This window comes from Squalius cephalus, assembly GCF_949319135.1.
Source record: "Squalius cephalus genome assembly, chromosome: 7".
NCBI classification, from domain to species: domain Eukaryota; kingdom Metazoa; phylum Chordata; class Actinopteri; order Cypriniformes; family Leuciscidae; genus Squalius; species Squalius cephalus.
This window is the reverse complement of record NC_137128.1, coordinates 11957433-12101611: the sequence shown is the minus strand read 5'-3', so window position 1 is coordinate 12101611 and position 144179 is coordinate 11957433. Positions and strand designations below refer to the sequence as shown.

The following is a 144179-nucleotide window of genomic DNA, read 5'->3' as shown; positions in this document are numbered from 1 at the left end:
GTTGGAGAGGATAAATACATCACCGTGGTACGCACTCCAGGTTGACGAGTCTACAGATATTGACAACAAGGCAATACTACTTGTTTATGTGCGATATCTTTATCAGGAGGATGTGCATGAGGATATGTTATGTGCACTATCGTTGCCAACCAAAACCACAGCCGCAGAACTATTCAAGTCGCTGGATGACTATATATCAGGAAAATTGAAATGGTCATTTTGTGTTGGCATATGCACAGACGGAGCTGCTGCCATGACTGGACGGCTGTCTGGTTTAACTGCTCGGATTAAAGAGGTTGCACCTGAATGTGAGTCTACACATTGTGTCATTCACAGGGAAGTGCTGGCTAGCCGAAAAATGCCACCGGAACTTAACAGTGTATTGAATGATGTTGTTAAAGTTATTAACCACATCAAAGCACACGCCCTTAACTCGCGTCTGTTCGAGCAGCTTTGTGAGGAGATGGACGCGGAGCACAGACGCCTTCTCTTATACACAGAAATAAGATGGTTATCCCGAGGGAGATCGCTGGCCAGAGTGTTTGAATTAAGAGAGCCGCTGCAGAGATTTCTCTCAGAAAAAAAGTCACCGCTGGCAGCACATTTCAGTGACGAGGAATGGGTCGCAAAACTTGCTTACTTGTGCGACATATTCAACCTGCTCAATGAACTCAATCTGTCACTTCAGGGGAAAATGACAACAGTCTTCAAGTTGGCTGATAAAGTAGCTGCATTTAAAGCCAAACTGGATTTGTGGGGACGGCGCGTGAACAGAGGTATATTTGACATGTTTTCAACATTGGCGGGGATTTTGGAAGAGACTGAGGCCGAGCCTTCATTCTCCCAGCTGGTGCACGATCACCTGTCTTCACTTTTAAAAGAGTTTGAGCGCTACTTCCCAACCACAAAAGACCCACGAACTGCCAAGGAATGGATTCGCGACCCATTTGTCAACAAACCAGGTGAATCCAGCATGTCAGTGCAAGAAGAAGATCAACTGCTGGAGATCGCAAATGACGGCGGCCTTAAAAGTATGTTCGAGACAACAACTATGCCGGTGTTCTGGATAAAAGTCATGGCAGAATACCCTGAGATCGCCACAACAGCACTGAAAACCCTGTTGCCATTTCCGACATCATATCTGTGTGAAGCGGGGTTTTCGGCAGTGACTGCAACCAAAACAAAACTACGGAGTAGACTGGACATAAGCAACACACTTCGGGTGTCCTTGTCTCCCATTAGCCCTAGATGGGACCGTCTCGTTACAATGAAACAGGCTCAGGGCTCCCACTGATGCAGCGTTATAGTGAGTAGTTTTTTTCATGCCCTTTATATTTGTTTTTGTTGTGTATCTTATTTTGAAGGCATATGTAAACGTTACCATAGCGACCAGAGAGCGTTAGGGGGCAGAGAGGATGTTACTCATGTTATGTTGTTGGCGCGATGTTACATGGACGCTGCTAATAAAGTTGCGAGCAGGCCTACACATCGGATTCACGTTTATTATAATATTTAAAAAATACCCCAGTTTTTATGCTGTTCGTATCATTTTATTTTGTTGTATTTATCCGACACACCTTAAAGGCCGGTCCGTGAAAATACTGTCGGATATTAAACCGGTCCGTGGCGCAAAAAAGGTTGGGGACCGCTGATCTATAGTATCGAACGCAGCACTAAGATCAAGTAAAACTAGTATTGAGATACAGCCTTGGTCAGAAGCTAATAGTAAATCATTTGTGATTTTAACAAGCGCAGTTTCAGTGCTATGATGCGGTCTGAATCCAGACTGAAACTTTTCATAGATGTCATTTTCATGCAAGAAAGAGCCCAGTTGGGCGGACACAACTTTTTCTAGTATTTTAGACATAAAAGGTAGATTTGAAATGGGTCTATAATTTGCTAGATTATGTGGATCTAATTGTGGTTTCTTAATGAGAGGTTTTATAACTGCCAGTTTAAATGTTCTTGGAACATGACCTAAAGATAAAGATGAGTTAATCATATTGAGGAGAGGCTCTTCCACTACAGGTAACACTTCTTTCAGTAGTTTAGTTGATATAGGATCTAATAAACATGTTGTTGTTTTAGATGAAGTGATAAGTTTATTTAACTCTTTTTGTTCTATAGTTGTAAAGCACTGTAATTGTTCTTGCGGGGTGATAATTGAGGCTGAATTATAAGGCGCGATTGAGGATTGAACGTTTACAATTGTGGTTCTGATGTTTTCTATTTTCTCAGTGAAGAACTTCATGAAATCATTACTACTAAACTGTAACGGAATATTTTGTTCAGGTGACATCTGTTTATTTGTTAGTCTAGCCACGGTGTTAAATAAGAACCTAGGATTGTTTTGGTTGTTTTCTATTAGATTGCGGAGGTGCTCAGCCCTGGCCACTTTTAGGGCCTTTTTATAACGTGACATACTGTCTTTCCATGCGATTCTAAAGACCTCTAAGTTAGTTTTTTTCCATTTACGCTCTAAATTACGGGTTTCTCTCTTTAGAACATGTGTAGTATTGTTGTACCAGGGTGCTTTACTTTTCTCTCTGACCTTTTTTAATCTAATGGGTGCAACAATATCCAATGTTCCAGAGAGAATGGTGCTCATAGTGCTTTTTAATTCCTCAAGTTCATCTGTTTGTTTGGGTTCACTGAGCAGCTGAGACAGATCAGATAAGCAATTTGAAAAATTATCTATGGTGGATGGAAGTATTGTTCTGCCTAATCGATAACGCGGCGCAGCATGATATATTACAGGAGTACGTAATATGCAAGTTACCATGTAATGGTCAGTGACATCGTCACTTTGTGGAATGATATCTATATCGGTTGGATCGGTTCCATGTGATATAATTAAATCGAGTGTATGATTAAAACGATGAGTTGGTCCGGTAACGTTTTGCTTGACCCCAAAGGAGTTTAATCTGTAAACGCAGCCCCTAACGCATAATTTGAATTATCTACGTGGATATTAAAGTCTCCAACAATTAATGCTTTATCGACATTAACTAATAGGTCTGAGAGAAAATCTGCAAACTCTTTTAGGAAATCAGCGTAAGGCCCAGGCGGTCTATATACGGTAGCCAAGGCTAGAGATAATAGGGATGTTTTTCGAACATCTAAGAGCGTAACATTTAGTACAAGTACTTCAAACGAAATAAACTTATAGCCCGTTTTCTGAGTAACATTGAGAATATCTCTATAGATTGTTGCAACACCGCCGCCACGACCAATCAGACGGGGCTCATGCTTATAACAGTATCCTGATGGAGAAAGCTCTGGAAGGAGCGCATCCATTGTGCGAAAAAAGCACTCCTTCACCAGTTTTTATTTGTTTCGCGTTTATCAACGGAAACAATGTGGACCACATCTCTGGAGTCTTGTTCTATTGTGGTGTATGTGCAGAACTGTGCACAATGACCTGAGGCAAAAGCACAACTGTCAGCATATAACTTGTGTACATTATTACAGAGGCCGTCAGAATAACAGTCAATGAGGAAAGAGGCTTTGATCTATCAATCATGCTCAGGAGAGAGCAGCAGACATAAATTACACATCCCAATCTCTAACCACAGGAAAAATGTAATTCAGATTATGCAATTCACAAAGGGAGGTGTGAGAGACATACTTTTGGATTGTTAACCTTAAGGGTTGCACCCTCTACCAGGCCAAATGTTATGCTAAAAGAACAGTTTGACAGTCTTGGAGCAGCCATGATGCTATTTCAGTCTAAAAGCATCATCAACATAACAAAACAAAGATATTAGAAGATAATGATAAAGCAGTACAACAGTACATACATACAAATCTGATTCTCAATTCTGACAGTATGCATACAGAACTTACCAGGAGAATCCATTCTGCCATCACCTATTGCGAACAGACATAAGCATTAGAATCACAGATTCCAGCTTCCAATCATACAGTCATAGCATATCATACAGACTTGTCAGTGTAAAAGTTGGTCAAAGGTGTAAGACTGTTCCTCACCCAGGAGAACAACATGGTCCTTCTGCTGTAAACGGTCTAGGACTTCTGCTCTAGTTTTATCCCAATACTCCTGCGCCGGCTCTATGCAGTAAGCATCCTGGATTCTGTAGAATGTGGATTCGGTAACCATCCCCATCGACATAAACTTGAAGAGTAGGGCTACTTTTCTGTAGTTGTTCCCGGACAGAAGAATGTTGGCAGACAGCATAAAGTCACCACCCTGCATCCCGAACTTCAAGGTTGGCTGCGAATTCCATTTCCATATGGAGTGTCCGAAGGGGCATAACTAATGTAAAGAAATGGCAATTCTCAATGTTATGTGAGAAACAATACAAACATACATACAAAAGTGACAAACAATAACAGCACCCTATAGAAAAGCCAATTCAAGACAACATAATTGACTTTTTGACAATCTTCACACCTTACCCATTCTAAAACTACTCCTGTCCCCCGTGTTCTCATGGCAACTTGAAAAGGTTGTGCACCAGAGCATGCTACGCCTAGCACTCTGTCTGCAAAAAAAATCATTTTTTTACTCTTTTGGCCTGGGCAAGCCTTTCAAGGGCCCGTTTTCTTTGTTTTGCCATGTGCCTCTTTCGGGCCACACTTTCTTCCTCCACCACTTCTGCCCTATTTACAGCAGCACTAGTGGATGGCTGGCAGCCAAACTCCACGCTCCTTTCGCTGACTTTCAGCTGCTTTTGCTGCCGCTGGGCTTTGTCCCTGGTTCCAGCCGAAATGATGTTCCCACACAGCCGTCTATCTACTGGCTCAAATTTTGGATCATCTCGGCTGAACATATCCACAGCACTCAGCTTTCTGCTCTGTAGAGTATATTTGACAGTCTGGATAGCGCTGAATGTGGTGATGTTAAAGCTTGTACTTTTCTTGTCAATAATGTTGCCCATTATACTAAAAGAAGATTCAACTAATGGGCCATGGAATATTGACATTGCAGCTTTCACTGCTTGACACAGGCCTGGATATTTTCCAGTATCGTCGACACAGGCCCACCACCTCACAACATCATCTCCATCTTGGAAGCTGGGCAGGGACTGATCTACGTTGTACTGGAGAATTTCCTGGTGTGTGTCAACATCAGGCAGCAGGTGATCCATCATTGCTGTGAGTTTCCTCAGTTCAGACCCAGTTTGAGAGTGCCCTCTCAGTATTGGGTCCATGGCCGACAAACACTGGAGGGTCTTGCTCTGCAGTGGCAGCTTTTTTTGCAAGTACCTGGCACACGTGATGTATGCCTGGGAGACTTCCTCCAGGAATGGCTTCAGCAGCTGAAACAGATCAGCAACACTTACTATACTTTTATCATACAAACTCTGCAGAGGCTCCTAATCAATAATTAATCATTCTAATTGCAGTTCACAATTTAAAGTACTCACAGGGTGTTGTGGATGTGCCACTCTGAATTGATTAGCCTTCTGCCCCACATACATCTCCCTCACAGGCAGCAGTTTGTTGTCCAATTCCATAGTAGCCAGAGTTTTGGACATCAGGTTCAGGTGCTCAGATTTGACAAAGCAGGCAAGGAAGTTGGTAAAGACTTGAAGCTGTTTTTCATGCAGTTTATGAACAAGTGTCTGACTGCCCTATAAAGAAAATAACATTAACATACATTGAACATGTGTGTGTTTTTGTACGTTGAACCACAAAGAAATGCATATTAATTTTAACTCAGGACTCCCGAAAGATAAATACAAGGATTCCCTTAGATCACCCCACTATGAAAAAGCATTATACCCTGTGGTCAAATAAAATGTTGTCAGAAGTTATTAGACATGGGATCACTAGAATTTATTTTCTAGACCCAGGCACCACAGAATCCTGCAACATTTTTTATAATCAATCTAATTCTCATAATTTGTGATATTTTTTCTTATTTTGAAAAACCTGATGAGAAATGTAACATTCACCTGAGTAGAAATGGGAGCCATAAGCAGAGGACTCAAATTTCAACTCACCTGGAACACCATGACATATTCCTTTAGGATCGGTAGCACTCCTGTATAAACACTGAGGTGCAGCTCAGTTATGGTGGCTTCATGCCACACCTTCCTAACCACCATCTTCTTCCGGTCTTTTCCCAGCTGCGTCATTCCTGGAAAAATCAAAGGCTCTATAACAAAGCTCTGTACAAAAGCTAACATTCCTTTGGTTACCATAGTGCAGGTAGGCAATCACAGATCCAAGGATAAATAACTGTGATGAGTTACCTTTTTTGCTGAGGTCCTCATGAAAGGACTGAATCTGTCTCTGTGCCTTTTCGCTCACTTTGTAATTGGCAAAAAGCTGCCTCAAGGGGTCCTTGTAGAGGGCCTTGTCTTCCCTGTCCATAAAGCCATAGTAAAGAACCTTGTAGGCAGGAAGCAGCCTCTGGGTGCTAATGGCAACATCATAAGCCGATAGCCAGCGATGCTGAATGAACCTTTTGGGAGCGGAACCAGAAAGGCCCATGAACTCGCATATTTCTCTGAAGTATGCCAACTGAGAAAGAGAGATACATCAAATCAGTTTTTTTCCTCAAAGAGCTCAGGTAGCCTAAATATGTCAGTTAAGGATATTTTTTTTTTTAGAATCTAAATTACATATAGAACATACAGTCTCCCAACAAGTATAGCAGCAGGTAAGTATATTGTAAAGATAAAAGGTTTAGTGTTTAATGTTGCAGTCAGTAGCTTGAATCATTCTGAACTAAAAAATATTTCTATAATGGAAATTGAATATTATTAACTAACCTGGTCTGTAGCCCATTGATGATCTACATGTAGGTCACCAAACAGCCGTTCAAGATAATTGCTGAAAGGAGCTGCAAAAACCTTTGCAGCATTGTGGATATGGTGGCAACTATCACCGTCAACATCAAGTAGGTTTGGGCAGTGGTTCTGGCGCACTCTCGTTTCCAACCCCATTTTACTTCCTCGCATAACACCGCAGGAGTCCATCAGCATGCTTACAAGGTTGAACCATGGGATGTTGTTATCCTTAAAGAACTTAACTATCAGCTTTTCTAGCTTGAGAGCGCTAACCTTCAAAACCTCTAAAGATCCTAGGTGTTCCACATCAACCGTCTTCTTGTCTGGGTTGAAGTAGCTGACCAGGATGGAAAGCACTTTTTTACCACCATTGTTAGTACTCTCGTCGAGGTTGATGGAAAATGGATACTTCCGTGTATTGCTGAAGATCCTCTCCGAAAATGTAAATCCCAATCCATGCACCATTTTGTATGCTGCTGCTGTGCGTGACAGCTTCAACCCACTCAGAGCTACTTTATCTGTAGCCAGCGTTTGGGCCAGCTTCACCATCACTGGTGCAAATGTAAAAGGAAGAGTGTGTTCCGCAAGAGTAGCGAGAACCATCGCCTAGACAAAGAAAACATTATTAGATTTTCATAAGCAAAACTTTTGCAAATAGCCTGCCTTTTATTATAACCCTGAGAATCCTAATGAGTCTAGTTCAACTCTAGTACAATTGAATAAACACACCATATACACTACATACAAATTGTCCTGGTAATGTAGCCTACTTCTATGTAGCCTGACAATAGCTTACTGGCAAATGTCAAGTAACCTGTCAACAGTGAAATAGTAGTTATTTAAATTATTTAGTGAATCGGAAAACTACAAGCCTATTTAATTTATAAAACACACCTCTGCATTAGCAACCCGCTGACATGTAGGTACAGGCACCCTAACTCGCGCCCTCATGGCTTCAGGCCCCGCCTTGGGAGCACTTTGACTTGAGACTGGAAGGACACTGGCTGTAGTCATTACAGTACACACTTTTTGACGGTGCACCTCTGTTTGGCAGTGTGCCGAAAGAGCATGAGAGCCCTTGTTGCTGTAGTTTATTTCTTTAGAGCAAAGGCTGCATTTTGAATACCCCGCTTTGTCAATTTTTATAAAATACTGTGACAGCGGGAAGCTGTGCTGGACTCCCTTCACCTCGGTCTTGACCTCAATCTTTAGCCAGGCCCAGCTCCATCTGCACCTCAGCCCTGAGTCAAGCTGTCTTATATAAATAGAATCCTCCTCTTTAAGCTCGCTCATTCTGAAAAAAAATTGTCAATATATTAAATGCTGGGCTCCTTTTTTATGATCATAAATGTTTGTTAAGGCTAACTCCCACTGCATTAGTCAACGTTAAATGATCCGCCAGAGCAGGTGTTTCGATCACTCATTAACGTTAAACCAGACACCAATGGGTCTTGTTTCATTACGTGTTCGTTTTCATTTCGCTCATTTCTTACGACAAGATATACATAAAAAAAATCAGATAACAATGTTAATTTTGACAGCAAATTTTGATTTAGTTTTAGTCATAGTCTTTTGACTAAAATGCCATTTAGTTTTAGTCATATTTTAGTCATCTGAATTGTTTTAGTTTTAGTCGACAAAATACAATAAGATTTCAGTCAAAAAATATATATATTGGGTTTAGTTAAATTGTAATGCATTAATTTAGAATGTCTCTAAAATGTCCAAACCCATATAACTTACTCCCGGATAAAACATCTATTAACCTGTTAATATAATTGATTTTAAAGCTTGAACATGCAATACAGATACAGATTTAACTACTGTGACTTATCTTAAAATGAAATAAAACCACTTTCCCTAAAGTGGAACAGTCTTTTTTCAATGAATGATATATGTATTCTTTATAACTACTTGCATACATCATTCTTTATTCTTTCAAGCAGACATATTTAAAATAATTATATAATTAATCCTTAGTGAATGCTTTTCTTTTTCTTTTGTTGCTTGATCAATATTAAGGACACAGACCGCATTAGGTTTATTACTCACTGTCATTTTTCGGATCATCTATGAGCTATGACGCGGTTCAGCGGCAAGCAGTGGCAAAACGCCAGCAACCAATCAGAATATAGACGTCCTTCGCGCTGGCTGATTTCGGAGAAACATGTAAACTTTCGTTCCAACCAAAACATTAGTTCCGAGAAAATGGAGGAGAAACTGATAATCGTTGTTGCTGGGTTTCCTATAATTTATGATATGACGTTATTTTTTCATACAGAAAAAAATCAAAAGACCAGTTACAAAAGAGAGAGAGCCCCGGCCGCGCGCGCGCGCCCTCACCGTCTTGCTCTCTCTCCCTCGTGCATATTAATCAAAATAATTTTTTTCCCCGACCAAATGTGACCGAAACGGTTATAAAAATGACCGAAACGGTTATAAAAATGCTGTCATTATAAAGGTGTAAATGTCGTTGATGAAAATAATGACGAAAAGTACGTTACTCGTCAACGAAATTAACAGTAATGCAGTGGAGGAGATAACTTAGCTTGCCAAAATCCTTCACAGTGACATTGAACTAACATTGTAAGCTAACAACACAATTTGCTGATCTTACTAGCTGACTAGGCGACACTTCCATTACAACATTAATGTAAAACATGTTAACTAACAACAACGTTAGAGAAAACAATTATATTGTTGGCAGAGATAACGGCACTTACCTCAAAACTAATGTCAGTGTCCAACGCGTGAATTCATCCGCGGGAAAGCTGCCGCTGTCTTGACTGTGATTGGCCAAATGACTCGCGTGCAGTAGGTTCTAGAAGTAGGCGTGAATAGGCGCGAATTCATCCGCGGGAAAAGCTGCAGCCAGGGGCTTTTCAAAGAAGACGCTGCTGTTATCTTGACTGTGATTGGCCAAATGACTCGCGTGCTGTATCACCAAAGATGTTTGTGAAGAAGACCGCAGTAGGGAAGAACGCAGTGCGGAAGAACGCAGAAGACCCCCCCCCCCCCCCCCGTCAAAAAAAAAAAACTCTTCGGATCTACACGATTCACGTGGATGACATTTTCCCATTCAAAACGGCGATTTTCGCCGAAAAGCGACTAGTTTGCAGGTATGAAAGGTGCACTGTTGCACTGGTAGTTTCAAGTGCATGGCGAGATCAAGCAGATTGTCGTTGTATGTTATGCTGGCAGTTTTACCGACCAGATCATCCTCAGAGTACTCTTTGAGGATGTGCGGTGTACTCTGATTCGGGAGCGGAAGGGTCGGGCATGTCAATGTCTAATACGGCCTCATCCACACTGATTTCAGCCAGGTCATTTGCCTTGTCTCCAAACATTCTGAAGAGTTGAATATGCATATTGATCATCTTTAAACAAAATACTTAACATGAAGAATTATATTAGTTCATATTCTAAAGATAATGTTGTAGAACACTTTAGAAAGAAAGAAGCTGCGCTTTACGACCAACAAATGTAGCTCAACTTCCACACAAAATTGATAAATAAAATGCAAACATACCGTAAATGAAGAGAAGGGACAAAATCTTCATCCGAACTGTCTCCTTCCTCCAAACCCAAGAGACTTGGATCAGCCCCAAAATCATCAAACTCAATGTTGTTCAGACAACACATACAGATATTTCAGATAGAGGAAAGAGGTCAATGGAAGTAAATGAAAGACTAATGGACAGCACTTACATGGTCTTCCTAAAATCATTAGCCCCCTCTTCATCTGAAGACTTGTGGTGGTGCTCTTCGATGCTCATAGAGTGCATGCTGCGAGCAGAAAAATAGAGACTCCAAAACATAAGCCAACAGCCACAAAAAAAGCAGATCAAGAAACCCTCTCTGAAAACAATACACCATACTAACATATGGCGGTGAACTTCACCTCATTTCCAAATCGGCAACTTCTCCCTCTCTAGACAACGGCTGCACACCAAGCTCAGGAAGATTTACAGGAACATCCCTGAAACGTAAAACAGTGCATAAGTAACTGGAATTACAAAATGACAGGCAGGATAAATAAAGGCTGGGGAAGAAAACATACTGGTCTCGATCTGAGTCTTCTGTGATACTAGAAACAGGTGCTTTTGGTGGTCTGGAGTGGGTCTTAATTGGTGTGGATGTAACCTGCCAGCGCTTTTAACTAGAAAAAATAAGACAGCATTTTTGCAACATTTATAACAGTACATTGTGAAATTGCATGCGTATAGGTAATTGTTGTGGAATGCTTTGAAATTAGGCTACATTTGTCTGTTGACTACACTGTTGGGGGCTGGGCAGAGCAGAGTGAAATCCCTAGAATGTAGTTTTGGGTGCTGGGTGGACATCAGGCCAAGGGAAGGGGTGAGGGGATAAATTGTGTGTGTGATTGTGTGTGATTGTGTGTGTATGTGTGTGTTGTTTGGAGGGCGGGAGGGGGTTGGGGTGTCACTAACAGTAACTTGATAATCCCACGTAACTTATATATTTGCAAACAAGACGGTCACGGAAAATATTTTGAGTCTGGGCTTCATTGTAGTTGACGAGGATTTGTAGCATAATATGGATCAATACAGAATGTGATCGGTGAGCCATCGGCTTATACACTATGTAGCGCACTGCAATAAAGCTACACCTGCGCCAAATAAAAGCAAAGTAACACCTGGATGCAACGTGCAAGCTAAATTAGACACATAGAAGGGCAGCATCCATCCAGCTAGATCAAGCCAAAATCTCCGCTAGCCATTTAGACGCGGGTAGGATACATCGAACTTGCCTGGTGTCTTGATTTGAAGAATTTGATCTCTATTTATTTGCGAACTAAGTTACACAAATAAAACCGACAGAGGAACGGCCAAACAACTACAGAAATCAAACGTGTTTGCTAATGACAATGCTAACATCAAAGTTATAGTATCTAGCGTACTAGTAAGCCCGTAACAGACAGCGATCATAATAAAAACCTTTACAGACAATAGCAAACATCCTGAGGTCACAATTACTTGAAATTTAAATATTAAACACAGTAAATATTAAATATTAATCTCAGGTTTATTCCAAAGATACTTACAAGTGCAACAGCAAGAAGGCCAGGTCAGCATCCGTTTTGCAGGCTTCTGTTTCTCTCAGTTCTCGCCATTCTGAAAACGCCAGTCCGATATTTATTCGAGTCTGACTTCTTGCTCGGTCAGTCTCCCGTTTCCTCTTTCGTTGGTCCTCCGACAAAGATTTCCTAGCTTTCTGCTTCTTTTTTACAGGCTCAGCCATAACTCAATCTATCGTTGCCCTTTGCTTATAGCTACCCGGTGCTTGAATGGGGGCGTGTACGTGTGCAGTGCCGTCAAGCAATTCGTTACATCGCGAGACCTGATATCACGCGATACTTCCTGACGACGAGGCCGGTGGCCCGCCGGCCCACAGTTGCAAGTGAGTTTTTTCCGCTCTCGGGCACCAGGGGGGTGCGAAACCACCACCATTCAACCCGAAATAAGTAATATAACCATTCCACTGACTTCGAAGCTGTTCAGTTAAGGTAAAAAAGTTACTTAGATCACCTTTAAGTTCCTTTTGTTTAATGTCTGGTATTGTTTGTGCTTGGTACACTGTTTCATTTTTGTCTGTTAGTATTATATTGCCTGTGTTTGTTTCAATTGAAATTTGGTATCTTGAATTACATAGAATTTTGGATCTACTTTGCCTACCTCCGTCATCCTTGTGTATAAACGTTACAACATTGTTCTTTCAGGTTTGCCACATTGTTTTGAAAATGTCAGATTTCAATAAAACATTAAAAAATATTAGGTTGCAAATTGGGGAAGGTGTTGTTGTAAAAATCAGTCTAAATGTATTAGCTTTCCTAATGGTGTAGATGTTTTCAGACTGTTGCGGTAATTATATTTTTAAGAACTTATCTTGGAAAATATGCTCAAAAAGGTGTTTAATTGTCAGTAAACTTTTAAAATGAATGCTCAATCACTTCAGGCCTTGCTCTCAATGCCTCTACAGGAAATTTGTTGATGTAAACCTTTTTAAAAATGTCATGTTTGAAATCTTTGAAACAAAAATTCCGTGAGACCCACCCATCTAACAGATCAATTCTTTCCAAGAGTAAAGACAATTGTGTTGTAACTGTACTCCTGTCACAGTCATGTTCTGTTTCACAGTCTTGTTTAGTTTTTTGTCTTAAGCTTTTCGTTGTCTGTATTTACCTCTGTCCCATTTCTTCATTAGTTGTCATGGTTTCTCAGTAGTTCTCACCTGTTCCCTGTTTCTTTGATTGCCATCTTTCTGTGTGTATTAGCCCTCTCTGTCTTCACTTCATTGTCATGTTAACATTACGTTGGTATGAGTATGCTATCTAGGGCTGGACTCGAATATTTGTTCGGTGGGTTGGTATTAGATTTTCTTTCCATTTTGGGATTCGAATATGTTTTTTTTTTTATTCGCACACCTGGCATCCCCCTTGAAACGGTTCTCATTCATGCTTGAATATGTTTACACAATAAAATCTGGCAAAATACAATACTTTATTTTTTATTTTTTACAATGATCTTCTAGCCTAGCTGTTTTTAATAGGATGGACAGTTGATGGACAGTTGAAGGAACCCAACTTTGTTATACTTAATATGCTGATTCTTAGCCTACTAAAGTGTTCCCTGCAACTGGAATATTCTCTGTCTAGAGCGCACCACTGCATGAGCTTGTATGGATAGAAGCGCATGCCTGAGCTTGTATTTTGGGTTAAGCTGCGTTGCTTTGACATTGTGGAAAATAGAATAATATAAACAAAACGTATTAGCCATTTGACCCGTTATTATCAATGTAAATGAATCTACTGCGAACTATAGGAGCTTGTTAAAACTCAAACATGAGATTTTACTGGGACGTCGTCATGTGCCCCAGTAAAATCGCCCATGAGTGAACGTCATGATTCAGATCATCTGGAAGAGAAGACAAAAATGCTGAAGACCTCAGCTGTGTGGGAGCACTTTAAATTGAGTGATGACAAGACAAAGGCCGTGTGCCAAATATGCGATTTGAAACTGGCCTTCCACAACAGCACATCAAGTTTGAACAATCACCTGAGTTCTGTAAGTAGTATGCCTATAGCATATTGTTGGTGTAAAAAATGAGCTGCTTTTATCCACCATATTAATCAGCAATTTTACACATGATAAAAATGTACAGCAGCCCAGCCTAATAAGAATTTATCTATAGGTACATCCCCAGGTATCGCAGCCATCAACATCAACATCCTCAACCACACCCAAAACTTCACAGCAGATCCTACAATTCCGAAAACCGATAACAGAGAAAAGAAAGAGAGAGATAACAGGTGCCATAGTGGAGTTCATCGCTATGGATATGAGACCCATTAATCTAGTTGAAGGCGAAGGCTTCAGAAAATTAATTAAGAAGATGGAGTCCGACTACACTGTCCCAAACCGTTCCAGTATTTCAAACGCCCGGTTTCTGAAGTACAGTGATCTGTGAGGCCAAATTTCTGCTCTTGTTGGAAACTCAACGGCCTTAAGTTTCACAACGGACATTTGGACCTCGGTGAGTATGGATGTGTACATGGCTGTCACCTGTCACTTTATAACTCAGGAGTGGGAACTCTCTGCCTTCGTTTTGGAAACCAAAGCATTTGAACTGAGCCATACGGGAGTCAACATTGCACAATAGCTTGGAGACGCGGTGGACACCTTCGCCATTCCGAATTATAAGCGAGTAGCCGTTGTTCACGACAATGCCAGTCATATGAATCTGTGCACCGAGACGCTGAAGGAAAAAAACTGAGAAATGGGGCAACGTTTAAGGGGTCTGCTGCTCTGGACACGTTGTAGAGCACAAACTCATTCAAAATTTCGCTACTCGTTGGATCTCTACATGTAGAATGCTTAACTGACTGGTGGAGAAAGACAGCTGTTTTGTCAGATCCCAGCATCATGAAGAAAGGAGATTGCACCCTTGACTTGACACACTCTCAGAAAAAAAGGTACAAAAGCTGTCACTGGGACAGTACTGTACCCTTCAAAAGGGTTCTAATATGTACCATTTAGGTACTAATATGTACACGTTTGGTACCAGTATGTACCTTTGAGGGACTAATATGCACTCTTTAGGTACAAAGGTGTACCTTTTGAAAAGGTACCGCCACAGTGACAGCTTTTGTACCTTTTTGTCTGAGAGTGCAGCAGACCAGTGGAAACTGGCACAGGAAGAAGTACTGGAGAACACTCACAGAACTACTGTCACAGGAGGCAAACTGGTTGTTGTCTGCAACAATGCCAAAGCTTTTCAACCTGAAGAAACACCAGCTCTCACCGGAGAAGGATGACAGCCCTGCCATCAGAGAAATGAAGACCCTCTTCACGGAGATCGACAGCAGATGGCAACTGTTAAGTTTGGAACCCAGCAGTATCTACCACCTTTCTTCAGCACTAGACCAAAAATTCAAGCACCAAAGAGAAGGAGGACCTGGTCTACATTGAGGTTGGACTGATATTTTATATTTAAATTAGTAAATAATTTAAATGTAATTTAATATGATTATGCCACACTACTACTATCTTGTGCACAACGCATAGATTTGACTAAGAAAATGCTATTTGATTTTAAGGTTGTCTGCCTAGCTGAACATACAGGTATGCACCAGCTGTAAGCAAGCCATGAAGAAGAGGAGACTGTCGCGCCACCACCAAAAAAAAAAAAACAGCAGGAGATTTCAATGCTGATGCAGTCTGAGTCCGATGACGAAGAGGAAGAAGAACACGGAGACAGCGCAAAGAAAGAGATGGAGCCATATTTGAGAGACACTACTAAAGTACAGTCGGGCCCACTTGCATGGTGGAAGCAAAACAGTGACCGCTACCCTAAACTGGCATTTGCAGCCAAACACCTCCATTGCGTTCCAGCCACGTCAGAATGTATTTTTTCAAAAGCTGGCTACGTCGTTAATAAGACCCGAAGTTCCCTTTTACCTGAAAATGTAGGTAGCTTGCAACCTGATTGTGATTTATTTGAAAGTTTGACTTTGTAAAGAAATAGTTTGTTTATTGAAATGTGAGTTGTGCTAATTGCGCTAGCCAGCCTAACCTTATCTTTCTCTATTTAGCCTATTACAGTTTGTTTTATTTTATATAAGGGAATTCATTTAATTTTATTTAAACTGTTTGTTAATTGAAATGTGTGATGCTTTAGTTGAAAGTATGCTACTGTGTTCTTTATTTATTACAGTTCGTTCATTTATTTTTCATTCTTCTTTTATTTAAATAGCCTACCCTTTACTGTGTCAGTAATTACTGTGCTGCTAATTTCTGATTTGGGAGTTCTGATTTTCAGAAAAATGATAGGCTTAAAAGTATTGCTCTTAACAGACCTGTGTGTTTTGTATCACTAGTGCAGTGTCCGTTCGCGGAGCATTATAAGCCCTGCCAGTGTGAGGTGTGCCACTTCCGGCTCAAGCTGTTCTGTAGTTTATTAAAAGTTTATTAATTCTGAACGTGTCATGTGTCCATATTGCACCAAATGCAACACTGCACTCCCTTGGGTTCACAGCAACACACCCGCCACGTGTGAAGTCGACAAGTTTTTTTAATGCCAAAAATATCATGGATATCCCCGCAGTCCTCCTCCTCCAGCGTTTTCTTTATTTAAAACATGATGTGTATACAGGATAATGTTTTATGTATTTGAGGAGCTGTGCGGACGAGTGGAAAAAGAGTGTCTTAGTCTGGTATTTGCAGTCTAGTCATAGCAAATACAGCCTGTGTGTAACACTTCATCTTTTACAACACAAGGTTTTTGCAAAATGTATTAAACGACAGTAAAAACTGAGTACCCACATAGCTACAATAACCAAGTAAGTTGATAAAAACTTAATGCGATGCACTTACTGCCTCAGATGCGACCGTTCTAATAACAAAACACCCGTAACTCTGGTTGGGCTTGATTTGGGGAAAATGCCAATAATATAATGACACACCCAAGTGTCTGACCTTACAATAAAGCCACAATACTAACTTTGACAACAATGTGTTTAATAATTAAATGAAATAAAGATTTTTTTTTAAGTGTCCTGAATAGTAGAGGTTCTACACTAACCTTTAATTTTTGCTGATTTCAAAATACACCATGCTGGATATAACCTGCCATGGTAACATATCCTTGGAGGTCATATCCATATCCTCCAAGTCGTCGCTAGATGAGCCCAACTCCAAGCCATTGCTGTATAAGCCCAGCTCCAAGTCATCACTAGATGAGCCCAGCTCCAAGTCATCGCTGGATGAGCCCAGCTCCAAGCCATTGCTGGATAAGCCCAGCTCCAAGTCGTTCAACCCATTGCTGGGCTTATCCAGCAATGGCTTGAACGACTTGGATAAGCAAAGCTCCAAGTCGTTCAAGCCATTGCTGGATGAGCCCAGCTCCAAGTCGTCCAAGTCATCGCTGTATAAGCCCAGCTCCAAGTCGTCACTGGATGAGCCCAGCTCCAAGCCATTGCTAGATAAGCCCAGCTCCAAGTCGTTCAAGCCATACGCTGATTTCACGCAGCCGCCATTTTTAAATCGAAAGTGAGGCTCCGGTGGGAAAAACCCCGGAAGTAAAGATAAACAACAATGCCTTTGGACTACCAACCTGAAGCTGCTGCCGCGATTTACACTTTTGGATGTTAATATCCAATATAGGATATGTATATAGTTCATTCCTGCTTCTTTTTTTACTTTCTGAATTATATAAAAAAATTATTTTATTTATAAATGAATTTCACTGTATATAGTCTAAAGTATTAAATAAATGTATGTACAGTTTTAGAATTGACACAACATCATTAAACACAACAATACGCCATCGCATTCAAGACTCTCCTATAAATAAAGGCGACACTTCCGGTTTTCTTCCCACCGGAGCCTCGCTTTCGATTTCAAAATAACGGCTGCGTGAAATCAGCGTATTGCTGTATAAACCCAGCTCCAAGTCATTGCTGGATAAGCCCACTCCAAGTCGTTCAAGCCATTGCAGTATAAGTCCAGCTCCAAGTCGTTCAAGTCGTCGCTGGATAAGCCCAGCTCCAAGTCATTCAAGTCATTCAAGTCATCGCTGGATGAACCCAGCTCCAAGTCATCGTTGGTTAAGCCTGGTTAAGCTCCAAGACATCGCTAGTTAAGCCCAGCTTCCCTCTCCCTGCTCCTCTCCCAAAGCCATCCAGTAACTCTAAATTACCTCAGGTAATACTAATCCCGTGCGAATAGACTCGCTGTAAATATGTACGTAAATATTTCATTACTTCCTGTTTAAAATAATTTTTCCACGGTTTTTCAATTATGGAGGCACTTAAAAAAGCATTCAGCAACGTTCTAGGGACATCAAGACTGTGGCAAAACTCAAGTGTTTTCCGCATACCATTAAGATCAAAAAGTAGGTCGAAAGCACTTGTTAGAGGCAACAAAACTTCTTTTAGCTTTAGGCAAGTGCCTATACCAACAGAATCCAATCAGAATTTAATTAAAAAATCTTTCGATCGGACCTAACTGTTATATATAGTTTATATAGATTGTATGTGTTTGAGCAGGTGATATCAGAAAACAAAGTAATATGCACATGATGACAGGAAAGACTGTATTTAATTGTAAAGTACAATAATAAAATAACATACAGTACAGACATTATCTTAATTTTATAACTTCATAATTTCAAATAAATATATCAAGTAACACTATGCTGACCATTACAACATTTCATTCTGCCAAGATACACGTCCTTCAGAGTTGAAATAAGAGCAGAATGTGTCTGGAACTGTGTAGGCCTCCCTTGCCCCACGATGTCCACCAACAGTGAAGATGCTCTCCGTCGATCCAGTAGTTGGAGCACAGGTATTCAGCCACCTCTCTACTTCCATTAGCTTGAGAAGAAAGCTGGGCAGGATGAATGCTGACAAAATAAGGCATTTATTTTGTCATGGTCCTCAAGCGAGATGACAAAATATGCCGAAGACATTTTCCACCACATTGCGCACTCGAGACAATCTGTCTTTGAAGATGTGTTGTTGTGTAGATAAGTCCTGACCAGGGTAAGGCTGCATCAGGTGGGGTTTTAATGGGAATGCTGGATCCAACAATAGCTGTGCCTGGTAGTTGCTGATCATCTGGCACCTCCAACTTCTCTGCATCTAGTGCAAAGAAACCCCCATCGATTGACTCTCTCCATGCTCTCCAATAAGGACAAGATGGAATTGATATTCAGCATCGACCACAGCCAATAATACTACAGATAATATTTAAGTATATTTAAAGTAAAGACTGCCTGAATGTGGTGGTGCAAGAGGAGAATGTGCTTCCCATCCATCACTCCTATGCATTCAGGGAAATTCCACCTAGTTTAAAACTTTGAGGCAATATTCCTCCACTCCTGCTCAGTAGGTCTTGCTAGGTGCGTAACCATCATGAGCCTGTTAATTGCAGCACATTGTCCTTGATGGCTTTAGCCATATAGTGGATGGCTATTGCTATGACTGAATTTCCTGTGGCCAGATGTCTGTGAAACATAAACATTAACATAAACATTCATTTCTTCCTCTTCACAGAAAATGAGTGCAGAATAAGATGGAAGTCACATCAAGTGGAAGAAAAGTCAGTAATTGCCAAGTGGCTCTGGAGCAATGTGTCAACAGCAGTGGATATATGCTGCTATAATTTCCTTCCTGAATATATTCCAACAAAATAGAAGGTAATATTTATAGAAATACACTTCAAATTAAATTTACTTATCACTGTTTAAACACAATCACATCACAGCTAACACAAACTCTGATGTTTTTGGTCCACCCGCAGATTAGCTACACTCAAGCACAGCTGACAACACAGAAAGTGCATTGGTCTCTTCTGTACAAAATCGTAATGGTAATTTAACCATTATGTTTACAAAATTAGAGGGTAAAGTTGTAATTATATATATATATATATATATATAAAAAAATCTGCTATTCTTTAGAAAAAGGCATTCCTGTTGACACTCCAGCTACAGAAGGCAGAAACACAGTGGAAGGGATGTTTATTGAGACTCAAGGCCAAGGCAGGTGTATTAAAAAACACACATTACTATGTTCTTGAAGTATGACATTCATACAGAGTAATATTATGTGTTGTCTATTTAAAGAAGGGAATTCCAGCTCTTCCAAGTTTGAGAGGTCTGTATTCCTCCGGCTTGACAAAATTGAAGAAAGGCTCCTTAACATTGAACACCTTCTGAGAACCAACATGGCATCTGAACTACCAGAAGTACAAGATCTTTTAGACAAGCCATGCAACACACCACATGACCTGGACCAGTTATGTAGAAAACTGAATGATTGCAATGCACATACAAGCAGAGAGAGGTAAGAATTTTAAGTTGGTTATGAAAAATTGCTACAGTGGGGAGAACAAGTATTTGATACACTGCCGATTTTGCAGGTTTTCCACTTACAAAGCATGTAGAAGTATGTAATTTTTATCATAGGTACTCTTCAACTGTGAGCGACGGAATCTAAAACAAAAATCCAGAAAATCACATTGTATGATTTTTAAGTAATTAATTTGATATTATTGCATGACATAAGTATTTGATCACCTACCAACCAGTAAGAATTCCGGCTCTCACAGACCTGTTAGTTTTTCTTTAAGAAGCCCTCCTGTTCTCCACTCATTACCTGTATTAACTGCACCTGTTTGAACTCGTTACCTGTATAAAAGACATTTGTCCACACACTAGATCAAACAGACTCCAACCTCTCCACAATGGCCAAGACCAGAGAGCTGTGTAAGGACATCAGGAATAAATATGTAGACCTGCACAAGGCTGGGATGGGCTACAGGACAATAGGCAAGCAGCTTGGTGAGAAGGCAACAACTGCTGGCGCAATTATTAGAAAATGGAAGAAGTTCAAGATGCATGTCAATCTCCCTCGGTCTGGGGCACCATGCAAGATCTCATGTAAGAAAGCGTAAAAGAGTAAATTTCAGTTTCTGCCGGAGGGTGTCTGTATATATATATGACCCTGGATCACAAAACCAGTCACAAGTAGCACGGGGTATATTTGTGGCAACAGGCAAAAATACATTGAGTGGAAAGGTCACCAAGGTCAGATAAATCCCATCACATAGAGCCTCTTTCACCTAGATATCATCATATAGAGACTGTGTCTGTTCCCCGAATTTGGAAATCCAAAAAACGTCCAAACCCATCTAAGGTTAAAAATGTAATTGATGTTCAACAAATAAAAAACAGATATAATACAGATGAGCAAATGCCAAAGCTTGGGTTGCTGAATATTTGATCCCTTACTCCAAAAGCACTCATTGTTAATGATTTCATGATAATAACCTAGATGTGCTGTGTTTGACAGAAACCTGGCTAAAACCAAACGATTACATTACTTTAAATGAGTCCACCCCACAAGATTACTGTTATAAACATGAACCTCGTCTGAAACGCAAAGGGGGAGGTGTTGCTGTAATTTATAGTAATATTTTCAAAACCACTAAGAAATCAAGTTTTAAATATACTTCTTTTGAAGTGTTGGTGCTTAATGTAAAAATATATAGTGTAAACGATAAATCATGTTTGAGATTTGTGCTGGCTACTGTATACAGGCCACCAGGGCACCATACAGACTTTATCAAAGAATTTTCTGACTTTCTATCAGAATTAATATTGACTGCAGATAAAGTACTAATTGTTGGAGATTTTAATATACATATAGATAATAAAAAAAGATGCATTGGGATTGGCATTTAAAGACATTGTAAACTCAATTGGAGTTAGACCGCACGTGTCAGGACCTACTCATTGTCGTAATCATACTCTAGATCTAATATTATCACAATTCTGCAGCAGAGCGATGACATCTCAGATCATTATATAGTCTCATGTAAATTGCATTTAGCCAAGGCTGCAAAGCCGACTCAGTGTTATAAATATGTTAGACCTATGACTTCTGCCACTAAAGATTGCTTTATCAATAATCTTCCTAATCAGTTTCATCATCTCAGCATCCCGGATAGCTTAGAAGAACTTGATATTGCAAAAGAAACTTTTAACTCTCTCTTTTCCAGCACTTTAGACACAGTTGCTCCGTTGCGCTTAACCCCTTGAGGTCGGCTATCGCGCCGGCGCGATAGGCTCGTTTTTTTCCGTATGAGTGCAAAAAAAAAAAAAAAAAAAAAAAAACTTTTTTTTTATCTTATATGCTTGTGTTATACATCAATCGATCCTGTTTAGTGTGTATTTTTTTTGTGTATGCTCATAATAAAAATAAAGTGTTGTGCTTTTCGCCAAATAAAGAAAAATAAACATGATGCGAGTTCTGCCTACTCTCCGTCAGTGAAGTCAATTCTGAAACGAGTCCGAAAATGAACTGTAACTCAGCGAATACTCAGTCAAACAGGCATACAGTCACACAGGCATGAAGCTTGAATTCTCTTCTTTCAAATGAAGTAATTTTTATAAAAAACAAATATTCACAGTTTATATAATATGTATGTAAAGAGAGAGATGTCAGTCGTTCTCATCTCAGCTAATTAAGTTTTAATGTGACTCCGCCTACGGAGACCGCGCTATTCAAACGCAAATGTGAGGCGATCCATACAAACCTGTGAAACGCCCACATCCGCTGGATAAGGCCGGTGAAACACTGGATGCGTGGCGTTGTCTCAGCTGCGTGGCGTGTCCGTTTTTATTTCGGCTCCCATGTTAACAGTTTTGAGTTTGCACACTGCCTGTGTGAGACGCGCGTCTCAGGCGCGGCACGAGCCGCGTGGAAAACGCGTGCATTCTAGAAATAGAACCGACGCCTATTTTTCACGCGACACGCAAGCGTCTTGGAAGCGTTTCCATGCAAAATTGAATAGGAAAATCTGTTTATTTGTCATTTTGACACGAATACATATTAATAAATGTCCTTTTGATGTTTAAAAGTGTCTAGGTTTTGACATAAATGCAAATATAAATGTAATTTTACAAAATATGATCGATTTTCAAATACTGCTGTATTGAATGAACAGCTTTTAGCAAACTCTATTGCTATACTGAGATGAGGAATATATACTGTATGTGTTTTGTCAAAAATAAAGTCATCAACTAACTAATGAATCCTTTACTTTGAAATACGTATGATAAAATGTATACTTTAGTTTTGAAAGACGTTGACTAGTTTTGAAAAGATTATAAAGTATGTATGTGCATGCATATATATGTGTGTGTGTATATATGAAGAGTTCAGATGCAAAAGCCTCTAAATGCCATCTGAAATTTTCTCCTAGAATGATCATTTTTATGAAGCTTGTATATTTAAGTTAGCTATAGGTGACACACCTGAATGAATGGCTCATTAAGTATGCAGGGACGTAGTCTCACCAGGTGTGAACTACTAAATATGCATGATGCTGTTGGAGCGTTTACGCCCCATCCGCATATTGGCTTTCCAAACTAAAAGTGTTTCACAAAACTAAAATCAATGTATCGTTTTTTTGTGGATGATTAGGCAGGATGATTTTCATATCATTTTGAAGAAAAAACACTAGGCGATGACTTATTGCCACATATTTAATATGTGTTTTGTGGCCTTATTTCAGAAACTTTAATTTTTAGTTTTTTCGATAACCATGCACATTATTCTCTCAAAAATGAAAACATGTACATACATGTGGCTCACATATTATGGAAGTCCTGTTTGTGCTATATAGAGTGAATTTACACCTTTGCCATTAATATGTTTATAAGCAACTGAAAAAAGCACAAATGTCAGGGCATGTCAGAACATCTCAAGGACCCCAAAAACACCCCAGACCCCAGAGGGTTAAAGAAGATTACAGAAAATAGTACACCCGGGCCCTTAAGAAAGCAGCCAGAAAAATGGAGCGCACCTGGAAGAAAACTAAACTAGAGGTATTTCGGATTTCATGGAAGGAGAGCTCGATTACTTACAGAGAGGCTTTAAAAGCTGTTAGATCTGCTTATTTTTCAACCCTATTAGAAGAAAATAAACAAAACCCTAGGTATTTATTTGAAACAGTGGCTAAACTAACTAAAAATAAAGCTTCAAGCCCAGAAGTTTCCAAGCAACACAGCAGTAATGACTTTATGAACTTCTTCACTTATAAGATTGATAATATCAGGGAAAAAATTATAACTATGCAACTGTCTACTACAGTATCGCATCAGGGAGTGCATTTTAGTCTCCCTAAGGAAAAATTTGATTCATTTATTGCTAAAGGAGAGGAAGAATTTTGCAAACTCGTTAATTCATCTAAATCGACAACATGTTGTTGTTAGACCCTATTCCGACTAAGCTACTGAAAGAGATGCTCCCAGAGGTCATAGATCCTCTTCTGAATATCATTAATTCGTCTTTGTCTCTAGGATACGTACCAAAAACCTTTAAGCTGGCTATGATTAAACCGCTTGTTAAAAAAACGCAACTTGATCCTACAGAATTAGTCAATTACAGGCAGATCTCGAATCTGCCTTTTCTGTCAAAGATATTAGAAAAAGCAGTATCCTCACAACTGTGTTCCTTTCTTGAAAGAAATGATATCTGCGAGGATTTTCAGTCCGGATTTAGACCGTACCATAGTACAGAGACAGCTCTCGTTAGAGTCACAAATGATTTGCTCTTATCATCCGATCGTGATTGTATCTCTCTATTAGTGTTACTTGATCTTAGTGATGCATTTGACACTACTGACCACAACATTCTTTTAAATAGGCTAGAAAACTATGTTGGCATTAGTGGAATAGCACTAGCATGGTTTAAATCATACTTATCTGACCGTTATCAGTTTGTAGCAGTAAATGAAGAGATGTCTTATCGATCACAAGTTCAGTATGGCATACCACAAGGCTCAATACTAGGACCGCTGCTGCTCACTCTGTACATGCTACCATTAGGAGATATTATTAGGAAACATGGAATTAGCTTTCACTATTATGCTGACGATACTCAGCTGTATATTTCTTAAAAACCTAACGAAACCTACCAATTCACAAAATTAACGGATGCATAGCTGATATAAAAAAATTGGATGACTCGTAATTTCCTACTTCTAAATTCTGAAAAAACAGAGATTCTAATTATTGGACAAAAAACTCCCACACGTAATAACTTAGAATACTGTCTAACACTTGATGGCTGTTCTGTTAAGTCTTCGTCGTCGGTAAAACTGCATTTTTCCATCTTAAAAATATATCTAAATTATGCCATATGCTCTCATTGACAAATGCGGAACAATTAGTTCATGCGTTCATGACCTCAAGGCTAGATTATTGTAATGCTCTACTGGGTGGTTGCCCTGCATGCTTAATAAACAAACTACAGCTAGTTCAAAACGCAGCAGCTCGAGTTCTTACCAGAACCAGGAAGTATGACCATATTAGCCCGGTTCTGTCAAAACTGCATTGGCTGCCTATTAAACATCGCATAAATTTTAAAATATTGCTGATTACTTACAAAGCACTAAATGGTTTAGCTCCGCAGTACTTGAGCGAGCTCTTAACGCATTATAGTCCTTCACGTCTATTGCGATCTCAAAATTCCGGCCAGTTAATACCTAGAATATCAAAATCGACTGCTGGCGGTAGATCCTTTTCCTATTTAGCACCAAAACTTTGGAACAGTCTTCCTAACATTGTCCAGGAAGTAGACACACTCTGTCAGTTCAAAGCTAGACTAAAAACACATCTCTTTGACCTAGCATTCACATAATACATTATAGACTTCTATAATTCAATGTTAGGCTGCATAGATTAGGTCAGCCGGAACCGGGAACACTTCCCATAAATCCTGATGTACTCGTTACATCATAAGAAGAATGGCATCTACGCTAATTTTAGTGTCTTTGTTTATCTCGAGGTTTTCCCGCAGCCTGCCGGATCCAGGCCGTATCCATATCTGACGAAGGACCTTCGCCTGGACCCGATGACAACGCAGTGCTGAATTGCCAACTAGTCTCTCCCTATGGAGGATCCCTTTACCACTCTACAGATAAAGCATTTTTGGGAATTTCGTTTCGCGTACCTACCCCGAAATGATCAAATAAAACAAAATAAACAAAAATTCTGTATCAAAATTTATAAGGAAAGACCAGTACTTTGTTTAGGGTTGGTTTGTAGGGAATTCCAAACCTGCGCACATATATTCAAAATCACATAAATATAGAACCAATTCTTAATGCGCATGTGAACGCCATCAGCATTTATCACAGGTTCGCGTTTAAAGTTTGTGTAGAGAGAATGGTGTCGTCTTCGCGGGCCCTAATTTAATAACAAATGATCGTTGCGACGGAAGCGAATCAATCAAAACTAAGTTTAGCAGGAAAATAACTATTAAAGAACCGCTATAAAGCCAAAACAGTCTCTGTTACCTTAAATTAAACGTTTATCTCTGTAAAGCTGCTTTGAAACAATCTCCATTGTTAAAAGCGCTATATAAATGAAGATGACTTGACTTGACTTGACATTGTATGGGTCAAAAGTATCGATTTTTCTTTTATGCCAAAAATCATTAAGATATTAAGTAAAGATCATGTTCCATGAAGATATTTTGTAAATTTCCTACCATAAAGATATAGAACATTTATTTTTGTGAGCGAATGCAGCACAATCGCTAACATAAATGGACAACTTTAAAGGTGTTTTCTCAATGTTTACATTTTTTTGCACCCTCAGATTCCAGATTTTCAGAATTTCAGATATTGTCCTATCCTAACAAACGAAACATCAATGAAAAGCCTATTTATTCAGCTTTCATATGATGTATAAATCTCAATTTCAAAAAATTTACCCATGTGACTGGTTTTGTGGTCCAGGGTCACATAGACAATAAGAAAAATATTATACACACTATGCTCGTTTACTTACAATTGGCATTATTACTTTCATTTTTAATTATAGCTCTCCATAAGCAAATGATAACTTAAAAATGTTAACATGCTAATTCAACAATTATTTAAAATCTAATGAATAATTCATATTGCTCCAGATCTTCAGTTACAAAACAGAGCCTACACATGTAGTTCCCCTGAAAGGGAGTATGCTTATCAGTAACACTCAAAATGTGATGCTTCACAATCATAGCTTTACTGAGAATCAATTGTGACAATAAATCAACAATTATTACACACAACACATGTATCAGCTCTCTTATTTATATACATTTTCTCAAATCAATGCACTTCAAGCTTCACGGAGTGAATAAACCTGAGTAAACCTGAAAAAGACGTATGCAACAGACTTCATCTCTCCCCTAGTCTCTTTCGATCTCAAACGACTCACTACAGGTACTCACAAATCAGGCAACCAACTGGACCTGGTTTACACACGCAACTGCATTACAGACAACATTTTGGTGAGACCTCTCCATGTTTCAGATCATTTCCTCATTAATTTCAGTCTACAACTCTCTATCCCTGTACCAACAACCCCCCCACCAGTCACTTTCAGACAAAACCTGCGTTCACTTTCTCCCGCCCATCTTTCCTCTGCCGTGTCATCTTCTCTTCCCTCACACTCACAATTCTCATCTTCAAAAAATCTTCAAATTCTTCATACTTCCACAACAAGATCAACAGCTCCTCCAACACACGATCACTCTTCAAGACATTCTACTCTCTCCTCTGTCCACCTCCACCACCACCCGCCTCCTCTTTAACTGCTGACGATTTTGCTAACTTCTTCACCAACAAAACAACAACGATCAGCAGTCAGTTCTCAGCACCACACACACAGGAACCCAGACCGACCCCTTCCACAGCCAATAACCTTCTCTCCTCCTTCTCTCCGCTAACCGAGGAAGAAGTATCTAAACTTATCCACAACATCAGGAATATCAGGCCTTTCCTAACTGAGCATGCAACACAACTTCTCGTCCAGGCCCTGGTCATTTCTAGGCTTGACTACTGCAATGCTCTTCTGGCTGGACTTCCATCATGTGCAACTAAACCTCTACAAATGATTCAGAACGCTGCAGCTCATCTTGTCTTCAACGAGTCCAAAAGGGCCCACATCACTCCTCTGTTCATCTCTCTGCACTGGCTACCACTCGCTTCTCGCATCAAGTTCAAGGCATTGACGCTTGCTTACAGATCTATCACAGGCTCAGCTCCCTCCTACTTTCACTCACTTCTACGAGTCTACATCCCTACCAGAACCCTACGATCGGTCAATGAGCGACGTCTCGTGGTTCCATCACAGAGAGCCACAAAATCACTTTCCAGAACATTCTCATTCACGGTTCCATGCTGGTGGAATGCTCTCCCCAGCCTCATCCGGAATGCAGAATCCCTGGCAACATTCAAAAGACAACTGAAAACCCATCTTTTCCGTGAGCACTTAACATAAAAAAAAAAAAAACGTTTTCCTTTAAACCCTCGCTTATTGGGCTTATGCTACTCTGAACAATGCCTGAACTTCGGATTTTGAGCACTTCTTGCGTTGTTTTTGCCTCTTCACAATGACTCGCTTAATTTAGTCCTAATTTAGTCCTAAAGTCGCTTTGGACAAAAGCGTCTGCTAAATGTTCGGTGAGTTCTTCTGGCAACATGGTTCTCAAACTGTCTCCTTTATCCCCTTTGAGGAAATCCACTACATCCAGAAAGGTATTTAACTAACCATTGTTTTGCTATGTCTGTGCACATATCACGATGGAGCCTCAGTCTGCTTTCAGCCAAATCATCCCCATTGAACTGTGAGATGCTTTTACAGTCTCCCTTTCCTGTCACAAAATCCTCAATATCTAGCATGTGGTTAAATGCAGATCGACTGAATCTGCGGTGCAGAGATGCTGTTGCAGTGTCAATTGTTTGATTATACTGCTGTCTGTACATTGCTTCTGGTGACTGTAAGATGTGTGGTGGTGCCCCTCCCTTATCCAGTCTGCAAGGGATAATTCTTGGTCTTGTGATGGTTGGGCTCTCCAAATTTAGTTAATCTGTGCTGCTGCAGTGCTGTTTTTCCAGAACTCTTCAAATCCGTTTTCACAAAGATGTTGCATGTCCTCTTTTAGCGTTTCAATCATCGCAGCAGTTTTTTGCAAATGCAACTGGCTCCTTTGAAGTGCTGCACTGACTGTTTCTGTGCCTGAGAATAAAAACTCAAAAGTTGCAACAGGAGCAATGTCCCGAATTTCTGGAGATGTGACAAAAGTCCATTTGCCTTTCCTCCAGCATAACCTTTGTCACATAAACTCAGATCCTAGAGAAACTCCCCTATTGCACCACTAAAGATAATTTTTTTACCTTAAAATAATGTTTCCAAAATCATTTCAGTGTTTCATCAAGTCTTAACAGGGTGAACAGCACTGTAGTTTTATGCAATGGACTGTAGCAAAGCAGCTTTCGGTGTCCAGCGCAGTGGCCTCAAAGACTGTGCGTCTTGGCATTGAAACTGCTGAAACCATGAGAGTCTCAACCGCAGCACGGTGTAGATTTGATCTCTCATGACACCTAAATCTCTCCAGTGCTTTTGACCAGCTAGAAAAGCCATATTTTACAAACGCCTTATAAGATTCTTGCTCATGTGTGGTAGATGGGAGCGTGGCGTGCATGTCTTTTGCTTAAGAGCAGAGTTCACAAAATGCCTTGTTTTTGGTAGCATCGTATGCTATCCAGGGGAATGTCTGTTTCTATTTATCGCGATGTGTTGGAGAGATCTTTTGCCTCCGGCTTCACTGCTGCTGTTGTCGATACATCAAGATGTTGACGACGACTGGTCATTTGAAGTAGAAGAAGCATTGCTACTAATTGAAGAGAGGCTAGTGTTTTTCGTTTTAATTGCAAACTTGTCTATTTGTAAGCAAAATGCAAAGACGAATTGATCTTACAACAACGGTTTGATAACCTCACAACCACTGCTTTGAAAAGGCAGGGACTCTATCTATGTCCATATAAAGCAAGGTAGATATTACGACCCGCGAGATCCACCAATCAAAGAGGTTCCTGAATTTCAGTCGATTTTTTGATTGGTTAAAAGCAGAAGTTAAAAATCACTTGATTAAAAATGATAAATAAAAACAAAATGGGCACCAATTTTGTTTTGATTTATCATTTGTAATTTAGTGATTTTTAACTTCTGCTTTACTTTTGTTTTTAGGTTGTAATGTTGTTACAATGTTAAAATGTAATGTGATTTTATCTTCTTTCTTTTTTCTTTTTTTTGTGCACATGTAGCATATCCTACATCAGGGATGGGCAGCTTCGGTCCTGAAGGGGCCACTGTCCTGCAGAGTTTAGCCCCACCCCTGATAAAAAAACTGATCTGACTGTAGCTTTCTAGTAATCCTGAAGACATCAGCTGTCTGAAATCACCCCCTATACACTTAAATAGGGCACTATTTGAGGGGACAGTAGTGGTGTCCGAATCCATAGTGGATGTTATCAAGTGCACTCATTCAATCCCACAATGCACGGCAATGACGAGTGTACAACCAGTGTACGCTCAATGGGTAAAGAATACCCATAATGCACTGTGACGGTTGAGCCGAATGATATCCCGCATCTCACCAGAAGATAGCACCCGCAGCTGAATAATCCATACATCCATCTATTTTCCAAACCGCTGGTCCAATGTACATACAGCGTAATATCATACAGGTATAAATTCCTCTTCAACTGATTATTAAATTGTTTAATGAAGGTTTATACATGCTAGTTTCCATAACAGAGTTCAAGACAAATCTGCAGCTGTCCAGTTTCCATGTTTCAAATGATTATTAAACAACAAGCACAGACTGTGCAAAAGCGGCAGCCATTCCAGTGCATTCAGTGTCCAAATTCAGTCCCTCAGATTGATTCACTCCTTCAAGTGGACTATATTAGTGCAGTAATGTAGGGAACAGTGAATGAGGGTACAGGGGGCGATTTCAAACACAGCACTTGATTAGCTTGTTCAGGTGTGTTTAGGGTTTGACTCTGCAGGACAGTGGCCCTCCAGGACCTAAGATGCCCATCCCTGGCATACATAAGGGGCTTTCGCACCAGAGGAACCTTTTCATAGTTCATAAAACTATTGGTGGAAATACACATTTTTTGGCTTGTTTGTACCGCAGGAACTAGGAACGATTTTACTCATAAGAAAAAACAATCCAAGGCACTCGAGTAATTAGTTTTCAGAAAAATCTAAAAAGATTTTATTCTTTCATGGCTTAGATTTTAAAAACAGGTGACAAGCAACGGCACACCCACGCGTTGCAGCCAATAAGCCTTCATCAGGGTGTGAGTAACAAACACAATCAGAGTTCCCTTTCGAAAGGGAACTCTACACTACGTCAGAATGACGCTATGGGGAACGCCTCAGGCGTGACAGGTGTCTGAAATCAAGTATCAACTCACAGCAATCATGTTGACCGGCGACAGCCCGTGCATCATCAGCTTAAATGATGAGCGCGCAACCTGGATGTATAAAAAGGGCGCCTTGAAACCATGACAACATCCTTTCGTCTTCAGGGACTGCTTTGTTTGTTTGAGAGTGTTTTCTCGAGTGCAATCAAAAAATGAAGCGTACAGAGAAGAAGAGAAATTCCTTCCGCAAGTGTGCCGACCCGTGTCCCAGATATCTGACACCGGAGGATTCACACGATCTGTGCGTGTTCTGCCTGGGTGAAGAGCACGCGCGGGGAGCTCTCGAGGGAGCTGCCTGCGCGAACTGCGAGCGTTTTTCTTTGAAAACGCTCCGCTCTCATCTGTCTCACTTCTCGAGGGAAGTGAGCGCGGCATCTGAACCCCGCGGTTTCGGTCCCGCTCGGGCTGAGGCTCAGCGGCGCTTGAGTTCGTGGGGCTCTCAGATGGAGCTGGCAGATCAGCTGGAGAGGGGCGTTAACCTCGCGGATGATCTGTCAGCTGACGAGGGTGAGTTACAGGTTAATGTAGAAGATGTTCTGTCTCTCTCTGATGGATCTGTAACTGGTTCTCTTCGGGCCGGGCAGGAGTCGGCTGCTGATGATGTCAGTCTGGTTGAGACTGAACCACTTCAGCCCTCCTGCCCAGTGTACGCTGAGCTGGTGGACGTTATGGGGCGCGCCACCAACAGACTGCAGCTGCAGTGGAGGCGCGTCCGGGAGGAACCTGTTCGTGGTATTTTGGACGATCGGTTCCTCCCCACCCGTAGGCCACCGGCTCGGACGAGCCTTCCATTCCTTCCCGATCTCCACTCTGAGATCGAGAAGGCATGGAAGAACCCGTTCTCTGCGCGCCTTCATTTGCATCAGCGGGCTAGTTTCGCTGCTGTGGAGGGGGCCGCAGAGCACGGGTATGTGTCGATGCCGCCAGTGGACGAGACGTTGGCCAACTATCTCGCCTTTGGTCGGCCATCGTCACTGGGAGCTCCGACCCTGCCATCCAAGCCGTTGAAGACAACATCACGCTTGAATGGCAGAGCGTACACGGCAGCAGGTCAGGCAGGTGCGGGTCTGCACACCCTCGCGGTCCTTCAGGCCTACCAGGCCGACCTGCTGCGGGACCTTGATCAGGGGGCCGGCCTGTCCCCTGACGCGGTCGCAGAGCTGCGCCGCACCACGGATCTGGCTCTCCGGGCCACCAAACAGTCTGCTGTTTCCATCGGTCGTGCGATGGCAGCTATGGTGGCCATGGAGAGACATCTGTGGCTCAACCAGGCTGACATCGGGGAGAAAGAAAAAACTTTTCTCCTTGATTCGCCGGTTTCGCCTTCCGAGCTTTTCGGACCTTCCGTCGAGATGGTGGTCGATAAGTTCAGGGAGGCGAGGGCGCGCTCTGCGGCATTTAAGAGCTGCATACCGCGGAGGTCCTCGGCCCAGCCCAGGCAGGCGGGAGGGCCTGGTCCGTCGTGGTCTGAGGATCACAGACAGACCCAGAAGGCCAGTGTCGCTTCCCGTGCACCCCCTCCTCCTAAGAGAGGGAGCAGGGCACGCAGGAGGCGTAACTCCCGCGGGAGGCAGGATCTCAGGGAGGTGATCCAGAGTAAACGTTCTCAGTCTGAACGTTAGGTATCATCTCCCTGGATCTTGCCTCCTAACCATCATCACTCCCAGGCTCCTCCTACATCAGGCCTGGGGCAGGGCCTATGATGAGTTCAAGAATTCTCTGATGGCCCGCTTCAGCTTGGTTGATAGGAGCGCCTTCCAACTAGGCTTATGAAACAGTAGAACTTAGGTTTTGTTTTGAGTTTCTGAGTCCTGGCGTGCTTCATTCTGTATGCCGAAGGTTTTATGTTGAGTGAAAATGTTTTGTGCGTAAATAACATTTTTCTTTCTCTTCTTTTTCAGAACTCGTCTCCTGTACAGAGCCTGGGACATGTTTGGTGGGTAGGTAACGTATTGTAAGTGAGCTGAGCTCCCGCATACTGTGGTTATCAGGTTACAGGCCTCATCCGGCCTTCCTGGTTATGAGCTCCCACATACTGTGGTCGCCAGGTTACAGGCCTCATCCGGCCTTCCTGGTTATGAGCTCTCACATACTGTGGTCGCCAGGTTACAGGCCTCACCGGCCTTCCTGAATGTGAGCTCCACATACTGTGGTCATCAGGTTACAGGCCTCATCCGGCCTTCCTGGTTATGAGCTCCCACATACTGTGGTCGCCAGGTTACAGGCCTCATCCGGCCTTCCTGGTTATGAGCTCCCACATACTGTGGTCGCCAGGTTACAGGCCTCACCGGCCTTCCTGAATGTGAGCTCCACATACTGTGGTCATCAGGTTACAGGCCTCATCCGGCCTTCCTGGTTATGAGCTCCCACATACTGTGGTCGCCAGGTTACAGGCCTCACCGGTCTTCCTGGTGATGGGCTTCTACATGTCAGGTTACAGGCCCCATCTGGCCTTCCTGAATGTGAGCTCCCACATACTGTGGCCGCCAGGTTACAGGCCTCACCCGGCCTTCCTGAGTATGAGCTCCCACACACCGTGGTCGCAGGTCTTCCTAGTTATGAGCTTCCTCATGTCAGGTTATAGGCCTCATCCGGCCTTCCTGAATGTGAGTTCCCACATACTGTGGTCACCAGGTTTCAGGCCTCATAGGCCTTCCTGAGTATGAGCTCCCACATGCTGTGGTCGCCAGGTTTCAGGCCTCTCCGCCTTCCTGAGTGTTAAGCTCCCACATTCAGTTGTCACCAGGCTTCAGGCCTCCTAGGCCTTCCTGGTTATGAGTTTTCACATGTCAGGTTACAGGCCTCACCAGGCCTTCCTGGATGTGAACTCCAGAGCCGGACAGTAACGGAGTACATTTACTTGAGTACAGTACTTAAGTACAATTTTGAGGGATCTGTACTTTACTCGAGTATCATTTTTGAGGAGTACTCATGACTTTACTCAAGTACATTTGAGAGGCAAATATTGTACTCTTTACTCCGCTACATTTCTATCCATAAACATGAGTACCCGTTACTTATTAAAAAAAAAAAAAAGAAAAAAAAAAAAAAAGGAAAAATCTCGGAAACCCTCAATTTGTTGTTTCCCTCTCAAACGTGATTGGATTGTGCAGGCGCCACTGATTGGGACAGCCTATCAGCAATCACCTTCAGCTTTCCGCCAAAGTCAACTCCATGGTCAGATTAGAAAAGAGACGAAACAATGGATGAACACGCAGCAGGTCCATCCCGGGAATGTGCCAACCCGTGGCCCCACCTCGCCAGACTATTTCAGTTTTCTGAAGAAGTAAATGATAGTTTTCGCTTCAAGTGTTTGCTGTGTTTACCGAAACAGAACTTCATCACTGCCTACAAAAATTCATCCTCCAACTTGCGGAAGCATGTCAAGGTACGTACATTGAAATAAACTTCCTTACATTTCTTAAGCTAGATTCTAGCTACAGAAAAGTGCACTAAATGATTGGCTAGTTGCGATAATGCAGCTTACATTCTCGGTTACGTTTGAGTAACGTTAGTCGAAGCCACATGCACCCGCCAATTTGCCAGCTGTAAGCTAGCCATTCAGATGGATAACTTTGGCCTGACAATAGTTAGCATAAGCCGAGGCAAGTTAATCGTGTAACACAGATAATCAGGGTTCCAGACTGCGATCATTTTTTGAGAATGTGCAAGTTAAAATTATATATGGTCGCATTTGTGCGAGTGCATGGTCATGTAGCCTACTAAGTTACTCAGTTAAATTCACGCATGAATTTTCCTGCATTGAACTTGTTTTAGCGCCCGCCAAAGTGAATTTTTGTCCCGCCAAAGTCTTATTTGATCAGTGAGTAATGTAGATGAACTGCTGCGCTTGTGACAAGGGTGCATGTTTAACTGAAAGAACGAGCAGCAGAGACCGAGAGAGAGCTGGTCGCGCGTGCGCACTCTCTCTCTCTCTCTCTTCGGAGCCAGGCGAAAGTGTAAAGTCCAAACTAAGCGCTATCTTGCTCTCTCTCCCTCGCACATATTAATAAAAAATAAATCGACACGGTGGTAAAAGTCATTAGTTCGCGAATTGGACGTGTCATGTGCGTTGTGTGATTATCCCAGCAGTTAGGACATGGACATCCAAGATTTCTGTCAACACAGAACACGTTTCATCACTGGATAGTTTTTTTTTTTTTTTTTTTTCGTTAAATTAAAGTGTTGTTTTATGTCAGCTATGTCCACCAAGTTTCATGTGGAGCATTCAGAGATTTTTTTTTCTGAATTACCGCTGGGTGTGAATTAGGCTTGGCGCGATAGTCGGTGTTACCGGTGTTACACGGTGTTCAGTCGCAACACCGGTTGCATCACTTGCCCACCGCAGCACCGCAAAAAAAAAAAAAAACATTTTTAAAGCAATTACCGTATTTTCTGTCACCAGTTGACTAGCGTTGTATGATCACGCTCAACCATTCAAGCGCGACAAAACAAGAGACCGCGCTGTAAGTCCTGCCTATTACACACACACGCACACACGGAAAAGACGCGCGTCAGTATCGAGTTCTCTTTTCGGCCTTGAACAAAACATAACACACACAAATTATGCCAAAATGTCCGTTTTGTCGAGTGTTCTCATAAGAGCAAATGATTTAAATAATATCATAAATGAATGTAGAGATTTGTGAGAAAATGGGACGCGTGTCAGATGGAGTGTCATTAATGTTAATCAAAGAACAAAGGTAAGAGAGTAAATTACTCACTCAGACCCGGCGCCAGGAGAATTAGAATACCGGTAGCCTAATAATCATGAATACACTCTCTTGTGTGCATGAATGAATCTTTTAACACATCTCCAGCGAACGGCTTCTTCACGCAAAATAAAAACTCTTCATAAAGCGCAGTGAAATTCATGTGGCGCTTCCTGATGGAACGAGGTTGTTCGTTAACTTCATTTTATACGTGCAATTCACACGAGCTCTAAACGAATGTGAGACTGCTGCGATTAGTCAAACTTTATTAATGAAACAAAATCAGAGGGAATAGTTTCTTTAATGTATTTTTTTCTTTTAGTTTTTTTTTTACCAGTTGGCCACACGGCTTTCATAGTTTTCAGTTAGGCTAGTGCGGAGACCAGGGCCGGGTTTCCCGATAACGATGTATCTTGGATCTTAAGAGCGTTCTCTATGTGCAAGGTTACGCTCGTCACACGCCGCAATTCCACGCGCGTTTCCCAAAAATGCACTTAACATGAATGCGCGAGAACGCATTCGTGATACTTAAGAGTCGCTGTCCATTCGCGAAGTGCTGAAATAATAACATGCGTTTTTCATGAATAATAACGAACCCACCATTCAAACACTGTGGTTGAATCCGAAATCGCGCCCTATACACTCAAATAGGGCGTTATTGTTCTCAACATAATCTCAAGCAGTGAAAAATAGAGGACACGGACAACGCGCTGAAAGACAGGACCGAGCAGGTAATATTTAATATGAAACAAAGTCTCAACTTTCAAATTTGGTCAGTCAAACAAATATAAAATAGGCCTAACGTTTTTTGGCTCTTTAATGTGTCGTGACAGATTGCCTCAGTTAAAGCCAAGTTCAAATCCACCGAAGTTTATCAATAACTCTTCTGACTGCTTTATCGCACAAAAATGGTGGAATTTGATTGGTCAGATCGCATGTCAATCAAACTCAATACGAATGATGAATTGACGCCATGTAAAAAAAAAAAAATACATCACTCTAACACCCCCCACCCCCACGATGAAACCGGTAATACCGGTGTTGTCACAAGTCGATTAACCGGTGGGAGAATATTATCACCGTCACATCTCTAGTGTGAATTGTGCTATAAGTTGCCTTATCTTCTCTGAAAAGCGTTCCGGACATTCAGCTGACATAAAACAACACTTTAATTAAACGGAAAAAAAAAACTTTCCAGTGATGAAATGTGTTCTGTGTTGACAGAAATCTTGGATGTCCATGTCCTAACTGCTGGGATAATCACACAACGCACATGACACGTCCAATTCGCGAACTAATGACTCCTTGGAAGTTTGAACTGGTTCATTTTAATGAATGGTTAAAACAACTGATCTTTCCAACAGTGAACTCAGGAGACGTCTGAATCGGTGTAACTAATCAGTAACACTTTACAATAAGGTTCTATTTATTACATAAATTCCGTACAGGAGCTATTTGGCATTTAAAAAAAAAAAAAAAAAACAGTTCAGCTGGCCTAGACAGGATTACAATAGTGTTTGTTGAACTGTAAGGCTTAAATGCCTATTCAAGTGTGGGAACGCTCTTGAGTGTACTTATACCTGTCTTGTTATACCATAAAAAATGGCTGTAGCCTACAATTGTATTTAAATACATGAGAGATATGTTACCCAAAGTCTTGTATTTGCCTGACCAAATATTGCAGCACTTGTTAGAATGTCAGAAGCACCTAAATACTTTGCTGGTCCACGTAAATTAAAGTTTGTTGAACCAGTAAAACCAATTTAAAAAGTTAGTCTGGAGCCATTGGAAAATTATGAACAACCAGCACTTCATAATTAATAATATTGCAATGTAGACTAAATGATGGGTATCTTTTCTAATATTTATTAGTTTATTATAGTGTAAACTGAAATATTATACTGTTTTACAGAGAAGGCATGAGACACATCTGGAGGAATACTGTCAACTGACTTCAACAGCCTGCAAGAGGCCATCAGAAGGTGGAACAGGCTTCAAGGCGAAGCAACTGAAGCTGATGGAGACCAAGCAGATGTCTCAGAAGACGGTTGATCGGGCTATCCTCCGCTTCATCGTTCAAGGTCTCCAGCCCTTCTCCCTGGTTGAGAAACCATCCTTCCAAGACCTTATTGTAGAATTACAACCGAGTAGTGCCGTCATGTCCCGCACAACTGTGCGGCGTAAGATTGATTCAGCTACATCTAAAATGAAAGAACGTCTCAAGAACGAAATGAAAAAGGTACCATACATTGCCACCAGTACTGATTGTTGGACGGCCAGGAGAAGGAGCTTTATAGGTGTAACAGCCCACTGGCTCGATCCTTGCAGTTTTGAACGCCGTTCAGCTGCCCTTGCTTGCCGTCAACTAAGGGGCTCCCACACATTCGATGCCTTGGCAGCTGTTTTGACCGACATTCATGCAGAGTATGAAATAAGTCTAAAGGTTGTTAGAACTACAACAGACAACGGGTCGAATTTCGTCAAAGCGTTCCGTGTCTTTGGTCAGCAGGACGAAAATAACAATGAAGAGTTAGTTGCAGAAGGCACAATCGAAGAAGAAGTAGGAGAAGATTGTGATGCATCTGATGGTGAAGAGGAGGTGGAATTCATGGATGTGGAAGCCATTCTGGAGGAAGATGATGGGCTTCAGTATCAGCTGCCGAAACATCATCGGTGTGCATGCCACTTACTCAATTTAGTTTCCACAGTCGATGTTGATCGGGCTAATAAGACAGAAGCTTACAAGAAATTGTCCAGATCAGCCTTTTCTAAATGTCAGGCACTCTGGAATAAAGCATCAAGGTCTCCTCAAAATGCAGAGCTTATAGAGGAACACTGTAAGCTTCACTTGGTACAGCCTAATTCAACTCGATGGAACTCCTCTTTCATGGCCGTGGAACGTGTGGTCAGAATCATTAGAGACCAAGGAGAGGGGTCTGTGAGAACGGTCTGTGCTGCACTCAATGTTCCAATGTAAGTAGCTTATGTTAATGTATAATTGTGTTCTTATATTGTTAGAGTAATGCTTACCACATTATCTGCTGTAGGTACACAAATAAATAAATGTCCAGGTTCTGTATACATTTTGTTGAAATATGTGTTTGTTTATTTTCTTCTGTTTCTATTAGGTACAGTCCGGCTGACATGGCCTTTTTAGGGGAATATGTCACCACCATGAGTCCAGTTGCGAAGTCCTTGAACATACTACAAGGAGAAGACAACGTTCAGATGGGCTGGCTGCTCCCGACAATCACCGCCCTCACAACCAAGCTTGAAAAGTCCAGACCGTCACTCAGATTTTGCAAGCCACTTGTTGATGCTCTTCTTGAAGGTTTGAAGAAGCGGTTTGAGAGCATGATGTCAGAGCCAGAGCTAATTGCAGCAGCCATTCTCGTTCCAAGGTTCAAAACCTCCTGGACCAGCAATGAGACAGTCCTACAGCTTGGTAAGGAAAATGTTTTTGTTTGTTTGTTTGCTTGTTTTTTCAAAAACCTTTACATCCAACAATGATTCTATGCAGTTGTTTACTTACAGAGTAATAATAACAAAAATATGTGTTTGTTGTTGTGATTCTGTGTTTCTAATCAAGGCCTTAGTTACATCAAGGAACATCTGCCAGAACACGATGAAGGTCTTCAGTCTCCTGATACCACATCAACCTCTTCTGATGAAGATGACTTCTTCTCCAATGTCAAGCAGACGCATTCCCATGAGATAAGTAAGCAACTTGATGGATACCTAGCCGCTACAGCTGAAGGAGTGAATACACTGGCCCCCTATCCAGCTGTGCGTAACCTCTCACTAAAGCTCAACACAGCCCTGCCAGCTTCTGCAGCGTGTGAAAGGCTTTTTAGCATAGCAGGTTTGCTTTTCACCCCAAGAAGGGGATCAATTCATTCACAGAATTTTGAGAACCAACTTCTCCTCAAGTTGAACAAGGACTTCATGACATTTGATTGAATTGAAGTACAGTACACACACACAGACACACACAGACACAGACACACACAGACACAGACACACACAGACACAGAGACACAGAGACACACAGACACAGACACACAGACAGAGACACAGAGACACACAGACACAGACAGAGACACAGAGACAGAGACACAGAGACACACAGACACAGACACACACAGACACAGACACACACAGACACAGAGACACACAGACAGAGACACAGAGACACACAGACACAGAGACACACAGACACAGACAGAGACACACAGACACACAGACACAGAGACACAGAGACACAGAGACACACAGACACAGAGACACAGACGCACACACACAGAGTTGTCACATATAGATTGTGTGTGTGAGAATGGTGTTATTCAGCTGAAAGTATTTTCTCCTGCCTTTGCCTGTATGTCAGTGTGAGAGGAAGGGGCTTAATACTGTCACTCAGATGAGCTGAATTTTATTTTTCCTTCTTTGTATGCTGACCTAAACACAGCTGATTTTCTTTAATCATTATTATTTTCTCTTCTTTGCTCTATGCTGCGTGTATAACACGGTCAGGTTCAGAGGTGTGTCAGAACATTGCTATATTGCCTTCTTTGCTGGTTTAAGTTTATTGATTTGATTGATGAAAAAACTCACATGTACACAATTGTTAGCTGAATTTTCTTTTCTGATATTACACATTAATGTAAGCTGATCATTTGCTTTGATGTTCTTGAGTATGCGGAACACAGGCAGGTTCAAATGTGGATGCAAAAAATCCATTAAAACTCTAGCAGAGGTTTGTCAGAGCGTTGCCATTGTGCTATTGCCTTGTGGGCAAGTGAGAAATGTTAAATAAAGCAACATGGTAAAAAGATGAAAATGACTTGATTTTACTTTCAATTCCTTTTACATTCTCCAAGGTATTAACATTAACATTTTTCATAACTCCATGTAGGATGTTTCTGTACATAAATGTAAGCACTGTGGCAGTAGTAATGCAATATTTAGAAAATTTACTCTTGTACTCTTGATACTCAAGTACTTTTAAAAACAAGTACTTTAGTACTTTTACTTAAGTAGACATCTGACTGTAGTACTTTTACTTGAGTAAAATTTAGCAAGGGGTATCTGTACTTTTACTCAAGTAATGAAGCTGTGTACTCTGTCCGCCTCTGGTGAACTCCCACTCACTGTGGTCGCTAGGGTATAGGCCTCACTGGTTGTGAGCGTCCACATGTCAGGATGCAGGCCTCATCAGGCCTTCCTGAATGTGAGCTCCCACGCATTGTGACTATCAGGTTACAGGCCTCATCTGGCCTTCCTGATCATGGGTAATCCCACATGCTGTGGTTGCCAGGTTACAGGCCTCACCGGCCTTCCTGGATACGAGCTCCCACATTCTGTGGCCTCAGCGGCCTTCCTGAGGATGAGCTCCCACTTACTGTGGTCGTCAGGTTATAGGCCTCACTAGGCCTTCCTGAGTACGAGCTCCCACATGCTGTGGTCGCCAGGTTAGAGGCCTCACCAGGCCTTCCTGGATTCGGACTGGCATAAGTACACACTTTTGGTTTCGTTTACTTTCTAAAATCCATATTTATGGTAAGGGTTATGCGCTTCCGCTTCATTCCCTTTTTTACGTGGCTCAGACTCCGGTTCTTCACCTCGAGTCCCACTCTAGATGCGTCTTGTTGTCACAATGTTTTAGGACAGACGCCTCCCTTTTAAGCTATCTCCCACATTCTGTGGTTACAGGCCTCGTTAGGCCTTTCTGAAGGTAGCCCCACATTGTGTGGCTGTCAGGTTACAGGCCTCTCCGGCCTTCCTGTAAACGAGCTCCCACTTACTGTGGTCGCCAGGTTTCAGGCCTCACAGGCCTTCCTGAGTATGAGCTCCCACATACTGTGGTCGCCAGGTTAGAGGCCTCACCAGGCCTTCCTGGATTCAGAATGGCTAAGTACACGCACTTTCGTTTCGTGTACTTTCTAAAATCCATATTTATGGTAAGGGTTATGCGCTGTCCGCTTCATTCCCTTTTTTATGTGGCTCAGACTCCGGTTCTTCACCTTGGGTCCCACTCTAGATGCGTCTTCTGTCGCAATGTTTTTCGACAGGCGCTTCCCTTTCAAGCTATCTCCCACATTCTGTGGTTACAGGCCTCATTAGGCCTTTCTGAAGGTAGCCCCACATTGTGTTGCTGTCAGGTTACAGGCCTCTCCGGCCTTCCTGATATGAGCTCCCACCTATTGTGGTCGCCAGGTCACAGGCCTCACCGGCCTTCCTGATATGAGCCCTCATGTACTGGAGCTCCCCACATGAGGGGGTCATCAGGTCTTAGGTCTCAGTAGACCTTCCTGGTTTGAACCCTCTCTTACTTCCCCAGTGTTCGGAGCGAGCACTGGGTAGACCCGTGGATTGAGTGGACGACTTCCGTCGTTTCTTGAGGTTGAGTCACACTCTCCGGGAGATCCCGTCTCAGTGTTCCGGAACTGAATGGTTTCTGCCAGCTTCGCAGGTCTTTGGTTTCTGGATGCCTTATCCAAGGCAACTTCCAGAGGCTCTGTCTCGGACAGACAGGCTATGGCCAGACTGTGTGTCTTATTATAGATCAACAGGCCAGCCTGGTGGTATTTCAGGTGGCACGCTCCCCTGAATAGTGACTGGCTGGGGGTCCCTTGGGTCCACTCCCTAGAAGGGACCCCTTCTATTGGAAGCTGATGTCCTAAGCCTTTGAGCTGGCCCAGATATACCCCCCATTAACTATGTTCTGGCGGTTTCTTGGTTCATTAGCTTGGGCTATGACCGGTAGGGAGTGCTGTCACTGACAGCCCGATGTGACCTAAGGGTGAGTGGTTCCAGTGTTTCTGAATTACTGGTTCGGACAGTTGTCACTGCCTTTGGGCATGCACTCCCCTCAGCATGGTGGCGTTGGTATATCGTTCCCCATAGCGTCATTCTGACGTAGTGTAGAGTTCCCTTTCGAAAGGGAACGTCTCAGGTTACGACTGTAACCTATGTTCCCTGAGAACAGGGAACGAGACACTACGTCTTCCTGCCATGCCTCGGGGCCTGCCTGCAACAGTCCCTTCAGACGATAGGGTGTTGTCATGGTTTCAAGGCGCCCTTTTTATACATCCAGGTTGCGCGCTCATCATTTAAGCTGATGATGCACGGGCTGTTGCCGGTCAACATGATTGCTGTGAGTTGATACTTGATTTCAGACACCTGTCACGCCTGAGGCGTTCCCCATAGCGTCATTCTGACGTAGTGTCTCGTTCCCTGTTCTCAGGGAACATAGGTTACAGTCGTAACCTGAGACGTTCTCTTAAACAGCAATCAATTAGTCACACGACAAGCACCTGGTCATGCGGCACAGGACAAACAGAAGAGAGAAAGTTAAAATATTACAAAGAAAATATATCTCTCCAATAACATGACTAAACCAAGCAATAAATATACAAAAAAAAAACAAAAAAAACAAACAAATACATTATCATAAATAAATAAATAAATAAATTGGAATATATGTATCAAAATCCACAAGTCAAAAACATCATGAATGAAATAAAGTATACTGTCGTGGAAATTCTTAATACGAATACAACCTACTTAATCTGACTTCTTCACCACGGACAATTTAAACAACTTGCAGTTGTTAAAAATAATAACTGCAGTATCTTGAGGTAATTCCCTGAATTACCTAAATACTTACAATACAATACAATACTTACCTGAAGTAAGGTAACGGCGTCCCGTCAAGAAGCTACTATCACTACCTCAATCACACATGAGCACACAGGACTTTAGCATCTATACACTCTCCCCGTCCTTCTCAGGTGTACGCTGGTCCGACACAGGATCATTAATGCTAACTCAAGAGTATTACAGCCTCACCCCGAGGGCGGCTCTATAGTCTTCCAACACTATCACTGTCTCTGCGGTGGTCTATTGAGCATAGAATCTTTAGTACTAAAATTACTACCTCAATCACACATAGATGTTCTTTTGTTGTCTATACAAACAGCATATACCTGACACGACTCACAAGTTGCTCTTTGTAGAAATGAAGTTTTATTCACGGCCGGGAGATCACTGGCCACAACAACCAAGTGAGTCTCCTGAATAGAAAGATGCATGTACATTTATATTATACAGTTGAGTAAAAATCAATGTCACTCAAGTCTTCTTCACTGTGATTTGTTTTGGTGATTGATTTGTAATGATCTAAGCTAATCATATGACTGTTAGATCTACTGTGTTAAGCACTTTTTGGTTAAGTATATATGGCCTTTGACCTAAGCATCCTTAGTCTGCATTTCTCTGTACATTTAATGTTGAAAATACCCATTACATAAAATATTTCTATCACAATACAAATCAGAATCAATAATATATAAAAAAAAAAAAAAAAAAAACAGAAAAAAAAAAAAAATGTATAAATTCAGCAATATTTATTGTCAATACTAATCCAGGAACTATAACATCGTATTAGAAACGTTTAAACCTGGAAATTGTGTAGCCTGGAAATCCAGACCCAAACCTGAAAGATTAATGGTCTGGCATTGACTAATGAAAATCGGCCAGCTCGAGGGGCGGCACCAAGCATGCATTTGAAAATCTCACTGCACACAATTGGATAACACTCCGACCAATCACAACAATAAACCCCATACCTTAGCTACCAGCGGAGCTAACTGGTAGATTAGACTCTTGCCGTGTCTGTTCAGCAAAATGTCCTTCTTGCAAAGGAAGGATTCGAGCGCCGTCTTCTGTTCCTCTTTTAGATAAAAAGCCACTAACTCGTTCATTGTAGCGGCCAAAGCCGTTTCAAACAACTGGTGTTCATCCATAGCCATCTTGCAATGTTTACTAATGACTTTGACGTCACAGCGCTGTCGTCATCTGTTGAGCTCGCCTTTGGCCCGCCTATATCAGATAACCCGATGTGATTTGGTGCAGCTCGGATACAGTGGCATATTTAATGAGCATCATTACTCGACGCCAGAGTAACTCGCTGAGCAAATTCAACTTGTGCTCTCGCGAGAACTCTGGATTTCCAGGGTAGAAATTATGTTGCTTTCAGGAACGATTTTAGTTCTAGGATCTCCTTTTGGAGGAACTAATTTAGCTCCTACTTCAGAGTCGGGTCTAAACCAGCACTATAGGAACTACAGTGCACTATAGTGACGTTAGTGTTCGCTGATTGGTTGAACGCACGCAAATCTATCCAGATTAATGTAGACGTAGTTTATTAATAATTAAAATGTCTAGTTTATTCTGAGATAACAACCGGCTTGTGGATGTATTATCCTCGTTATTACATGGCTACTTGGCACTTAAGTAAATAGCCTGAGTTATCTGATGTTTAAGAACATTGTTAAAATAGTCCATGTGACTACAGTGGTTCCACCTTAACCCTCTGGGGTCTGAGGTGTTTTCTGGCCCTGGAGGTGTTCTGACATGCTCTGACATTTGTGCTTATTTCTGTTACTTGTGACATTTTCATGGCTAAAGTCTGATTACACTGTATTTAGCACAAACTCTGCTACAATAATATATCAGCAGCATGTATGTAAAAGTTTGTAGTTTTGAGATAATGACATTTATGCGTGGTTTGTGAAAATACAAAAAAAAATTGTCACTGAAATAAGGCCATGAAACCCAAACTGATTATTTCTTCACAAGACTTTTGACAATTGTATCACGTAGCCTAGAATATTTGCTCCAAAACTATGTGAAAATCACCCTGACTGCTCATTCAGATAAGACAATATATTGATTTAAAAACTTTAAGACGTGTTTTGTGTGAGAAAGCTTTATGCGGGAGGTGTGATCACATCATTAATATGTATGGTTTTCACACCTGAGAAAGACAAAGACCCTCCCCTAATGGCTCTATTAGGAGCTATCAGGCCCTGTCATTCTGAGCAACCTTGCACAAAAAATGAGGAGATTTAAAAAAGAATGGCTTTTTGATTGTTTGGATTTATTTACAACACAACATAATCCAAAGATACACAACAAATGACAAAAAGCACACTATTGAAAACAATGATCCAAAGACAGAGACCTTTGTGCCATTCCTAAAAACATTGTACATACCTTTCATTTCCAAGGTGTTTGATTTTCACTTTACCATGTTCATGTACAGAGACTCATGTGAATGTTGAAGTCAGCAGGACTCAGTGGCATCTGGGCCCTGAAAGAAAAAAAAAAGTGAACATACTGATATCAAGAGAAACAGGCCTGCACGATTTTGGGAATAAATTTGAGATTTTTCTGGTTAAAATTGCTTTTTAAAATTCAAAGAATACACACACACACACACACAAATGTTTACAACAATATATAATATAATGAACACCAGGTTTGTTGTGCCTTGTAGGCATAGGCTATGCGCAGTGCTACATAAAATAATAATAACAATAACCTATATCAGCCTATAAATCTTCCAAAAGATTTCAGTAACAACTACGCTAGAGAAAAATATATTGATTATCATATGTTACTTCAAATGTTTCCATTCGTTATTATGATATGAAATGAGATAATAGTAAAAACATGAAGCCTAATGTTTGGTGCGTTTGAAAAGCTTTAGTTTTGATGCTTTTCAAACGCGATCGCGCTCCAAAATATGAAACATTCAAACGCACAGAATGCTCCAAAATATGATACATTCAAACGCACAGCGCGCGCCAAAATATGAAACATTATGGTTACCATATTATACATATCTACGTTTGAGCAGATATCCACAAACACAGTAACAGTAAACACGGGTCTAAATATTATAATATTCACCATATATCTAGCAACAGTACAACTGCAATGTGAAGTTTATGCAACAAAAACATAAACTAATAAGTAAGAATTTCTTACCTTACATCTTTCTTGTCTTCAAATTGCGTTCTTCTTCTTCTTCCGAGGTAGAGCCCTGCAAGCCCGTCGGGGCCCAACGGGGCCCGACAGGCTAAGCCCATTCGGGCCGGGCTCGGGCCGTTTTTTTTTTTTTTACAGATCGGGCTCGGGTCGGGCTCGGGCTTATTTTAGCTTCTCTCCTCATTGTGTATATAATTAACGTGCAGCAGAGCACACGTCATGAAGTGTGTATGAAATATTGTTATATTGATTAGCCTATATTATAAATATTATACATCACCTAAGAAAGTAACACAAACGCAACACGCATACACGAACGCGCGCGCGTCACTCACGTGCATTAAACAGGTGACACTTCAGTTACTGAAAAGCAAAGAAAGGTAGGCCGTTTATTTACTTATTTTTGCGGTTTGATCCCGTAGCACTATATTCTCCCTTCATGTCTATGCTTCTGTGTAATGGACGGTTTGTCCAATATTTTTGGGCATGATGTTTCAGGCCTATAATAAAAGTTCACCTCTTAGTAGCGCGCGATGTGTGTGTGTTTGCGTGTGTTGCAGAGACAGCGCGTCAGAGAGAGAGAGAGCGCGTGCGTCAGAGAGAGCTTAAAAGTGATTGATGTTGGTCTCGGGTCGGGTCGGGTTCGGGCTGAAAAAATTGCAGGCGTTGTCGGGCTGGGGTTGGGTAGGGCTTGAACACCACGGGCCAGGGCCGGGCTAGGGCTGGAGTTTTTGGCCCGTGCAGGGCTCTATTCCGAGGTAAATCCAATGTAAGCTCACAGCGCGTCTTTCAAACTCGACGAAAAGCAGAGACTTGTGAAGTGTGGTGTTTTGTTTTTGAGGTAATGAGCGCGTTCGCGTTCCATGTGGAGATTTGCATGTGAATCTCTTTTGCGCGCGTGGGCGTGGTCGAATTAAAAATAATGAGCAAGCGTCTGAGAAACTGGACATCTTGTTGGTTTAATACAAATTACTTAAACAGAGAATATTTGTTTTCAGTTTGAATCCAATCATTTAAAAGTACACACTTAAATGTTTATAAAGGGATATGGCTCATAAATGTGTGAAAAGTATTCGCTGAGTTTGGTTTCAGTTTATAGACGTGCTCAAGAAAAAAAAGTTCACCGCGACGGGGAGGCAGAAAGCACACCCTGTTTATTTTCTTTATTTTACAAAAGCACAATGTTTTGATTTGATTGTAAGTGGACACATACAAAAGTAGAAATATCACAGATTCTTTTTTATATTTCTTTTTTCTGTATGACCATAAATGACAGAGTAATTTAAGTTTATTGTGCTACTATGTGAAGAAAATCCAGCAAAACGCGCAGGCGCGTTTGCCGACCCCAGAGGGTTAATATTATGAAGCGACGAGAAGACTTTTGAATTTATTTCAGGGATGCAAACACAAGTATGGTCAAAAAAGAGAGAGGTTATCGAAGCCCTCGCCCCGCGGCAAATATCCAGATACTTACATAATTGTGATAAATTTAATCCTTTGTAAGTGATCATTTTGCAGTGTAAGAGTACAGTTAACACCTTTAAATATTACATAAATGTATTATTATGTATTTTTATTAAACTTAGTGAGTGTATAAATCAGCAGCAAAAAGTAATTCTTGAAAAAATCTGCACAGTAATTTGATCAAATCTAAACATGTTAATAAAAACAAATTACTATTAGTACTCTTATAATATTCAATCAGGCAATCATACATTTCACAATTTTATATTTATATATGAATGTCAAGAATTCAGAAGTGTGTATATTTATATAGCCTACACTACACTACACAGAAATAACATACAATTAAATTATGCTTATTTTAAATGTATTGTGCAGGCTAGGTATACAAACATATAGGCTTTTAATAATCTTTCAGTGCGCAAAACTATGAAAATATGAAACGCTTCAAAACAGAGCGCACAAAGCGCGTATGCGCGTATGCGCATCGCGGGCGCAGAATGATGTGCTCAAAGCAACATGCTGCTGCGCTGCACAAGTGCGCATTTAAAAGTTTACGGCACAAAGCGAAGAAATGTCGAGCGCACAAATCCTAGTGTCTATCTGTCCAACAGTTTACTGATCATTTGTTTCTTCACAGTTTTAAATTCCAGTTATTGTGCGTTTGATGCCGATTTAGTCCTTGGGATGTGTGATCTAACAGGCACGCGGTAGCGAGTCGTTTAAAAACAGCAACAAACTCCAACAAAATAAAGTCATTTTATGCAAATCCACAGCCTTTTCTCTACAGATCAAGCATTATAATGTGAATATCATATTGGAGAGAGTTTTACCGTGCTTGTATGCTGCTGTAACCGGACGAAGCGTGCGCGCTGTTTGAATACTGAATGGAGAATGATTGACAGCCACAGAGGAGGGAAAACAAGTTTTCGTAAACTTTAATGATGTAAATAGACTTCTGTCCCTCACATTAAGCTATGAAATAGGCTTCAGATGAATTTGTCACCCAAACTGACGTGAAAAAAGCGGGAGCCGCCGAAAAGCATCCACTGTTTGCATCCGTTATTTTTTTTAATTTAGCAGTTGACGATGTGCCGCACTGAATGTTCTAGTCACACCCGTGTGATCGTATCAAATGTATAAATATTATTGATTTTTGTTTTTGAAAGTTGCATTCAAAATCCATTTGGCTCAAAAATCTTTGAATGGGCATGACACCTCTCTGGAGAAGCAACTATGCTTTGTGCATCATATTGTTTACCTGGACAGTCTTCCAATGTCACCTGGCCTAATGTTTGCCTTTAGGTGGGTAATCTCCACCTTGTCTCCTACATACAACTCGACCAACGCCTCTTCTCTCCATAATGAGACATCATGGTGTTTGGCTCCACATCACAGACAAAGGTCCAGGATGGGAATCTGGGCCGGAGTCATCCTGGCCACTTGCATCTGGAAAATGACAGCAAAATGATGTTTCCCAGTCCTGGTCCAGGAATCCCCAACACTGAATATTTTCTCTGTTTTCCCAATCAAGGTTAATTCACCTAAATTGTGTATCTCAAATAAGAGTGTTAGGGGGTACAATAGCTGACATTTACCTAGGTTAAGCAAACCAGGACAAAGTACTAAATATTCAATTATGCTTTTAAATTCTATTTTTTCCTCTTTCCCTGCAGACTCAGATAACCAGCGTTTGATGATGTCCTCTTCTTCACCAGTCGCACATGGGGAAGGAGGACATAGGGCCTCCTAGTGGCTCTTTCTGCCTCCTCTGATACAGCCAATGGTGTCTTAAATTCACTTACACAAAAAAACATTTTGATAGTTATGACTTTCATTATGTTTTCAATGACTTTTTAAAACAGTAAGATATCATGACAGAAATGACTTAATGCCATTATAGTTTGACAGTTTCTAACAGGACAGATTTAAATTGATTTTGACCACATTTTGTACCCACATAACTGCATCAAAACATATTATTACTATTAATATATTTTTCTTTCTATATTTATATTACTGTAGCCCACGGGCGTAATTTCCTATGGGGACGGGGGGACATGTCCCCCCCACTTTTCAAAATTCCACTTGTGTCCCCCCCACTTTCAAATTCGCTTGTTATGATTTTTTTTTTATCGCACGCCGTCTTCGCCACGGAGGAGCAGGACACAGAAAGCCTGTCCGCGTCCAGGAACGTCGCGTCCACACTCTAAAAATAGCTCACTGAAAGTTCTAACGATCAGGTAGCACTGTTTGTGAATGTCCATCCAGTTCTCTTTCGCGCTTGAACGAACAATAACACACACATTTATACCTAAATGTCCGTTTTGTCGAGTATCCTCACAAGAGCAGTCTTAAATGAGTTAAATAAAATCTTAAATGAAAGTCAAGAGTAAATGAGAAAATGAAATGCTTGAGATCCTGTCAGCAGCGTCAGATCTTAAAGTGACAGCAGCCACTAATTCTGTCTGTCAGTTAAGTTAACCAAAGAACAAAGGGAACAGAGACAATTACTCACTGATCTTGACTAAATAACATTTGTAGTTTTAATAAGGATTAATCTATATTTAATTTATAATTTATGCAGTGCAGACTATTTGATAACCTTATTTAATTTATGTATATTTCGTACCTGTTAGACAGGAAGGGCACAATATGACATTTATTATGTGAGGATTGTTTAAAGTTCACTTAAAATAAAAGTTGTTATATTTTTGAAGCCTAATAAATGTTTAAAATTTGGGGGGAAATTTTTTTTTCATCGAGACATCAGTAGCTATATTATCATCAGTGATACCTGGCCTTCATTCATAAAAAGATGCTATTAAACAATTATTTAAAATATACTGCCTTTATGTTGTTTTTACATTACAGTGGAAATTGGGTCTCACATTATTTCAATTTTATTTACACACAAAACATTAATGGTGAACATTTTTGACTTTATATAATGATTCTCTCAAGTCTTGGCAATCAGCCCCTATTAAACAATAAAAAAGTAAGAGATCTTTTTGAGATCTATTCCCCCCCCCCCCCCATAAATGACTATCTTACAATTTTAAGTCAACCTTTTCAAAGTCTTATAAGTCCTTTTAAGATCAAAACTAAAGTCAAGTGTCTTATTAAACACTTTATCCTGCCAGGTAGTATTTTGACAACTGTCATTAAAAACTTCATAATCGTTAAAAAGTTTCCTGTCAGACTATCGTGTCAAAATATACGTCATTATATGAAGTGTGTATGATTTTAAGTCATTTACGTAAGGATGTCAAGATATTTTGGTGTCTAGATTAACTTTTTCAAAAATCATTCATTTAATTTATTGTAATTTAATAATTACCTCACCTCTAAAAAGATCAGTGTTCTTTGCCGCGGAACAGATGTGCGCGCGCAGTCACATGCTCCAGTTGTGCGCGCGATGTTGAAGAGAGCTCAGTTTTGTTTGTTTTTTAATTTCATAATTTTATTATTTTATATATTATTATATGAATTACAATTATATAATACTATATATTAAATACAAATGTTAATACATTTTAGAATAAACTTTAATGTATTACTACAAATAATTCACTGAATAATGCTTTCAGTGTTTTGCTTTTTGCTAGCATGTTTTTTTTTTCACAAGCTTGCATCAGTGGCATACTTCAATCTTCCATTTTTTTTTTTTTTTTTTTTTTTTGTTAGATATGGTTTTTCGATGGTTACGTAACTAGTCCGTATTTTGAACTTGACGTCTGTGACCCTGTGTGATCGACAGAGGGCAGTAAAACACTTCTGCTGCAGCTCTATCTGCCTGAAATGGCGAATCTAAATTCAGTTCACGCACTTATCCTTCACTTTGTATTCATCAAAAACAACATACTGTACATCAACTAAAAGCACTCGCAACAATCATAGACTGTTAAAATAAAAGCGACCACAATTAAATCACTTTGATTTTTAAATATGCAGAAAGAATACATTGTTACTTTTTTTATATGTGATAAATCTGGTTATGCGTTCATCTTACTGAATATAGTGTTACTGTAATTTAACTGATGACTGCGACTGATTTATATTTTAGAAACATAAGCGGATGAACATGAATGACTGTGACGCACCAATAAAAACACACGCCGCAGCGCATCACGGGAAATGGAGTTTATTATCGAAGATACGCACATCCACTTACTTGCAGAGTTTACTAATATTTCTCTTCCCAAAAAAATAAAGGGTGACAGCGAGTCAGCGACACTATAAATTTAGTGTCCCAACGTGAAAATGAAGTTGAAAAATAATCAAATATGTTCATGTTTGAATGAGTTCAAAATAGTGATGTTACAAAATATAAGCTTCATGGGCGTTAACTGTTTCTATTCTCGCGAGATTTAAGTGGAGTGTGGCGTCTCCACGCTCTTTTTATTTATTACTGCACAATAAGCAGTGATGCTGAGAGAACGAATGAGAAAATGGTTTAAAACAAACGCACACAGCTTACCAGCTTCTGAATACAACCAGTTCCAGCCTACTCGCTAGTTTCACATCACATCTCTGGAGTGTCAGCCTGAGGACGTGAACTCTCGCGATGGTTTGCCATTCTTTCGAGCTTACAGAGACTTCCTGTTTTTCATTTTTTTTTATCATCCAAGGAACAGCACAGAAATACTACATGTCGATAGAAATTACAGGCTATGATTAAAAAACAACAACTTTTATCCTCCGCTTCGTTACATATAGGGCGACGTGAATTCTCGCGTGTTTCTCGCGCGCATCTCGCGAGATGCGCGTCATTCGCTCTCAGACTCCATGATCTGATCCCGAGCGGAGCGGCGCGATCATAACTGCGTGTTCCGCGCGCGTTCAGGAGCGTCGTGCGGCGCTCACATCTCCGCTCAAATGGACTAGGAATGATCTTGTGAGGATGGAGAGCGTTAAACTGAAGAAGAGCAGTGCTCTGAGTGTGGCCTTGAGAAGCACAGCAGATGAAGAAGATGATGAAGGCCAGAGAGCATCGAACCAGACGAGCTCAGACCAGCCCAGGACCAGAAGCCAGAGCCCAGCTGAGCTCAACATGGTAAACAAAGCCTGTAAAGGCAGCTCCAGTCTGCTGCTGAGGAAGAGAAGGGTGAAGAGGCACGTGTCCGGTATAAACTCATCTCACAGCCGAAGTCTGGACCGACAGACGCTGCTGAGACACCGAGCCAGTCCTCAACTACAGCTGTCAGACCGCCAGTGGGTCCGCCAGGACCTGCGCCGGGGCTCCATCCACGTTCACGACCGGCTGCTGGCGTGGTCTCACCCGGCCCGGCCTGTTCTGTGCACTGTGGACAGCACCGCAACCGAGATAGCCCAGCGTCTGCAACAGGCCGGCGGCAAAACCTGCTCCGTCCTGAGGCTGAACGCTAAAAGCTACCTGTCCACCGACGTGAACGGGAACTGCGATGGAGAGTGCCCGCTCCGGCACCTTCACACCGGGACCGAGAGCCTCCCGGATCAGCCCGGTGACCGGTTACGCCTCCTGCTCCTGGAGAAGGACCATCCGTACCACCCGCAGGAATACGACATCTACACGCCCTCGGAGGCCAGCGTGGACCGCTCGTCCCCTCAGGACGAGGACTCCCTGAAGAGGTTTGCGGGGTCCGATGTGGAGACCAGCAGTGCTTGTGACGAGCTGAGCTCCGGGGCCCGGTTCAGCCAGCACCGGGACTCGCTCAGCGACGACATGATCCTGGGCACGGATGCGTCTGCGTTCGACAGCAGCGCCGCCGAGGGCCTGGACACGTACGGGAGCTCCTCGGACGAGCTGGAGCTGGACTGTCCCACGGAGCCCGTCCTGCCGGGGCCCGTGACCAGTGACCCACCGCCTGCTCTCGGGCACAGTCCGGGGTCAGCGGGCACACCGCCCGATTCGGACTCCGGCCCGGCCCTGTATGTTCAGCTGCACGGCGAGGCCGCCCGGCGCCTGGGCCCCGACGAGAGGCCCCTACAGATCCAGAATGATTTTCTCTTTAAACTGGGATTTAAGGACCCGTGGCGGGTCCAGGAGGAGGGGATGAACACTGAGCTGGGATCTCTCCTGCGCTTCTACGCAGGTAAATGACTGATGCATGTACTACTACTTCATGTTTACGGCCTGTGTGAGAGAGTCGTGAGAGAGTCACATCGTCCTCCATCCACACATGAAGAGTTTGCTGTCAGCTGATGTGTGTGTTCATGGAAACGACCCCTGAATTTAGAGTAGAAACAGCGACTGTGGCTCATGCACACAAGTCTCTGCGTGTTGACGCAGGCGAGATCGGTTCGCCTTCTCTGTGTATGAGAAGCCACAGTCTGCTGTTAGTGAAGTGACAAACCCCTTTCAGACTTCCTAGAGAAATGCATCGCCCAAAGTAGTAGTCGTCATTGAGTTGTATTTGTCGATTTGGGAAAAGGTGTCAGCTAAATGAATATTGTGGCGAGCATCTAAGAAGGGTTTTAGTTCAAAGAGGGATTTGCAGACTTTGGCAGCTTGGCTCAAATCTGAGGTTCTGACAGTCCAGAGGAGGCACACGTGAGACACGGCTTTATCTCAGGAGGAGCTGTTTCAGTTGTTAGAGAGATCTTTATTTGTGATTGGAATGGCTTTGAATGAGTCCTTATACACATCTTGTTTTACTTTGCATATTTCACAAGCTTGTTTTAGAAACACTGAATACACGTGCGTGCAGAAGATTTGACTCGGGAGATGAGCTCGCTGACACTGAGTTCACGTGACGTCACGGTCAAGCAGTCGTTATATGACACGTGCATGTCAAAAATAGTGCTACAACCCTTTAATTATTTACTTCAGAAACGCATGTTACAAATGAATGACTGGTCACACTTTATATTAGGTGTCTCTTTAACTATTATGGACTGCCAAAGAAATGTTATGCACAATGTGCTTATTGTGTTGTATTGCAAAACACTTGCTGCTATTGCAATGGGATACGGGGTAAAGTCAGGAACTGGGATAGGCTAATGGGGCAAGGAAAGATTTTTTACAGAAATCAGTTACATGCTGGTATTTTTTATACAGTACAATGTAAAACATGAATACACACATTACAATTAATCAAATGATTAGTTTAGGGCCCTTTTAACACCTGGTATTAGGATGCGTTTTGGTCGATCGGATCACAAGTAGACGAGTGAGACATATTCCTGTTCACACCTGGTGTTTAACCCCTCTCTTTTGTCCTCTTTCTACCACTTCTGACTGATTTCTCCGAGGGGAGGGTCTAAGGGCGGGTGAATGTATGGGCTTTTTCAGATCTTTCCATTTAGTGGACGAAGTAAGCTTGAAATAAGCTAAAATTTACATATGAACGTGAGAGGAGAAAACAGAAAAACATTTGGCGAGCAGCAGCTTTCGTTTCTGCTCTGACAGCCGCAAGACCAGCCGAACGCTGTGTGTGTGTGTGTTAGAAATCAGGAATGGTGAGAGAACATTGTTTGGTACGTTTTTCATCCTCAAAGCTTGGGTCTTCAGACAAAGTTTAAACCCATCTGGCTTCCCATAATGTTTACGCATTAGGTCAGTTGGCATAGAGTAGATGGTCATTTGTGGCTGTTTGAACACATTCGACCACATGAGCGTTTACTCTACGAAAGCAATCCGGGCGAATGTGTTTTCATCTTCCTCTGGAAGTGGTGGAAAGTGGACAAGCTCAAAACGTTTTAGACCCCGTTTACTCCTGTATTTAGCGTCGTTCACTTCCAATCCAATCGACCAAAACGCATCTTAATAACAGGAGTAAACAGGGCTTGAATGTTACTATATAATAGTTAATAGCACTCAATATAATGTTGGACCGAACAACCTTGCAAATGTAACCTTACTGAAGTGTTTACGAGCTTTAAAAACACATACTGTAAAGTTAGCATGAGTTGATGTGTTGTCACTGCCGAACATGACCCTGCAGTAGCTGTCTTTAAAACTTCAACAACATGAATTCACAATGATTCTCCATGTTTATGTTCCCATGGATCTCTCTCTCTCTCTCTCTCTCTCTCTCTCTCTCTCTCTCTCTCGTTGGTAATAAACATGGCAGCGTTCTCTGCTCCCACGGATGCACATGACATGGCCACAAAACCATTGTGAGCCGCTCTTGTCGTTTGGACGGCGCTCTTGTTCCGGTCTGTTCATTATCATTGAAATGAAAGGCTGAATGCTGTGTTGGTGCAGTGGAGGGTGAAGAGAGAGGGGCTGGGGATATTTAGATGCTGTTCACCCGGCCTGTTCTTGGCTCGCGCTCCCTTCACCGTCTCACGCCAGCGTCCATTGGCCCGTCGGCCAACAGTGGGGCTTCAGGAAGCGCTTTCATTCACGCCGCTGAGAAAAACAGGCTGTGAGGAACACGCATGGGGGAAGGAAAGGGTTGTGGGAGCAGGAGTGGATCTTAGCAACTGTTGTCTTAGGGTTAAGAGCTGATTTAATATGAGCTGCAGACTTTTACAGTGTTGAGCAGAGACTACACTTACTTTAACTCTATAAAGCCCACTGTGTCGTATTTGATACGCACGTTTCTAAGGCCTCTAAATGAGCAAAATGTTGCTGAAAAACCTGTTGCACACATTCTGCTGCTTCATGCCGTCTGTCGTCTGATTTGATAGTTTATACGCTTTTAGCAAGTAAAAGGCATTTTAGTTTAACTCTAAAAATGAAATGTCCGCCACTTTCAGTCTTTTTGCTGTGAATTTTTTTTTTTTTTTTGTAAAGATTTTTATAAAGCAAACATAAGAATAACTTTGTTGTGATTTCAAGATGAACACTTACTGGACTGAAGCAACTTATAGCTTTACTTGAAGATCAATATATTATTTTTCATCCGGCTTTTGAGGAACGTTCATTTGTTCATCTCTCAATGGCTGTTGTATTGCTTTGCATTGCATTATAAGTTTGGAAACTGCAGAGCTTTGATCATAAACCTGATTTATTTACATATCATCTTACTGATGCATATTATTGGGAACTAATTATATTATATTATTGGTAACTTTTTATGTAAGTAGTCTGTTCAATTTAAAAAAATGACCAAATGAAATGGGGGAGAAAAAAAACTCTAGCTTGAAAAAAGCTACATTTTGATTTCTTGCTTGTGCTTGGCACCATATTTTTGTGTAATAACTCTATGAAATTAAGAACATTTAAGTGTGCGGGCATGGAAAAGGTATGATAGTCGATAATGATAACGATAATCTCTGTTGAGCCTGACGTAAAGGTTTGTATTGGACTGGGATCTTGGCAGATGTTGGCTGGATTAAAGCTGCGGCGCTCATGTGATGAGGATTAATGGCCGGTCACCTGATCAGACCCATCAATCATCAGGCTGTGTAACGGACAGTGTTTCCTCCAGTGTTTTCCTCATTCCTGGCTTTGGTTCAGAGGTGTCCGAAGGCTCGTTCCCTCGTTCCCTCCCCCGTCTGAAGGCATGTGAAGTATGTACTCAGACTCTTCGGGAATGTCAGGCATGTCCGGCTCACTGAAGTGTGTATTACATCATGTGTTACATCAGTCTAAGTAACTTTTTATCCTGCAGATCTGTCAAAAAATGAATGATATGATAAATGACTGATGGCTTAGGTTTTCTTCTGTGGCCTAGAGTTTATCAAGCTCTTGTTTGATTGAAGAAATATACAGTATCAACATGTGAAGTGGATCAAAACCTTTCATCAAAGTTTGACATTAATTCTGAACTATAGCCTACCTGTTCTTGTCTTAGGACAACTTTGATGAACTTTTTTGATCCACTTCAAATGTTGATACTGTATTTGATCATAAGGTGCTGTTTTATGAGCCCAAGAACAGGAAACAATTGTTTCCTGAAGGCTAATTTGTATTTCACTGAGCTGAATAGTCTAAAGTCGTGTCATGGTTTCTTTGAGATATGACTGATAAAGCAGAAGCGCTGTCAGGATTTTTGTCAACCTGTAAAACAACTTTGTTAGATTATTAAACATATAATATCTAAGGGCTCCGAACCGGTTCAAGAAACGGAAACGAATGAAATTTTTACAGGAACATATTTCAAAAAACGAAATGAAGTTTAATTGTTTTTAACAGAAACACTTATTTGAAATTACAAGTTCAAACTTTTTGTCGCGTGACTTGTGTCACTTGACGCTCACATTCTGTCGCCAATGGGTGCATATGCAAAACTATTGTATTGATAAATAGTTTATAAAGTCGTGGGGCAGCGCTGACGGGAAGTTTCTGTGCACGTGAATGTTGTGCGCATACGTCTCTGTAACGCATGTGTGTGCAAGAGCGGTAGAGCGTGCTTTCCATGGATAGTGAAACATCATCCCGATGAATTTAACAGGTTATTGACTGTTTTCCAGCTTGTTATCTGGTTTAATTAAATCCACCAGCTTCGTGATAGGTTGTTATGTGGTGTGGCGCCCCTATGGAGCCGGGCCTGCTTTACTAATGTTTCAGGAAGTTACAAACCAAAACATGGCGCAAAGTGTTTACACGTGCGTCGTGTGAATATACTACTTGTATTCTGCTAGTTGAGTCCTTTTCAATGATGTATGACACGAGTCTGTTTTTACAGATCACATTTTTATGAAAAGCAGTTATTTTTTCACGCGATGAAAATCGAGCCTTACTAATGTGTCAGCAAATTTAAAAGCACGTGTTAAAGTGATGGTCATATTCCCTATATTCACTGTAAAGCCAAGCTTATTGTTAACGCTTAATCGATTAAGTGATCGTCAATTTAAACAATGTTCTATCTATCTTTATAAAACGGATAGTTCCAGTCCTTGATTCTGATTGGTTGAGCCGCGTTCGAAGCCGTTGTGAATGACTCAACAAACACACACCTGTGACCGCATTACATTAGTGTTACTGCGCAACTGCCGTTTGTGATGCTTTGTTGCTGCATGTGTTGCTTAGCAACCTGTTTGGAACTACATTGCTTGGCGGAGGAATAAATGTGTTATAACGTTATACTTTTTTGTTGCTGGTGTTTAGTTTATGAATAAAATAAATATTAAAATGAATATTTTTATGGAGTAACCGTTTTATAAAAGCAATAAGCCCCTTGAAGCCGTGTTTTACAGTGGATTACAGTGGACTCCACTCCGCGTCGTGCCTAACAACGCCCCTGAGCTGTTCTAAATCCACTGTAAAACACGACTTCAAGGGGCTTATTGCTTAGGCCTACATCTTTCTTTCTTTCTTTCTTTCTTTCTTTCTTTCTTTCTTTCTTTCTTTCTTTCTTTCTTTGTCTGTCTGTATATCTTCAAAATTCTAGCTTTAAACTTGGTTCACACAGAATGCATTTTTCTACTTTTCCATTGTTTTTCAATGTAAAAAGGCGCTAGACGGACTCGCGAGACGCATATTTTACAGCATCTCCCGCATGACACTGCGTCATAAAAAAGCGGTGCTCCCAAAAGAAGTTAATTTTTAAAACACACCTCGAGACCTTGCGTTTTTCCCCCCACTCACTGCCCGCCTTCAAACTTCAAGATTATAAAACTTCTTCCAACTTTTTGACAGCATTTGTCTTGACAAATTTTTTAAAGCTGGTTCTTGATTTATTTTTGCAGTATTTTTTTGACATATTTAATTGGTATCTCTCTGTCACGGTCTCTTCACCAACACATACTCACTCTGTCTGTTACGTAACTGTGTTAGTCCTGATGAACATCTCGACCCACTCAGGCACGTGTGTGTGTGTGTGTGTGTGTGTGTGTGTGTGTCATCCTGCTCTTTAACACTCTCACGCATCTCATTTTCTGCACACACAAGCTTTTTTTTTTTTGCTTTTTTTTGCAGTGTGTGTTCACTCTTCACCACTCCTAATATGCGTGCACTAATTTCCGAGTATGGGCTGCCAGAAACGACTGCTGCAGTGTTTCATGAGTCAGTACAGTACAGACATTTACAGTGCGTCTCATAAAAAGGTTGTAGGTTGTTCTGAGCTCCAGCGGCTTGATCTGCTCTCTTGAATCCTGTTGTGCAGCATTAATGTGACTGTGGGCTACAGGAGATTTCACTCACTCTCTCTATAACTGTAATGAAAACACACTCCTTACACCTTATATTTACAACTTCAGAAAAAAATCTGGTCTTTTTCACCATGAAAAAAATCATGAAACCCACAATAATTAATAATAAATTAATAAAATAGCCTGCATCAACACTCTGCTGTCAAGCCAGAATCGTTTCTTTTAATGGTTAAAGTGTTGCTTCACTATGATCAGTGTACTGGTGAAGCTCTGCAGTCGAGGCTCAGATGGTGTGTGTGTGTGTGTGTGACTGCTATATTGAGCATCTGGATCCAGATGAGATTTCAGGAGATTCAGCAGCATCTGTGACTGTGCTGAGCTGTCTGTGAGAAACTCTAGAGGACATGACGTGTGTCTGCGGGATCTGTCCTCGTACAGCCATCACACCACCTCTGAAGCTTAACCTTAGTTCAGGCATAATTGTTTTAGTGCTTTTTCCCCTATCACATATTTTAGTAATCATCATAAATTATCATTTAAAAGTTTTTTAAAAAGAGAACAGCCTTAGGTCTGTATTACAAAGCATTACAACCAAGTTTAGATCTTTGCTCAAAAAGAGCAAATACACAAAATGTCTGAAATGAAATACACATTCATTTGATGCAATATTTACATTTAAAATTCATTAAATATGAGTTAGTCACTTGATGTGACTACATGCATGTGTATGTATTTATATATATACAAAATTATACACAGTACACACACATATATTATGTAAACACAAACTTTTATTTTGGATAATCGCGATTAATCGTTTCACAGCCCTAAAAACGCACATCAACGGACACAGATCAGGACAGGTGTCTGAAGTTATAACCGAATGTAAAGGGTATTTGACATTCTGTGACGAAGCAGACGAGAGCCAGTGAGCGCTTGATGATATCACTGCCGTAAAACGTGTTGTAAAGCTTCCTGGGGCAGCAATTTTTGAGTTTGTAATGAACGCAGGATTTGACGTTTGTAGTCTCTGCTGAGAATGGAAAGGAAGGTCCCTGAATAAAGACTCGAATTTGGGTCTGTTCCTCGCACACAGATGGATTCTAGAGCCGGGTGCACACTGTGCGATTTTATAAAAGTCCTTTATGATTGTTGCTTGTCAGACTGAACAAACATGATCCTCGCTGTAAGTCATTTCACAGTAGCCACGTTTCCATTACCCTTCAAATTGCGCAAATTGAAATTGTGTATTGAAAATACACCCAATGGAAACATGTCAATTTCGCAAAAAAATTATCACAAAAAAGTTTTTACGCTCGCATGAGGTGGTTTTTAGGCAATTCGAAAAATAAATATTTTGCAAAACTACAATGGATACAGTTTTTGCGCATTTACAGGTCAGCTGACTTAGAAGGCGCGGTGTGTTTGGACCAAGCGGCAACATTCTAATCTGAAAAATGAAGCCTACCCGGAAGTGCGAAAAACTGCAATACATCGAAAATCCGGTGTAGGCAGGTCCCAAAAGGGAGTAAATGTCCATAGACCCCATGTTAAAATGTCCGTTTTCACAGCATAAATTCATGTTTTTACAGGTTGGTCCCATGGACTTTTATTGTATTTTTCGATAGGTTCCGAGTGCCTGACAACTGCGAGGGGGGTGAATTTTTTTCTAACTCGTTAGTTTAGATAGTATTATTTAGATATAAAATGTATGACAAATAAGGGCGTGGTTAACTTTGATTGACAGCTTGATTGACAGCTGATAACGAGCATAGGAGAATGACAACATAAGAAGCGCCATTTTTTAATTTACAGTTGAAATATAATACTACTGTTTTTGTATCATGAAATGTAGCCTAGTTTTAAGAGTTTTTCAGGTGAGAATGTAGTTATTTAAAGCTCAAATCTGTGGTTTATTTATAAAGATTTATGAAAATTTTATCCAGGTTGTGAGATGCAGGCGATCACCGGGCACTCGGCGCTCATGTACCCCACCTGGAACAGCCTTTCCTCGGCTAGTCGTTCTGACGTTTGCCGCTGACTCTGGCGTCTCTGTAGTGGTTAAACATGAGATATAATTCGTCTTGTGTATATCTAACGAGCGATTTTTGTTCTCGTGAATCTATAATTTGTTCCCTGGCCAATCGTTTTGGCTGAGGGCTAAGTGAAGTTTCATAACTATAAGCTATTTAACTTTACCGTTGTATGGTTAGACTAGAGCGCTGACTTTGTATGTTTGACTGAATTGTTTGCTTTATTTGTATAGCTTCTTGTACCTTTTACTTATTATACTTTTATAATGGCTAATATTGATAAAAGTGAAATGTAACAAAAAGAGACTGGGTTGAGTTTTGTCATTTTAAATTTTAATACAACGAAGATGATCTGTAATGTTGTTTACTGCAACATCTGTTGTTTAGTACAAATGCACATATTGCCTGGACCATATTAAAATGTTTAATATTTTTATATTAGGCCTATATAAATCGAAAAGAGGCAGGTTTGTGTTTTATATTTCGTTTTGTTATAAATAGGCTAATGTTATATGCAGTGAATATAATCAATACGCGTTGCCTGAACCACATTTGTGTGGCTATAATGTTTAAGATTTCTTTAAATTAAAACGAAAAGAGGCAGTGTAGTGTTTTATAACATATTTCGTTTTATTGTTGCCTAAAATATACACACAGAGATAACCGGAGTAGAGCGAGCTGAGTGACGCAGAATAACCGGAGCAAGAACAAGATCTGCTGTATGTCGTCCATTGTTGTTTATGTTGCTTTCTTCACGCGAAAATGACATCGTTCCAGTCTCACACAAAGCCCGCCCTTTTACCCATATATGGATTGGCCAGAAGGTGGGCGGGGTCAGGATTTACCAAGATTTTCCAAGATGGCGCCGCCCATACCCCCCATAAACGGCTTCAAACCCGTTCTTCAGAAAGTCTATGGGTGACGTCACAGACGCTTTGTCCATATTTTTTACAATCTATGCTGTGAACACGTCAAACTAACTATCAAACACAGGAATCTTTTATAGGTTTTGCAAATCGTACAGCGTGAAGTGAACCCGGCTTAAAGATGTGGATTACAGCGCACACATAAAAGCGATTACTTTGGTGAATTTTTGTGCGCTTTTTTTTATTTTATGGTTTTTTTGTCAGGCACAGCGTAGGACTATACTAAGAAAATGCCTTTTGGGTCCCATGGCAAACAAAACAAATATTACACATTAAACAATAACACCCTCATGTCATTCCTAACCCGTAAGACCTTCGTTCATCTTCAACACAAATCGAATTCAACAATTTCTTCTCGTCTGTGTCAGTCTGACGCAGAACTCGAAGCGCTGCACTGTATTTACAATGTAAACTGTGTAGGAGATCTGACACAGACAAGAATAAATTGTTGAATGAAGTCTATTTTTGTTGGGGGTTTTTTGCGCACGAAAAATATTCTGGTCGCTATTTTAACAATGTCTTTACTACCTTTCTGGGCCTTGAAAGTGGTAAGTTAATTACTGTCTATGGAGGGACAGAAAGCTCTCAGATTTCATCAAACATATCTTAATTTGTGTTCCGAAGATGAACGAAAGTCTTACGGGTTTGGAACGACGTGAGGGTGAATAATTAATGACACAAATTTCATTTTTGGGTGAACTAACCCTTTAAACAATTACGGAAATGCTATTCATTTTAAGGGCCCTATTTTAACGATCTGAAACGCAAGTATCAATCTCAAAACGCAAGTAACTTTGTGGGCGGATCTCGGGTGCTGTTGCTATTATACCAGTGGGATAAATGACTCTTGCGCCCGACGCAAATCTAATATGGGTTGGTCTGAAGTAGCTTCATTATTCATAGGTGTGGTTCGGGCGTAACGTGAAATAAACCAATCAGAGCGTCATCTCACATTCCCTTTAAGAGCAGGCGCGCTTGTTCCATGGCGGATTGCTATTATAACGGCGGATTTGCCAGACTCACGCCAGGAGCGGTTCACCGCCGAGGAGACCGACTTTCTCTTCAGGGCCGTAAAAGACAAGAGAAGTGACATTGGGGATGGGAGAAACCCACCGAAATAAGCTTCGGTTAAACAGGCGTATGATAATTTGGGTAAATGTGTAAGCTAGATTTATGCCTATTTTTTCACCTCTTCATGGACACAACAATGATTTCCCTCGTGTGTTAATATTTTTCCTTGTAATAATGTAGCCTATGATTTGCAAAAATGAAAACTGCTGCTTCTGTGTAGATGAGAGAATCAAAGTGTATGCGTGTTGTGCACACGCTACATTGATTATGGCCAAGCATGCGCCCTTAAAATAGCATATGAATAACATGCGCAACGCGCCACTGACTTTAGACTAGGTTTTTCCTGGTCAGTGGCGGAATTGTTTTCTAAATCTGCAAAATAGCACCAGGGAACGTTTGCGCCGGAACACGCCTCCTCTTTGCGCTGAACCGCCCCGGGAGCACAAGTTCATTCCCTAGTTTACCGACGTGCGTCTGTGGAGGGAAAAGTCCGCTGTGCGCGGCTGCAAAATAGGAATGATACATGTGTCGGTGTACAAAGTCAATTGCGCTGGGTGCAAGATAGGGCCCCTAAGTGTTTAAAGTTGGAGTCTTGTTTAGCATTATGTAATCCTTCTAAACAAGTTTGCAGCGGAAGTCGCAGAACCGAGCGAAATGTTATAATTTCATACAAGTATGAGTTAACATGTTTAATGACTGAAAACATATCATTGTTATGACAATTGAATACAGTAGAATCAAAATATTAATGCCACATATTTAATATTGAAAAATAATGATTCGTACACATTTGTAAGTCTAAAAGTTGTACATACGTAAATAATTTACGTTTTAGTGCTGTCAATGTTGTACGTTTCAGTGTGTATGAAAACGTAAGTAAATGTACATGTGGCAGAACCACACTTTACGTAAAAATACACAAGAATACTAATGAGATCACGTGGCACTCTCAGACATCAGACAAACTGGTTGACCATTACTAAATATGTGAAAACAGAAACCGTGCTGACACTATAGGCAAAGCAAGCACGTCTTTTAACTTGTCAAGTAGGCTATATTCGCTTTTTAGATAGTGCTGCTTATCTGAACACAGTCTGTTTATCTTGGCACAGTGATATGAATATGGCGGCACTTTACTGGACCAATCCTGACCTTTAACCACTATGCCACTCTGCACTTCATCCTATATCATATTCACAGTGTGAAACAATTTAGGCACCATCAAACAACCAATCATAAACCGGACAGTCCTCACCTGATTAAATGTTCATTCAAATCGAGAGTCATGTGAGTTGCAGTCTTGTTCATTTCTGTCTTTGCATCGTTTGTCATTTTATTGGCCACCTGCAATCCTTCATTTAGAATCACTTTCTAAAGATTAGAAAGTTTAATAACTGAACTTTATCAGTCCCATATCAGACACTGTTATGAGCTGGCGACTGATCTGCATGCATAAAATGCCCTACCCTTCATCATAACCTCAGCAAATTTCCTAATTTCATTTAATAATAGTCTGTCAATCCAGTTAGTGTTTTAATTTCTGCTGCCGCTGTTCAGGCAGGGTTATAACATATAGGACCTAATACACATCATCACATCTTAGATATAGTTATATAATAAATCGTTTTTTGCACATATTTCTTCTCAGTAATAATACAGTACAGTATTTTTGGTAATATCAAGTTACAGCAGTGTGGTTGATGAAACTAGGATCTGTGTTGCAAGCACTGAAGTCACATATTGCAGAATATCTGACTCTACTTACGCAGTGAATCCTCTGGACAGACGACACTGTCGCTCTGAACATCTAGATCTTTCTGAAGAGAGTCCCGAACTAGCAGGACTTTCATTAGTCTTCATTAGTCTTCTGGTGGCGGGACGTCCTTTGACTCTTGAGTTTGAAGCATAGCTGTGAGTGGGAACGGTGAACTCATCTGAATTAGCTGAAACCAGACAGTGCTTGCTTTAAATTAGTGTTCGTTTCATGTTTTATTAAGGGATCACCTCACAAAAGTGCCACATAGACTCAAAGAACCTAAAAAAACAATATGATATATAGTGCAAATACAGTTTGTGAGTACTGAGTGCTTACTCAATAGAGTGGTCCTGGGATGACGTGTTTTTGTAGGCCAAAACCCAGAAACGAGTTAGCATTTTAGCACTACCTGAAGTCAGTAGGTTTTTGGAAATGCTTGAAATAACGTCTGTGGTGAACAACACAAGCTCAAGATATTTTCACATTTTATTCTACAATATAAAATACATCAGTAATATCCCCAGTGATATTTTTAAAGCTTTTACTTGAAAAAGGTGGGTGTGCTGACAAATCATTTCTTCATTTGTAAAAGCAGCGATTATAAGCAGCGTTATAGTACATTTGCGCTGGAACAAGTAGGCCTAATTGATGAATAAGACCAAAGATTGCCCCTTTGATATACCCAAAATGAATTATACCTCATGTTTAAACACTATAAGGAAGGACTGGCCGAGATTAGCCTAGTTGTTCTCTACGTTAGATCATTGTAGTCACAGACATATTTGATGAGCGTGTGAGCACAATGGCCAATCAGAGGCGTTTGTGATTCCGCTACTTGGTACCGGAGTCTGTACTTTTGACAACTCTACTCTGCGGGTTCATGAGCGCTCAATCTCCGAAAACATTTAAACAAATTTGCACTATGTTTAGGCCTATAGTATAAGTCGCCTATTTGAGGTCTAAATAACTACGTTCTTGCCTAAAAAACTCTTCTACATACCGTGACACAACAACAGTAGGCTACTAGTATTTGTAAAATTATGGTGGTTTACAGTGGTTCTCTGTGAGAAATGTGGCAAGCGGAGTGATACAAACGGTGAAATGCTTCCAGTGCTGATACTGTGGGAATATCACACAGCTGGAAAAGGCTCTCGGATAATCAGATTCGAGAACCAGTGCGAAGTGCTGTATAAGTAAGGGATAATGTACATCCAGCCAGTTGTTATCTGAGAATAAACCCCGACAGGGTGATGAGGAGCGGAGGGGTCTTCCGTCCGCCTGAAGGGGTTTATTCTGAGAGAACAACCGGCTAGATGTACATTATCCCGCTTATTACACGGCTACTTGCCACATGAGTAAATAATTAGACACGAAATATTGATCTGAGTCTAAATATTTTATTAGGTCTTTAAACGCAGAGCTCCCGCGGAGAGAGCAGTTACTAGCGCGGCAAGTTCAAACTAGACGGGCATTTGTATTTTAAACATTTTAAAATCGTACCTGTTTGTTATCCTATAATCCAACAGTGTAAAACAATAGTCACAAAATGGCAGCAGCTGCGTTTGAATGAAACAAGAGAGAGCGAGTCCACGATACTGGATGGCATAATTAAATAACTACACAAAATATTGATTCGACTGTGTTTTAATATTTTATTAGCTCACCAAATGCAAAACTTCCACAAACTTCCTATTTTTTAAGTCAACACATCTACAGTATATCATTCCCTGTTAGATGTTACAGCATTTAACATGTTTTTTTTACGTTTATGATTTATAATGTATGTGAATTCACTTTGAGACCTTTGCGCACACGTGTGATGTTATAATTAAACAGCGATGCTTTCTGTCGGCTGTGTTCATTCAGAGATGTGCAGTGTGTGTGTGTGTGTGTGTCAGAGAGAGCTGTTTACAGGCTATGGGCCGTCCAGTGTGTATGGCAGTAAATGCCCAATAATTCATTATTCATAACAACATGCTTTTAGATTTTTTTTTGTTTTGTTTTAAATGATTAAATTAGTTGTAAATTAAATAATTTTAATTATTAACACAAAGAATTAATATATTGCTCAAGGCCTTGTTCACGCGACAACTTTCATTCTGTCCGGAGCATAACAGAGACGTTCACCTCAGAGAACAGATTTTCTGAGCTTTACAGGCCTTGTGTTTTGTGTTGTGATCTCATTCATGCTTGTGGTCGCAGTGAACTGGGTGTGAAACTGCTGTGCACTCACATGAATGACACAGAAGTGCAACGGTCAAGGTCAAGAGTTTAACTTTAGAATGAATTAGAATAGAATAAATTAACACTTTTGGTTTGTTTTTTGCTAAATCCTCCCACATGCCTTCAGAACACTTGGAATATACAGACCGGGTTGCATAAGATTATATATCATATACTTTCTTAAAGTTTACTTTGAGGAAGGTCACCATTCATTGTCTGCGTGAGCAGGACATGTTTTATTTCTCCTTTTCTGTTCTGAAATGAAAAGAAGGCTTTTGAACAACATTTCATTTTTGTGTAGACAATCCCATACACAGAAAAATAAGTGAATAGAAGCCATTGTTTGCTAATAATTTTGCTGTATCACTGGTTTACATGGGTATTCATTCATTTTATGTGTTTGAAACTGCGTAGAGGATGCTTTGAGTTTTAAATGATTGTATTATGAAGCTCGTGTAGCACAACTCGTTCATTCTTTTATCAGTCGTGCCTATTAGTCTGAGGTTATTTCCATGCTGTTGGTTAACAGGTTTGACCTCATACACTTAATTAAATTGATGTTGATTTCTTTTTCATATTAATTTTTGGTTACACTTTATTTCAAAGATCCTCTTTAGACATTCTTCTAACTTTAAGTAACTTTGCAACTACATGTCAACGAACTCTCATTAGAGTACTTATTGTACTAACCCTTACCATTACCTAACAAAGTTACTTCTAGTCAGTTTAATGTCTGTTGGGGAGCAGCAGAATAAAGTGTTAGCGGATATTAAGCAGACAGTCTACTAATACTCTAATGACTGATAGTTGACTTGTATTTGCAAAGTTACGTACAGTATAGTTAGTAAAATGTCTACAGTGGACTATCAAAATACATTTTTACCAGTTTTTTTTTTTTTATATTGCAAAGAAGAAACAGCACTGCATTTAAAATACAAATAACATAAAAGGAAAGGGAAGGGTGAAAATAAGTACAAAGACGTAAACAAGGGAAACATCAGTCTGCAATGAATGAAAATGAAGAAATTAGCAATAAGTTCAACAACATAGTTACTGTCAGAAAAAATAAATATCTTTCAGTGAATAGTTTAGATTACTTTAAAAAAGGGGATACAATTGAATTGATATTGTCAGGTGGTATTGTTAGATTGGATGACATAATCTGAATTTGCCATACGTTAACTTTTATTTAACTGAGCTCAGCCGTGTGTTTGTCTTTTTATTGGAATTTAGTGACAGACTGTGAAAATATGATCATAAGTTTACTGTGTTTCACTTGCATTCTGAATCTCATTGACTTGAGCAACTGTTTGGTTGAAATTATGCTTCCTCTGATAATAATATCAAGATATATCAAATCTCATCCAAAGAATCAACAGTATGGAGGCATCGGCTCTAAGATGCTTTGACAAATGCTGAAAATGGTTAGATTGATCTACACTGGTGAGCCGAAGCTCTCCAGAACGTGTCACTCACAGTCACGAGCCTTTTAAACTCCTGAAAGAAATTATTCAAGAGTTTCTAGCCCCAATATGTCATACAGGCGGTTTCTCCGGTGCATTAGAGCGCACCAGCAGAACGTGGACAAATATAGCCTGGACACACACCCTCTTCTGCTTTGTGCCGGATACCCAGAGCTCTGGATCTGCCCAACCACTCAAAACAGGATGAGGCGTGTAAAAGCAGAGCCATGGCAAACTCGGAGTCATCCATAGGGCTGGGAGACAAGTGAGTGGGACGTCCCGTTTACTGCGGCCTGGGATGAGTCACTGTCAGCAATGCAGAAAATTCATATGAATTCTGTTATGTGGGACTCACTTCATCGACCGGGTCAATCTGCTTTCAAACACGTCAAAGGTTTTCTGTTTACAGTAGGCATGCATGATATATCGGCAAACATATCGGCATCGGCCGTTAACATGTTCAATTTTAATGTTATCGTATTGCCCCAAAAAGTAAATTGTATATATATATAAAAGCCAGATAAATAATGGATTGTTTCCTTCAGCTGAGACACTTCAGATGTTCAACATGATGGTTTTGAATTTCTTGAAATATGATTGAAATCCATTTTGAAAAGAAGAAATACAAAGTGCAAGTTCAACATGTGCAGCGCAAGTCTGTCATATAGGCTACGCAAAATCATAATGAGAACATTACTGTAGAATGTCATCGCGTCATTTTGTGCAGATTTAAGTTGTATTAATATGTTTATTTTGTATAAATATCTGATTAATTTCATATAGGATGTTTCGTTGAGTTAAATAACCTGCTCTTTAGTTTACAGGTGTTTATTGAGCTCTTCAGCGAAATCAAATATTCAGCCTAAATTCAGTATGTTCATCATATAAAGCGATCGTGTCTCTTCAGAAAATTTGGACTAAACCGCTTAATAATACATATAGATTACTTTTACGATCTCTTTATGAACTTGTTGAAGCATCAAAGTGGTAGTTGAGTATCTGTCAGTGGAGGGACAGAAAGCTCTCAGATTTCATCAAAAATATCTTCATTTGTGTTCAATGAACGAAACTTTGGAACGACGTGAGGGTGAGAAATTAATTTTTTGGTGAACTAACCCTTTAAAGTGTAATATACCTGCCAGTTGTTCTGTTATCTGTAATGTAATAAAATGTAATTTCATTTTAATACTAACTTTTCATTTTACTTTTTTAATGCAAATTGAAAATATGAAGACTGCATGCTGTTTACTGTATTATTTACTTATAATCATTAATAGCATTCAAAAATGAAATAATTTCATTTATTTAATATAATTAATTTTCAAATAGTTAAATTTAAAAACGAAATAATTACAAAAGTTTTTGCCATGTACCAAAATTGTTGCGATTTGAACTGAAATGTGACTAGTATTGGGACCGACTGCTGAAATGTTGGTACCGTGACGAGTGACAACCCTAGTTCAGGAGGGTGAATGTCAGTCAGAGACGAGCAGGAAGGGCTGTGGTTTCCTTCCGCCCATGGAAAGAGACAACACGCCTAAATCATGCTTAAGATCCATGTGAGGTCTCTCTCTCTCTCTCTCTCTCTCTCTCTCTCTCTCTCTCTCTCTCTCTCTCTCTCTGTCTCTCTCTCTGTCTCTCTCTCTGTCTCTCTCTCTGTCTCTCTCTCTCTCTCTCGTTCTCTCTCTGTCTGTAATTCTCTTATTTCCTTCACTGTAACAGGTCACTAGAGATAACACTGTAACTAAAGCTTTTGAGTGAGATTATTATCTGATCAAGTAGCTGGTCATTTTTTTTAACAACAACAATAGAAGCCTTCATGAATTCAGACGTGTAATAACTGTGTGTTCACCAACATGAAGCTGATTCCTGCAGACTGTCACTCACCCTACGACTGCACATCAGTGTCTTGTACTGTTATGTTCTTCTGCAGAGCTAAGGTGTTGTGTGTGGATAGCCCTTGGTGTCATGTTAACCATTTGCTGATGGTGGCGCTGTAAAGTGGGCTTCAGCGCTCCATGTGGCGTACCGTGGGGTCCTGACCCACATACTGTACTACTGCTGCTTTTGGGTCAGATCTCGCTCGCTCTGTCTCAGAGGCGAAAGCAGAAATGTTGCTGCATAGTTAGTCAAGAACATGCTTAACATATTGTACACTTGTTTCTCTATGGTGGATGTAAACTCAGTCCATATGGAGCATTGCTGAATTATTCAAAGAATCTGCACATGTGAATGCAGTTCCCAATCTAAAAGTCAGGGCGATCATCGTTTTCACATCCGAGTACTGGAGTATTCTTCCTGCTTGGCCAGCTCAAACCTTCTGGATCCCCCCATGACGTTCTTCCCCCACGGTTTTTTTAGCACATTTTTGAGGTGATTGGACCTACAGTTCAAAAGAGTATGAACAGTTGCCTTGAAACGGCTACGGGACCAGAGGACATGACCATTGTCCATCCACTTCTCACAAAGCCAAATTTAGACCTGGCAGTTCTGACATATTTTAGGCCAGTCTCAAATCTTTCTTTGACATCTACAATTTTAGAGAAAATAGTGTTTCACCAACTACAGAGCGTTCAGAATAAAAACACAATCTTTGAAGTTCCAATCAGGTTTTAGGAAAACCACTCCAAGTTTTAAACGATATTGTACTGACTCGACTCTGGCAAGTCTGCTGTGTTCTCGGCGTTTGACCCGATTGACCTGGTTCTGATCTCTCGTTTGGAGCACTGGGTGGGCATTCAGGGAAATGCTGTTAAATGGCTTCAATCCTACTTTAATAGTGGAGGGTTCTCTGTTAATATTGGTTAGTTTACTTCGGATGCAGCTCCTCGTATGTGTGCGGTCCCTTCAGCTTCTATTCTTGCTCCGATTTTATTCTCCTTGTATATGCTTCCGCATGGGTCGATTTTTAAGAAACACGGCATCTCATTTCACTGTTACGCTGACGATACCCAAATCTATTTGCCCCTGGGATCAAATATCATGGGTTTTGATACTCTGTTGGCTTGTCTAGCGGATGTAAAGGCCTGGATGTCCCTTCTTCAGACTTCTTCAACCCAATGAAGGGAAAACTGAGACTAGTTTTTGAATCTTCAGAAGCTGCTATCTCTCCTTGCTTAAGTTTTGGCCATTTGTCTCTGTGTGTGAAACCACTAGTGAAGAATTTGGGTGTGTTTTTCAATAGTCGTCTCAAATTTGACAAACATTAGTAATGTAGAGTCCTAGCTAAAGTAAAGTCATGTCTTTCTTTTAAGGACTTTGAAAGGGTGATTCATGCTTTTATTTCAACAAGGCTTGACTAATGTAATTCCCTTTATATGGGTATTAACCAAGCATCTCTTAGCCGTCTGCAATACAGCTGCTATAGGCAGCTTACCGGTGTGCGTAAACGAGAGCACATCACTCCTGTTCTGAAATCTCTGCATTGGCTCGCAATTCGTTACAGAATTGATTTTAAAGTCACTAGTTTTTAAATAGCTCCCGTATATATTTCCGATTTATTATCTGTTCACAATCCTGGAAGGTCTCTTAGGTCATCCGACCAGAGACTGTTAAATGTTCCTCGGGCGAGACTGAAATCGAGAGGAGATCGAGCGTTTGCCGTTGCCGCACCGAAACCTTAGAACAGCCTGTACACTGCAGGAGTTTAAAGCAAAACTCAAAACCTATCTTTTTTCTTTGGCTTTTGATTGTGATTTGTGCTGTGTCTGGTCTGTTATGTAATTTATGTTGTACATGGTGTTAAATGTTGACAATATTTGATATAGTGTATTGAACCGTGGTTAATAATTGTTGTTTTTAGTCGTGCTACAGTATAGCTGAGTTAAGTTGAGTTGAGAGTACTTGTGCCCATCCCTGCTTAATTGTAATCTTTAATAGTATTGACTCTTAATATACTGGCTGCTTAATTCCACTCATTACTAGTAGTGACTGCTGAACTCCACTTTATCTCATCTAGTACTGACTGCCGATTTCTTCTCTTTACTTGTAGTGACTGCTGAACGTCACTCCGTATTTTCTAGGTCTGACTGCTGAAATCTGACCTTTACTAGAAATTACTGCTAGTAATCGTGACTGATCGTTGACTTCACACTCAGTTCATTTCCTGTATAGAGTGCAGTCAACAAATTTGCAGTGTGAAATGTGATGTGCATCTGAAGCTGCACTGGATATGTTGACAGCAGGAGAGGAGCTGAGAAGTCAGGCTCATATCTTTCTCTGTTTTGCAGGAAAACCTCACAGCATCGAGAGCTCGGAGCGCATCCAGCTCTCCGGGACGTATAACGTACGGAAAGGAAAGCTGCAGCTACCGGTGAACCGCTGGAGTCGACGGCAGGTGATTTTATGTGGCACCTGTCTCATGGTCTCCTCGGTGAAGGCCAGCCATACGGGCAAGATGCACATCCTGCCACTGATCGGAGGAAAGGTACTGAACCCAGGCTTATCTCATATGCTCATTAGGCAGAATGTGTGTCCCAAAGCAATGATCCTACAGCCACCTCTCTTGAAGTGCACTGGACAAGAGTAGTCAAAAAAAGAATTGATATTCTTCAGACATTATGCATGGCTTAAAATGATTGATCAGAACTGAATGTTCACATAGATAGACCATGGTGTAAGTCAATTTAAATGTTTTATGTAGGAACTTGTACAGTATAAATGTAATTCAAATAAACAAGGGATGTTTAAGGTGACTTCACAGAGTTTATATTCACAGAGTTCATTCACACTTTATATTGCCTGTGTGTGTTGAACCCCAGGCTATATTTAAAAAAGCATCTTTCCCAAGATCCTAGTTACTTTAACAACGAGCAACACTTAAAACAAGAGTTCAGTGAGAGGACAGACATAGTGGACATTGGTTAGTGAGTTGTAAAGTTTTATGGTGGTTTTGAGAGTTGATGAAGTGCTAAACAAACAGAGGTGCGTTTAAAGTCTCGTACTCTGTCTGTGTTCATTTATGTTCTAGACCCGCTAGACTAAATATTGAGTGCTGTCTGCCACATCAAGCATCACAGTTCTTGATGTAGACAGACCTTTGACACTAATGAAGATGATGTGTTTTCACCCCACTGCATGGGGAGCGTGTCTCGTTCATGTGTGTGTTTCTGTTGTGTTCAGGTGGAAGAGGTGAAGAAACACAGTCACTGTTTGGCCTTCAGCTCAGCGGGACCTCAGAGTCAGACCTACTATATCAGCTTCGACAGCTTCACTGAACACCTGCGCTGGCACCGACAGGCTGCTAAGGTGTGTGTGTGTGTGTGTGTGTGTGACCGCCTCTCTCCTTCCACCTTGTAGAAATAATACGACCTGACACTAGAGCTGATCCAGACTCTAGTGAGCTGCCTCACTTGTCAATATTTTTATACAGACCATGATCCTGAATCTTTCCATCATTGGTAAATGTCCAAAAACCATGGAACTAATGTGGTACCTTTCGTTGCTTTTTTCCCCAAATCAGTGACTTCAGGGCTTTGGGTTTGAATGCTTTTGGTCTGTGAAAAAATTCAAACAAAAAAAATGTGTAATAAGTTTGAAATATAATAATGATAATAATTAATAGGTTGATAGACAGTCTCACCAGGGACTTTTTCTCAGGAAAAATTCCTCGATTGCAATGCGCTGCGGATTTAATATATATACAGTTGTAATCTAAATGATTCAACCCCCATTGCAAATCAGGTTTATTGGCAAAATTTACAGCATTTCAGATGTATGCAATGAACAAATCAAATTAAAGTAATTGAAATAGCTCAACACAACAAATGTTTCAAGTGGTTTTCCCAAATTCAACTGAAAATGCAACTTTTAATGACTTCTGCAGTCTCAAAATGATTCAACCCCCTGATTCGAATCCCTCTCGACAGCACAAATCTGCAAAACAAGTGTTGTCTCAAGCAAACCTGATGTGACTAATCAAGGGCTTCATTAGTTACACCAGGTGTGCTTGAGCTAGAACACACAAAATATCTGAAGTGTCTAGGTTTGTTGAGTGTCACGTTTGACTGCATGTAAGAAATATGGCTTAGTCAAAATAATGGTCCAAAAAGTTAAGTATGATTGCCCTTCACAAACAAGGACCAGGATACAAAAAGAAGGCACTAAATGTTCCTAGAGACACCGTTGGAAGCATAGTTTGCGAGTTCTAAGTTAAAGGAACAGTGGTTACACTACCCGGACGGGGCAGAAAAAGGAAGCTATCAACGGCTGCAACCAGAAAAAAACTCGAGGGACTGCAGCAAGACTTGGAGGCACCAGGCACTGAAGTTTCAGCTTGCACAGTAAGGCACATACTAAATGCATGCGGTTTCCATGCCACAACTCCAAGACGAACACCACTACTGACCCAGAAGCACAAGAAAAGACGGCTCCAATTTGCTCAAAATCATATACATAAGCCACAGAACTTTTCGGCCCTATGGATCAGCGGTATCTCTGGAGGAAGAAGAATGAAGCATTAGCTGTAAAGAACTCTGACTCTCAGTTCAGCATGGTGGATCTGTGATGCTCTGCGGCTGCTTTGCATTCTCGGCACTGGAAACCCGCAGCGTGTGGAAAGCAAGATGGATTAATTTTTGTATATCAGGAAATCCTATGAGAAAACGTCAAGACGTCAGTGAGGAAGTTGAAGCTTGGGCGTCAGTGAACCTTCCAACAGGACAATGATCCCAAGCATACCTCAAATTCCACCAAGGCTTGGTTGCAGAAGAAGTCCTGGAAGATTCCACAGTGGCATCACAGTCACCTGACTTGAACCCCATAGAAAGTCTCTGATGGGATTTGAAGAAGGCGGTTGAGGCACGCAAACCCAAGAACATTACTGAACTGGAGGTCATTACTCATGAGGAACGGGCTAAGATTCATCAGAAATGCTGCCAGAAGCTGCTGTCTGGTTATACATCTCGTTTGCAGCAGGTCATAACAGCAAAAGGCTGTTCTACTAAGTACTAAAAATGCTTGCCATGAAGCGGTTGAATATTTTTTGAGACTGCAGAAGTCATTAAAAGTTGCATTTTCAGTTGAATTTGGTGAAACCTCTTGAAACATTTGTTGTGTTGAGCTATTTCAATTACTTTTGTTTGATTTTGTTCATTGCAAACATCTGAAAGTCTGCAAATTTTGCCAATAAATCTGATTTGCAATGGGGGTTGAATGATTTTGATTACAACTGTGTATATATATAATGCACTTTATTTATTTACATGTGTAGGTTATGTGTGTTTCAGAGTGGCCCCGTTCACAGTAAATGCTGCTTCAAATGATAATGATCTTTTTATTATTTACATGTGTGGAGCGTCTCAGACTCCATCTCTGCATATGCTGTGAGTTTGAGTTGCTTATAACGGTCATCTGGGAACGCAATGTACACCATTTTATCAAATTTGTCACGTAACCATTTCAAAATAGAAGTTTAAACTCTCGCTCTGAGTTCACATATTTTGATTTCATATTCCTGTTCAAGAAATTACAGTGGTTGTAGCATTTCCTTCGTAAAGAAGTGGCCAAATATTAAAGATTAAATGAACATTTGAGTTAAATGTTGTTTGGCCAATAATATTAAATATTAAAAGATTTGATCATGTTGTATGATTAACAACAACAATCACAAGGCCGTTGACACTTTCCGCAGGCATTTGTCATAATACATAATGTACATAAGATGATAGTTGATATTATATATTTGGTGTTTCTGTTAAAAATCCTCGAGGGACTGAGCAATAATCCATTACTGTAATTGGCTGCGTTCTGTTAACAGTGTGAACGGGGAATGTAGTGAGACCCGAACACAACTAAAGCAAAGCTCAGAATGAATCAAGAGAACCTTGTGATCCGTACTCAACTTCCAGATCACTCTGTGTGTACTTGAAGACTGAACGCTTGAAATATCAGGGCTCATTTACTCACATAGACTACATTAAGCTTGGCAACACAACCCTCTTTTTAAGCATTATCACCATACATGTCTGAATCACACCTGGACTGGGGATGTTTGTTAAACATTTATGATGTGACTCAGTTCTTACAGTATGGTGAACTTTGCCCGGTCTAATTTTTTCTTGCCGTTAACATTTATCTAGTGATGTGCGTTCATTTCAGCCCTGAACATACTGTAAAGGGCTCATGAGAAATAAACTGGTTGGATCTGGCAGAAGTGCACTCGTTCCCCTGCTGTAAATCAGCGTGTGTTTTTCTGCTCGTGGACTTCAGACCTCTGTGCTTCTGCAGCACGTTTACACACACCTTCTCACCTCTTTACATGGTTGAAACGCAGATACTCTGGAGCTCCTCATTGTTCTGATCTAAGCTATATTTGCCCTGAAAATGACACCTCATCATTCCATCACAGAAAGAGTGTGAAAAGCCCTAGTTGGGAGTCCTACTTTAGCATACTTTACTACGAACGAACTATCCTAAACAAAACGCAAGTAGGGCAAGCCTGGCCAGCCTATTTTACTGTGCCGTTCCCAGAGACAACCTTGTGCCGTGAGAGCCGTCCTGCCCACCGGGACCCTCAGATTAGAAAAACCTCACAAGAGGTTTCAGGCTGCTGTGTTAATGTGATCGTGTCATGTTATGAGCGACGTGTGCTGTGTTATTAATGAATGCTGGTTCACTTTATCATGATAGTTTGTTGTTGAGGAGAGTGTGCTGCTACTTTACTAAGTGACCATGTTCACCTGCTGGACCAGAAAACCCGTGTTATTTCAGTATCAGTGAGATGTTATACACTGCCCGGCCAAAAATGAAAAGTCGCTGTTTGGATTTAAATATGCAAATGCTTAAGAGTGTATGACTGGATCATTATTTCAGTGATTATTATGTTTCTAGCATGTTATATGTTTGGCAACAGTTCTTCTAACCCTAACTGATGGAGTGTGTAGCTTTTCATTTCTTAAACAACCATGTAGGAGACACATCATGGCCATATTCCAGGATGACTATGTCCAGATTCGTCAGGCTCAAACAGTGAAAGAATGGTTGTGAGGAGCATGGAGAATAATTTTCACACATGAGTCTGCTCCTCTGAGGCCAGATCTTAAATTCACTGAAAGTCTTTGGGATGTGCTGGAGGAGACTTTACAGAGCGCCGGACTCTTGCACAGACAACACAAGATCTGGACCAAATATTGATGCACCTCTTGATGGAAATAAGTGTTGTGGTGTTATTTCCACCAAGAGTTGCATACATGAAGTTGCATACATGAAGTTAACCAAAATGCAAATGGAAATGCTGTCTTGACAACTAACAGAAACATTTGATTGAAATTATCTATAGTTATATTTTATTTTATTTCAGTTAATGTTAATTTTATTTCAAGCAACAAAAAATGTTATCAAAACTATAATAACCCTGCAGAAAACAGCTGGGAAAGAAAATCCCACAGATGCGCAATTCCTTGTTGACCTTGCTGTGACCCCATACCTCGATGAATGACCTGTCTGTGTGTCCGTCCGTCAGATGGTGTCTCAGAGGATCAGTTCGGTGGATCTGTCTTGCTGTAGTCTAGAGAAACTGCCGCCCAACCTGCTGTACAGTCAAGACCTGACGCATCTCAACCTCAAGCACAACTTTCTGCCGGCTGACCAGACGCTGCTGCAGCTCCAGAGGTCAGTGTGTGTTTCACAGATCAGCTTTCCACCGCCTCAAATTGTTCACATTTTAATTTGATTACATTTTTAAAGATTAATTAATCTAAAGTTTGGTGAATTCCAGCATTTTTAATAATACATTTGTATTAAATCAGAAAACAGAACATTTCTAAAAACCATACATTTCATAGGCCATTATTATTTGTATTAATTCAATCGATTGGACATTTTTTGGATTATTAAAATTAAATTAAGTTAAACCATTACAGTAGAATCCAGAACCATTTAAAATCTGGAAAACACGCAATTTCGGAAATAAAACTGAATTCATTGTGCCCTAGGTGTTTGGACAAGAATGTCAACATTGAAATTTTATTGCAGACATTTTAGAAATACACTGCAATTCATATAAAATGAAAAGTACTGAACGTAATTGTTTAAAGTGAATTAAATGAATAGTCGAGGATAATAATCAAATGACTTACCGGCCCACTCGGTAGAATCTACTGTCATCTACTATTGGAAATGGGAAATGCATCCCGTCTGACCAGAAGCGGAGATAAATCGTACAACTTGTGTTGCCAAAGCATTTAAATTTAACAGTGTTTAACTGTACGGCTGTAGCCAGTATTTAGTAAATGATGAGATTCTGTATGATTAGGCCAGGACGATATTTAGTCACTTTAGGATTTACGCACTTTCTTAGAACTGTCAGTATCAGTATATCTATCAACAGCTTTGTCAAATGAGAACATGAACATTTTGTTTTGATTTATTTATTTTTTTGTGAATTTTATGTAATACTGATGTAATGAGGTCATGCTAAATGCTACATTGTGGATGAAAAGATGATTTAACGAAGTTAGCTAAAGTGTCATGGTTCCTCTATAAGAAGGACACTGTGTGAGGTTAATAGTTGGCAAATTTCCTCTCTTCTACTGCAGATTTTCCCGTTTGCGGAGTCTCAATCTCTCTAATAACCAGCTGGGAAGTTTCCCGCTGCACATCTGCTCCATTAGCACGCTGACGGAGGTCAACCTCAGCTGCAACCACCTGACCTCCATCCATCCTGACGTGGGCAAAATGACCAAGTGAGTGTGTCCGCCATGGATGTGTTTGAAGGTGAAGTGTGTCGTTTCTGCGGAACTACAAAAATAAAGCATATTCAAATGTCCTTGCAAACGGAGAGTTGCACCTCCCCAAACACAAACATCACAAACTCAGCTCTTGCTGGTGCTTGTGAAGGCTTGTCTCAACTGGCTACTTTCACTAAAAGGTCCAGCATATTAGGAATACTTTTAGCTGTGTTGCTACGAGTCATGAGGAAGCAGTTGAGTAGACTAACACTCTGTCTAGGGCAAAAGCAAGCGTCATAGAAACTGAATGGGTGGATGATGATGCTGTATGGTATCGAAGCGTCCATCGTAGCATCGCAACACCCTGTTCGCTTTGACATGTTCATGAACTATTATTCTCTCAAGGTCTAAATTTTGGCTTGCACTTCTGTAACCATTTTTCCCCCAGTCACACTTTTCTGGTCTTATTGTGACTGTTTCATCAGTGCAGTTTAGTCTAAACAACATATTGTATATGTAATAACTTGCTGCTTTCCTTGTCTTACTGTTATGAACAATATTAACCAATAATATTAAGTCTAAGGATAATACATTATTTTACGTGGACTGTTTTGCTTACCAAGGACTTACTTTGCACGAGTGCCCACTACTTGATCACCTGGAATTTTTCCTTATGAATTTGTTTTATGCACCATTCTGTAGGCCATAATGTATTCTTGGGCTGTTAAAATATTAAATATAAACAAATATTAATTATGAATGTATTCATTTATTTATATATACCCCCCCCCCCCCCCCCCCGAAAATTATAATACAATTAACTATAACTGTGAAAAAAAAATACAGTCAGCTTACAAGTATTGAACGTGATTAAATGTCAAAATAACTCCAATATCATTGGGGTGTGGGGTTGTGTGGGGTGGGGCTAAATTAAGTTGGCCTGCTGTGATGTCACAATCATGATGCATTGTGGTCTATGGATTGCCCTGAAGTGTACATGTTGAGTAGACTCGTTCCCTCGGCCAAAATTGAGGGGTCGATGGTCTGTCCAAATAAGCTTCCCTCCTTCACGAAGTTGAACAGTAGGGATTCCCCCGAGGGAAAGTGCTTAGGGAAGTGCGTGTGTAAATCTAAAAGTGGAGTTAAACGCAGCCAAACTTACAGTAGATATGTGATGTGGAGTCAGGCAGTCATGAGGCAGTCATGTGACACTCACTGCACTGCTGCCACCTGCTGGACACACTCGTGCTCATCCAGCCTCTCAAGTGTCGAGTTTCCAGAGTTTTACTGTAGTAACAATAAACATCCTTGCAGAAAAGCCTCCTTGCTTTGCATAGTAATACCCAGCTAACAGGAAACGTTAGCTCACGTTCTCTCAAAGCTATGAACAAACGCTCTTCCAGTAACATTCATAGAATGTACGTTCAAGGTTATCTGGTTATTAATAATGCTCTCAAAATGTTAGCACTAAAACGTATGCGTCGTTCTGTCCTGAAGCGCTTTAGTTGGATGTTCATCTAACATTTTTTAAATGTTACTGCTTGATTCAGAAGGTTCAGAAAACATTCAAATCTCATAATGTATGCAAAATGAAAACATGGAATGTTTCCTTAACATTCTCTCAACCAAGAAAACAAAATGTTTTTAAAACATTCATAACACGAATGTTAGCAAAACGTTCTTCAAACTTATTTTTGTGTGCTGTGTAGTTGTTGTTGAGCTCATGTCCGTCTCTGTGTCAGTCTGCAGACGTTTGTCCTGGACGGGAACCTGCTGTGCGCTCTCCCCGTGGAGCTGGGCTTTCTGCAGAGGCTGGCCTACCTGGGCCTGTCCTTCAATGAGTTCACACAGGTGCCGTCGGTGCTGGAGCGGCTGCCCGCCGTCGAGAGACTCTGCATGGCTGGAAATAAAGTGCCGGTGCTGACGCTACAGGCCTTCCGTCTGCTGACGCTCAAGCACGTCGACCTCCGGTGAGCACAAGCACATCACACGGACTACACACTAGCTGTGATAGTAGCCTACACTTCACACTGAACCGTGGGGAAATCACTGCCTCAAGTCTGTTCAGTTATTTAATGTATTAGTTGAATTTAAGTAAGGGTGTCCATTGTCAGGTATTAAAGGAGAACTCCGGTCAATTTTAACATTGAGCTCATTTTTTTGTAAATTTGGAGTGCTGTCAGTACAGAGAACAACGACAAAAATCGGTGTTGCCTACACCGTGTTATCCTCTTTTTAAAATTTGCACCCTGTTGACTTCTATGGGGCAAGTTTTAAACCTGCTTTTAGCCTCTTAACATCCTTGATGTGTCATTACAAGTGCACAGGTCATGTGAGTGATTCCTTCAGAGTGAACACGGGTCAATCTGACTGCAGTAGATGTGAAAGATATGGATAAAAATGATATTTATTTAGCCAGCGCTCATACCTGTATTTATTTCCTGTTTTCGGTCAAAGTCCATAGTAATCGATTGTCAAGTTCACGCTCATGATCATAGGTACTAAACCAATGCGCGTGAACTCGACAATCGATTACTATGGACTTTGACCGAAAACAGGATGTAAATACAGGTATGTGCGCTGGCTAAATAAATATAATTTTTATTCATATCTTTCACATCTACTGCAGTCAGATTCACCCGTGTTCACTCTGAAGGAATCACTCACATGACCTGTGCACTTGTAATGACACATCAAGGATGTAAAGAGGCTAAAAGCAGGTTTAAAACTTGCCCCATTGAAGTCAACAGGGTGCAAATTTTAAAAAGAGGATAACACGGTGTAGGCAACACCGATTTTTGTCGTTGTTCTCTGTATTGACAGCACTCCAAATTTACAAAAAAATGAGCTCAATGTTAAAATTGACCGGAGTTCTCCTTTAATGGACGACGGCGAGGCGTGAACTGTCCGACGCGCAGCGAAGGTCCATTAATACCTGACAATGGACACCTCGAAGGTCATTAACCCGCTTATACCATGGTCACTTGCCAAATAACACATTTTTAAAACATTAGTTTATATTTGAATTAGTTTTACAATCGAAATCATAAGTTTTTACAAACAATAACTTGGTTTCCCTGGTTACGGTTTATTTACTAGGTGTCCTCTATCACTTTTTAATGGACACCTTGCAGCCAATCAGAATCGAGTATTCACCCAGACCATGGTATAATGTGTAATAATTAAAATGTTCCTTCAAGTTTTGGAGTTTGTTTTTTGGCCAATACCCGTTTGGTATCTCACGTGGCTGTGAAATCTACAGTGAATTGAAATCATATTACATTTGATTTAGACATTCAAACACTGTTATTTTTCCTACTTTACTCTGTGAGAATGCATCAGAGATATAGTATATTGGTAACACAACTGTAATTTGTGAACATTATCTAACAATGAACAATAATTCTTCAGCATTTAATATTCTTAGTTTATGTTCATTTCAACGTTTAGGCTACTAATACAGTTTTAAAATCCAAAGTTGTGTCTGGTAACATTAGTTAGAGGGACAGTTCACCCCAAAAATGAAAATGTTGTCATCAGTTACCTACTATGGAAGTCCATGGGTGCCGTCAACTGTCTGGTCACCAACATTCTTCCAAACATCTTCTTTTGTGTTCAACAGAACAAGGAAACTCACACAGGTTTGGAGCAACTTGAGGGAGAGAACATTTTCATTTTTTGGGTGAACTATCCCTTTGATGCTCTTTGAATTAGCATGAAAAAACAAGGGGCAACTGTACTGTAATCTCTAATCACAAGCTTGAATACTTTTACCCAGATTTTTTGCCCTGATATGCAGTCTGGACGAGTCAATGCCAGTCAGAATCAGTCTGCATATATATTCGGCAGTCAGAGTTGACAGATTTGACAGAAAATCACGTAGTCTGGGCAAATGTCAATTGTCCGTTTATTTGTAAACTGCTTGTTATTTACTGTCATTGTGAAGCGTCCTTGAGCTTGGGAAAGGCGCTATATAAATTAAACTTATTATTATTATTATTATTATTATTATTAGTCGTGTATGATGAGCACAGAGACTCTATTTTTAGGTTCAGACTGTGATTCCATTCAGACGGATGAAATCAAACATATTTGATATTTTGAGCCCATTTTTCATTGGTCTCCTGGCAACAAGGCCCATTTTTCCGCGTGAGCTTGTTTTGAACGTCTACTAATGTGCGATTCTCAGTCTAATAGTGTGTGATGCTCAGTTGTAAATGCATTAAAAAAAATCATTAAATAATGAAAAAAATCATTGCTCATTTTTACTTCATGTTAGCTAATGACTAACTCAAAACTAACTTTAGCTGGAAAATAACTTTATTAAAGAACCGCTATAAAGCCAAAACAATCTCTGTTACCTTAAATTATACGTTTATCTCTTAAAGCTGCTTTGAAACAATCTACATTGTTAAAAGCGCTATATAAATGAAGATGACTTGACTTGACTTAATGGATTATCTAATGTTAACCATGTAAAGCCTGACATATGAAATAATATTAGTCAGAAAAAACATTTTTTTAAAGTAACAGTTTACTGAACATAAAATAGCAAACAAAAAGGTTTGCATTGGAGCTTTTTTTGAGGATAATATTTGCTACACCAGGCTCTTATGGCTCATATAGTATGATACAGCCTAGTGAGAATATGGAGCTCATACTTGTGGAGGAAAAAAACAGCTCAATTATATTTAGAGCAAGAATATGCTATTTGAATGAATGAATCAACACTATAACAGACAGCAGTCTTTACTCTATATCTGCCAATAATATGTCTTAAGAAGATGATATTTAATGCTTGGTTTTATGATCAAAGCTCTGTAGTTTTACAACATATAATGCAATACAATGATGAATGAGAGATGAACAAATAAACCTTTCTCAGAAGGCTGATGGAACATATCTGAACTCACATTTTAACATAATTTGTTTGAAATTATGTACAGATAAAATAATACTAACAATATAAAAGTTCTTACATTCACTTTATAAAAATCATTAAAAGTTTTACAGCAAAAAGACATGTGAAACACAAGCTAAAAGTGGACAATTTTACAATTATTCTAAAATGCCCTTTCCTTGCTAAAACAGTATGAACTATCAATCAGACGACAGAAATCATTTAGTAGATTGTTTACTACAGATATTTCAGCAACATTTTAATCATGTTGAATCATGTTGCGTAATGTATTTACAATAGCTTTGGTGAATTTTTCCGTCTCCTCAGTCTGAACCAGATCTCCAGCGTGGTGCCGGACGAGCCGGAGTTTCTGCGTCACGTGACGCAGCTGGACGTGCGCGATAACCGCCTGTCTGAGCTGGACGTGTCCATGTTCCCGCGGCTGGAGGTCCTGCACTGTCAGAGGAACCGCATCGCTCGCCTGCGTCTGCGTGGCTGCGCACTCAAGGCTCTCTACGCCTCCTACAACGGTAGCGCACACACCATTTTGCCTCACATTAAAGGGATAGTTCACCCAAAAATGAAAATTAGCCCATGATTTACTCACCCTGAAGTCGTCCTTAGGAGTATATGACATTCTATTTTCAGACGAATACAATCGGAGTTATATTAATAAATGTCCTGGCTCTTCCGAGCTTTATAATGGGAGTGAATTGCTGTTTCTGTTTTGAAGTCCATAAAAGTGCATCCATCCATCATTAAACTGCATCTATCCATGATAAAAGAGCATCCGTCCATCATAAACAAACTCAATAAGGAACTTAATAAAGACCTTCTGAAGTGAAGCGATGCGTTTGTGTAAGAAAAATATCCACATTTAAAACTTAATAAAGTAAAATAACTAGCTTCCAGCCAAACGAACATACGGATCGAGCGCAACTTATACGAGTAATGCGACGCACTGCTGATATTTACGCCCCATGATACACTACGCTACTTCTGACGTCACAAGTTGAGTTAGTTGCGCCTTAAGTGTAAGTAGACTGCGTTTGGCCTGAAGCTAGAATTTTACTTTGTTAACGTGTTAAATATGAATATTTTCGCTACGCTTCAGAAGGCCTTTATCAACCCCCCAGAGCCCTGTGGAGCACTTTTATCATGTATAGATGCAGTTTTATCATGTATAGATGCAGTTTTATCATGTATAGATGCAGTTTTATCATGTATAGATGCAGTTTTATGATGGATAGATGCAGTTTTATGATGGATAGATGCAGTTTTAAGATGGATAAATGCACTTTTATCATGGATAGATGCAGTTTTATGATGGATAGGTGCAGTTTTATGATGATAGGTGCACTTTTATGATGGATAGATGCACTTTTATCATGTATAGATGCAGTTTTATGATGGATAGATGCAGTTTTATGATGGATAAATGCACTTTTATCATGGATAGATGCAGTTTTATGATGATAGGTGCACTTTTATGATGGATAGATGCACTTTTATCATGTATAGATGCAGTTTAATGATGGATAGATGCAGTTTTATCATGTATAGATGCAGTTTTATCATGTATAGATGCAGTTTTATGATGGATAGGTGCACTTTTATGATGGATAGATGCACTTTTATGATGGATAGATGCAGTTTTATCATGTATAGATGCACTTTTATCATGGATAGATGCAGTTTAATGATGGACGGATGCACTTTTATGGACTTCAAAACAGAAACAGCAATTCACTGCCATTATAAAGCTTGGAAGAGCCAGGACATTTTTTTATATAACTCCGATTATGTTCGCCTGAAAGAAGAATGTCATGTACACCTAGGATGAATTGAGGGTGAGTAAATCATGGGCTAATTTTCATTGAGCTATCCCTTTACTATTTAACACACAACATCCATTCGTTTGCTTGATGCCTTACGACATCTGTTCCACAGAGCTGCAAGAGTTAGACGTGAGTCCTGTGGCCTCTAACCTCACGTACGTGGACATCTCCAGGTGGGTTTGATCTCTCTCACTTGTATCTTTGTTACTATTTGATCACTGCGGTCAAACCCACATCGTGACATGAAGTTTCCTTGCGTGTGTCATCAGCTGTGTGTGTTCGCTCTCTTACAGGAACTGTATGACGTCTCTTCCCGATTGGTTGAGTGAAAGCAAGAAACTGGAGGTTCTAGACGTCAGTCACAACAACATCGCTGAACTTCCTCCGTGGTGAGTGTCTGAGTGAAACTGCAGTGGTTTGTGCGTTCAGCCACATTTCAGTCACTCATGGACTCCTGATGATTTACATAGTCATTGCCATAGCAACAGATTGGCATTTTGCAAACACTAACATTGATGCCAATAGTTAATGACAATTGTACAAATTTAAGGGAAAGAATCATGCCATTTAAAGTCGGCATTATTTTAATAAAAATGTAGGCCCCTATGATTTCCACAAAGCAGAAAATCCTGGGTAGAACAGGGTATTGTGTTCTATACTTTTTAGGCACCAACCCAATTGCCTCGATACCATAGAGTATCAAAAAATGTCTTGTTGTTTGGTACCAAATTTCGATGACTAAGGGGTTAATCTCGTCAATGTCAGTGAGCCAATGAGTGGCGAGGCATCATGGAAAACACTAGTGTTACGTGGTTGCCCACAGAGACGTGGCTCATATGTGAGGCTGTAGTGTGCAAGCGTCCCAACCCCCATAGATGTAAAAGAAGTGGAAAAGATCAAAAGTGTGGCTATATTTCACCAGGCTCGCTTGCCATCAGCGCAAAATATTTGCACCAAGATATTTGCTGCCAAGACCGGCAACACAACAGATCTGTTGAAGCACTTGACAGTGCACGGAATAAACTTACAAGCAGAAAGTTGCTCCGTCTTCGACAGCAAGAAGAACTGGAACACGTCACAAATGAACCGAAACTCAGCGTATAGGATACTTGCCTCACAGATATGAGAAATAGCCTATAGAAAGCTTGAAATGTCTACTTTAAACGAACCAATTCGAAAACAAATACTCTCTGATTATGTAATCCAAATGAAAGGTGCATTTCTCTCTATAGGCGCGCACGCGTTTACTATACTGCGGAGATGACAAGTCAGCATCGTCATCTTCATCTTTGCCAGATGGAACACTTACTCAGAAAACACTAGTTTATTAAAAAACAATTAAAATGTCTCCTTGCTATTTTTTCCCGACGCATTCATAATCATTAGGCTACTTTTGCCAGTGCAGGCAGCATCACAAGTCAGAATTCAGATAGGGATCAGTAGTGTTACAAACCTGGCACTAGGGAAGCAACATAAAGTACACAAAGACTGAAGTCTGCCTATCAAAAATAAAGTTTATTGAATTCTAAAAGAAAAAGGGGACTGTAGAGATAACAACACTGCTCCTGCAGTGCTGGCTGCAAGACCAGAGAGAATGAGCATGTGTCCTGGATTTAAAATGGCGCCCATCAGGTGATACCAATTAACCGGTTGATTGCAGGTGAGCTACCAGGTAACTGCAACAAAACTCCCACGTAACAGGTAGCATTCAAATATTCATCCAGTTCCTTTTGCTTGAAGATCAAATCATCATGCCGGTATGGAGCCAAAGCTGGCCATAGGGTCTGTGCGGAGGACCTGTCTGGTTCTCGTGGTCTTTGCTGAGGATCTGTGCCGATGGCTGTCGTGGCGACCATGCCTTCACAGGGGATTGTCTAGTAGACACGGTCTCTGCTGACATTCAGGGCTGCGTTTTGGTCGTGTCTTGGTGCAGGTCCACCATCTAATCTGGATATGGACCGGATCCGGCTGACTACGGTAACCTCGGGATAAGGACGAGACAGAGAGACTAATATTAATGTGGATGCCATTCTTCTTACAATGTAACAAGTACATTGGGTTTTATAGGAAGTGTTCCTGATTCCGGTTGACCTAATTTATGCAGCCTAGCAATCATTTAACTGATTTGAATAATAGAAATTGATAATGTGTTATGTGTATGCTAGGTTAAAGAGATGTGTTTCTAGTCTAGATTTAAACTGACAGAGTCTGTCTGCAGATCCAGGCTAATATGGTCATACTTCCTGGTTCTGGTAAGGAAAGCTGCTGCATTTTGGACCAGCTGTAGTTTGTTTATTATCGAGCAGGGCAACCACCCATAAGAGCATTACAATAATCTAGCCTTGAACGCATGAACTAACTTTTCGGCATTTATCATTGAGAACATTTGTCGTAATGTAGATATATTTTTTAAGATGGAAAAATGCGGTTTTACAGATACTAGACACGTGAATTTCAAATGAAAGATTGGTATCAAAGAGCAAACCCAGGTTCCTAACCGACGACGAACACTTGACAGAGCAGCAATTGTTAGACGGTATTGTAGGTTATTATGTGTGGAGGTTTTTGGTTAAATAATTAAAACCTCTGGGGTTTTTTTTTTTTTTTTTTTTTTCAGAATTTAGCATGAAATTTCTTGTCATCCAATTTTTATATTAACTATGCATTCAGTTAATTTTGTGAATTTGTATGTTTCGTCAGGGTGCAAAAGAATGAGTATCATACAGCTGAGTATCATCAGCATAACAGTGAAAACTAATGCCATGCTTCCTAATGATATCTCCCAAGGGGGTAGCATGTACAGAGTGAAAAGCAATGGTCCTGGTACTGAGCCTTGTGGTACTCCATATTGAACTTGTGATCGATATGACACCTCTTTGTTTACTGCGGTCAGATTGGAACCATGCTAGTGCAATTCCACTAATGCCAACGCAATTTTCGAGTCTATTCAAAAGAATGTTGTGGTCGATAGTATCAAATGCAGAACTAAGATCAAGTAACACTAATAGAGAGATGATCGGATGAAACCACGATCGGATGATAAGAGCAAATCATTTGTAACTCTAATGAGAGCTGTCTCAGTACTAAGATGCGGTCTAAATCCTGACTGGAAATCCTCTCAGATATCATTTCTTTCTAAGAAGGAACATAGTTGTGAGGATACTGCCTTTTCTAGTATCTTTGACAGGAAAAGGAAGATTCCAGATCGGTCTGTTATTGACTAATTCTTCAGGATCAAGTTGCATTTTTTTAATAAGAGGTTTAATCATAGCCAGCTTAAAAGTTATTGGTACGTATCCTCATGCCAATTATGAATTAATAATATTAAGAAGAGGATTTATAAATTCTGGAAGTATTTCTTTCAGTAGCTTAGTCGGTATAGGGTCTAACATACATGTTGTAGATTTAGATGGTTTAGTAAATTCTTCCTCTCCTATAGCAACGAATGAATTAAATTTTTCCTCGGGGAGACTACAATGCACTGCCTGATGCGATACTATAGTAGACGGTTGCATAGGTATATCATTTCATCATATATCTCTCATCATATAATCTCTCTAATATTACACATCATATAATCTCTCTAATATTATCAATCTTGCAAGTAAAGAAGTTCATAAAGTCATTACTGCTGTGCTGCTTGGAAACTTCTGAAGTTGAAGCTTTATTTCTCATTAATCTAGCCACTGTATCAAATAAATACCTAGGGTTGTGTTTGTTCTCTTCTAATAGGGTTGTAAAATAAGCAGATCTAGCAGTTTTTAAGGCCTTTCTGTATACGATAACACTTTCCTTCCACAAAATGTGAAATACCTCTAGTTTTGTTTTCTTTCATCTGCGCCTCATTTTTCTGGCTGCTCTCTTAAGGGCCTGAGTGTGCTCGTTGTACCACGGCGTTGGACTATTTTCCTCAACATTTTTTTAAGCACAAAGGAGCAACGTGACTAAAGTGCTGGAAATGAGAGTCAATAGTTTCTGTTGCAACATCGAGTCCTTCTAAGCTATCTGGTATGCCAAAGAGTAGAAACTGATCAGAAAGATTATTTATAAAGCAATCTTTAGTGGTATAAGTGATAGTTCTACCATATTTGTTACGGGGAGTTTGTTTTGAAGCCTTGGCTAAATGGAGTACACATGAGACTAGATAATGATCTGAGATGTCATCGCTCTGCTGCAGAATTTAAACGCCATCAACATCGATTCCATGTGACAATATTTTTTATGAAGTATGATTACAACAACGAGTAGGTCCTGACACGTGTTGCCCACGCAATATTCAAGTATAACTCCAATAGAGTTCAGAATGTCTCTAAATGCCAATCCCAATTTCGTTATCTACATGTATATTAAAATCAATAAACAATAAACAATTTCTAAATAAATATAATAAACAATTATAACTTTATCTGCAGCCAATACTAACTCTGAGTGAAAGTCAGCAAATTCTTTGATAAAGTCGGTATGGTGCCCTGGTGGCCTGTATACAGTAGCCAGCACAAATCTCAAACAGGATTTATCCCTTACACTAGATAACGTTACATGAAGCACCAACACTTCAAAAGAATTATACTTGAAACTAGACCTCTGAGTAATTCTGAAGATATTACTATAAATTACAGCAACACCTCCCCCTTTGCCTTTCAGACGAGGTTCATGTTTATAACTAATCTTGGGGGGTGGACTCATTTAAAGTCAAGTAATCGTATGGTTTTAGCCAGGTTTCTGTCAAACACAGCACATCTACAGTAGGTTATCTGTAATTTGCTTTTGTAGAAAGGGATCTAATATTCAGCAAACCGAGCTTTATCATTTGCTCATCTGTATTATGTCTGTTTTTAATTTGTTGAACATCAATTTAATTTTCACCTCTTAAATGGGTTTGGGAGTTTTTTGTAAGTCCTAATTCGGGGAACAGACACAGTCTATATGATGATAGCTAGGTGAAAGAGGCTCTATGTGATGGGATTTATCTGACCTTGGTGACGCGAGACGGCTGGCAGACGGTCGCTTTAGCCAGTCTGTCTGCTTCCTGCTTCCTCCTAAAAATCTCTGTTGTGCAGCACAAAAAAATAAATGTAATTGTTAAAAATTCATTTGATTACATTTTAAAAGATTAAATTAAGTTTTATTTATTCATTTGATTACCACCGTTTTTGATAATACATTTATAGAGGGCCCTATTATTGAAATAAACAATTAAAGGTTCACAAAATAACTTTTGGCCCTCTAGCTAGCACATAAAAAACAAAATGGCATGCATTTTGCTGAAGAACTTTGTTTTTGTTTCGCTTCGGCATTCACTACTAGGCTTAAGAGATATAATCAGTTTAGATGGAACGGATCTCAAACTGACTATCTGAAAACGCTACAGTAGCTTTACCCATTAATAGACACGGTACTTCCTTAAAAACAAATTCCAGCACAGCAACCACACAACACAACAACCATGATGAAATGAGCCTTCACAATATATAATGCTTTACAATAAACTCTGTTAGAGAGCTACAAATGGCAATTTATCTGTTCAATAAAATACCTTACGCACCTGTTGAGTAATAAAAATGTCATCTCTGCATCTTTTTTACAACATTTCAAATCCCTCAGTTCTGAAAAGCCAAGCCAATGTTGATTCTTGTTTTATTGTCTTGTTTTTTTTATTTAAATTTTTTTATTAGGGGATAGAATATTCAGTTTGTACAGCATTAAAATCATTGTCTATGGAAAGTCCCCATAAAACATGAAAACACAAGGTGTGTGTGTGTGTTTAATGTGAGCTTCTGCACTGCCACACTGACATCCCTGTAATCTCCACCATCAGGTTGCTGTGCAGTGGCAGTTTGAGGAAGATCTTGGCCGGTCACAACCAGCTGAAGCGTTTGCCGGAGCGAGTGGAGCGTCCCGTCGTGGAGGTGATGGATGTGCAGCATAATCATCTCATCGAGCTTCCCTGTAATCTCTTCCTGAAATCAGAGAGGTGAAACACAAACACACTGAAGAGCAGCGGCACATCAGAGCTCTCTTCCAAACACTAGTGAGCCGCCACATTATAAACATGCTCCTGAAAACAATCCCAGAAAGCAGTGCAACAAGTTCCTTGTGCAACATTGATTGTAAAAATATTTACAGTCCATTCAGTGCTGAAAATATCCAAAACAGGGGTGATCTAGTTAAACATTGATTATTTTACTCAGTGTTTGTATGTGGCCTGCTAAAAAAATAATAAACGATTCAACCAGCCTCAGCTCGTTTGCTGGTCTTCGCTGGTTTTTAGCTGTCCTGACCTGCTGAAAAGTCTCCAAGACACTTCTAAAACCAGAAGACCAGCCGAACATTTGAGGTCAGCAAACCAGCTCACGTTATTAGACTAGCAACATGTTAACATCAGAGTTACTGTCTACGCGGTGTTGCAAAGCGCTCACTTTTTCCATCAGACGTACGAGCTCACAGGAGTTTGGATCAGAGTTTAGATGTGCTGTTCTCACTCGCTGCATACATTAACCTGTCCTTAATCAGTTAAACTACTTTAAAATAAGTCTCTTCTGGTCACTAAGGCTGCGTTTATTATTTTATCAGAAATGCAGTAAACACAGTAATGTTACGATATATTATTACAATATTATTAAAATAACTGTTTTGTACTTGAATATATTTTAAAATGATCAAAGCTGAATTTTCAGCATCATTACTCCAGTCTTCAGTGTCACATGATCCTTCAGAAATCATTTTAATACTGATGTGATGCTCAAGAAACATTTCTGATTATTATTATCAATGTTGAAAACCACTTGTGCTGCTTAATATTTTTTTGTAAATTATAATACATATTTTTCAGGATTCTTTGATGAACTAAAAGTTGAATAGAACAACATTTATTTGCAATAGAAATCTTTTATAACATTATAAATGTATTTACTCTCGGTTTTGGTCAATTTAAAGGATCCTCGCTGAATAAAAGCATTAATTTCTTTAAAAAAAAAAAAAAATATATATATAAAAAATTAAATGTATACCAAACTTTTGAACAGTAGTTTATGAATTTGAATCTTTTTTTGTAATCTGTTATGAATGGGAGGATCTAGTTTGGCCCCGTGTGCACTGCAAATTAAGGGTATGTTTACAGGACAATGATGTACTAAAAGTGTAAAAAAAAAAATTCCTTTGCACTTTGTGAAATGTTTCGCATACAGACGGCAACGTTGTCAAAATGATGCCCGTTCACAGCGGATCCTCGAAAACGACTAAAAACGCTGCATTATGCTGCCAGGCCAGTAGTTGGCGATGTCACATTGTAAACAAACTACGTATGTAAATGCTTCTACGTATGTAAATAATATGTCTCCGCTGGTCGTAGAAGTGGTGCAGTAAATCTGCTAAAAAATAAAGCGTTAATAAATTCAGTATCTAGAGGTAGCACAAACACAGTCCTGTAATCCGCCATTGTTGGTTTGTTTGTCAAGTATGTGTGCATGCCTATAGACTGAACACATGCACATGATGTCACGTTTTCACAAATTCGCGTTTTTGTAGTTTACTGTTAGACGATAACGGTATCGTTTTCAAAAACTTACACAAACCTGTTTTTGTAAAGTTGGTCGTTGCAAATGAACAGCCAAAATGCGTATAAAGTTTTCTGTTTTTAGTTGAAAGCGGTGTCATGTAAACGCCCCCTAAAGCAGTAAAATAAAACTCCACCGCTGAAAACTTTGAAAACGCCATTACTAAGGGCTTTTGTGTCTCAGAAGTTGAATGTTAGCGTTTGAACGCATTGCATTCGAGTGAGACTGTCAGTAACTCACTGTCAATAATGTGATTTGTCTTCAGTTTACGGTGTCTGAATGCATCAGCCAACAAGCTGGAGAATCTCCCAGCATCCAGTCTGTCAGAAGAGAGCAGCAGTATCTTACAGGAGCTTTATCTGACCAACAACCACCTGACGGACAAGTGTGTGCCTCAGCTGACGGGACACACACACCTGAGGATCCTGCACATGGCCTACAATCACCTGCAGACCTTCCCAGCCAGGTGACACTCTCAAACATCTATTTATATATCAATAATTGAATAACAAATAATTGAAGACGTCCCCAAAGGGGAAATCTATTCCAAGACTAAAGCTACTATACACACACACACTTGAAAATACTGTTGATAACCTAAGGTCACAACTATGGCCCTGTTTACACCTGGTATTAAGATGCATTTTGGTTGATCGGATCACAAGTGGACACTGCTAAATACAGGAGTAAACGGGGTCTAAAACGTTTTGACCACTTCCAGAGGAAGATGAAAACACATTCGCCCGGATTGCTTTCGTAGAGTAAACGCTCATGTGGTCGAAGTGTTCAAACAGCCACAAATGACCATCTACTCTACGCCAACTGACCTAATGCGTAAACATTATGGGAAGCCCATTATGGGTTTAAACTTTGGCTGGAGAGTGGAGACCCAAGTTTGGTTTGATGATGAAAATGTTCTCTCATCATTCCTGATTTCTAACACACACTCACACAGCGTTCGGCTGGTCTTGTGGCTGTTAGAGCAGAAACGAAAGCTAATGCTCTCCGTATGTTTTTAATATGTAAATTGTGCAAGCTTATTTCGTCTATAGATGGAAAGATCTAAAAAAGCATAAATTCACCCACCCATAGACCCTCCCCTCGAAGAAATTGAAAGTGGACAAAAGAGAGGGAATAAAATAACAGGTGTAAACGGGTATTGTACTACATACAATATCTGCTCCATTAAATTTGATTACTCAATTAAAAAAATCCTCAATTAAAATTGACCTGCTTAATCGGCAAATTACCAGAAGTGCCAAATTTCACAGACACACATCATCCAAATGAAATTCAGTCTGATTCATAGAATGTGTGTATGCGCAGTATATTATATTCAGTATATTCAGCAAATCAATATTGTCTGCTGTGCAGTAAAATGGCCAAGCTGGAGGAGCTGGAGGAGGTGGACCTGAGTGGGAACAGGCTGAAGGCAGTGCCCACCACCATCCTGAACTGCAGGCGCATGCACACGCTGGTGGCTCACTCCAACTGCATCGAGGTCTTCCCCGAGGTCATGCAGCTCATGGAGATGAAGGTCAGATCACTCACGCTGTGGTTGTTTTCTACACATTACTACATTTCAGTTTACAAAACTGGCTTTAATTCACTCATTTTTGTCCGTGTATTTTACTATGGCAGAATGATGTATGCACAACTGTTTATGGAAACAAATCATGCCATGAAAGTCATTTCAGTCAGAGTTTCCAACCCTACTGTCCACACTAGAAGCAAAAATACTGCAGGACACCAAAACTTTCCTATGTGATGTTTAATATGCAGTTATGCAAATTATGTTATGGATTATTTTGGACTAGTGAGATTTCACCGAGCACTGGGCCTGTCATGATCATGAATTTTGTGTTGCCGATTAATTGTCATACAAATTATTGCAATTAAAGTCCCCCTGTGGTGAAAATCAAGCTAATTCCCTCCCTGAACTGTCACATGATTGTGTTCCCAAACAGCAAAATCTGCCTCCCAAAGCAAGATAACACGTTTATTTCGGTTCGTCTGGGCGCTCTGAGACGCATTTAATTTATTATATACAGTGGCTTCTCGTACTTTACTTCGTGATATTTAGCGCCAGTTTATCAGGAACTGCCGGTTTTGTTCTCTTCGACTCACTGGATGGAAACGGTGCTTTATTCGCAAACATTTATGCAATATTCCAATTTTGCGCACAAGTTAAATTTTGCAACTTTGGATGGAAACATAGCCAGTGTAAGCCTAATATGTTAATAATGCAGTCTGATTAAACCCAGAAACCTTAATTTTGTATGAAGGAAGACCCTTGACTATCTTTTATGTACTTTATAATGTGTTTTTTTTTATTATAAACTTTGGCAAAATGTGATGGAAATTGATCTCAAATCACTGCAGTTAGATCGAATAACACTATCAGACGATTAGTCAATCATCCTACTGTGTGCTACACTGCTTGTATGGCATTCATATGTTTGCGCTTGTGTTGTGTATGTAGTGTGTGGATCTGAGCTGTAATGAGCTGAGTGAGATCACCTTACCGGAGAGTCTACCTCCCAAACTCCAGGAGCTGGATCTGACGGGAAACCTGCGCTTGAATCTGGACCACAAAACCCTGGAGCAGCTCAAGTAAGGGGACACGTGCATGTTCTTCCACTTCTGTCAGTGCCATAATTGAGAATTTTCCCAGGTGTACATATACTCAGCAACTATGAAACAGATTCTTTTTTTTCTCCTAAATTGAGTGTTGTCGAAATTAACACAATAGTTTAGTGAGATTAATTGCAAAAGATGATGTACAACAATTAATAATGTAATTTAAAAATTAAATGTACAAATTCCGAAATAAATTCTGCAATAAGGGATTTTCCTACAATTCTAGAAACGTGTTCCTTCACTCAGAAAATGCTTGATGTAGCGTGCAAAGCCACTTTTTTAAATATCTGTCTAATGTTTTTGTCTGACATAAAAATCCCTTTGAATTGTCTTCATTTGGGGGCTTTCTCAGCAAATATTGATATGTGCAACTATTTCATCTGATTGACCTCAAACGAATTCAGTAATACTTTTATGATGAACACCTTTGAAGCTCAGAAGTGTCCAGTTACAGCAAATTCCATTCATCCGTTGCTATAGGAGAGGAAGAATTGTCTAAACTTGTTAAATCATCAAAATCAACATGTATGTTAGACCCTATACCAGGGGTGGGCAAACTTTTTGGCTCAAGGGCCACACTGTGTTTCAAAATTTGACAGAGGGCCGGCCCAGCAGATTATGAAGCACGATCTCATGAAAGTGCGTATCTATACCACAAATTTTATTTCTCGTGCCATTTATACGCCAAAAATGTTTGTTTTTTTGCATGCACGTACTGTAAACCCTTTGGTTAGGATTAGGGGTGCGGAGTGCGTGCCTATTACACGCCATAAAGTGCGTATCATATGCACGCGAAAACTGCGTATCATAAGCACTACAAATACAATTCGTGGTATTCGCTTCATGAGATCGGGCTGAGCAAACACATTTATGTTGTGGCAACGTCTGCCCGAAATTCAACAACTGAGAGAGACATTATGACAATACTGTTGGATATCTCCCATTTAGCATGTTATGTTTTGAGGTTAATTTTTAATTAGTCAGATGTTAGATAATTATTGCCTATAGGCCTACTTTTAAAATATTGTTTATCCTTATTATTATTTAATGGGCCTAACAGTGAATTAGAAACAGAACACCTGCAAGTGTACACTTACACTTAGAAAAGTAAAAATGACAGAAGGTTAACTTACATTAATTCAACTTTATTAAAACTGCATATGGCAATCAATTTGCACTTCCAAAAGTCATACATTTGTGGAAAAAAAACGAAATAAATGAATATACAAATTTATTTTAAGAATAATAAAATAAAACATAAAAAGCAAAGGCAGATCAGAACATTTAATGAACAAAACCGGGTTCTGTACATGGCAGACAGGGGAGTGTAACGTTAGTCGAAAGCCGGGCGATAAAGGTCGGTAAACGGAATCAGTCAGGATACATCCACAAATCCAGAGGAGCAAAGAAACTAAATAGCAGACAAAGGAAAAACTAAAAAGGTGTGCAAGCGGTTACCAAACATTTTTTTCTCTGTGAGTTTCCAAAAAAAGGAAAAAACATTAACGTACAACTCGTGCAACAAGTCTATGCGCTGTCTGTTTGGTTTCCATGGTGACGCGTCATTGCTTGTTACGTGACACACCGCAGCCACAACAGCGCTGAATGAATTATGTGATCTGCTTTTATGTCATTTTTCCTTTTTTACATTTGTTAGCTATGGCATGAAATATCTGATATTCCGATTGTCAAATATATGCAATGCAATATATATAATATATATATATATATATATATATATATATATATATATATATATAACGCAAAGTATTGCAAGAAAAAGGCCAAATGAATGCGATCTTATGACAATTTTTTAAACACTCGACGGGCCGGATTAAAAAGCCTAACGGGCCGCATGTGGCCCGCGGGCCGTAGTTTGCCCACCCCTGCCCTATACCGACTAAGCTACTGAAAGTAATACTTCCAGAAGTTATAGATCTGCTTCTTAATATTATTAATTCATCATTGTCATGAGGATACGTACCAATAACTTTTAAGCTGGCTATGATTAAACCTCTTATTAAAAAAATGCAACTTGATCCTGAAGAATTAGTCAATAACAGACCGATCTGGAATCTACCTTTTCCTGTCAAAGATAGAAAAGGCAGTATCCTCACAAATATGTTCCTTCTTAGAAAGAAATGATATCTGCGAGGATTTCCAGTCAGGATTTAGACCGCATCTTAGTACTGAGACAGCTCTCATCAGAGTTCATCATCTGATCGTGGTTTCATCCGATCATCTCTCTATTAGTGTTACTGGATCTTAGTTCTGCATTTGATACCATTGACCACAACAGTCTTTTGAACAGACTCGAAAATTATGTTGGCATTAGTGGAATTGCGTTGGCATGGTTCAAATCATACTTATCTGACCGTTATCAGTTTGTCTAAACAAAGAAGTGTCTTATCGATCACAAGTTCAGTATGGAGTACCACAAGCCTCAGTACTAGTACCGTTGCTGTTCACTCTGTACATGCTACCCTTGGGAGATATCATTACACTGTGTCCGACTCCTAACTACACACACTGCAACACGCGATAAAAGGTATCTTTTCCATGTTAATCAGAGTTTTTGTCCTAACCAGCCACGACGATTCTATTTTAGAAATGTTTTCTATTTTTCTGCGAACAACAAACACAAAGTGTGGCAATGATAATCAAAGGTACTGTTTATGTGCTTTATTTAATGTTAAAAGCGTGTAATGTGACTTTGAATATCATTTAGTGCTCCCAGCTTTGTAGCTGTAAAAGCAACTATGGATAATTCAACTCATAGTTTGAAATTAAACAAATGGAATCAAGAAAGTTCAAACTGTGAACAAACAAGTGTATCGTTATTTTCGTGTTCATTACTGTGAATGGTTTTGCAACCATCTGTATTGTATAGAAATAAAAGTGACTTGACGTCTGCTTTCGACCTACTGTAAAAATTAATATTTTCACTTCCACTTTCAACTTATAGTAACATCCGCTGTTTCCGGATCGATCCGCCTCCCTCGTCGTTCTCAGCCAATGAGAGTGCAGGAGGGCCAGCTGTCTGGAGTCACGGCTACACCGAAGCCTCAGGCGTCAAAAACAAGTGAGTGACCACTGGATAACACACTTCAGAGATCCTCTGTGTGAACGGTTTCTGAGTGTCTGACGTGTGCTGTTTGCGTTGCACAGACTGTGTGTGGCTGCGCTGTCTGTGAACAGCTTCTGCGGCAGTAGAGAAGCTCTGTACGGTGTGTTCGACGGCGACAGGAATGTGGAGGTGCCGTATTTACTCCAGTGCACAATGAACGACATACTGGCAGAAGAACTGCACAGGACCAAGAGCGAGGAAGACTACATGACCAACACCTTCCTGGTCATGCAGCGGTAAATGCACGCGTACTAAGCGGTGTTGTGGTGACAATCGGTATGGAGAGATTTTGATTAATACTAAACATGTCTGTCCTTTTCCCTCTCCATTTAATAGTAAGTTAGGCACTGCAGGGCAGAAGCTGGGCGGTTCGGCAGCGCTCTGTCACATCCGTCACGACCCCACAGACCCCGCTGGCTGCTTCACCCTGACCTCCGCCAACGTGGGCAAGTGTCAGGCCGTGCTGTGTCGCGACGGCAAGGCGCTCCCGCTGTCGCTGCTGCACAACATCAGCATCAAGGAGGAATACGACCGCGTGCGACAGCATAAAGCCATCATCACTGAGGTATGAGGAACGCTTCCCTCTGGCATTAAAGTCAACATGAAATGAAAGTTTGTTTCACTGTTCCCGATCTTATTGTGAACTATTCTATTCATCCGTGCACGTTTTTCCAGAGAAAAAAAAATGTCTCTTTGCATCAAAAATGTCATAAGAGTCTGCACAGTCGATTAGTTATTTAGTCATTGTTTGAGGTTGAGGTGTGCGTATCTTCTACGATAATATGTTAATGTTAATTTAATGTAATTGTTGTTTAATGATGTGAAAGCTGGCATTATCGAGTATGTAACTTTGCAAAAAAACAAACAAAAACACGCCATAACGAGTCCTATTAGATTTAAATATGATATAGTTAAGCAATATCACACGAACAAGCGTGCTGTTTTCCTGAATATCAGCACGATTGCAAATGTGATATTGGTTTTATACACCAGTTCAGTAAAGAACTTTTTTTGCTATATTTTGGCTTAGAAAATAGTTCCGAACACACTCACAACAGAACTCTTTGTGTCTCCGATCAACACACTGGTGTTTCATTCCTGAATGAATCAGAGTTTTTGAACGAATCAGTGTTTCAACAATCCATTCATAAAGACAGATGCTGCATCCCAGTTTACCTACGTATACTATGCTAAGTATGTATGTACTCTTTTTGTGAAGAAAAAGTAGATACTTTGGAGTGTGTTGCAGAAGAGTAGGCAAGCTTTGGGACAAACTACCACGTCATAAAATTGCCCTCCGTCGCAGAGTTATGTGCGCTCTGTCACCGTAAATCGCCCTGTCAATCATCCTGTCACAGTTAACATCCTCATTTACACATTTTATTTAATTACATTTATACTACTCACACAATACTTCCTACTGATCTGCAAGTTGTGGTTCTTTCATTCGGAGAACTCTGCTCATGTTTTTTTTGCAAAATTATGCATTTAATAGTTAATTGTCAAATGCATCTACAAACGTCTTGCGATTGTGCTATTTGTGTCTTAATACAAGTTCACAATGTTGTTGCAGATGAAATATAACTCTAATATTTTTCATCAGGGTAGATATTGCTAAATCAAATAAATCAAACCCCTTTCAGGGCGTCTCTACTTAACCGTTGGTCTCACGCACATCCACCATACCTGTAGTTCTTTTTATTAATTTTTGTAGTTCTGAACCAAATCCTCCTTTAAAGCGCAATGGGTTGTGGCCGATATTAGCCGAGTTTGCACAGATCCACACTTTGAAAATCTACCGGAAATAGAAGACCATCCGGGGACTTTTGGCATACACTTTTCAACATACTATGCATTGAAAAACACATATACTATTTAAAATGTACAGTAGTCAACATTTGTAGTGGATCAAAACCTAATAAAGTTATACATGAATTTTGAACAATACCTGTTCTTGTCTTAGGACAACTTTGATTAACTTTTTTGATCCACTTCAAATGTTGATTACTGTATATCATGCACATTGGGGCGACATGCGACACTTGCTTAATTCCTGAATAAATTGGCCATTTTGAAGGAATCATTTGAATGAATGACTCAGCGACTCACTAAGTTAAGACATGACTTGCTGCCACCTACTGGTGTTTTAGTTTCATTTAAGAAATTAATCTCATGCATTATTTATAATGTAATTGCAGTGTAAATAAATGCTGCTTTACATACAGCTTCTGTGCCACTGCTACAGTGCAAAAATGGATTTTGTTGAGACTGATTTCATTTGATTGGTAACAGCACTGTAGTGTCTTATTGAATATAAAAAGTATTGAGAGATCATTTTTGTCAATATCGCACACCGCTAGTTTGAGGCTGTTGCCTTTGTAAAGTCTCGCCAATAGTTACTGCGGTAATTGAATGCTGGTTAATAAGGATAGATTTGAAAATAGCGTTAGCATAGGGGTACGTGACTGCTCACATTCAGCTCTGACTCCATTCTGATATGAAATGCCCATTTTACATCAGCACACCAACTCACTGTGAGAAACTAAAAGCCTGTCTTTTCTCATTGAAGAAAGTCACATTAAGGAAGTGAAATGCCATTTCATGTTGACTCTAAGGTGGATTCTGCTTATCTGTTGCTTTTATAGAAGTTAAATGGATGGTTCACTGAGTAACTACATTTTTGTTATCATTCTTCATGCCCTTACTCGTGTCATTTTTTTCCTTCTTGTGAAACACAAAAGAAGATATTTGAAAAATCTTTCAGCTGTTTTTGTATGTACAATAATAGTCCAGCAGTTTCAAGCTCCAAAGGGACAACAACTTAAACAGCTTAAGTTGAACAACAACTTAAATTTTGCTCTGTTTATCATGCAGAGTGATCATATACCTTCAGATGACCTGGATTAAACCTTTTTACCCTACTTTTATTGCATATGCTTCTTGGGGCTTGAAACTGCTGAATCCCATAAAACAGCTAAACGATTCGTCAAACGGAAGAAAGTAAATACAATGCAGCTTTGAGGCTGACTGTTGGGGTGAACCATTCCTTTAACTCACACAAACACAGTCTTTGAACATCGTTTTACTATAAAAATTAACAAAGAGCTATGTTCACTCACCAAAGTGCGCCGCTACGGCGAATTCCTCTTCTTAAACAGGACAACAAAGTGAACGGCGTAACAGACTCCACCCGCATCATGGGCTATTCATTCCTCTACCCGGCAGTCTTGCCTCGGCCGTACGTCAACACGCTCCCGCTGACCCCCAGAGATGAGTTCTTCATCCTGGGCAGCAGAGGTCTCTTCGACGTCATGGACCCCAGCGAGGCGGTGGAGGCCGTTCGGAAGGTCCCCGACGCTTTGGCGGCTGCCAAGAAGCTGTGCACTCTGGCGCAGTCGTACGGCTGCACGGACAGCCTGAGCGCTGTGGTGGTGCAGCTCAGCGTGGCTGAGGACTGCTGTTGCTGCTGCTGCTCGGCGTCCGAAAGCATCCACGCGCCGCCACAGCCCCCGCCGAGCCCCGGGCCGGGCCTGTACCCGGCCGCCTCTGCGGGGGTGCCCCCGTCCTCCTGCAGCGAGATCAGCTCCGAGGTCAGCGCTTCCGAGATGAGCTCCGAAGTGGGATCCACCGCGTCCTCGGACGAGCCGCCTCTCCTCCTGCAGGACTCGCACATCCACCTCCATCCGCAGAGCCACGCGCCACAGCTGAACCCGCGCCTGCCCTGCTGCTCGCTCCACCTAGCGCCCAATGCCAGCGGCTCCTTCCAGAGGCAACTTTCCAGCGCCACCTTTTCCAGCGCACTCTCGGACAACGGCCTGGACAGCGAGGACGAGGAGCCCATTGCTGGCGTCTTCTCTAACGGCAGTCGAGTGGAAGTGGAGGCTGACGTCCACTGTTTGTTACCTCCGCCACCTCCACCTTGCACACCGGAAACCCCAGAGAAGCTTCCGGAGCCTGTGCTGGAGACGGACAAAATTGGGAACTTTGATTCTTGGAGCAAGACCTTGGGGAAGCGGAGGGGGAATGGCTCGGTGGCGCCGCAGGAGCAGAGCCACAACTTGATTGAGGTGGCCGAGGCTCCTTCCAAGAAATCTGGGGGTTATTTCACGGCCCCCGCTCAACCCGACCCCGACGACCAGTTCATCATACCTCCAGAGCTGGAGGAGGAGGTGAAGGAGATCATGAAACAACATCAGCAGGACCAACAGAGGCCGGCCAAGAGTGAGCGACCTGCGGACTACTACGACACACCGCTCTGAAGGAGTCGTTGCATTCTGCCATCATCTACTCACCTTCATGTCGTTGGCTTTATGACGCAGTTCTTGGTCTTTTGCCCAATACTGACATACTCTGACAGCATTTCTTGCACCAATGCCGCCACTTTTGAGTAAATCAGTTAGAACGGCATGAGGCTGAGTGGATGATGACTGAATGTTCACTCAATACTCAAGTGGAGTATATTCTGCTTTACTGCAGTCAACCAATATGAAGCTGTGAGTAATCTACCTACAACGGCTCTGAAAGGTCACGAAACTGGGCCAAACAGGCAACGTATTATGACGCCACTTCCCACGAAGTCCACCAGGATCTCAACCAATCCCTTTAAGAGAACACAAGAGTGTGCTCTACCGTGCCTCACCCATTTCACTAGAGTTTTAAGAGCAGTTCACTACTGATTACTGACTGTTTTAACTTTTATTTACCTTAAACCGATACCTATATAATTCAACACTATTATTGCGATGTTAACTTGTCATTACCAACATCAAGTCTCTGGATATTTTGATTTTGTTTATTAGTTACCATATGTGAGAGAAGCTACAACAGACTTTAAGTTGATTTAAAAACAGAAGATTGCGTTGACATTAAATTGTGTTGTACGGTACACACTAGTAATACCACACTTAACTGTTGTAGATAGGGCACTTAAAGTAATACTGTATCTCTTCAGTAAATCAAGGCTTCGGGCCTGTATACAAACTAGAAATTTAGTGGAAATTTGAAAGACTAACTCCTAGGAGTTGCTTACTCTTTTATGGTGACTTCGTCACTTTTTACTAATCTTCTCTGCGAGAAATGGTGATTTTTTTTGTTTGTTTCTTTTTCTCTTTCCAATGATTGTAAATAAGAAAAATATTGTATACCAATGCTTTTTAAGGGAACTGTGTGTCTAGAACAAGATGACCCTTTATGCATACATGCCAATAGATGTATATGTATCAGAAACATATACACACACACGCACCAGTTGTAAATGAACTGTGCATTCTGCCCAGTGCTGTCGTCACTTGCTGATCAATGAGCCATACACACACACACACACATAAACACACACACATAAACACACACACATAAACACACACTCATCCGCCTCTTTACACCAGCATGACTGTGTCAAGTCCTGTAATGCAATCCAATTTATCTGTAAGAAATTATGCTCAAACCAACCACACAAACAGTTCCTGGTTTTGTTACAATAAATCTTAAATTTATGACTCTACAGTAGCTTTTCTTGTGGTGCTTTCTGATATGAGTGTTTGACATAATATATTTTTATATTGTAGTAATATATTTTTCCATGTATCCCAGTTTACGTTTTTTTTTACCATCGCTAGGACCAGTTTCTCAATATTTAGCTCACTTTTTCAAAACTCTTCACACAGTGAGCACAACAGCAGTCTTTGTGAGCCAAACTGGATTGTTTTCCATTGCTTTGGCACAAAATGCAGTCAATGACTACATCTTTCAAATTACATTCATTATGTTCCTACTTCGACACAACTACAAAATTTGCTTAATTTCTACAGTAATACCATATTGCAGTATATTTCTAATCTATAATATTGGAATCCTATCAATACAATTAGAAGTAGATGAACACCTACATATTTTAATTTCATTACCATCTATACAAAAGGGGAAAAATGTACTGTAATTACTTTAATGTAAACATGTAACATCATGTAACAGAAACTGCAGTGAATTCTAAACAGCAGAGAGGTGCAATTCTTGTTTTGTAAAGAAGTTTTACGAAAGAGAACATTGTGTACTAATGCTACCCGTTGTCAGTGTTTTTATGTCATTGTTTTTTGGGTGACAACCTTTGCTAGTGTTATAGAAGAATGAGTTGATTTGAGACATGCGTGTATGAAGTGTTTTGGTAGTTTTAGTGCATTTTGAATGTGAAATTAACTGCTCTGCCAAGTTAAAAGTTGGTTAGGAGAACTGTGTGAAGAGTTTTGAAAAATGATTGAGAAATGTGTCCTGGTGATTGTAAGAAATGTAATATACAGAGGTAAGTACATTAAAAAAATAATTTGTCTAAATCAAGGGTCTTCAACCGGGGGTCTGCACCGGTATGGCAGGGTGTCCACCAATGTTTCTTGATATCTTGGATGCAATGGCCCATCAGAGGTGTTTAAGTTAATATCCACTTACCGCTCAAAACGCCAAAGTTTTCGCCAAAGTTCTGCACACTCGCGAATCCTCTCAATAGCAAACAAAGACATGATTTGCAAGAAAGAGATAAATTTTGCAGTGTAGACAACTTCATTGATTTTAATGGAACTTTGTGAGATCGCGAACTGAGATGAGTGACAGCTTTCTAGTGATTGTAAAGGGAGCGCTCTTTGCACGCTTTCGAAGCTATAGCCTCTATAATCCATTGAATTTAAGTTTAGTTTTTCATGCTGCTAAGAGTAACATCGGTCAATTACACGCTGTTTTCGTAAGTGACATCTACATATAAATGCGGGATATGCGCTCGAAATTGCAGTTGACAGAGATAACTACCGCGGGAGAAAAATATGGAATGTCAAAATGCGCGCAATGTAGGCTTCTAAATGCAGACTAATAGAAAAATATTTGTATCAATATATTTTTGATATTCCATTAAATGTTTAATTGTCCATCTGACAGTAAAAAATTTTTTTTTTTTTTATAAACTTGAATCCAAAGTTCAAGTAAATGTTTAATTGTCCATCTGACTACACTAGTAAAATCAAAATGTAGCCTATGGATCTGCAAATCCTTTAAAATAACAACAACTGTGAATGACTAATGAATTGTGATTTTTATTGTAACGTATGCTTGTTATGATGCCTAAATCTCAATTGTAACAATAAAAAGTAATATACAGACAATGATGCATGTGCAACAACAATAACGTGCATAGTTCCAATCTACTGTACTTAACATAATATAACTATCATGAAATGGTTGGTTTCTATTTATATTAAAGTGCTATATGGTTAATATGTAGCTCTGTTTGACACGTCTCTGTCACCTAAAAAAAAGACCCCTGGTCTAAATTAATAAAATTATGACACATTTATACACCGTTGAATTTAATAATCTGAACTCAAACTGGGTGAGTTGTACTGATGAGTGAAAATGTTAAAAATTTAAATGAGATCACAGCAATTTCATTTGATTTTTTTTTGTGTGAATATTCCCTCAACAACTCACAGTTGTTGATCCAATCAGTGACGCTGGTCAAACTGGTGCCCTACGGAGAGTAACAAGGACAGTTACCCAGACAGCAACATGGTGTCGGCCTAGATCCGGCCAACATCTGGAACAAGTGGAATCCACACGTACCAGATGTGGGCCGGATCTGGACCGACACTATGTTGCTGTCTGGGTAGTGTTTAATGTTTAGATGTTGGACATTTAAAAGAGTTTCTGGAGGTATTTTGAAGTTTTTGAAGCATGAAGTTAATGAGTACACTGAAAACATTTAAATGGCCGTGTCATCTAAAGTGCCGTTTTATATTGGTCTACTCAGAAATCATTCTTGTTTAAAACTCTTTTGTGCAGTTTATCTAAAAGCAAACAACAGTCCCCATAGAGAAAATATGTACAAACAACAACAACAAAATACAATTTTGTTTAAATAGTATTTAGGCTTGACACAAGAGTGCTGATGTGCAGAACAGACATATCTTAAGTGAAAAATCAAGGTTCATATTTAGCTTTTATTTATAGAGAAATTAATTTATAAAAACCCCAAAAACTTATATTGGACTACATTTTAGCTAATGTCTAAAGAAAATACACTGAGAAAATGGAAAAACACACGCAGGTTGTCTGATTTACTTATTCTTTTTTTTCTAAACTTGATTGATTTCAATTAATGTTATTCTCTAAAATTTGCAATCTCCTTGATATTAAATTATGTACTTAATTGAATTATACACTTAATTTGGTCAGCTTAATTCACTGAAGGTACGTGGAAACAATGTTTGTTACTGATGTGCATGGTTAAATTACGTAATAAACACTTTTCAGTTTATTTTCTTGATTATACTTTGTATGAATGTAATTCTTTGTCTTTGAAAAAAAACATTTTTTTTTATTAATATTACATAGCAATTTAAAGTTTGAACCAATATAATTTGAGAGCTAATAAATTTGGCTGTAACAAATTATATTTTATTTTTTGGTGCATACTATGATTTGTTTTCCCTCTACTCTTTGGTAACCACAAAAACATCAAAATAACAGAAACTCTTTTAAATGTCAAACATAATTGTACATTAAAAACTAACAGGTTTTCCCATTTACTCCATAACACATAAAATAATCATTTATAACATAATTTAACATTTACTCTTTTAATTCCGCTCTATTCCAAGCATGCTGAAATCCACTGCCCAATTTCTAACAAAAATGATTCATGTGATCCAACACAAATGGACCAAGTTTAGCTCATTTCAGTGAAAAAGTAGCAAAATCTGCTTTTTGTTTTTGTTTTTATTATTATTTTTAGCCAATATGAATAAGACATTCTTAGGTTGAACATGGATGATGGATTGTAACACTTTCAATTAATCAACTAGCTGATGATCTGTGTCTCTTTCTGAGAGACAATGATGATGACTTTATTTTAAGGTGACGTAGTTACACGTTACAACATATACTTACTATGGTAATGACAGTCAATTGTGCATAATTACAAGTAACTAACCCTAAACCAAACCCTAACCGTAACTCTATAGTAAGTACACGGAGTTATTTAATATTACTCAGTACTTATTTGAGTAAGTACAATGTATCAACTTAAAATAAAGTGTAACCAAAACTTCTCTCAATGGAACAGATGTGAAACATCTTAAACTTTAGTTGTTCTCTTTTATTTGGAAAACCACAATTAAACCTCTGACAGGAAGAATTAATACAGTCTTATTGTCAATCAACCAGGTTTCTTGAATTTCGAAATGTGTTTCTAATAGTGACTTACCCCGGTTCTTTATCAGACGTTTTATTATAAGTGTGTTCATGCATGTTATGACATTCAGACAGTGAACACATGCTTTTTGGGGCCAATTAACAAACCACGTCTTGTCCTATTAATTACATCAACTAATCAATTATAAAAGCATTTTTCATGAATCACTCTCAGAGCATTATTGTGTAAGACACACATTAAGGCCCGTTCACACCAAGGATGATAACTATACTGATAATGATGTAGTTCTTAAAGCAGCTGAATCATAATCATACTCTGTTTGTTCATTGGCCAGAGGAGAACTGAGCGACTGAGTCTATAGTTTCTCCCAAGGTTTTTTCCTCCATTCTGTCACTGATGGAGTTTTGGTTCCTTGCCACTGTCGCCTCTGGCTTGCTTAGTTGAGGAAACTTAATATTCAACGATATTATTGATCTGAATGCACTGACACTGTTGTATGAGAACTGAACTGAGCTGGACGATGACATCTTTTTTGTAGAAGTGCTTTATAGATGAAATGAACTAATTTAATAATTGATGATCTTTACAGTGGAACTGAATCAACACTGAACTAACTTTATCTGAACAACAGTCGAAATGCATCATTCTCATGTTATCTCTGTAAAGCTGCTTTAAAAAAATCTTTATTAAAAATCTTGACTTAATTAACTTGACTTAAAAATCGCTCTAAATATAAACGAGGATCAGAGTCCACACCACAACTATAACAGCATTTTCCTGCTGATGAACGATAAAAACATTGACAGCCATTCAGAATCCTTCGTGATTTAAAGAGCTTGAGCATTTAAAGCGGAAGGTGACATCGTCCGCTAATGCAGTTATGGTCACAGTTATCTGTATAGTCTTCTGTGTTGGTGTGAATGGGCCTTTAGAGAACACATCAGATCCTCATGCTTTGAACGAGTACAAGTTTTTCATGGTGATTCCCTCTCCATTAAGCCGCGCTTTTCTCTGGTGCTTCTTCACACAGACCACGCTGACTACCGTCACGATCAGCATGACGGCAAACACCACGACAGACGCCAGAACGGCGGTGATGATGTTGTTTTGGGCAGAGCTCTTAAACTGGCATCTGTCGCCGTAATGCCACCAGTCGTTACCCACCGCGCACCTGCAGGGAGACACAACACACACATGCTGCTCGTGACAACAAAAACATCTTCTGTAACTTAAGACCAAACTAATCATGACATAAACACTCATCCTTTTTCAATTATCCAGGTCATAATGCAATTATAATGAGATTTAGGCAATATTGCATTTCAACTTTACCTCATGTAAACACAATACTTTGATCAAATTGATGTGATTGAACTCATAATCGTAAATATGTGTCGTATGCTGATTTTAATTGCAAAAAAACACAATAAGCATGTAAATATTTAATTGCATGTATTCCGCTCTGACCAAAGTGTGCACATGCTTCTGGTACATGGATGATTTTGAGATGCGCAGATTCTTTAGAGTTCATGTTGACAAACAGGGCTTGACATTAACTTTTTTGCTCACCAGCCACTGTGGCTAGTGGTTTTCCATAGTTGCTAGCCAATTGTGACATTAATACCATGGGGGGGAAACCGCCATATAGATATTTTTAATATTATTTCATAATTTGGCAGCAGGTTTATTAGGCTACTGTCACTTTAAGACCTGACTCACGGATTCAATATACTGTTACACATGCAATTTCTTAAACTTAAAGGAGAACTCGGCAACTCTAGCTAACTCTAGTCACTTCTTCGCTGATTTTCCCTTTTGTTGTCGCATGTTTTCCCCACGAGCTCCCCCTACAGCTGTGGGGGGGGTGTATATTTCACAACACGGTCGTAAAAAACTCACTTGCGGCGGCCTCCTCCTCCTCTCTACCGCTGCTCATGTGCGTTTGTTATGATCGGAGCAAGCCAACTGTATTGTGTGGAGCTATGTCTACCGAGGTGGGTAATCTGGTAATATCATACATGCGTGTGTGTTTATGTCGAATTGCCGTAAAGCAATTCGTGTTTCGCGCTCGTTCTCATTCTCGCTTCTCACGAGACTTCCAATTTCTATCTTGCCGGGACGGTAGTCCCCAAGTTGCAAGGTTGGTTTTCCGCCTGGGAACGCTGGGGGGAGCGGGGAAAGTCACCAATATCACCAGAACAGGTTGTTTAACCATCCAAATGATTTCTAGACAGTTTTATTAAGTTAAAAAAGTTACCAAGTTCTCCTTTAAAACACAACTGAATGTGTTTATGTGAATATTCGCCATGTCCGATGTGTGTATTTGACTGTTTAAGCGCAATAAGCAGCGAAAAATAATTCAATTTAGTACTGAGAGGCAGCTTTATGTTTGTCACACTTTGGGTGCAGGAATGAGTAAATTAATGCACAATACGCGCAATCCCACACTGGAATTCCAGCGCTGTAACACCAATAATATCCATCCGGAGCAAATGAAACGAGTGAGTGAGGAGAGGCGGGATTGTGTGTAACTCGCTGTTGGAGAGATGAAAAAGTGCAGCTGGTATTGTGTATCTATTCTGTGGGAAATGAGTATTGAAAGCGTTCTTGTATTTCAGTATAGTCTGAGGTATAGTCTAGTCCAGCTTTCCAAACCAGTCCTGGAGACTAACTCCACTGCACATTTTATATGTCTCCCTTATCGGAAACACACGTATGAGATCCTGGGCTGTGTCTGAAATCGCATACTTCCCTGCTATATAGTAGGCAAAAAACAGTATGAGACAAAATAAGCATGTCTGAATTCATAGTACTCATAAAAGAGAAGGCAAAAAGTACCCGGATCACCCACTACTTCCAGTGAGATTCTGAAGTGTGCTTGTGATGAACACTTTACTATCCCATGAGGCCACAGGAGAGGATTAATGAACGGCAGTGAAGCGACGTAACTGACGCTGGTAGGTCACATGATAATGTCACATGATAATGACAACATACAAAGGCATAATTTACGTCCACAGCACTTTTTGCCAGGGTCAATATTATCCCCACCATTTATTTTAAACATCTCGCTGCACGGCTATACCTAATGCAAATGAAACATGTCCAGTTGACGTTCATTTGTGTCAAATAAGAGGCGATCCGGTGATGAAATGTGTTGTTTTTGAAATCATGCTGAGTGTCTGTTGCCAATGTTATCAGTGGAGGAAAGTTCTCTTGTGGCTCATGCGCAGTCTTCACACAGACGAGCGCGTCAATCTATCGCCTAATGCCGCTGTGGAGACTCTATACTACGGTGGCCCAGTAGTGCACGACACACCGAAATTAAAAAAGCAAACATAAGTTCACAACACAACGAAATTAAGCTGTGGTAGCGCGTCAAAGCATTCTAGAGTATAAATATACAGCTATAATGCATGTTGGTGATTTTGAATTAATAAATGTCGAAATACAATGGTTAGCTACATACTGTTAAAACTAATCGTGGTGTTGATATATATTTTTAGACTGCTGACTCTATAGAACAGTGGCAAGGAAAACTAACTTTATCGCGCTCAGAGAGCCCTATATTCCGTTGTGTTGTACATTTTACGTTGTGTTGTGGCTCATTTTGTTGTGTTGTGGATTAATTTCGTTCGGTTATGAACTTAAGTATGCTTTTAAAATTTTGTTGTGCTGTGAACTTGTGTATGCTTTTTAAATTTCGTTGTGTTGTGCACTACTGGGCCACCGTACTATTCTTTCCGGTGAAATTACAAAACAAAATGCACACAACATGTCCCTGCTTTCGATATACAATCATTAATGAACATCTTTGATCTTAATGAGGAAAAACGCTCTGAAACGTCTACCAAAAGTTCCACCACCAGACATTAGTGAATACAAATACTGATTGCTTGTCTATATATTCATTCACTAACGTAAAGAATCTTGGGACTAATGATATGTTGTGATATAGTAAATGTAAGAATGAAACTCACAATAAACATGAAATGTCGATACATTAAACAAAATGTACTACTGAAATTGATTTCTGGATGTCGCAATGTTACTTTTTCTACAATTGTTTTTGTACTAATATAGCATTGTATTAGCAACAACACATCCCCCTGGAACCCCCTGCCCCCCCCCCCCCCCCAAAAAAAAGAGACCCCCCCCCCACACACACACACACACACACACACACACACACACACACTCCTGTCCCACCTGCTTTTTAAAACAAAGTTACGCCACTGGCAACATGCCGAATATAGTACGTCCGGATTACATTCATACTAGATAGAACATACTACAGTGGTCATGAAGTAATTACTTATTAAAAATAAGTACCAACTCAAAAAAGTATGCGATTTCGGATGCAGGAGTGTCAAACACACTTCCTTGAGGGCCACTGTCCAGCAGAGTTCAGCTCCAATGCTAATCAAACACACCTGAACCAGCTAACCGAGGTCCTCAGGATTACTAGAAACGAGGATTCGATTAGAACCACAAACACAAAAACGTATTCAAAAAATACAAACATGACGGATGTGTGAGTCCAACGATTGAGTAAAAAGGTTTAGATAAAGAGGTTTGAGAGTTTAATAATCAGCATCTAACCTGACGAAAAGATATGTATTCAATGCTATCCACATTATATTTCATCTGCAACAGATTGGTGGACTTTTGTAAAAATACGTTTGGTCATTAACTAAAATGCATCATTATGCAAATTGCAAACACATGGGTAGAGGCTCCCACGACTGGCAGATCAACGTGCTGCTACATTTCTCTCCGAAACGGTAGGAAATTAATTTGAATGTGGAGGATTTTAACTTTGACAAGATGATAGACGGGGCAGTTTAAACGGTGATAGGATGTAACTAAGATGCAGAGTGGTCCGTTAAGGATGAAATTATGACAAAGTAGTTTGTCCAAAAGCTTGCCTACTCTTGTGCTACACACTCAAAAGAATGTACTTTTTCTTAAAAGCAGTACATATTTTTAGGGCGTAGTATAAGTATATCAATTGAGACGCAGCGATATAAACTGTGCATTGGTAACAGAGAATCACTGCAACAGATCTGAGCACTGAGATCTATTTTACAATCAACTGCAAATACTTAATAATAACATTTCAAATAATAGCTTTAAATTGTTAATTTTACTTAATTTGCAGCGCTTCATGGCTTGTGAAGTTTAGTGTCTCATGTATCTTTTAGTTTTTTTTATACAGACAATCAAATACTTTAAAATTAAATACTTCATAAAAACATTGATATAGTCTATAATAGCTTCATACTGTCATTTTTTTATTTTGGTGTCTTTTTGTCTGATTTATTTAAACCTTTTTTTCATGTTTTGTTTTGAGAGCTGGTTGGTTTCATTCATGGCTTACAGTCTTTAGTGTAGAATTTTTGGAAAACCCAATGGAATACTTCCAAGAACCAAAGTGGTTGTTCATGGCTCCACTTTATAACTGTACCACACACTAATCAATGTTAAAAAAAAAAAAAAGTCCAGTGAACTGGCCTCTCACGTATTACCTGCACATCGCCTCTCCTGCGTCGTTCAGCACACACACGCCATCATTTTCACATTGTACTGACACACATGGGTTGTGAGGTGTAGTGGTGGTGGTGGTGGTGGTGGTGGCAGATGTAGTGGTGGTGGCAGATGTAGGGGAGGTCTCAGTAGTTGTGTTGGTTGACGTGTTGTTGTCTGGATTTGTTGGACCGGGTGTTCCAAGAGTTGAGTTTGTGGGAGTCATGGTTGTGGAAGGGAAGGGCTGTGAAGCAACCAAATGAGAGATATCTACAAGAACACAAACAGATGGACAAACTTAAGCACACAAGTAACATAGCATCCAGTTGACTTCCATTGAGGTCTTACCCCATTGACTTGTGGGGTACATCAGTGGGGTACATCAACGGGGTACATCAACTGTTTGGTTACCGACATTCTTCAAAAAAAAATCTACTTTTTTGTTTAGCAGAAGAAAGAAACTCATGCAGGTATGGAACAACTTGAGGGTGAGTAAATGATGACAGAATTTTCATTTTGAAGTGAACTGTTAACCCATCCAAGTTAGTGCACACACATTAGGAGTAGTGAACACACACACTCACTGTGGGCAGCCATTATGCTATGGCGCCCAGGGAGGGATTGGGGGTTAAGTGCCTTGCTCAAGGGTACTTCAGTCATTTTCTGGTGGTATTGAGAATCGCACCTGCAACCTTCGGGTTACCAGTCTGACTCTAACCATCAGGCCACGACTGCCCTAAAAACCCCATTTGTATATAACCCACAGTATTGTTGGATGTTACAATACTTTTTGGTGCTTTTTCACCTCTTGACAATCTTTGTCAGCTTTGACTGTATGGAATAGAGCAGTGTGAACATTCTGTTAAACATCTTCTTTTATGTTCCATGGAAGAAATACCTTCATACCCAGCAGGCAAAGGACATCATAAGACGTTGCAAATTGGTTGAATATAGTTAATTAAGTTATGGTATTAAGTAACCAAAGCCCAACGTCTGTTGAAAGTCACAAGACTAACGTCCACACAATGTCAAGCATCATTAGACATTGATATTATGTTGTTTTTTAATTGTGATCGTAATCAAATTGTAATTAAATTCCAACATCTTCAAAATGTCTCATGCAAATGACATATTGGCGTTGCTATGAGAATTTTAGAAGACGGTCAGTGTTTGTTGTCAGTACTGCGTTAGCATGCGACAATTAGATGTCGCTGGGGTTTGGAAGATGTTGGATTTTCCTTATTACCACAACTTAAGACCAACAAAATATCAATGTGTAATGATGTTTTAATCTAACGTTGTGTGGACATTAACATTATGACGTTTAGCAGACGTTGGGTCATTAACTTTCTCTGCTGATGTCTTAATAAATACTTTGGGTCAGGCTGACAGTGGATCTTGCCATTTGTCTGACTATGGTATTCAAGTTTCACAGTTTGCTGATTTTTCATTTACAACAAAAACCTGGCTTGGTTAAAAGTTTCGTGTCATGCCAACAAATTCCATACTAACTGTAACAGAGACAGGGGTGCCACAAAGAGGCCCCAACAGCAGCAGCACCACTGCTCTGAATGTACCGGCAGATGGAGGCGAAAAAATGAAGTGACGTGATGATGAGGTCAAAAGTTCAGTGTTTAATCCAATAGGTGCAACTGGTATTTACAGTGAAAATCCAAAGAAAAAAAAAACTAATCAAACAAAAATAAATAAAATAAACTGTTTAAAGTTATCTGCACACAAAATTTGGCTATACCAGTAAATCGGCCCAAAAACAGAGCAATAACTCCCAAACACTCACTCTACGAGCCCCTTAACCACACTGAGGCGCCTTCTTAAAAAGGCTAAGCCCCTCCTACTTGGACCAAACCATTTGGTAATTAAAGATAATAAAAGACATTTAAAGAAGACAAATCAAAATAGATTTAACAGTAACAAAGAGATAAACAGTTTGAATAATATAAAAATATATAAACATTGAAAACAAAACAACTCAATTAATTATTAATGTTGAACAACGTTTATCAAAGAATCAAACAGAACTCCAATCTCCCCCTCACACATGACAACAATTAACTGTGCCTATTGGCGGGAAAGAGACATTCAAAATGGTGGCAGTTCCTGTGACCGGGTTTCGTCTGTTTGGTAAAGTAAAATGTTCCTATACGTAAGTATGACAATTTATTATTATGTAAGAGGTTAATTGAAATCAATAAACATATAACATGGTTACCGGTCTTGTTTGAGTTCTTTACAATATATAAATCAACAACAAGAAATTAATAACTCAGTAAATGAAAAAAAGGGCATGGTGAAGACAGGTACAACACGAAACGATACACAATCAGTGACACACATATATCTGCGTTAACTGGTGTAAAACTATGCGCAAAACAGATAGTGTGTTAAGATGTTTGTGTGAAAGTGTCTGTATGTATGCATTTTCTCAGTTCAGTGTCATACTAAGAGTCTTTTCCAAAATAAGAGTCTCTAGTCACAGATCCTCACTGTGACATTTCCCCCTCCCTCTACAGACACCGCCTATGGTGTCCTCGAGAGAAAGTCTGCAGTGTAATTTTGTGACCCTGATCTGTACAGCACCTCAAAGTCAAACGGCTGCATGGCCAGAAACCACCTAGTAATGCGAGCATTTGTGTCTCTCATGCGGCCTAACCAGGCCAATGCTCGGTGGTCAGTTTCCAACCGGAATTTTCGTCCAAGCAAATAGTACCTTAAAGAGTCCAGGGCCCACTTAACAGCAAGGCACTCCTTTTCCACAGTGGAATAGTTTACCTCTCTGGGCAGGAGTTTCCTACTGATGTACACAACTGGCTTGAGTTGACCTTCTTCCTCTTGAAGGAGTACAGCACCAATGCCATGTTGTGAGGCATCAGTCTGCACTGTGAAGAGTTTCCCAAAATCAGGACTCCGCAGAACTGGTTCCTGACATAATGCATCCTTTAAGTCTTTAAAGGCCTTTTCACAGTCCTCCGTCCACACTACATTGTTGGGCTGGCTCTTTTTTGTCAAATTTGTTAGGGTTATTGCCCTGGCTGAGAAATTTGGAATAAATTTCCTATACCAGCCAACAAGTCCAAGAAACGCTCTAACCTGCTTCTTTGTCACAGGCCTTCCTGCTCCTTTAACGGCCTCCACCTTCCCCACCTGAGGTCGGATCACACCGTGACCCAGTACGAATCCAAGATATTGGGTTTCTGGTTTGGCGAGGGCACATTTATCAGGGCGGATGGTTAGTCCTGCAGCTTTGATGCGATTCAACACCTCCCTAAGTTGCTCCAGATGCTCTTCCCAGCTTTGGCTGAAGATTATGATGTCGTCAAGGTAAGCTGCAGCATAGTCCTCCGTACCATGGAGGATTTTATCCATCATCCTTTGAAATGTTGCCGCGGCCCCGTGGAGCCCGAAAGGAAGGACTCGGAACTGAAAGTGGCCAAAGGGAGTTCTGAAGGCAGTAAGCTCCTTACATGCTGGCTTCAGCGGTACCTGCCAGTATCCTTTGCAGAGATCCAGCGTACTCAGGTACTTCGCCCTTCCCAGCCTCTCCACCAGTTCATCCACCCGTGGCATTGGATAAGGATCAAATTTACTAACGCTGTTCAGCTTCCTGAAGTCTAAGCAGAACCGCAGGGTACCATCTTTCTTCGGCACCAGCACTATGGGACTGCTCCATTCACTTGACGATGGCTCAATAACACCCAGTTGTTTCATGGTTTGTAATTCCTCTTTCATAACAGATAGTAATTTCTCTGGGACCCGATACACCGACTGACGGACAGGTTTAGGGTCCGTGAGGATGATAGAATGTTCGACCAAGCCTGTTCTGCCAGGGGTATCCATGAACAGATGTTCAGGTATACATTCCCATAGTTGATGTCTTTGCTCTTCACTCAGGTGCTGCAAATTCAATTTGCTGTCACTGCGACAGGTCGGTAAATACTGTTCTTCTACTTCCTCTTCACCCTCTATGGCTCTCACCAGCATAGCAATGTCATTGCTCTCCTCTGCTTGGCCTGGAGTTTGATGCGTATGCCATTTTTTCAGCATGTTCACATGAAATGTTTGCAGAGGCTGGTTTCTTGAGGGAATTTCGATCTGATAGGTCACCGGACCTACCTTCTTCTTTATCTGGTATGGGCCTTGCCACTTCGCTAACAGCTTATTGTCGGAGGTTGGAAGCAACAACAGGACTTCATCCCCTGGTTCGAAGCTTCGAGATCTAGCCGTCTTGTCGTACCAGTGTTTCTGCTGTACTTGGGATCTTAACAGGTTTTCTCGTGCCAAGGCAGTACTCTGTTGAAGTTTCTCCCTCATTTTCATCACGTAAGTGAGGATGTTCGTTCTCTTTGGATTGTCTGTCGCCTCCCAGCTCTCTTTCAGGACATCTAGAGGACCTCTTACTTGGTGGGCGTAAAGCAATTCAAACGGAGAGAATCCTGTAGAAGCCTGGGGTACTTCACGGTAGGCGAAAAGGAGGTACGGCAGCCATTTATCCCAGTCTTTGCCAGAGTCTGAAACAAACTTTTTTAACATATTCTTTAGAGTCTGATTGAATCTTTCAACAAGACCATCAGTCTGAGGGTGATATGGGGTTGTTCGTACTCTCTTAATGCCCAATAGCTGATAAACTTGTTGTAGTGTGCGACTCATAAAGTTAGTGCCCTGGTCTGTCAGAACCTCTTTTGGTATGCCTACTTGCGAAAAGAATTTCAACAAGGCTGAAGCTATCTGCTTAGCAGTAACATCTCTCAAGGGATATGCTTCAGGGTATCTCGTGGCATAATCTGAGATTACTAGAATAAACCGGTTTCCTGCCTGACTTCTCTCAACTGGTCCAACAACATCCACTCCTATTCTCTCAAAAGGTACGTCAATCACAGGCAAAGGGATTAGTGGTGCATAAGCAGGAGTCCGACCAGTAGTGAGTTGGCATTCAGGGCATTTTTGGCAGTATTCTTTAATGTCTGTGTACATTCTGGGCCAATAAAATCTTTTAGAGATTCTCCAACATGTTTTTGCGAACCCTAAATGACCTGACCATGGAATGGAATGACCTAACTGTAACACCTCACTTCTTTGTGCATTAGGTACAACAAGTCGAAGATCTCCCTCTTTAGTCTGCTTATACAGGAGTTCATGTTTCAACACAAAAGCATCCTCAAGTAATACATCAGAGTCTTTCTTCTTCTTAACCTGATCAAAACATGTGGCTAGGGTTGGGTCTTCCCTCTGCAGCTGGGCTAGACCATTCGGAATCACAATGTCTGACTCACATAACTCAGGTTCAGCAATATCCTCGTTAGCCTGTTCTGAGGTGTCCATCAAGTCTGTTACCCAATCTCTACGCTGTTGCAACCTGTTGTCTTCTGTTGTTCCTGACTCAGTCTCAATATCAGCTGAACAAAAAGGCAAGGTTTGTAAGGGATCGTCTAGGTCTGGGTTGTGTGTTGTCTGCACTGCCTGCTTTGACTGAGCCCTTGTCACTACCCCACACCATTCTGTGTCCTGTAGTAATTCAGCCAACACTGGCATATCTGTGCCAAGGAGGATGGGATAGGGAAGAGTCTCAGCAATTCCAACCTTCATCAGATAAGACTGATTCAAGACTTCAATATACACTTCTGCAGTAGGCAATGGGGTGTTGTCACCATGTACACAACAAACAGTAACTGTTTCTGTGTCATTCCAGTCTTGTCTGGGCACATATCTGCTCTGCACTAGCGTATATGTACAACCAGTATCTACCAAGGCTAATACTGGTCTACCATTTAACAAGACAGATCTAATTGGCTGTGAGTTGCATTTCATGGGGGATGACTGAACTGAATGAGGAACATAACAAAGGCTTGCCGTTTTCGGTTTCTTCAGGGGGCAAAGAGGTCTAGTATGGCCTGGCTGTCCACAATGATAACAGACAACATCCTCCTTAACTACACTTTGTGAAGTTACATGCGGAGTAGTGGCTTTACTTTGTGTGAGTCTTAGGATTCTATCTTGAGAGTTTGAACAGCTCCCCAACCCCTCAGACTTACCCCTGGCCGAAGGGAGGATTCCTGCATAGCGGAAATTTCCTGCTCCTTTACGGGCTGTGATATATGCCTCTGCTAGTCTTGCAGCCTCAGCAGCAGTCGTTGGATCACGCTCCTTGACCCAAGTCCTCACGTCTGGGTACAAGACCCGTAAGAACTGTTCCAGAACAAGGGCCTCCATAATATCCTCTTTATTGCTGCTGGAATAGTGCACCCACTTGCAAAAAAGGTCCTTCAGTCTGATGTAAAGCTCCTGTGGCGACTCGTCGACCGGGGTATTTAGGTTACGGAACCTCAGTCTATAAGTTTCAGCATTGATTTCATACTTTTTCAGTATTGCTGTCTTAACAACATCATAGTCTTGTGTATGTGAAGGGTCCATTGCAACAAACGCAGCTCTGGCCTTACCAGTTAGCAACGGTATAAGGTGAATGGCCCAGTCTTCTTTAGGCCACTGGTACACCTCTGCCAGTCTCTCAAATGTCAGCAAATAGTGCTCAATATCATCGGAGTCCTCCAGTCTCGCAAGCCGTGGCTCCCGGTCTATCACCCTTGGTGCTGGTTTGTCGGAAACTGCTCCATGACTGATACGTTCCATGTCAAGTTGCATCTGTGTGACATGGTGACTGAGCACTTTAAAATTTTGTTCTCGTCGGACTGTCTCTCTTTCTTGTCGATCGTCTCGATCTTTTTGATATTCCATAAAGGACTTAAACATCTGCGCCAGAGCAGTAACAGCAGTATCAGCTCCAGCCCCAGAAACCATTGTAGACTTTACTCCTTCATCTGGATCCTCCTCCACTTCACTCTGTTCCACATCCGGCCTTGTGCTCTCATCAGGCTGATTCCTTGTCTTTGGTGGCATTGCATAAAAACAAGAATGTCCACGTCACCTCAGCGGTACAAAAAACTTCTGACACCAACTGTAACAGAGACAGGGGTGCCACAAAGAGGCCCCAACAGCAGCAGCACCACTGCTCTGAATGTACCGGCAGATGGAGGCGAAAAAATGAAGTGACGTGATGATGAGGTCAAAAGTTCAGTGTTTAATCCAATAGGTGCAACTGGTATTTACAGTGAAAATCCAAAGAAAAAAAAAACTAATCAAACAAAAATAAATAAAATAAACTGTTTAAAGTTATCTGCACACAAAATTTGGCTATACCAGTAAATCGGCCCAAAAACAGAGCAATAACTCCCAAACACTCACTCTACGAGCCCCTTAACCACACTGAGGCGCCTTCTTAAAAAGGCTAAGCCCCTCCTACTTGGACCAAACCATTTGGTAATTAAAGATAATAAAAGACATTTAAAGAAGACAAATCAAAATAGATTTAACAGTAACAAAGAGATAAACAGTTTGAATAATATAAAAATATATAAACATTGAAAACAAAACAACTCAATTAATTATTAATGTTGAACAACGTTTATCAAAGAATCAAACAGAACTCCAATCTCCCCCTCACACATGACAACAATTAACTGTGCCTATTGGCGGGAAAGAGACATTCAAAATGGTGGCAGTTCCTGTGACCGGGTTTCGTCTGTTTGGTAAAGTAAAATGTTCCTATACGTAAGTATGACAATTTATTATTATGTAAGAGGTTAATTGAAATCAATAAACATATAACATGGTTACCGGTCTTGTTTGAGTTCTTTACAATATATAAATCAACAACAAGAAATTAATAACTCAGTAAATGAAAAAAAGGGCATGGTGAAGACAGGTACAACACGAAACGATACACAATCAGTGACACACATATATCTGCGTTAACTGGTGTAAAACTATGCGCAAAACAGATAGTGTGTTAAGATGTTTGTGTGAAAGTGTCTGTATGTATGCATTTTCTCAGTTCAGTGTCATACTAAGAGTCTTTTCCAAAATAAGAGTCTCTAGTCACAGATCCTCACTGTGACACTAACTATATGTAATCATCTTTCTTTAAAGTTGGAATTGACAGCTAAGGTTGGGGTTTGATAGATCTCTGGTGTTTATTCAACCCAGCGTTGGAATTTGATGTAAAGACAACATTAGGTTTTGATATCAAATCAATATAAACTTTCAATAAAAATTTCATGTCTTGCCAACAATGTTGCTTGACATGATACAAATGTTGGGTTTAGACGTCAACCCAGGTTTCATTTTCAACCAAAATTTGATGTCTGGCCAACTTTGGAGCTGCAACAGCCCTGCACAGTTTAGTTCCAACCCTGCTCCAGCACACATTAGTGATGTTCGGTTCTTGAACGAATCCTGCTTTTGAGCTGGTTCATAGGAAGTAACCGGTTGAGCCGGTTCATTAATCAAACTAAATTGAACTTTAGTTCTGTGTTGATGACGCAAGACGCACAAGCTGAAGTAGCACGTCTGACTCAAAAAGAACCGAATGAGCCGGGTCAACAAGCTGTCGAAGTTTGCCAAGGATTACCGAGGAGTCTGATGAGTGAGTTGGCAAAACTACGCAAGCCTGAGGCACGTACCGGACATATGCTTATTATGACTACTGTTATTGTTATTGTTACTGTTATTAAATAAAAAAAATTAAAACCTGCAAAAACCTTTCTGTCGAGAGATGTAAATACATTTTTCTATAGTTTATTATGCATTCAGATTATATTTTAAGTTGTTAAATGGGTGGTATAATGCCCTTTTCACAAGATGTAAAATAAGTCTCTGATGTGTATGTGAAGTTTTAGCTCAAAATACCCCACAGATATTTTTATATAGCATGTTAAAATTGTCAATTTTTGAGGGTGAGCAAAAACGCACCGTTTTGTGTCTGTTCCTTTAAATGCAAATGAGCTGCTGCTCCCAGCACAGGGGGCGGAGCTTCAACAGCTCGTGTCCTTTTACCTCACACAGGCATGCACTGGAAATTTCAAAAACTTTTAGCCTTTTATGTTCAAACCGGAGTCAGACAATGATGTAGAGAAGAAGTGACAACATATAGAAGCAACAGGACATTTCTGAATGGTTAGTTGATGAATTTATGTAGCGTATGTGTAGTTATCTTCTAGTCATAGCATATTCTGCCTTGATAATCAATAAATCGTGTTCCGGGGCGGGTTTATGTAAATTTTAGGGTTGGTGATGTCACTAACCCGGGAGGAATGTTGTGTAGTCTCTACCAGCCGTTTGTTATAGTCCTTAAAAAGTGATTTCTCCCTTTGCTCTCCCTTTGCTTTGAACTTTGAGCATTGTAACTTTGCAGATGTTGTTTATGCTCAAACAGCAACATTACACACTAACTAAAGTTAGAAAAGTGAAATCATAATCAATCACCCCTTTAAGCGAAATTTTTAAGCGAGAGTCTTTCTTTCTATGTACTGCATTTCTGTTTCCCCGTGTCTTGGCTTTCTATTCTTTTCCTGTTGTTTTGGATTTCTCTGTTTGCCTGTACCTTGGACTTTGTCATTGTTTGGACTGTTGACCCTGTGCTTTTGACCTTTTGCCTGTATGGATTTTCGATTCTGGATTTCCCCTTATCAAACGACTGCATTTGGATCCTCAACCCTGTCATAGCAGTTTCATGACAATTAGGGGTTCCCATCATGGGATAATTTTATGGATTTAGTTTTAATGAATTATTTTGTTTTGATTATTTTTTTATTTTGATTACATTGTATTAAACAGCTTGTAAACATATTTTATAAGTAGAAAAAAAAACTTTAAACATGAAAGTATACGCAATCATTTACAACATTTCTCTTTATATGCAACCTTTTTGTCGTAAAGTGTTCTTTAAAATTCTTTAAAAGAGTCTATACAGAACCCAATTGAACCTTTTATTTTAAGAGTGTAGGTTTAGATCGAAATGAGAAGTAAACAAGATTTCATTCTATTCCTTTGTGCACTTAAAGTTTTTTTGAATACATTATCAGCTAATGAGAAATAAGTCCCTCTGAGTTGTGAAATGGCCCTGTGTTTCTCAGTGCTCACCTTCCATTGTAAGGAGGAAGATGGCATCTCCGCCCTTGATGAAGTCTCGGCTCAGGGCTCTGGCCTGGGTGAGGTAAACAGGGGTCCCGGCACCTGGACCACGGAAGTACTCTGTCCCGTCGTCTTCTGTTACTTTCATCCCAACTTTACGTGGATCATCCCAGAAGAAATCTTCAGTCCCTAAAGAGGAAATTTTAACAAAAGAGTGATGATTCTGGGTTTCTCCAAAGGATTCTGTCAGAATTAAATGCATCAATCTGATAATCTACACCTTGGGATCAAGAGAGCTCCAAATTATAAAATGTTGGATATAATGCGAATGTGAAAATAATGCATAACTGGTGCCCGTTGCTTTCCCAAATGCAAGTTAAACTCACAGCACATGCAGAGATTGAGTTCACTGTAAACTTAGCCACTCTGATAACACTGGATCACGAGCTGATCGCGTGAGCAAAGTGCATACTTTAAAGCATGCAGTGCAACAGACTTCCGTCATGTGAAAAAGAAAGTACACCCTCTTTAAATTTTATGGTTTTACGTATCAGCACATGATAAAAACACATTACATGTTACACCGTGTCAATTTATTTGACAAAAATAAAGCCAAAATGGAGAAGCCATGTGTGAAAAGCTAAATACACCATATGATTCAATAGCCTGCAGAACGACCTTTAGCAGCAATAACTTGAAGTAGTCGTTTTCTGTATGACTTTATCAGTCTCTCACATCATTGTTGAAGAATTTTGTCCCACATTTCTCTGTTGATTCAGTTCATTGAGGTTTGTGGGCATCTGTTTATGCACAGCTCTGTTAAGGTCCCGCCACAGCATTTCAGTCAGGTTGGGATCTGGACTCTGATTGGGCCAGTGCAAGGATGGCCCAGTGCAACATCTTGATTGTTTTCTTTTTCAGCCATTCTGTTGTAGATTTGCTGGTGTGCTTGTAATCATTGTCCTGTTGCATGACCCAGTTTCGGCCAAGCTTTAGCTGTCGGGCAGATGGCCTCACATTTTGGTATACAATACAATGAGTGCAGCTTACCCAGGTCCTGTGGCTGCAAAACAAGCTCAAATCATCACACCTCCACCAGCGTGATGGACAGTTGCTATGAGGTGTTTCGGCTGATATGCTGTGTTTGGTTTTTCCCAAACGTGGAGCTTTGTGGCCAAACATCACATCTCCACTTTGATCTTGTCTGTCCAAAGAACATTGTCCCAGGAGTCTTGTGGTTTGTTCAGATGCAACTTCGCAAACCTAAGACGTACTGCCATGTTCTTTTAGAGAGAAGATTATTTCTCTTATTATGAGTCTTTTTCTAATTTAACTATCATGAACTTTAACATTTAACATGTTTATGGAAGCCTGTAGATTCTGAGGTGTAGCTCTTGGGCTTTTTGCAGTTTCTGTGAGCATTGCATGGTCTGATCTTTAGGTGAATTTGCTGGGATGTCCACTCCTGGGAAGATTGGCAATTGTCTTAATCTTCCTCACTGTAGAATGATGGACTTCAAATTGTTTGGAAATAGCCTTTTTAACCCTTCCCAGTTTGATGGGCAGCAACAATTGTTTCTCTAAGATTATTGCTGATGTCTTTCTTCCATGGCATTGTGTCAACACACACCTGAGAGCTCCAGACCAGCAAACTTCCAAAACCTTCAATCAATTCGGCATTTGATTAGCAGCGTCTGAATGCTACTCTCATAATTCCTATGGAAGCAGTAAGGGTGTACTTAGTTTTTCACACATGGTTCTTCATTTTGACCTATTTTTTGTTAAATAAATAATGACACAGTGTAATATGTCATGTGTTGTTATTCATCCGAGGTTGTATTTACCTAATTTTAAGACCTGCTAGGGACCAGATGATTTTTTTTATTATGTCCTGAATGTAAAACCATAGAATTCAAAGAGGATGTACTTTCTTTTTCAAATGACTGTATATACTTATTTCAACTAGAGGTCAATTGGATGAGCCCTCTGCACAGATTCCTATGGACAGCTATGAACGTGTCATGTCAGGACCAGCTGGAATCTAAACTCATCGTGCTACTGGCTAAACGGCAACTCTACAGTACATGTATGTTTCAACCTGCCGGACAGACTACAAATTTTCCTTCCCACCTAATGCCTGTGTGACGAACCGTATGTTCATCTAGACCAGAGCAGATCAAGTCTCCTGACTGAGCCTGGTTTCTTTTCTTTTCCTCAATTTCTGTCACCTGATGGAGTTTGGGTTCCTTGCCACTGTTGTTTTTGGCTTGGTGAGACTTAATATTCAGTGATATTATTGATTTGACTGACACCATTGAGTTGAATTCACTATTGTCTTGCTACAGCTGCTTTACAGTAGAATTTGAACTTCTCTCATATTTGATTAAGTTTGTATCATTAGCTTTTTTAATTATAATTGTGAAACTGCTTTGAAACAATTTCTATTGTATAAAGCACTATAGATGACTTGACTTCACTTGATTAAATCTTTTGATTTGATAAGGGCACTAAGCCACAAGGCACTTTTGATTTTGGTTCAACTGAGCCAAACAAAATATTTGAGATCTTTTATGTTATTATGGGGAGTGTAAATATATTTGTCAGTTCATTATGACACTGTGGCGGGACACTGTGGTTAGATTAGTCTATGTAATTAATGTGAAAAAACACTAAATTTGGCATGTAAATATTTCAGAAATCTAGCAGGACATGATGGGAATCATATACCCAAATCAACAACACCTCACCTTCCACTTTCATTGTGGGGTCTGTTGTTACGCTCCTCTGGTTGGACATACGTTTGCGGATGTCTGCGTTCTGGTCCATCAGCATCATGGTCATCTGCTTCCAGCGAGCAGGCCAGACCAGACTGTCATTCACGGCATCGTCCCTTGACGTTAAGTGAGCATAAGCTCCCAGCTCGCCTGGGTATCCAGCTGTGCCATTGGGATACAGGCCCATTTGGAAGGTGTAGCCATCCTTAGATCTGAAACGTGGGCTATAAATAGCAGTGTCCATTGGCGTGTTCTCCAGAATGCTTCTGAAGTCCTTGATCATCCATACATGTTCAGGGCAAGTCGTCTCTGATAGGTTGATGTCGTCTAGTGAGAGTCCGCCTGTGTTTCCACTCCCTTTAATTCCCTCAAACACCACACGGAACTTTTTGGAGACGTTCAGGCTCACGTGGTGGATTTGCCACAGGCCACCGGGAGGAGCTTTCAAATAAAAGACAAAAAAGAGTCACTGTCAATGAATAAAGCAGCTGCTTGTGGTGTTAATTCAGTCAACCTACAGTAGTGTTCCAGTGGTTATCTAGTAACAGCTACCCTGTACAGATGTTACTGCATAGCACTCATAGAGCCCAACTATTATCCTTATACCTGCTAGTGGAAGGACAAATCCAATCTATCTGATTCACAACATTTTTTTCTCCTAAATATATTTCTTAGTTAGTATCTGTTTTATAAAAGCAACAAGACACTTTTCTTGAGCTTGAGAAGCTCCTGTGTATTCAGGACCAATGGACCCTTTTCACAGACACTGATGATACATTTCCACAGTTATTAAAAAAAGTTCTGTACAGTACATGCATTCATTACTTTGTGTTATACTGTCGGCTTAGCATTGAATTACAGAAAACTTGTTAATACTGCTTCCTGGGTGTTTCTAATACAGCTGCAAACCTGACATATTTCTGTATTTTGGCCAATGTAATCAATCTCTCAAAATTTTCCTCCTTTTTTGCAAAGTCATCCAGCTATAGTGGATTGTTTCTTTTGCTAAATGGGAATACAAAAGTTAAATATAGTTTCCATTCACACCTATAGTTTGTGAAAACGGTGCATCAGCTGGTTAGATACCCATTTAAAAGTAGATGTTTTTTCTGATTATAAGGAAATAAGGAAATCTCTAAAAGCGTGAAATTTACTTTGATTTTCCCATCTCCTGGTAATGACGCCACAACACACAAATTATTAGAGGTCATGGCCCGTGCCACAGCTATATTAGGATTAAGGTTGGATGAGCGCTTCAGGGCAGGCCATGGCCAAGCATATCAGCAGGTCAGGCTGGTGGAGCCCTGCACACTTTTCCTCTGTCGGGCCAGTGCGAGCCAGGGCTAACAACATGCCAGGTTGGGCCAATAGCCTTGGACCTTGAGCCAGTGACAGTTATTTATTAATTTGTGTCAGGAGTGCACATCAATTATGTTGAATAAAACTGGTCTTTACCATTTTACATAAATAGAGAACCTATTCAGTTGCACATGCTTTCATGTATTTGTGATCACAGAAATGCACAAAACAACTCCTTTAAGTCTTTTAAGTCCAAAGGCTTACACATTTAGAAAAATATTGATAAAATATCATGTTTGTTAAATTTCTTTAGAAAGTGTGAGCATCTCTATTAATGTTCCACCATATTATGCAATCTGGCAAGGTTTGAGCAATCTCTCCCATGTCACTATAATGTTATCCTTTCAGCCAGAGCAACAGGGGGAGCTCATGAGAAGAATACAGGAGTTATATGAGTTAACCGGAGTATATGTCATTTCTATCATGACAACTCTCGGGAGATTACAAATCTCTGGTAATAGAGATTGGCATGGTAATGGATATGCAATGTTAATGTATTTGGTCTTGGCGGAAAAGATCTCCTACGCTGCTGCTGCTGCTGCAGAGCAAATACCGAGACTTACTACTGCCAATACATTCACAGACATTGCTGTGAGCAGGTAAGACACGCTGCTGCTGCTGCTGCACATATAACATACATGAATTAAACGCTCATTTATCGCTGATGCAACAGCAACCAATCAGCTGTGCCATGTAGATAATGGGATCGCTACCAAATGAGTCAAAGACTTATCAGCCTGCCCAATCTAGAATTTAATGCCAGAAATGGGAGCTCCAGCGCAAGTTCTACCAGGAAGTCACGTCATTCATTAACCACAGATCTAGCCAATCATCATGCAACATATGGAGGATATAAGTCCGGTTATAACCCATTACTACGTTCGCAGATACTGACGCCGGCATATTTTAGGTATATTTTTTCCTCATATGGTGATCACAATCCCCATCGGTTCACAATCGGAAGTTATTTCAAACACTTGCTGGTGTCTGAAAGTGAGTTTTGAGCTGAAAATTGTTTTAAATTTCTTAAATGCTAAGGGTTAGCTGGTAGCCTGATATGATAACATGGGAAAGAACAGCAGTGTTGACACCACCTTTGTTCATGACCACTCCTCAAGTCCCAGTTGGCCCGCTTTGGACCAAGGTATTCAGCAGGCCAAAAACCACTGGCCATAGGCCCAGAAGCCCTGGCATGCACTAGCACGCTCACTTTTGGCCCGACAGTGGAAACAGGGCTAATGGCAGTGTTGCAGGCTTATCAGGCTGACCTCCTGAAGGACCTGGATAATGGGCAGAGATTGTCGCTTGAAGCAGTTGCCGAACTGCGCCGTACTGCGGATTTGTCTCTCCAGGCAACTAAACAGACATCTGCTGCCATTGGCTGCTTTATGGTGACTATGGTGGTTTCATAGAGGCATCTCAGGCTCAGTCTGTTGGGGAACAAGGAGAGGGAGAAATCTTTTCTCCTTGATGCCACGTTATCACCCTCTGGACTTTTCGACACTGCCGTTGAGCAGTGGTGGGAAACTTCAGAGAGGCGTAGGTGCAGTCGGAGGCATTCAGGCGATATATCCCTGACTCGGCCAGGTCCCCTCTCCTTCTGTTAAAAATCCAGGAGCTAGGGACAAAGGTGGCACGTTGACGAGACAAGGAGCCAAGATTTGAGGGAGGTACAAATTGACAACAGTCTAAAAGACTGGTTAAAAAGGATTAAAAAAGTAAATATATAATTCATCACCTTCCCCCCACCTCCACCATTTCCCTTCTACCTTACCTTCCCTCACCCTCAGAGGACGGTGTTGGGGCACAGTAGGTTGTTTGAAGCAGAATCATTTGCGAAAATATTATATTCACTTTTGCATTCTGGCTTTAGGGACCAGCTAGATCGTTTGTGCTTAACACATATAGGAAAATATATGAGTTTGGGGGTGGGTGTTATAAACCCAGGGTTGATACATTTTGCGAGTGACAAGGATAATAAAGAGACTCCTAGAGACGGAAGAGATCTTAACATGCTAGTATGAGTGAATGCCACTGGCACACACCCTGGGAGTTTTGTAAAGGCAAGAGCGCTAAGGCTTCTCCTCCTTTCTTCAGCATTAATCAGCTGATGTTGGTATATGGCTTACAAACCCCGAATGTGCCAGTGAGAGGCAGACAGAGTAAAAAAAAGTAGCCCTGTTGCCCTCTCCAGTTGGAGGTCAAAGCAGACTACAGTCTTAAAGTAGAACCTTCTTTTGTTGCTAACGCTCTGCATTCGAGGGTGTGGTTGTGTGAAAAAGAATAAAGATGATCCAATTTGTTTAGCATTAGAAACCAGCGGACAGTAATTGCTGAGGGTCAACCGTTTATGGAAGGAGCTGTCACGGTGAGACGATATGACCCCGTCACTTGCGGTTGCCTTCCTTCCGGTTTGACTGGAGTTGTTAGCAATGAACTTCTGAGGCAGCAGTCTATTGAAGGAGTGGTCGCGGTGAGATGATGCGACCTCTTAACTTTTAGTTGCTTTAACTCCAGTATTATCTGAAGTGTTAGCAATGAACTGCTGAAGTTGGAGCATATTAAAGGAGTTTTCGCAGTTAGATGATGTGACCCCTTCACAATTAAGCTGCGCTTGCAGCTCAGCTGGAGAAACTGTTGAGAGACAACTATTTCTTAATAGGGTTGGTGGCAGTAGAACCTTACAACCCCCTCACTTTCGGTTGCTCACCCTCTATATGGAGCCTACTGAAGGAGTGGTCTCAGTAGCCGCGTTTCCATTACCCTTCAAATTGCGCAAATTGAAATTGCGAATTGAAAATGCGCTTAATGGAAACATGTCAATTTCGCAAAAACTCGCTTTTATCGCAAAAAAGTTTTTACGCTCGCATGAGGTGGTTTTTCAGGCAATTCGAAAAAGAAATATTTCGCAAAACTGCAATGGAAACAGTTTTTGCGCATTTACAGGTCACCTGACTTAGAAGGCGCGGTGTGTTTGGACAGAATATGAGACGGAGTTCTTTATTTAATTCATAAAAGACAAAAGAATGACAGAAATACTGGATTCTAAACATCAAAGAAATGCCACAATCAAGACCTCGGAGCAGAAATGAGTGAGAAAACCCCAAAAACTCTTCATATGTGCCACTCACAGACACAGTATAAGGTCTTTCCTTGCCATTAATGCTTGGATAACACGCCTACGTTTCCTTCCATTAATAATAATAACGTCTAGTGCGGTACGTGGCTGTGATATATAAATATAAACTTACCAACGTCCGTTGCCATGATTTTTGGAATGACTTATCGCGAGAGGAAAAAATGACGTTTTAGTCGCATAACATCGGTTAATGGAAACACCATCATTTCGAAATAGTTTTTTATCGATATTTAGAAAAAATCGCAAAAGTTTTGCGCGAATCTTTAATGGAAACGCGGCTAGTGAGATGATGCAACCCCTTAAATTGTAGTTTAGGACAGGTGCCCGCCCTCTCTATGGCTTGTAAAGCGCGTCTATGAGCAGTGCTTAGACAGACTGAATTGATTCTGTGGGTGCTTTCACACTGGCAGTTTAGTTTAAAACGGGGCATGTTTTGCATTCAAAATTTTAAATGTGAAAGCTGTTATGCAGAGACCATCTTGTCTTAGTTCGGCTGCACTGGAACTTTGGTGTGATTCGCATGAATGTGAAAGCTGTGCGATGCAGACCAATGATGCTGGGGGCACCGGGAACAATCACGCTCATCAATAAAGATACTTTTACTTCATATGTATCTTTATTCTTTCCCAAGGTTGGAGTTGATGAATGGGAATTATTTTGGGCATGTTCATACTGTCCCAAGTTCTCATTCTGTTTCCTCCCAAATTATTGTTGTGTTGTAAGTAGGATCTTATGCTCCCCTGTGGATGGCTTGCTATATGGCATCTTTCTAGGCAAAAAGAGATATGTCTTGTGCACACCAGTCTGTAGAGCCACACCCTAAGTGAAAGCGGTTAGAGCTGGAAGAATGAGAGTTATCTGGGCGGGTTCTCCCGTTTTCATTCCTTCATTTCGTCCCCCTCCTCTATAGTTAATACGGTTTTAAGTAGGGTTATGCTCCCCTGTTTAAGAGTCGCTTTCTGCAGCTGAGAAAAAGAGTATTTCGTAGAGTTATACTCCAAATTCCTCTTTTGGCTTGGTGCATGGCTAAGCATATATTCCCTAGCACCTATTATCACTGGCTGTAGGGGAAGAGGCTGTTATACAAGTCGCAGGGGATGCACCCTGTAAAGTGTTGACGTTTACCTCCAAATTTGTCAGTAGTGTTGTTATACCTAGCTCACTATGATTGTGCACAGTTCACAGCTTAGTTGCAGCAGGCATTCCCTTAGCATTAGTGGGTATTAGTGTTCCCAAGGCGTCAACACCAAAAGGGAACATCTTAGGGCTACGCATGTAACCCCAGTTCCCTGAAAATGGAATGAGACGCTCAGATTTCATTCAAGACATTTGAGGTGTGTAATAAGACTAATGCAAAATAAATAAATAAATACCTGTCTGGTGCAAATAAAAACTCTTTGACAACAGTCACATTTAAAATAATGTCTGAGATTCATTAATCCAAGGCTGAACATTTGTACCTTCAATCTGCTGAATGAGATGCAGGGTCCCGTTCGAGTTTGCCATGTCGAACTCTCGCGTCCAGATCCTGAGCTGGTCACTTGCATGGCCGCTGTTGTAGAGGAAAAACTGCAGGCACTGGAATCCTCGCTTGGGGTAAAGAATCCTGCTCTCCAGCAGCGCCTTGCTCCCCTCCATCCCAACCGCTGTGCTCAAGTGCATGAAATAACCCTTTCCTGAAAACATGATGGTTATACAGATAGTATATGAATTGACAATTGCAAGGCCTTCCACGTTTCAAAAATGCTCAAGTTGAGTGATTATGAGAGGTGATGGTAGTCAAAGTAAAGGAGTGTTTGACTTTACTGAAAACGTTTTCTGCATGTTAGAGTTTTAGAGATTTTATAATTAATGTAACTAATGCATTTACCTGTTTAACCATATAGTAAACCTGGTTCCGTCATCACCCAGATCGAAATATTACAATTGTGTCCAAACACAGTTTAATCTGGATGTCGAAAAAACTTTTAAAAACTGGTTTTAAAGTGCTAGTTTTTGAATATGATACCGTTATCATCTCTGTGTAAACTACAAAAATGCAAATTTGTAAAAATGTGCGTATCGTGTTCAGGTGCTTAGTGTTTCTTTACAAAAAGACATAACCAACTACTGGCCTGGCATGAGTAATACACCGTTTTTAATCGCTTTCGCAGATCTGAGTGAACGGTAAACGTTTTGACAACGTTGTCGCCAGTTTGTAAAAAACGCAAAGGAAAAACTTTTTAGTGTTTAGTACACTGTTGTCGTGTAAATGTTAACGTACCCTGAAGCCGGGGACACACTTAACGACTAGCTGAAACATTCTAAGACTGAACTGAACACACTTACAGACTGTTTCCAAAGACTGGAGCAGATTTTAAACACCGACTGTGAACACTGATCGAATGCAACTGTCTCTGACTCTGCGCATTTGGGCATGATCCAGTCGTAAGTATCAAAGTACTTCATAATTGTCCTAACAGTCGTTAAGTGTGTACACGGCTTAAGTTAACATATCACTGGCATTCATTAATAACAGATTTGTAATGTAGTAAATTGTATTGTGATTGTTTGTGAATGCCAAATATATTAACTAACATTATACGTATAACATTCATATATAGTAACTACAAATATATAACTGTGAAAACATTTTTAAAAAATCATCAAATTCCAAAAGAGATTTCAGTATTCACATGCCAGGTAAGTTATTCATGTGCAAAATGTTAAAAGTTATCCGAATAAATTTGCTGGATTTTGAAACGGAAGTGTCTTTCACATGTCCATGTGTGCAAGGGTCTTTAATCTGTGTTCTACATCAGCACCCTGTTCAGAGTGGTCACATTCACATTGCAAAACACTTAATTTAACAGATTAAATATTCTGCATTCCATTAATCTTCACGCACAAATTATTGTTTTAAAGGGATTGTTACAAATGAAACTTATATTGCAAATATCATACTGCACTGTCATATATACATTTCTGTATGACAAAAGATGAAGAAAAATGAAACCAAAGTGAAGTCCTCTTTTCCATACAACCAGAGTGAATGAGTGAACTAAAAAGCACCATAACAGTTTTAAAATTGTAAAATAGACTGAAATATAAGTTGTTATTCAATGAAAAATGGTCATTGCTGTCATAATAGATTTGACATCAATAATGTCAAACTGGTTTTGAATGATACAAGAGTGAGTAAATTATGAGAGAAATTTCATTTTTGGGTGAACTATCCCTAGTCCCTATAGAACTATCCCTAGAACTATAGCTTTTCAATTATAAAGAATGCATTGAAGTTTTTAAATATTAAAAATCAACAAGACTTGCCATCACAACGTCCCATGTTGGTGTAGTCAGTGTCTGGTCCACCTGTAGCTTTGGAAACACGCTGCCAGCTTGCAGCATTTTCATGGCTTTGGATCATTCCACAGATATTTTCCGACTCAAAGTTGCAGGAGTCCAGAAATGTGGAGTAGCTTGCTGTGAAGTAATCACATGCTGTCAGGTGAACCAGTAGTACAGGCAAACTTTAAACATTCCTACATTTCATCATGTTCTTCTGTACGATCTTGTTGCAAACAAAGTATTTAGTACACTTGACCATTGTCAACTTGTTAATGTTGAGAACGTCCCTCCTGCTGATACCAGCAAGAATTGGAATCAAATCAAATCTCGAAACTTGTATCAACACCCAGCCCTAAGCAAAAAGCACATCAGGTTCATGACTGTGATGCAAACCAGTGGTTCTCAACACTGTTCCTGGAGCCCTACTTAGCGAATGTTTACAAGACAACAGTGTGCTAAAAATGGAAACGTTTTTCGTTTGCGTTTTCAGACTACGATGTTGTCAAAACGATCCCCGTTCACACAGATCCACGTAAACTATTAAAAATACTGTATCATTCATGCCAGGCCAGTAGTTGGCGATGTCACTTTGTAAAGAAACACTACGTGCCTATAGACTGAATACGTTTTTTTTTGTTTTTTTTTACAAATGTGCGTTTTTGTTGTTTACATGGGGACAATAATGGTATCGTTTTCAAAAACTTGCACTTTGAAACCAGTTTTCAAAAGTTTGCATTTTCAGGCCCCCAAAACGCAGTTGTCGTGAAAATTAACGGCTAACACACGTAAAACGTTTTCGTAAAACAGTGTCATGTAAACACTGCACATCTCCCTAGTCAAACACACTTGATTCAGGTCATCAGTTCATTAGTAGAGACTCCAGGACCTGAAATGTGTGTGTCAGACAAAAGAAACCTTCAACATGTGCAGTGTTTGGGGGTCCAGAAACAGGGTTGAGAACCACTGATGTAAACTAAACATCACATTTTATGAAGGAAAGAGGTTTTGTCTCTTTTACATGTGATAGTGTGTAAAATGCATTACTGCAGTTGTAGAGTCTGTTGAGTTTGAGCAGGTCGCTGTCGCTGAACTCCATACGCTGGCCTATGACGTCACTGAAGGCAGGGATCTTGGTGACTATGGTGGGATCAGTGCCATTCTGGAAAGCTTTCTTGCTGTAATGCATCATGGAACCATAATCATAAGGTACGTTCAGGGCACTGGATGTAGTGTCGTCGTATTTGTTGAAGTTATGCTCCTTGCCTGTGAAATGAAAGTGTTTTGAAAATAAATGTCCATCCCTGAGAATATCTCATTGTATCAAACGAGCATTACAATAATCTGTTTGTTAATAATCTTCTAAATTAGAAGTTGTTTTTTTCCATACTGTAAATACGTGTGATACATAATGTAAATGTCATATATTGTTTGTGTTTTGGTTCTTTGAGGTTAGTTTCTTAACCTGCATCTAATCCCTGTGTCCTTGGTTAATATCTGTATTTGTTATAGTTATTCGTTTTCTCCCTCATTTGCCCTGTGTAATTATACCACCAGTTCAGTTCTTTGTAGTGTGTTTTCTTCATCATGTATAGTGTGGTTTCCCTTCAAGGGAACTCAAAGCTTTAGCGTGACCGGTCTCTGAATTATGTGTGAAATTAAGTCAATTCAATTGGCCGACAGCAGTCATATGATGTGAAATGGCACTCCATTATGACTATAAAATGGTCTCTGCATTAGACGTCATCAGTTTCTTTGTCTTCAGGAAGTGCTATATGTTAAATCGTTTGTCTTATTTATTGTTGTTTGTCGAAATTAAGAAAGAGAAAAAGGATGGGATGGTGTGGTAGATATTCCCCTATGTACACCTGACTTAAGTTATATACCCTCTGTCTTCTAGACACCTACGATTGGTACCAACAATTAAAAATGGTTTATCCTTAGACTCTGAGTCAGACGACATCTCGCCCCCCTATGTACACTATTACTTGGGAATAAGGTCTCTAGTGATCCACTTAAACACTGGCTACGTCCGAAATCGCATACTCTCTTGAGTAGATACTTATTTTGAATTACTTCATGACCGCTAAAAAGTATGTTCTATATAGCATATAGTACTGTAGTGTGTAGTATGTGTGTAGTAATGTGTGTAGTATGAATGTAATCTGGATGTACTACATCCGCCATGCTGTCATTATCATGTGACCTACCAGCGCCAGTTACGTCACTTCACTGTCATTCATAAATCTGTGGGATAGTAAAGTGTCCATCATAAGCACACTTCAGAATCTCACCAGAAGAAGGAGATCATCCGGGTACTTTTACATCGGCATTCACCATCTACCCCGCTGAGAAGGACATCACCAGCCCCACTCCACCATAGTACCATAATAACTACCATAATTCCCCAGTGTTGATAGATAGATAGATAGATAGATAGATAGATAGATAGATAGATAGATAGATAGATAGATAGATAGATAGATAGATAGATAGATAGATAGATAGATAGATAGATAGATAGATAGATAGATTGATTGAGTCTGTACAGTTTCTCAGGGTTTATTCATGTATCAAAGATGCATAGGATATATTGAATCGAAAAATACCTTCTGAAATGCGGTCCCAGATGATGGAGACATAGTCATCACGGTCAGAGCGGGATTGCTCATGCCAGAAGCCCAATGCATGGAGAAACTCATGCTCAATGGTGGCGATACGATCACATCCGCTGCCAATGGACAGCCTCTGTTTGCCAACTCGCCGGTTCCCAACTGATGAAAAGCAGCTATTCACACACACACACACACACACACACACACACACACACACACACACACACACACACACACACATATACAGTGTATATATATATAATATTTTATCATGGTTCCTACATAGCTCATATTTTGTGGAGAAGCATGTATATAAGTGTTTAGTAGCTCACCCGTTGCCTTTAAATACAGAGATATAGTTTTCTTCTCCACTCCATGGTGTGTAGTCGATACATGACTTCAACCGATACTGTTCAAAGGCCTTCAGGATAACCCCTTTTGCATTGATATCTATCCATAGAGAAATTGATTTGTTAGGGCCTAATTAGTATGGCATAGCCTTGACTGGCAACATGAGATCTGGGCTCTCCGGCTGCTTCAATACCAATGACTGTCCACAGGAAGAGGTCGTCTGACTGACATGTAAAGTGACCTATAACATTTTGTTTTTTTCAACGTCATGCAGGTAAATGTTGCTACAATAAGGGTGTGTTCACACTTGTAGTTCGTTTTGCTTGGTTCGTTTGGTCCAGAACCTAAAGATAACACGCGGAACACACCAAAAAACCTAAGTTGGCCAAAGCTCAAAAACCGTGGGCTTGGTATGTCCCTGGCTTAAAGGAGTCAAAATAGCGGCAGGAATCCCTCTGTCACACACCCAAATCTGCTGTGAGGAGACGCGGGTTGGATCTTGTGACATCATGTCCTGTTTTTGGTTAGTTTACATGTCTTTGCGTTCATATATCATTTGAACCGCACCAGAGTTCGTTTGGAGGCGGACCAAGACATTGAAAAGATGAGTTTGTTGTTTGTTGGCACCAGGGTTCAGATGGCAGCGTTCACACTTATTCAACTGAACCGCACTGACAGAGCAATCGCACCAGGGTTCGTTTTAATCCAACCAAACATGCCAAGTGTTAACACACCCTAACAGACAGAATTTTAAACCATCTCATGTGTTACTCAGCACGTTTGAGCTCCAGCAAGAACCAATGAGGTTTGTTCTCGCGGGTCAAGCAGGGTCAGTTGAGCTTCTGTTACTGTTTGATGATCAATGTTTATATGTGAATAAAAGCCCAAATTCAATCTGTTTATTTTATAAAGCGATCGAGTCTCTTCAGAAGATTTGTACTAAACCTCTCAATTCATATGGATTAGTTTTATGATCTTTATGAACTTTTTGAAGCATCAACGTGTCAGTTTGAGTAACTGTCAATGGAGGAGCAGAAAGCTCTCAGATTTCATCAAAAAGATTTTCATTTGTGTTGCGAAGATGAACGTAAGTCTTACAGGTTTGGAATGACGTGAGGGTCACAGGGTGAGTAATTAATGACAGAATTGGGTGAACTAACCCTTTAAAATTGCATTGCATTTAAATTGTATTGAAATTGCTCAAAAGTGGCAAGATTTTTTTTAATAAATGCTCATTTTCAATTCATAAAAAAATCATGCAAAAATATATCACAGTTTCCACAAAAATATAAAGCCGCACAACTGCTTTCAACATTGATAGCAGCAAATCAGCATATTAGACTGATTTCTGAAGGATCATGTGACACTGAAGACTGGAGTAATGATGCTGAAAATTCAGCTTTGATCACAGGAATAAATTACATTTTAAATTATATTACAATAGAAATCATGTTTTATATTTTATTATTATTTTATTGTTGTACGGTTTTACTGTATTTGTGATACTGTATCTGTATCAAAAAAATGGACTAAAGAAACTCACCCAAATCATCCTCAAGGTAATAAGGAATCGTTTTTGGCCATCTGTATTCATCCCCGATTATAGAATTCCTCCCCCATTTCTGAGACAGAAACAGGACGTTACATTCTGTCACATATGCAGTTCACTGCTGAATTATTTTTATTCACACATACAGCATTAATGCTATAATAACAGCAAACCACTCACTAACAGATTGTATTTGTTTTTCAGGTCAAATTAGTTAGTATCTGGTCTGCTGATAAACAAAATATCAGCTCTTACCTCATCATATAAAATATCTCCCTCAAAAAGATCAAGACCCGCATCTGAAAACATGACAAACAAGAAAAGACAGAAAGGCCATGGTCAATCAGACTAACCATCATGCAAAGCAAAGCAAACACTAATAGACCTAGTGATGACATGTTCACCTTACCTTCATTAACATCAAACAGATCTTCTTTTCCACCATCTACATTATATTCTGCGAAATCAATGCTAATGCAGTTAGGCACAGTTTTTACATTATAAAATGTAATGACGAAATGTAAATATAAATTACGAAATGTAATTTATAATTTTTACATTATAAAATGTTACATATACACAGTATATGCATTCTCAGCAAAGAAGAGAGGAAGAAAGCACACTTACCGATCACTCGTTGTGTTGCCTAATAGGCAAATCATGACAAGAGAAAATATTCAGAAATATGTAAATATCAATTGTCATAAGACTTTTCAGGTAACAACCAATACTTCACATTGATACATGCTGAATTACTTTAGAATAAGTAAAAATATAGTTGTTCTGTTTGCTGTTTTGTTGCACAAAAACTGAAATACATCCATTATAACATAGGCATAAATGATATGTGTAAAAGAGTCACTCACCTCACATCTACCTTGACAGCCAAAGAGACATAAGAAATGCAAAAGAAAAAGAAACATGCGAAACATGCTTGAGCTATGAAGCACAGAACGACTGACAGAGGAATTCTGATCTGATATCAGCCCAACAGTGTTGTAAAAGATGCATAAAATGATAAAAAGTGCAAAGCTAGCATGATGGACCTGATAGGGAGTAACAGCAGATCAATAATTTACAGAGCAGTAAATGCTACAAGTTCATCTGATTGGTTCTTTTCAAAATCATATCTGATAATTGAGTAATGTTAGATCTGATCAGAAACAAGAAGAGTGAAGTATGTACTTTAAGAGATAACAGCATTGCAAAACATGGCCCATAAAAAAAGAACCATAAATTTAGGGAGTTTGTTTCCTAAAAACAATCCTACAATCAGTTTTTTTCTTTTCTTTCGATGAAGACCCCAAGATTCCGCAGAGGAAGCCCATTCTTGCACATATGAGAAAACTGACCGTGTGTTAATTAACATTAATAATGTTAGGGTATAGGTGATCATTAACAACAAGGATATGTAAATTAATCACTTAACAGTGACAGAAGATTGTCTAGTCTAATTTTGGGGAAAAAAGAGGCAGATTTGTTAGTCCTGAGTTCCAGTTCCTACAAGAAGGATGAATGATGTGGCTGGTGAAGAATCATTCCGATCTGGCAAAGATGAGGAGGACGGACCTCAGACGGGACATTGCTGGGGTAAAATGAGCCAGTGGGTAAGTTGGGTGAACCCCTTGTTTTACGGGAGACGGGTTACGAGAGCCCTGAAGGTGTGCTGTGGGATCTGACACCAAGACATCAGCAGCAGACCCTTCAAGTCCTGTAAGATACGAGCTGGAGCCGTCGTGGATTGAACCTGTTGGACCAGCACATCCCAGAGATGCTCAATTGGATTTGGAGGTCAGGACAACACTTCATTATGTTCCTCAAACCATTCCTGATCAATATGTGCAGTGTGGCAGGGTGTATTATCCACTTCCACCAGGGAACACCACTATAATAGGGGTTTACTGGTCTACAACAATGTTTAGGTAGGTGGCACATGTCAAACTTACGTCCACATGAATGGCCGGACCCAGGGTTTCCCAGCAGAACATTGCCCAGAGCATCACACTCCCTCCACCGGTTTGTCGTAGTCCCAGAGTGTATCCTTGTCAAGTCAAGTCACCTTTATTTAAATAGCGCTTTTTACAATACAGACTGTTTCAAAGCAGCTTTACAGAGATAACAGGAAAATAATGCAACAGAGTTTGTTTCAACTATACAGCAGCTCTAGAAGAAAATAGTGGCATAGTCCAGCTTAAGTAAGTTCAGTTATGATTCATTTTTGTAGTAAAAAGTGCCATCACTTCCCCAGGTACATGGCGCACACATGTATACAGCCGTCCATGTGATGTAAAAGACAACGAGGCTCATCGGACCAGGCGACCGTCTTCCATTGCTCAAAGGTCCGACGTTCACATGCCCATTGAAGGCACTCTCGGCGGTGGACAGGGGTCATGATAGGCACTCAGATTGGTCTGTGGCTTCACAGCCTCATAATGCAATGTGCTGTGACACATTCCTCCCATAACCAACATTACACTTTTGTGTGACTTGTGCCACAGTTGACCTTCTGTTGGCTCGGACCAGATAGTCTTCGTTGCCCTTGTGCATCAAGCCAGTTTGTGGTTTGTCCCTCCTGTGTTGGTAAATTCTCACCACTGCTGACCTAACAAGCCTTGCCGTTTCAGAGATACTCTGACCCAGCTGCCTCGCCATAACAATTTGGTCATTGTCAAAGTCACCCAGATCTTTATTTCTTCCCGTTTCTCCTGGATCAAACGCATTGATTTTTAAATTGATTGCTTGCTTACCATCTAATATGCAGACCTTAATGTGTGGCCTTGTTAGGAGATGATCAACACTATTCACTTCACCTGTGACTGCTCATAATGTTTTGGGTCTTTTATGTTTTAGGAAGGTATTGCAATCGGATTGTCATATTTGGGGGCCCTTGGCATCAAAAATTAGTTTCACTTATGATTTTGCATATATTTTTTAAATAAAACTTTCTTTTGAACTTACTTTCCTCTGTGTCTGTGCATCTCTGTCTTAAAGATGTAGAGAATTCTGCTGAACACAACACAAAACATTCATCCCTCAAAAGGAAACAGTTTCATCCAAATTGTTAGTTAAAGTGATTGTAGCTTATCCTATGAATTAATTTGTTGCATAAATGAGGTTTACATTTCCGTTGAAAAATTACTTTAGCATATAGGTAAATACTTTTTTTAACAGTGATTTTAACACTTAGGTAAACACAAAATTATAATCAGAGAGCATATCTTCATCTGATACCAAATAGATAAAAGTTTTCGTATTCATTGAAATGCCCAATTTGACTTTTTTTTTTTTTTTTGATAAGTCATCAATTGATTTTTTAAAAGAAAAAAAAATATAGCAAACCAAAATTACAATGATTGGTATTGAATAACCAATTGAGGTTTTTCCCACAATTATTTTAACTCATTTACTGTAATGCATTATTGTTCAATTTGACCAGAGGAAATTATAAATGAGTGGACAATTCAAGTGTGCACATTATTTCCCAACCATATTAAACTTTTTTCTTTTTTTTTAATTTAAGTGTTAAGTTTTAAGTTACACTGTTTAATGTTAACAGGCTTTTTTTTTTTTTTACACAAAAATAATAAAGCACTTGTGTGGCCTTTCTTGATCTAATACAAAACATTTTTGCCTATTATTTCGAACTGGCTGCTCTTGATAGACTGAAGCAGCGGCTGTTTTCAGTATCTCCATAAAGCCGCCATCTAAGGGGGCATTTACCCGACACCGTTTGCAACTGAAAAATGAATTTTTTAAACATGTTTTGGCCATTCATTTACACGACAACAATGTTTTGAGGGCCTGAAAGTGCAAGTTTTTGAAACCGATACCGTTATCGTCTCAATGTTCAGAGAAAAATGTGACAAAAATGTGAATTTGTGAAAACGGTGACATCCTGCGCATGTGTATTACGTGTTCAGTCTACAGGCACATAGTGTTTCTTTACAAAATGAAATCAACTACTGCCCTGGTATGAATAATACAGCGTTTTTAGTTGTTTTCACGGATCCGTGTTGAACAGGGATCATTTTGACAATGTTGTCGTCTGTACGTGGAAAAACTTTTCTGTTTTTAG

General features: G+C 40.2%; 5 protein-coding genes across 6 annotated transcripts in view; 2 read left to right on the top strand and 3 right to left on the bottom strand.

The window, feature by feature from the left end:
* Positions 1–1294, top strand: part of LOC307161793 (SCAN domain-containing protein 3-like) — a gene marked incomplete at both ends in the record, with an annotated part of 1869 nt that extends 575 nt beyond the window's left edge. Inside the window, one exon of the mRNA XM_079876737.1 lies at positions 1–1294. This exon is cut by the window's left edge and continues 575 nt beyond it. Coding sequence (XP_079732863.1) covers positions 1–1294 — 1294 coding nt within the window.
* Positions 1295–3307: 2013 nt separating this feature from the next.
* LOC307161482 (uncharacterized protein) lies at positions 3308–10386 on the bottom strand. Of its 2 annotated transcripts, none has more exons than XR_013821737.1 (4): positions 4420–5024; positions 3991–4276; positions 3847–3870; positions 3308–3421 (listed from the first exon to the last, which is right to left on the bottom strand). XR_013821737.1 is itself a non-coding variant. In XM_079876210.1 (4 exons), the coding sequence occupies exons 2-4, from the start codon at positions 4214–4216 to the stop codon at positions 3318–3320; spliced, it is 354 nt and encodes a 117-aa protein (XP_079732336.1). In that variant the 5' UTR covers positions 4217–4276; positions 10291–10386; the 3' UTR covers positions 3308–3317. The 2 variants fall into 2 exon arrangements, 1 of the variants encoding a protein (XP_079732336.1); XM_079876210.1 differs by lacking the exon at positions 4420–5024 and adding an exon at positions 10291–10386.
* A 41437-nt stretch (positions 10387–51823) lies between these two features.
* Positions 51824–107406, top strand: phlpp1 (PH domain and leucine rich repeat protein phosphatase 1). Its single transcript, XM_079876191.1, has 17 exons — positions 51824–54206; positions 73798–73994; positions 74690–74815; positions 79029–79177; positions 80104–80250; positions 81978–82205; positions 85463–85665; positions 87086–87146; positions 87267–87362; positions 92792–92947; positions 94795–94995; positions 95904–96066; positions 97012–97142; positions 100135–100251; positions 100338–100532; positions 100633–100861; positions 103455–107406. The coding sequence occupies exons 1-17, from the start codon at positions 53036–53038 to the stop codon at positions 104553–104555; spliced, it is 4671 nt and encodes a 1556-aa protein (XP_079732317.1). The 5' UTR covers positions 51824–53035; the 3' UTR covers positions 104556–107406.
* Positions 107407–109417: 2011 nt separating this feature from the next.
* mep1bb (meprin A subunit beta b) lies at positions 109418–142756 on the bottom strand (the record flags this gene model as incomplete). Its single annotated transcript, XM_079876736.1, has 14 exons — positions 109418–110657; positions 115015–115282; positions 125003–125182; positions 127741–128208; positions 133726–133941; positions 135575–135727; positions 136637–136855; positions 138199–138377; positions 138537–138654; positions 140099–140177; positions 140360–140403; positions 140514–140575; positions 141674–141851; positions 142741–142756. 14 exons carry the CDS (start codon positions 142754–142756, stop codon positions 110435–110437), a joined length of 2403 nt encoding a protein of 800 aa, XP_079732862.1. The 3' UTR covers positions 109418–110434.
* LOC307161274 (uncharacterized protein) lies at positions 117551–122695 on the bottom strand (the record flags this gene model as incomplete). Its single annotated transcript, XM_079875895.1, has 2 exons — positions 122325–122695; positions 117551–122267 (listed from the first exon to the last, which is right to left on the bottom strand). Exon 2 carries the CDS (start codon positions 121919–121921, stop codon positions 117551–117553), a length of 4371 nt encoding a protein of 1456 aa, XP_079732021.1. The 5' UTR covers positions 121922–122267; positions 122325–122695.
* Positions 142757–144179: the final 1423 nt, after the last annotated feature.

What these genes read in the sequence shown, in the direction of transcription:
- LOC307161482 (XM_079876210.1), bottom strand. Translation starts at nt 4,216, where the DNA reads ATGCAGGGTGGTGACTTTATGCTGTCTGCCAACATTCTTCTGTCCGGG. An exon ending in GGACCATGTTGTTCTCCTGG is followed by an intron (nt 3,871 to 3,990) that starts GTGAGGAACAGT and finishes TGTTCGCAATAG; the next exon opens with GTGATGGCAGAATGGATTCT. An exon ending in TGGCAGAATGGATTCTCCTG is followed by an intron (nt 3,422 to 3,846) that starts GTAAGTTCTGTA and finishes CTTTTGCCTCAG; the next exon opens with GTCATTGTGCACAGTTCTGC.
- phlpp1 (XM_079876191.1), top strand. Translation starts at nt 53,036, where the DNA reads ATGGAGAGCGTTAAACTGAAGAAGAGCAGTGCTCTGAGTGTGGCCTTG. An exon ending in GACGTGGGCAAAATGACCAA is followed by an intron (nt 80,251 to 81,977) that starts GTGAGTGTGTCC and finishes TCTCTGTGTCAG; the next exon opens with TCTGCAGACGTTTGTCCTGG. An exon ending in ACCTTCCTGGTCATGCAGCG is followed by an intron (nt 100,533 to 100,632) that starts GTAAATGCACGC and finishes TCCATTTAATAG; the next exon opens with TAAGTTAGGCACTGCAGGGC.